This window comes from Nyctereutes procyonoides, unplaced genomic scaffold (assembly GCF_905146905.1).
Source record: "Nyctereutes procyonoides isolate TBG_1078 unplaced genomic scaffold, NYPRO_anot_genome, whole genome shotgun sequence".
Classification (NCBI taxonomy): Eukaryota; Metazoa; Chordata; class Mammalia; order Carnivora; family Canidae; genus Nyctereutes; species Nyctereutes procyonoides.
The window spans coordinates 8,397,459-8,519,354 of record NW_026575025.1 but is presented as its reverse complement, the minus strand read 5'-3'; the positions used below and the strand labels follow the sequence as shown (position 1 = coordinate 8,519,354).

The 121,896-nt window shown below is 48.2% G+C and overlaps 3 protein-coding genes across 7 annotated transcripts; 1 reads left to right on the top strand and 2 right to left on the bottom strand.

Moving 5' to 3' along the window:
- Positions 1 to 241: 241 nt before the first annotated feature.
- TESMIN (testis expressed metallothionein like protein) lies at positions 242 to 43,419 on the bottom strand. Its single transcript, XM_055313552.1, has 10 exons — positions 43,346 to 43,419; positions 40,891 to 41,469; positions 37,586 to 37,744; positions 35,362 to 35,482; positions 33,045 to 33,121; positions 29,543 to 29,634; positions 10,746 to 10,848; positions 3,971 to 4,108; positions 2,032 to 2,207; positions 242 to 434 (listed from the first exon to the last, which is right to left on the bottom strand). The coding sequence occupies exons 2-10, from the start codon at positions 41,389 to 41,391 to the stop codon at positions 242 to 244; spliced, it is 1,560 nt and encodes a 519-aa protein (XP_055169527.1). The 5' UTR covers positions 41,392 to 41,469; positions 43,346 to 43,419.
- LOC129502120 (histone H2B type 2-K1-like) lies at positions 16,911 to 17,279 on the top strand. The gene has a single exon (XM_055313563.1). The coding sequence runs from the start codon at positions 16,911 to 16,913 to the stop codon at positions 17,277 to 17,279; it is 369 nt and encodes a 122-aa protein (XP_055169538.1).
- A 1,189-nt stretch (positions 43,420 to 44,608) lies between the features above and the next one.
- Positions 44,609 to 101,556, bottom strand: CPT1A (carnitine palmitoyltransferase 1A). Of its 5 annotated transcripts, none has more exons than XM_055310092.1 (21): positions 101,429 to 101,543; positions 98,598 to 98,713; positions 97,909 to 98,003; positions 86,598 to 86,751; positions 83,559 to 83,698; positions 77,288 to 77,459; positions 75,652 to 75,753; positions 72,795 to 72,932; positions 72,313 to 72,390; positions 71,532 to 71,639; positions 70,435 to 70,522; positions 67,262 to 67,457; positions 64,387 to 64,575; positions 63,598 to 63,703; positions 59,736 to 59,852; positions 57,244 to 57,408; positions 50,899 to 51,033; positions 49,866 to 50,018; positions 48,548 to 48,661; positions 48,180 to 48,272; positions 44,609 to 46,853 (listed from the first exon to the last, which is right to left on the bottom strand). In XM_055310092.1, exons 4-21 carry the CDS (start codon positions 86,736 to 86,738, stop codon positions 46,767 to 46,769), a joined length of 2,322 nt encoding a protein of 773 aa, XP_055166067.1. In that variant the 5' UTR covers positions 86,739 to 86,751; positions 97,909 to 98,003; positions 98,598 to 98,713; positions 101,429 to 101,543; the 3' UTR covers positions 44,609 to 46,766. The 5 variants fall into 5 exon arrangements, with proteins under 5 accessions (XP_055166067.1, XP_055166077.1, XP_055166086.1 ...); XM_055310102.1 differs by having other exon boundaries at positions 97,918 to 98,003; XM_055310111.1 differs by lacking the exon at positions 97,909 to 98,003.
- Positions 101,557 to 121,896: the final 20,340 nt, after the last annotated feature.

Below are 121,896 nucleotides of genomic sequence, written 5' to 3'. Positions count from 1 at the left end.
TTAGTTGTGTCTGTGCTTCCTCAAAAGCCGGGGTGAGGGGGCGTTGATCACCAAGACCCTCACCCATTCTGAGTAAATCCCCTTGGCACCCGGATGCAGAGGGAAAGCCTGACCTCAGTGACACAGCCATTGATGCAAACCCGGCCTCGTGTTCCTCAAACCACCTCTCAACTATAGATTTCTTTCCCTTAGAATATTGAAGCAAAATCTATGTGCATTCAGATTTTACCATGCTGTAACGCTACTCAATTTTCAACCCTTTGGATTTAAACTCAATCCGGAGAATCTGTGATAAGCACCTCCCGAATTCCTCCAAGATCATCTGCTCCGCCAAGCACTCGGAGCAGTGCTCCTTCTCGGCCTCTTCACCCTGAGCCAGCAGGCAGGCGCACGTGGCCTCCACCACCTCCCAGGAGATGCACGAGGAAGACTGCCTGGCAGAAACAGAGCAATTACAGGCCACTGTCCTCAGCTCCACATTTTAAATGTCTTATATGTTCAAGGGGACGTCCTTGTCATGGTATTTTAAAGAACGTCACCCCTAAAATCGAATGGTATCTTCCTAAAGTTGGAAACTGTGACAATATGAAGGACTGCTTTCAGAAGAGAACACAGAGCACAGGCAACCGGTCTACCTCTTGACATTCCTTCTCACAGCAGATTCTGAATATCCTCAAAGTTAGATCCACTACAACATTCAGAGGCACCGGGGCTACTGCATCACGCTGGTGGGCTGTGCAGCGGTGGAAGCAGGAATCTCAGATTGAGATAAGCCTTACAGGTGAGCCATGCAGCCTGGTCCAAACTCTGAGCAGAATATGTACGCTCAGGAAAGCCAGTGCCCTGGTGTCAGCCCCATCCTCCCCAGGGGCATCTGGCACTCCAGGATGCCAAAGGGTTCTGGGGACTTGCCCTGTTGGAGGGACACTGTCAGCCTGGCCTCCCCTCCCAACGCCCCTTAGAACCCTTAACCAGGTTCCCAAAGATGGCAAGACCATATCATACAAGACTGTCCATGCGCCCCTGCTGGGCTCGAGGGGCAACCTGGCTTAGCTAGACACTTGCCCAAGCAGTGCTCAGACTGCAGAAGTTCTGGAAAACTTCCTATAGTCTTAAAAAGTGTTGGATTATGGAAATAGACACAGGAGTTGGAATTGGTTGAAATCTCTCTAGACAGACAACACACAACGACTTTTGCTGAAGCTCAAGGAATAGGGCTGCCCTTGGGTCAAGAGTCACAGTATTTTGAGGCCAGACTCCAGCATGTGGACGCTCCATCACATTCAGCCTGACACACAGCGTCCCGGTGCCAGGAGATAACATGTTCGCTTGCCCCTTCACAGAAGATGAAGCCACATCTGGTAAATGTTTACTGATAAAGACCTCTGCAGGTCACAGTGATGGTACTTCTGATGTCTCTGACCAAATAAGCATAAACTTGGCTTTGCAGAATTATATGAATTAATGATATCTGGTGCTTTTTCATTATTTCATTCATGGTATTGATTTGAAAGGCACTTTTTTAAATGGATAAATCTAGTCTAGTATATAGTTAAATTATCACTCAACCTTTGAGATCTGCTAGGATTATAGTATGGCCTCAGAATAGTTAAATGGGACACTATCCACCTACTGTGAGATCCATGAACCCTCCAGTAAGGGACGCAGTAGGCACGCTGTCACTTCATATGGTAAGGAGTACTTCAGGTCTGTGTGTCTGTCTTGAGATTGTGGCCTCACTGCCCAAGGGCAGTGGCCTATCAGCAGTCCCTGCAAGGCCCTTCTGCTTGTGCACAAAATGGGTAACAGCCCAGGAAGACCAATGGACAGAGCAGTCTCAGCAGTGGGCCCCATGAGGAAACACAGGGTGGGACCTAAGGCTGGTCAAGCAGGGGAGCTGCTGCTTCCGCCCCATCCCTCATGCCCACCCCATGGACACACACACTTTCTTTTCGGTGTAGAGATTAACTGTCCTCAAATTAACCTGTTTCCCCTCTTTGGAGTACCTACCTATCTTTTCACAGTACCTACCTATCTTTTCTGAATTTTGGTAGTCCTGAGAATTTAGTTGGTGACAAATGATGGTTGCCTTCAAACCCTCCAATTTCCATATAGTTGGGCATGTTCATTAGTGTTTTCTGTTCTGGGCTTTCTTCATAATTTTTGCAACCAATGCATTTGCAAATAGAAGAACACATAATTTTGGCCTGGTAACATAAAATACTTCAATAAAATCAGACTGCACTATAATTCATCAAAAAACAACACATTCTATGTGGACCTTAGGTGACCCTGTGTGTGTGTGTGTGTGTGTGTGTGTGTGTGTGTGTGTGTGTGTGTTTAATCTGCAATTTTCACACCAAACACAGGGAGGGGATTTGGAAGGCTGGCATGTGAGTGTGAGCATGAGTCCCGAGCAGAGAGGGGGTCACTCTCCCTTCTCTGCAGGGGATGCCAGCAGAGTGCTGCCCCCTGACTGTGTCATGGGTCATAAGATTCTAGCTCTCTCAGCTCACCTCACTTCACTGCATGTCATAGACAATGTGGTTTTCACACATGGGAGGTCTGTGGCAACCTGTGTCCAGCAAGCCTGTTGACACAATTTTTCCAACAGTATTTGCTCACTTTGTGTCTCAGTCACATTTTGGTAATTCTCTCAACATTTCAAACCTTTCATTATTCTTATGTTTGCTATGATCTGTGTCCAGTGATGGTAACTAAGAGCTCAGGGAATAATTAGGGCTTTTTAATGAAGGTACGTGCCTTGTTTTTTAGACCTAAATGCTACTGTACACCTAATAGACTGCAGTGTCCTGTAAGCAAGACTTTTATCTTCACTGGGAAGCCAAAAACTTCATCTGACTGGCTTGAATGCGGTATTTGCTCTGTTGCTTTCTGGTCTGGAATTGAGCCTGCAGCATCTCCTAGGTGGGCCCATGTCATGCTGGCTCTGCTCTTGTGGGGAATGTGTAGGTGGGTAGAGGCTGAAACCCACTGAAGGCAGGCCTTGAGTGGGTGTGAGGGGAGGCCTTGCTGCTTACTTGTGGGTGGAATTCGTTTCTTGCCACAGGGAGCATGCCTGGCAAGCCAGGGCCCAACCCCTTGCTTACACAGGCCACCGGGCAGTCTGAAAGCTGGCCCTGCCAACTGCTGTGGCTCCCTCTTTCTTTCAGCTGCTAGGGCTGTCCCTCAGATCTCGTCAGCTCAGAGATGCACATCGAAGGGTATCTATGATGTTCTACTCTGCACCTCTGGCTGTTTTGAGCAAGAGGCTTTTCAGGATCTCCAGTCCCCTCTGGAGACTACAGGACAGCTGCACCTCATGTGGGCTGCTGCCTGGCAGAGGCTCAGCCTCCAGAAAGTGAGCCTGCTCACTGTCTCAGGCAGCAGGGAGGGTACTGTGAAGAGCAGGCAGGGATGCTGTCAGTGCATTTGAAAACTGCTTCGCTGGGGAGGTGCCTCACTGTTTGAATTCTGTATCTCAGCAAGACTTTGCATTCTCACAATCCCAGCTGGGATTGACCTCAAGCAAACCAAAGGAGAGCTTTTTAAGGAAAGGTTTCCCGGCTGCTTTGCAGCTGAGGTCTGAGGGCTCTTCCCTCCTCTCCCTCACTTTCCTTCAACACCAAGAAAGAAGAGGGAAGATGAAGAGAGAGAGAGCAAGCCTCTCCACCCCAGTGGGTCTGTGAGGAGCAGGCACACGCTCTGGTCCACGGGTGGCTCTGCATCACGACGTGTGCTGTCCGCCAGCCAAGGCCCGCTGTCCGCTGTGGTCTCTGAGCGCCAGCCCAGAGACAAAGCTCTGCGAGCAAGAGGCAAGGCCCACCTCTGGGAGCTCCCGAAGTGCTGTGGCAGAGTGGGCAGGGCCATGCAGTGGGCCCGAAGCAGGTGCCAGCCTCCCGGAGGAACCGTGGGTACATCTGCTGTGTCACTGAGCCCAGGGCCCTGGGGGGTGGGGTGGGGGGCTCACCTCGTAGCACTCGCAGTAATTTTTGAGACAGCCCGAGCGCCTGCAGTTACAGCCTTTGTTATGCCGAGGCTTCACATCTCCCAACTTCCCTTTCCCAATTTTTGGCTGGAAAGCTTCTGGATTTCGATCAAGACATGCCTAAGGCAGAAAACACAAAACTCCATCAAGATGTACCTTTTATTTAAAAACAACATTCAGTGAAAGTTGAACAACATTCAGTGAAAGTTCATTTGTCTGCTGTGTTAATCCAGTTGCTGCTTTAGAAGAGCCACACAGCACAGTGGACTATCAGTCAGTCGTCAAAAAGGATGAAATCTCACCATTTGTAACCACGTGGATGGAGCTGGAGGGTATTATGCTGAGTGAAGTAAGTCCATCAGAGAAAGACAATTATCATACGGTTTCACTCATATGTGGAATTTAAGAAACAAAACAGAGGAGCACAGGGGAAGGGAGGTTAAAATAAAATAAGATGCGGGATCCCTGGGTGGTGCAGCAGTTTGGCGCCTGCCTTTGGCCCAGGGCGCGATCCTGGAGACCGGGGATCGAATCCCACATCGGGCTCCCGGTGCATGGAGCCTGCTTCTCCCTCTGCCTATGTCTCTGCCTCTCTCTCTTTCTCTGTGACTATCATAAATAAATAAAAAAAATTAAAAAAAATCTTAAAAAAAATAAAATAAGATGAATTCAGAGAGGGAGACAAACCATGAGAGATTCTCAATCATAGGGAAAAAAAACTGAGGGTTGCTGGAGGGGGAGTGTGGGGGGACAGGGTAACTGGAGGATGGGCATGAAGGAGGGCATGTGATGGGATGAACACTGGGTGTAACATGCAAGTGATGAATCACTGAACTCTATCTCTGAAACTAATAATACATTACATGTTAATTAATTGAATTTAAATAAAATAAAATAAAATAAAATAACAAAGAAAGAGCCACATGAGGCAGTGTGTCCTTCCATAGTTAAAGTGCATCCCCGGGATGCTGGGGTGGCTCAGTGGTTGAGCATCTGCCTTCAGCTCAGGTCGTGATCCCGGGGTCCTGGGATGGAGTCCTGTAATGGGCTCCTTGCAGGGAGCCTGCTTCTCCCTCTGCCTGTGTCTCTGCCTCTTTGTGTGTCTCTCGTGATTAAATACATAAAGTCTTAAAAAAAAAAAAAAGAAAGTGTGTCCCCTTCTTGTTTCATTTAATTCTTTTACACTGTAAAAGGCATTGTTTTTTCCGGAGTTTCAAAGTCAGACATGCTTATTGTAAAATAACTGGATATTAAAGACTCGAAGAAAATGACTGTGTCGGGATCCCTGGGTGGTGCAGCGGTTTGGCGCCTGCCTTTGGCCCAGGGTGCGATCCTGGAGACCCGGGATCGAATCCCACGTTGGGCTCCCGGTGCATGGAGCCTGCTTCTCCCTCTGCCTGTGTCTCTGCCTCTCTCTCTCTCTGTGTGACTATCATAAATAAATAAAAATTAAAAAAAAAAAGAAAAGAAAATGACTGTGTCCGTGTGGCTCTATTTCCTTTCCAGCATTTCTTGTGTACTTTTTTCCTGAGACAACTAGGGCCATGGTGCTCACATTTATTAAACACTGATTGTGTTCCAGGCACCTTTCTATGAGATTTATGTGCACTTTTTCCCTTAATCCTCACCGCAGCCTTGGGGAACAAATACTATTGTTTCTGTCTCACAGATGAAGAAATCAAGGGCAAGATGTTAAGTAATAAATGGCCAGTGATGGACTCGAATCCCTTTCCCTATGCTTAACCCAGCCCAGACACTCGGCCACCAGGCCACGCCTTGCTCACACAACATGCTCAGCTTTTTATCCTGGCTGGTTTAACTCTTTTTATGTATCTTTCTATGATCCATCTAGACAGACAAATGTGTGCATGTTTTTTTTTTGTGTGTGTGTGCATGTTTTTATTAACGAAGTGATTTGATGCAATTTGAGGAACACAGTAGCACCCCCGCCCTTTGCTCTCCTTGTACAGATTAATGGCTAGGGTCTGCGCCGTCTGACACAAGGCCTTCCCATCACCACAGAAGGTCCTTTGGACAGCACTGGCCTCAAGTGAGGCTGCTATTGTATGTTTTTATTTCTAATGAAGGTGAGGGGCAGGGAATGCACCCATCCGTGGGGTGGAGCATGATGAACAGAGCACCAGTGTGCCCTGTGTAACCTCTGCCCAGCTCAGACTGGAGGGTAGTCCAGCCCCCAGGAACTCCCAGGACTGGTCCCCATTGACACCCCAGTGGGAGCCACCGTGCTGACCTCCACTGCTTTCACTGTGTGTGGGCCCCTGTGGCGTACCCTGTTGTGCCCGGCTTCCTTCAGCAGCACAGCGCCCACGGGATTTATCCACGTGCAGTGCATGGTGGGACTGCCTTCTTCACTAGTGTGTAGTAGTCCACCATACGATACAACATTCTACCACTGATGGACACTGGGTCGTTTCCAGGGTGGGGTTACTGTGTGTGTCTGTGGTCGACGCATGCACTCATTTTTATTGTCTCTGTTTTCAGGAATGAAACTGCTGGATCATAGCATGTACCAAGGTTCAGCTTTAGAGGCTATTGTCAAACAACCTCCCCAAGTGCTTGTACCAACTTATGTTCCTACCAGCAATGCTTGAAAATGCCAACACTTTTTAAATAAAACTTATATACATTCAATGATAGACAATCCTTTAACCCTGAAGAAAATGCTACACTACTAAAGTTTAGAGGCATCAAAATTTTCTTCTGTCCCCTGGATCTGGCTATATCAAAATGGGTAAGATATTTTCAAGTGATTTATCTGTAATTCAAGAGGAGAATTAAATTATTGTAGAAACAAAACAGACCAACCACGAGACAGCACGACAGTCTCAAGTCTACATGGGATAGTCCTTCATTGCCCTTTGCAAACCAGGGGCACTAAAATATGCCCCCAGAGCAGGCTGGCGGCCCCATGCCTACCCATCCTCCCTTCTTTAATGATCTTTTATGCCTACAAGAAGGGATGAAAACTGCAGGTTCCTGTATGTAGCTGTTAGCAAGCCCAGGGCTGCCAGAGTTGCTGCTGGCCCCTTGAGGAAAGTCCAAATTCTCCCCTTTCCTGAGAACTATGGAGAATAAAAATTAGGGGGGAGGGGCAAGATGGCGGAAGAGCAGGGTCCCCAAATCACCTGTCCCCACCAAATTACCTAGATAACCTTCAAACCATCCTGAAAATTTACGAATTCGGCCTGAGATGTAAAGAGAGACCAGCTGGAATGCTACAGTGAGAAAAGTCCGCGCTTCTATCAAGGTAGGAAGACGGGGGAAAAAGAAATAAAGAAACAAAAGGCCTCCGAGGGGGAGGGGCCCCGCGAGGAGCCGGGCTGAGGCCGGGGCGAGTGTCCCCAGGACAGGAGAGCCCCGTCCCGGAGGAGCAGGAGCTGCACCAACCTTCCCGGGCGGGCGGAAAGGGGCTCGCAGGGAGTTGGAGCAGGACCCAGGAGAGCGGGGATGCCCTCAGGCTCCCTGGGACACTAACAGACACCTGCGAGCGCAGGAGAGTGCTCCGAGCTCCCTAAGGGCTGCAGCACGCACCGGAGCAGCTCGGAGGGGCTCGGGAGCGGCTCCAGGGAGGGAGCTGCGGGGCGGGAGCGCAAATCCAACAACACAGGCCCCGGAGCACAGGGCGCCGGGACACAGCCCAGGATCCGGCCTCCCCCCGGGACAGGCAGAGGCCGGGAGGGCCCAGGACAGCAAGGACGCTCCTGCCCCGAGCTGAGCAGATCAGCGGCCCCGCCCCGGAGCCTCCAGGCCCTGCGGACGGAGAGCCGAGAGCCCCGAGCCCCGTAGTTCCTGCGGAGGCTGAATCCAGGCTTCCAGAGTTGCCATAGCAACTGCAACTGTTCCTCCTGAGACCTCACGGGGTAAACAACCCCCGCTGAGCCCTGCAGCAGGCAGGGGCAGAGCAGCTCCCCCAAGTGCTAACACCTGAGAATCAGCGCAACAGGCCCCTCCCCCAGAAGACCAGCTAGAGGGACCAGTGATACTCCCCCGTGTTCCAATACAACTTGTTTTTGGCCACTCTGCACTGAGCAAAATGACTAGAAGGAAAACCTCACTTCAAAAGAAAGAATCAGAAACAGCCCTCTCTCCCACAGAGTTACAAAATCTGGATTACACTTCAATGTCAGAAAGCCAATTCAGAAGCACTATTCTACAGCTACTGGTGGCTCTAGAAAAAAGCATTAAGGCCTCACGAGACTTCATGACTGCAGAATTTAGATCCAATCAGGCAGAAATTAAAAATCAATTGAATGAGATGCAATCCAAACTAGAAGTCCTAACGACGAGGGTTAACGAGGTGGAAGAACGAGTGAGTGACATAGAAGACAAGTTAATGGCAAAGAGGGAAACTGAGGAAAAAAGAGATAAACAATTAAAGAACCATGAAGACAGATTAAGGCAAATAAATGACACTCTAAGGAAGAAAAACCTACGTTTAATTGGGGTTCCCGAGGGCGCCGAAAGGGACAGAGGGCCAGAATATGTATTTGAACAAATCCTAGCTGAAAACTTTCCCAATCTGGGAAGGGAAACAGGCATTCGGATCCAGGAAATAGAGAGATCCCCCCCGAAAATCAATAAAAACCGTTCAACACCTCGACATCTAATAGTGAAGCTTGCAAATTCCAAAGATAAAGAGAAGATCCTTAAAGCAGCAAGAGACAAGAAGTCCCTGACTTTCATGGGGAGGAATATTAGGGTAACAGCAGACCTCTCCACAGAGACCTGGCAGGCCAGAAAGGGCTGGCAGGATATATTCAGGGTCCTAAATGAGAAGAACATGCAACCAAGAATACTTTATCCAGCAAGGCTCTCATTCAAAATGGAAGGAGAGATAAAGAGCTTCCAAGACAGGCAGGAACTGAAAGAATATGTGACCTCCAAACCAGCTCTGCAAGAAATTTTAAGGGGGACTCTTAAAACTCCCCTTTAAGAAGAAGTTCAAGTAACTCTGAACGTGAATGGGCTTAATGACCCCATCAAAAGGCGCAGAGTTTCAGACTGGATAAAAAAACAGGACCCATCTATTTGCTGTCTACAAGAGACTCATTTTAGACAGAAGGACACCTACAACCTGAAAATAAAAGGTTGGAGAACCATTTACCATTCAAATGGTTCTCAAAATATACCCTAAAAACTACAGAACACTTCTGAAAGAAATTGAGGAAGACACAAAGAGTTGGAAAAATATTCCATGCTCATGGATTGGCAGAATTAATATTGTGAAAATGTCAATGTTACCCAGGGCAATTTACACGTATAATGCAATCCCTATCAAAATACCATGGACTTTCTTCAGAGACTTAGAACAAATTATTTTAAGATTTGTGTGGAATCAGAAAAGACCCCAAACAGCCAGGGGAATTTTAAAAAAAGAAAACCATATCTGGGGGCATCACAATGCCAGATTTCAGGTTGTACTACAAAGCTGTGTTCATCAAGACAGTGTGGTACTGGCACAAAAACAGACACATAGATCAATGGAACAGAACAGAGAACCCAGAAGTGGACCCTGAACTTTATGCTCAACTAATATACGATAAAGGAGGAAAGACGATCCACTAGAAGAAAGACAGTCTCTTCAATAAATGGTGCTGGGAAAATTGGACATCCACATGCAGAAGAATGAAACTGGACCACTCTCTTGCACCATACACAAAGATAAACTCAAAATAGATGAAAGATCTAAATGTGAGACAAGATTCCATCAAAATCCCAGAGAAGAACTCAGGCAACACCCTTTTTTAACTTGGCCACAGTAACCGGAGAAGGACAAACAGTGTATGTTCCCATTCATTTGGGGAATATGAATAATAGCAAAAGGGAATATAAGGGAAGGGAGAAGAAATGTGTGAGAAATATCAGAAAGGGAGACAGAACATAGAGACTCCTAACTCTGGGAAATGAACTGGGGGTGGTGGAGGGGGAGGAGGGTGGGGGGTGGGGGTGAATGGGTGACGGGCACTGAGGGGTACACTTGACGGGATGAGCACTGGGTGTTTTTCTGTATGTTGGTAAATTGAACACCAATAAAAATTAATTTATAAAAAAAAAAAAAGGAATGGATGCTAAAAAAAAAAAAAAAAAAAAGAATAAAAATTAGACATGAATTGTGGCTGAGAACCTCTACCCAGTTCTCTGAACAGCAGACTTTCTACACCTCTCAGGGTACACTCTTCAAGCTCAGGCTTATGTACTACATGACAGGACCCAAATCTCTAAACCCCAACACAAGACAAAGTGGACATTTGTACATTCTGAAATCAGAACCTTCCAACAGTGCTGTGCCACTGAAGTCATCCCACATGGTAGAGAATAAAGATCTTTCTCTGGCTGCTAACTCCTTACAGCTCTTGTCCACGGCCATCTTCAGGAAGAATCCTACTCAGTGTATACTCATCAACACTTTGGGTTTTCCCAATATTGAAATCAGTTGGGAGTCTCTAGAGAGGATAGTTTTATGAATATCTCAAGCACTTTTTAAAAAAAAATTATTTTTAGAGAAAGAGAAGGAGTGTGTGAGCAGGGGAAAGGGAAGAGGGAGAGAGAGAACCTCAAGCAGACTCTGTGCTGAGCACAGAGCCCAGTGTAGTGCTTGGTTCAAAACTCTGGGATTATGACCTGAGCCAAAATCAAAAGAGTCAGACGCTCAACCTAATGAGCCACCCAGGCACCCCATATCTTAAGCACTTTAAAACACTTTTAGAATGCATGTATTTAGTGGAAAAATTGTTACCTTAATGGCCTTAAACCGTTGGATTTCGTGATGTAGATTGTTACAACAATTATTACAGTTGCAGTTGTTGCAAAAGTCCCCACTGGCAAAGCAATCACAGTACCTGTGAAGCAACAACACAGTGTGTCAAAGGTGTGGATGGCATGAGCAAATGACAATAGCACCCACATAGGAAAAGAGCCTGCCACCATGCTGTAGTTCAGTACAACTTTTATTTAGATGATTCTGACTCCTTTTTTATGAAAGCTACAACACCTGGGATGATGCTTTCCAGTGACAGAGGAGAAAGAGAAACCAGTTAAAACCACTGGTTTCATAATATAGGAGTTTGCAGAGCAAAACAATTTCCTGGATCCTGTCCCTTGTTGTCCATTGCTTCCTGTTCCTAGGTGCCCACTGAATCTTTCCCAGGAGCACTACCAGTGCTGGAGCACTGGCAGGCAGACATCATCAACCACCACCACTCCCAGTCCACCCACACAACTGAAGCTGAGTTCTCTTCCTGGCCAGACATTGAGTATGAGTGAAAACTAATGGGGCCTGGAGGCTGAATGTGGCTTGGGCTTGATCTTACTTCCACTCCCTGTTGACATATGGGGGAAGAGACGGATGGTGGAAGAAACACACGTACGAAGTGACTGCTATCATATTCTCTTATAATAAAAGTGCTGTTGGGGAACTCAGATTCTGCAGAACAGCTTTTTTAGGAGAATTTGTCCCCAAACGTGTCCACTGTGCCCTGGGATTCTGGAGGTCATAAAGGTATTACTCGGTGACAGAAACGGTGTTCCTTGAAAAACCATCAGCTGTCTACAGCTGTGCTCTTGTAAGACTCCTGCTCTCATGCTGCAGAACAGAGGCACTTATAGGCCTGTGGCTCAAATGGTTCAGTGTGGGCAGGGATATGACATGTTTCTCAACTCATGTAAAAATTCAGTGTTAAGGCAAGGACTCCCAATATCTTACCTATAACCTGAACCCCAGGGAGGTTTCGGGAGTTCATCAGCCACTCCACAGCTTCCGTTCGTGACTGGAGAAGACCCACATTGCTCCCTCCTGAGAGCATGAGTCATTGAAAAGAGCTTCAAATCCAGGTTTCTCATGTCAGCTCTGCCACCAGGTCCCCATGTTAACTGATATAGGTTATTTTTCATTCAGCATCTTGAGATATAAAATGGAAGTCGTGGCATCCAACCTACCAGTCTCAAAGGGCCACCCAGGGGAGCTCAGGACATCCCATGGACATGCTTCCTTTACAGTGCTGTGTGATGCCAGGAGGGCCAATGTCTGGCAACGTGGTAGACCAGATGTCTCTAGAAACCTTACTGTATGTAAAAGTCCCCACAGAATTCCTAAACATTATTCTTTTAACATTTGTTTCAATTTTTTAAAATAATATTTTAAAATGCATGTCAAGCCAAGAGAAAGTAAAAGAGATTATCAGAGGTAAAATAAAGAAAAAACTATGCACCTAGAGGGAAGAGTTCTGTAGCTGCCAAGTTTTGTCCTGGGGCATCTGCAGGTCCCTGGTGACTCAGAGCCTGCTCATGCAGGAGACAGGACACCGAGTCAGGACTATGAGAGGTGGGAGTTGCACCAGAGAGCCCCCTGCCACCTGCACCATGTAAAGCATGGATCCTTGAAAGGCAACCTCTCCACAAATCTACTTCATGGAAGGAGTGGAGATACATCCCTCTCTGAAGCACAGGGGTAATATGAGTGTGTCTCCTAAGGCTTCCTGACCCCTGGGATGGACAGAAGAAGGAAGAGATGACAGAAATTTGGAGGCTGGAAAGCAGAGGGGAGAGAGTTATAAATGACAGACTGAAGAATCCTGAACCCTGGCCCATCAGGAGAGAGGGAAGAAGCAGAAGCAGCTCTGAAGACTCGGATGCAGTGGTTGCAGTCTGCTCTGGAGTGGAGTGCAGGAGGGTAGGATGAGAAGAGAACGGGTTGAAGTTCTCTTTAGAACCCCCAGGCTCCTCCCCTTTCCAGCACCCTTCTCTCCACTACTGTAGCAAGATACTGAAATTACTTTCTGGGGTAAAACAGTTGAGGACGGACGGGTGGGTATCACAATGAACCAAAGGAGGAAAGGTGAATATTGAGACCTGAGGTTTTCTTCTCCTTGACCCCTAGAATCCTAGCGTCACAGTGGAAAAGCCTTCTCTCAGGATGCCAACCAGACCAAGACAGAATACAGAGAGAAAGAGCCCCACAGTGAGTCCCCCAAAAGATGGCTTAGTCATACCACCAAGAGTCCCCAGGAAACTTATGCCTCATTCTTAACTGTGAGTGGAGTGACAGCCAGAGATCTGCAGATATTTCAGGAAACCTGACATGAAAGACAAGAAGCCCAAAAAAAACAGACTGTTTAGGGAAAGGAAACTCGGGGTGTGTGTGTGTGTGTGTGTGTGTGTGTGTGTGTGTGTGTGTGTGAGCACTAGCAGCCTTAGACAGATTAAGAGGCAAGAAAATTATACTTAAAAAAACAGAGTATAAAAATGATGTTCGGGGCGGGGGGGAAGTAATCACAGAGAGCATTATCTTAACAGAAGATATGAAAAGTAGGACCCCTGCCCTCCACCCCCCAAAAAGGGAAGTAAAAACAACAGGAGAAAGAAAAATGTAGAATCTGTTTCCTAAGCCCAAGATTTATGTAATTAGAGATCTGGCATGTGTTTGCAGACTAAAAAGACTGCCAAGTGTCCAGCACAAGAGGTGAGATAGTCGCAAGGCAAGACTTCACTATCCAGTTTCAAAGCACAGAGAACAAAGAGAGGATCCTACAGGCTCCAGAAAGAATAAAGCAGGTTTCACACAAGGGGCAAGAACAAAGATACTATCAAAATTTCAATAGCAGTACTGAAAACTAGAAGAAAATGCAACAAAACCTTCAAAATTCTGCAGAAAAATTCAACATTTGAAATCGAACTGAAATTGGAAATCTAAATAACTATCCAATCCAAAATAATTGTCTAGGTGTGAGGACATACTCGGGCAGGTTTAGACATGGGGGTTCTGGAAAGATAATCTCTGTGCACCCTCTCTCAGGATGTTCTTGGAGGATGTGCTGCATCAAATGATGCAGTGAGTCAAATGAGGGAGATGATTGGGATCCAGGAATCAGGGAATCAAACCTGAGAAGGAAGCAAAGGAAGCCCTTGGTGTGGTGGCAGAGGGAGAGTCCATGGTCAGAGCTGTCCATCGGGCCTGGAAGCCATACCATCCAGAGTGGGGCAGGCAAATGGCTCTGAGAAAGGCTTCCTCTGACAACACAGCCTAGTATGTAGCAGATCTGAGCATGGTGGGAAGACACCTATACACCCAGAGGGCAGTTCAGAGTTAAATTAATGCCATGTACACAGAAAGCTAAGTACCAACTATTAACTCAAAGGAAAAGATGGAGAAATTCAGGAAAGGAAATTAATCAAGGTCTAGCAGTGAGTAGTGTTTCCCTAGTTGTGAAATATAAACACTACTGATCTAACCACATATTTCTTTTTTTTTAATTTTTTAAAATTTTTATTTATTTATGATAGTCACACAGTGAGAGAGAGAGAGAGGCAGAGACATAGGCAGAGGGAGAAGCAGGTTCCATGCACCGGGATCCTGACGTGGGATTCGATCCCGGGTCTCCAGGATCGCGCCCTGGGCCAAAGGCAAGCGCCAAACCGCTGCGCCACCCAGGGATCCCTAACCACATATTTCTAATGTCTGGATGTGGGAAATATGTGTGTGTGTGTGTGTGTGTGTGTGTGTGTTGAGGGGGAAGGAAACAGAGCCAAACCCACATCTTCCATGATGCTAAAATAAGAGATTATGCCCAAATAGAAAAGCCAAGAAGTTAGCAAAGCAGGCATATTATTTACATATGTGGAAATATTAAAAGATTCTGTTTAAAGTGTTGACAATTCCTGGAGATCAAAAAATAATGGACAATTGTCAGGGAGCTACCATTCTTTGTCACAAGTCTTATATAATAACTTGGCTTTTAAAACTGTGTGTGTAGAGTGCTTGGCTGGCTCAGTTTATGGAGTGTGCAACTCTTGATCTTGATTGTGAGTTCGAGCCCCATGTTGGACATAGAGGTTACTTAAAAACAAAATCTTTAAAAAAGATAAAAATAGGGGCACCTGGGTGGCTCAGCAATTGAGCATTTGCCTTTGGCTGAGGTTGATCCTGGGGTCCTGAGATTGAGTCCTGCATCAGGCTCCATGCAGGAAGCCTGCTTCTCCATCTGCCTATGTCTCTGCCTCTCTCTGTGTGTCTTATGAATAAATAAATAAAATCTTTTAAATATAAATATATATATAATTTAAAAACCTCTATGTGTATATAATATGGATAAAAATAATAACTAAATTAAAAGCAAGAAAGGATAAACTGAAAGATAAAGAAATTAGATTGAGGCACATCATAAAAGACAAAGGGATTAAAAACACAGAAAAGAGGTTAAGAGGAATGGTGCATAGTTAGAAGGACTAGCAAATGGCAGATCAGCATTATAGGACAGAAGAGAACTAAGGTAAGAGGCTGTGGAATGAGGATGCCTGTGAATGTTCCAGAACTGTTGAAAGTTGTGGATCCTCTGACTTCAAGAACTTAATGAGCCCCCAAAAAGATAAATACAGAGAAAAAAGAAAAGATAGAAGGGAAATGTTAAAAGCCTCAGAAAGAAAAGACAGATTTTCTAGACTGGCAGCTTACTTATTGTTAGAAATAATGGGAAATAGTAAAAACAGTATCTTCAAAGCTCTGAAAGGAAAACCAACAATCCAGAATTTTATACCCAAACTACCCTTATTCACTGAGGTCCAGGCCAGGCACAATTCTTCTCTTGTTCTACATACTTTGCTGATTGGTTTGATTTATTAACTCTTGTCCTTCACTTTTTTCAACTTTATGTTGAAGATTTTTAAATCTCTATCATCAAACCTACTCTCTTACCCTAAAATACTCATTTTCTTCTTCCACTAACATCATGAAAGGATTACCTACATCTGCTGCTTATCCATCCTCGTCACCCATTCACCTTTTACTCTACCTCACTCCAACTTTCTTCTCTGCCCCACTGGCTCTCAAAAGCAATCAACAACCTCCTTACTGGGGATGAAAGGACCTCTTCACTGCATGTCTGTCTCAGCAGCTGTGACACTCTTATGTTCCAGAAACACATTTTTAACTTCCTGTCAGACATTTTTACCTCCAACTCAGTGTGTCTGGCCTTTAACTTGCAATCTTCTCCCACCCCTCTCTGTTCAAGCTATGCTCCCTCTCTACATCCATGGGGCCATCCACGGCTAACATTATCCCGAGTCCCTTCTGATAGTTACCTTTCCCCACACCTAAGGAGTTTTCAAGTCTACTGATTCTGGCTCATAAATGTCTTTTTAAAAATTTTATGTTTATACAAGTAAATCACATTTGTTGAAGACAAGTTTTTGGATATCAATAAGCAAAAAGAAAAAAATTATAATCACTCAGAATTCCACATATGATCATTTGGTGAACATATTTCAGACTTTCTAAAAATACGCATACTGAAATAAACATATGTTGTCCAATTACATATTATACACAAACAAAAACAAGATCATATTCTATACACTGTTTCAGTGTGTTTTTGTTAGTTATCAATATCAGTAATCAGTTTAACTACTTGTTTTTATTACTCATCAATATTATGAGTATTTCCCACATACATTGATTTAAACACCATTTCAGTGACTACACAGTGTCCCCTTCTACAGCAGCATCATAATTCAGTTAATAACTCTCTTCATACTGAACATTTAGGTTATTTTATATATTTTGGAAGGTAAACAATACTACACCAATGGCACTGGCTTCCTTTCCATTCCAGAACCCTGCTCCTTCCTTCTCTTGCCACAGGGCCTTTTCATGTGCTATTTCTTCTGTCTAGAACACTCTTAGTCATCCACTCTCAATCCACTTCCATCTGATTAACTCTCCTCATCTAAATACCCCTCCTTAGGGAAGCCTTTGCTGGCTTTCATACTTGATCAACTCTCCCCTACACACACCCACTACTACTCCTTTGGCACATTTTCCACATTTCCGCAATGACCTTTATGTATAGGATTATTTTATTCATGTCCATCTCCCCCTTAGACCGTGTGTGTCAAGGGGACAGGCAGGAGGATGGGCACCGAGCATGGGCAGCAGCCACAGTCTGGAGCCTGCAGGGGCCATGGTTCTGGTGATAAAAAGTCCAAAAAGCATAGCCGGCGCAAGGAAACATACTCAATGTATATCTACAAGGTGCTAAAGCAGGTGCACCCTGACATCGGCATCTTTTCCAAGGCCATGAGCATCATGAACTCATTTGTGAACGATGTGTTTGAACGGCTGGTTGGCAAAGATGCCCGGCTGGCCCAGTACTCGGGCCAGACCACACTGACATCCTGGGAGGTCCAGACGGCGGTGCGTTGCCTACTGCCTGGGGAGCTGGCCAAGCATGCCATATCTGAGGGCACCAAGGCCATCACCAAGTACACCAGCTCCAAGTGACTCAGGGCCTTCTATCAATAAAGAGTGAGCTTCTCCCCAAACAAACAACACAAACTATCTTGTTCACCTCAGCCTTCCTCATTCCTGAAATCACAGACATTCAAAAATATTGTGGAATAAATGAGTAAATGTATATGTCTGTTTTTTTCTTAATTGCTACCATCCCTGCCTCAGTTCAGGTCTTTCTCACCTCTTGTACAGTCTTGTGATATAGCCTCTTAACTAATTTCACTTTCAACCTCCTCTACTTTGTCATCAGTGCTAATTTCCTAAAACATGTATCAGGCAAAAAGAAGCAAAAAAACAAAACAACAAAAACAACCTGTAATCAGAAAAACACAAAATAAGATGTTATTGTGCATATTGTGCATTCCTGGTGAGAATGTGAAATGGCATAGCCACTGTGGAAAACAGTATGGGAGTTCCTTAAAAAATTAAAACACAGACTTACTATATGATCCAGCAATTCCACTTCCGGGTATATCTACTCAAAATAATTGAAAGTAGGGACTCAAAACAGATGCTTGTACACTAATGTTCACAGCAGCATTATTCACAGTAGCCAAAAAGGTAGAAACAACCCATATGTCCATTACCAGATGAAGAGCCATACAAAATGTGGTCTATACACACAATGGCATAGGAGTTGGCCTTAAAAAGGAATGAAATTTTGATACGTGTTACAGCAGGGATGAACCATGGATGCTGGGTGAAAGATGCCAGACACAAAAGATTTTACTCATATCAGGTCCCTAGAGTAGGCAAATTCAGAAACAGAAAGTAGAACAGAGGTTTCCAGGGACTGGGGAGAGGGGACAACAATTATTTACTGGGTACAGAGTTTCTATTTGGAATGATAAAAAAGTTCTGGAAGTGGATGTTGGTGGATGGTTGCACAGCATGGTGGATGTAATTAGTGCCACTGAATTGTACATTTAAAAATGGTTACAATCATAAATTTTTTGTTATGTATATTTTACCACAAAAAACCCTCCATGACAAAACAAGATATACAAAGTATGTATGGAATGCTGCCATCTGACTGGGGCAAAAAAAACTTTATTTAAGTTTTAAATATTTTAAAATATTTTAAAACTTCAAAAAAATAAGGTGGTACAAATATGTCCACACATATCAATAATGACAAAAAGAGTACAAATGGATTAAAGAAGCCTATAAAAAGATGTGAATTATTAGATTTGCTTTTTTATAATCCAGCTGTAGTTGGATTGCAGAGGTCACACCTAAAAAAAAAACCACCTCACAGAATGTGTGTGCAGAGAGGAATGAGTGGGAGTGTGCTTGGTAACACCAACCAGAGAATACAAGGGTGACAACATGAGTGTCCACAAGGAAAGTACTTAAGGCAAAAAGCAACAGGATACAGAGTATATTTAACAGTTGATGGAAGCATTCAACAAAAAGATACAACAACCATAGATTTATATGCCCTTTACTACAGACTCAATACATATCAACCAAATGGGATTATAGGGAAAAACAGAAAAATCCCAACCAGTGAGAGGTCTTAACATATTTTTATCAAAAACAGATAAATTACACAACATTTAATAAACATTTAAGCAACAAAATTAACAAACCAGACCTAATGGATAGTAAATACATCCAACAAGTACAGAATATACATGTTTAAGTTAATATATTTTAAAAATCAATCAAACATTAAGTCATAGAGGAAGTCTTTGTTCATTTCAGAGCATTGATACCATATAGACCACATTATCTGACCACACAGTAATCAAAGCAAAAAAATTAACAATTAAAATGTAGTTTAAACATATATCAACATACATATACACATACACATCTGGATACTACAAAATGTGCACCTGAATAACTCATGGGTGAAGAGAATGTTACAATGAAAATTTAAAAATATTCCAATTGAGTAACAACAAAAGCACCTCATACCAACTCTTGTGTGTGCATTAAAGCAGTGCAGGGGGCTAATCTTAAGGTTTAAAGGCATTTCCTAAAAAAAAAAAAAAAATTTAAAAAGAGAAAATAAGCATTTAGCACAAAAAGCTAGCAAGACAAGAGAGTAAAATAATACAGGTGTGCAGGGGAAATAGTAAAGAGCAGAATTTAATGTACCTCTGAAATAGGAAACAGAAATATAAGCAAGAAAATCCAGAAAACCAAAAGCCAATGCCCTGAAAAGGCTGACAAAATAGGCCAACTTCCCATAGGAAAGATCAAGAAAAAGAAGAGGGACATGCAACAATAGTGGAAACTTAGAAAATGTACAAGGCAGTAACTACAGGTACAGAGACAACTTTTAAAACAATACAAGAATATATAAATAAGAATATACAAGTAGATTTTAAAATTTAGAGAATTCAACAATTTTCAAGAAAAATGTAAAACATCAACATCAACTCCAGAATAAATAAAAACTTAGAAAAAGCAATAGCAATGAGAGAAAGTGACCAGGTAGCCTGTCCCCTTCTCCCACTGCAGCCCACAAAGATATCCAGCCCCAAAGGTTTTACAGGCAGAGGGGTGATCACACTTCAAGGACAAGCAAGTGCCACCTAACCTGGACTTTCTCAGAGGCTTCACAGAAGAGCCTGGGGTAGGGGTAGGGAAGCCTAAACAGTGCATTTTATTAGAAATACAAAACACTGGTTTTGTAAAACTAAATTTTAGACATGTAAGAAAGGGAAATTGTAGATCTACTCCACTCTAGAAAAGATGCAAAGCCCTAGGCAGAATTATTAGAAAACCAGATCGTGCAGTGTTTACAAAAAGGTAAAATAGGTATATCATGGTCAATTTGGGTTCAATCCCTAGAGTACAAGGATTAGCATTAGACAATTTATTGTAATAGATCATATTATAAGATTAAGAGAAGAAAACAGTGATCATTTCCACAAATGCAGGAGAAAGACTTTGATAAAATTCACCACTCATGTATAATAATAATAAAAAAAAAACAGAACACCTATGTTTAGGAACAGAAGAACTAGAAGGAAACCCCCTTAGCTTGATGCAGGTGTGCAGTGGAGGAGCAGCCCTTCCACAGTAGCCACTGTTCACCTATTCTACAGCAGTAGCATTTCAGATGAGCACATGGGTGGTTCCACTCAAGACCACAATTCCTGGCTTCCAAACTCACCTAATCTGAGCACAGGACAAGGTTCTGGCCAGTGGAGCACGAGTGGAAGTGATTTGGGCAATTTCTGTTATGCCTTGAAAGGTGAGAAGGGTGCCTTCACCTTTTTTTCTCTTCCCTAACGGCTGGAATGAAGGTGAAGGTGGGGAAGCCTTCCATTGAGGACGGCAGAACAGCTGACAAGGGAGGCTGATAGACTAAGCTGAAGCTGCCATATGAGCCCCCAAAAGACTGCAGTTTAGAGTCTCTATTATACAGCATGTAACCATGGAGTATCTCCTTAAAACCTATAGCAAATATCTTATTTAGGGCCAGGCAAGGGAATAATAGAAGTATTACTAATAAAATCATGAGCAAAAGTACTGCCCAACATGGTAGAGGCTGTGGTAGAGGCCCTCGCTAATACGATACGACAAGAAAAAAGAAAATAGAATAAAGATAGGGAAATATGTCATGGTCCTTACTTGCAGACAAGACAGTTGTTTAAATACAAAAGTGAAGGAGGTCCAGAGACGAATCATTATAACAAGTGGGATCCATGCACAGAGCAGATTTGAGAACCCAGAACCAGAACCAGAACCACACACAGACATCACACCCTGACAGCCAACATGAAATGTGCTGCATATCACTGGAACTATATTAATGTTTTGCAATAAATGGTGCTAGACAATTAGTTATACAAATGGGGGAATAAATGAAATTAGATCCCTACCTAATCCCATTCATAAATATCAATTCCAGGTGCTTTAAGGCCAGAAGGAAAAAAACAAACTTCATAAATTTAGAACAAACTCTAACAGCACAACTATTTAAACTTGGGATATGGCTGGATTTCTTGAATTCCCTTCAAAATTCCCTGCAAAATCACTTCCCTCTCTGAAAAGGCCCAAACTGCTCTGCTCCAGTTGGTAGCAGCAAGAGAGCTAACAAAGCACCATCCTCTACGGTCTGAGGCTCCCCTGCTCGACAGACCTGGTGGAGATGGGCTTCAGGGCTCCAAATCTCCCATGGCAGAAAGTCTGACTGCCAGCTGGTGGATGAACCAGTGTGGCTGGCGGTCTCCAGGAGTACACCCAGAGTTTGTGCTTTCACCACTGCTGTACATGGTCTATGTGTTCTTTGCTCTAGGGACTTGCACTGGCCCCCTTCCATGGGCCACTCTTCCTGTTGCCTAGGAAACCGCATCCACAGCCACCAAGTGAGCTTTGGTGGTCCCTCTTTTGTCTGTGAAACACATGAAGGAGCATCACTCTGTTATAGGCACTGTCTTTGAGATAGAGATTACTTTAGTGCTGGGAAGTGGGCAACATTTCAATGCTTCTGGGTAATTCTACTCCGCGACTTAACAAGAAAGTGAAAATGCTGCCCAAGAAAATAGTTCGGACACAGGAACAGTATACCATACTCTAGAATTTTAGAGTCTCAATGTGTTTGAAAAGATCCGAGATGACATATATTCTAAACTTATTTTTAATTCATTGGCCATTCTGACAAATTCTTCAAAACACTTTAAAACATTGGCATTGGGCAGCCTGGGTGGCTCAGCGGTTTAGCGCTGCCTTTGGCCCGGGGCATGATCCTGAAGACCCAGGATCTGGTCCCATGCCAGGCTCCCTGCATGGAGCCTGCTTCTCCCTCTGCCTGTGTCTCTGCCTCTCTCTCTCTCTCTCTCTCTCTCTGTGTCTCTCATGAATAAATAACTAAAATCTTAAAAAAAAAAACATTGGCATTAAATATTTAAAACCTTTTTAGATGCATATTTCAGCATTTCCTAAAAATTTAAGGAGCCCCCTCAGAGGCCAAAAAAATCAAAGAAAAACAAAAATTTAGAGAAGGAAGCTAAAGTTGAAGCCTGCAGCCATCTGAGGGTATCTGTGATCCCGAAACCAAAGGCAAATGTGTTTAAGAACATGTAGAATATGCCAGCCATTGCTCTAAGTGTTCTATATGTATCGACCCAAAGCCTAGGGCATACCCCAGCAGGAGATCAGCTCCATGAGCTGGCATCAGGCTGAAGAGTGGAGGGTCTACACCCAGGGAGTGAGTGAGTGTGCTAGGAAAATATGCCCTGCAGAAGAAAAGGCAAGAAAATGCATCCATCTGGGCACTGGCTTGGGAAGAGGGGGCTTATCTGGGTTTGAATTCATACTGTGTGTCCTAAAATAAGATCTTAGGAAAAATTATAAGTTGTCCAAATTGGAAGTGCCACCAAGGCCAAAGAAGAAGCAAACACAAACTTTCCCTGCAGGAATGCACCCTCAAGCCAATCTCAGAATTACTGTATATAAAGTCCCAGTGATTATAATTTACAATTTGTAAATATTTGCAAAATACATGTGGTAACAAGTGAAAAATCAAGAGAACACTAGAATCAGACAAGCAAAGATTAGAATTTGAGCTACTGAATGTGAATTAGGAATATTTGACATTTTGTAACAGAAAAGAAGGAATCTAAAGTATAAGTAAGAAAGAAGAGATTATACAAAATGATTACCCAGATTGGATCTTTTAGCCCAAGGATTCTGATTAATTATAATTATTATGTAATATAATTATATAATAATTATAAATTATAATCAGTGACAAAAGGCCATTTGAAAAACCAGTATTAGAGACTGCCCAATCTATGATTAAAATCTTTTTTTTTATGATTAAAATCTTGATTTGGATTTGATTAGGGTGAAAACACTGTGGATGATATAACTGCTCCTAACAAATCCCACCCAGCATCTCGGCAAAAATTGAATCAAAATGAAGGATACTTAAAAAACTTTGTTTCGATTTGCTGACTAATGTATTTCAGGACTAATTAAAACTGTGTGGAAAAGCATCCATACCCGTAAAGCGGGTTCCTCCTTTCAGAGTGAACTAACTCAGGAGACCTCTTTCCCACAGAGAGCACTCCTCCCCACTCTGTGAAGTTACTGCCCAGAGGTCTGGAATACCACACTTAAGTCACAGCCTACATAAAAAAATCCTGTTACAGAAATGGCTTTCACAATCAATGCTTTTATAAACTACATATGAAGCAGATCAATGTTTAAAATGTATGAAAATATTAAGACATAGGTAGCAGTGGAAAGGTAGAAGTGCACTGCTTACAAACTCTTAAATAATCAGTGAATTTTCAATAAGATAATCACAAAACATTTATCTACCTTTTTATTAAGTTTACATCAATGCCATTTTAATTGTACAGACTAATTTTATCATTTAAAAATAATTCCCAACTTCCACTGACTAATGAAACATCACAGAAAGGCCGAAGTCCATTATGTAAAAGTTTCGAGGAAACCAGGAGAGGATCTAGCAGGGGTGGCTCTAGCTTCTCTGGAAGAGGGAGAGAGGGACATGGGTGCAGAGTGAAACCCTCACAGGGACAAGCAGTAGATAATCCCCCCAGAAAGCCTGAAAACAGAAGCCAATAAAACAGTCGCTTCTAGGGAGGAGTCCAGAGAATGGGAAGAGGTGGAACAAGGTACTATTACTTTCCATTGTCATCTGGCTATCATGACTGATTTTTACCCATGTGCGTGTATCACTGTGATTTTCAAAAAATACAATAATGTGTTTCTTGCTTCATTGATGGCCAATTCATAGCAATCCCTCTGGACCTTTCTCCTACAATACTCCCAGTGAAGCAAGACCAGCACACCCCAAGAGGATGATCTTCTGTCACTGTAAGAACATGACTTGTAAAAAAAAAAAAAAAAAAAAAAAAAAAGAACATGACTTGTGGGGAGAAAAAGAGTAAAGGAAACTGAAAGCTATCTCATTATGTGATGGTGGGGCCGGCCACAGAGCATCCACTCACTCCCAACAAGGAGTCCCGGCCGAAGCTCCCCAGCACCTGCAGCACACGCACAGAAACAGTCATGTTGCCGCCAAGCACGGTCGGCCACCAAGAGACCTGGTGGTTGGCTCTGCACAGGTGGGTGAGTTTACCCACTCCTCAACCTTTCTGAAAACAACCCTTCCAGGGATCATTGGTTTCTCAGTGATTGATGCCAACAAACCGTGATGCACTGATCAGAATGCCACGTGTTCATTTCAGGTGCAAATAACATCCCCTTCCAGGGCTCATCATGCTTGAGGCCCCCAGCTTCTCAGCGTGGAGCTCCCAGGGCAGTGAGATCACGGCCAGGCGGTGTGACGTGCTGAGCGTGGGGTCGGAGGTGCAGGGTCCTGAAGCAGGACGTGAGTGCCGTAAGCCTCTTGCACACAGCACACATCATTTCCCTTGGGAAGGCGGTGCCCACGTCCCTCGGAGACAGTGCCTCCTCTGTCTGACAGCACAGGACACACTCTGAACCTCCTTTTCCTTTGTTCCAATGCTGACCCAGCCCACCTGGGATGGCAGATTCTTTCTTTAATGCATCAGTCACCTATTAATCTGGAAAACTGCTTCTGGGCAGGAAGCCATTTCCTTGGGCTTCCATTGTGGGGTCATCAGTAAGTTAAACCCTTCTTAGAGCCCCACCTGATAATCTCTACATCTTGCTCTAGGCTTCTCAGGTCATTGGGTGTCCCCAGTCCCCAGACAAGACTGCAGCTGGGCAGCTTGGTCCCCAGGCCCGCCCTGATCCTGGCTCTGTCCACTCTACACGCTACCACTTTGTCTTCCACCGCAGCGGACGTCTCCATCTGGGCCAGCCACTCTGGCTCGACAGTGTCACGCGGTCCAGGCTTTTCCCTCCGCACTCCTTCCTCCTCACCCAGAGCTGCATGTTAGTGGTCTCATGGCGCGTCCAGCGTTCAGAGAGGTGCGTGGCTGGCATTCACAGACTAAACCAGGGATAGCTCAAATGTTTTCACATGGTCAACCCTAGATTTCAGCACTGCTTTCGAAAGAAATGGATTTGTCTTTTCAGTGAACCAAGTTTCTCGGACTTCTGGCTTTGTACCCACTTGTATACCCCCCAAGTCACTATCCCATCAGCGGAGCTCCCAGTGACTTCAGCAGGAGCTCTGCAATGGAAAAACCACGTGGAGACAGGTTAGACATCAGGATGAGGATGGATTCCCCCTCCAACATGTCACCTCAAAGCCAGGCAAGCCTTCAGGGCAAAAACCGGGCAAAGCCGAGAGCAGGGCAGGTAGCATGAATACCGTCCACATGTGGCAGGGCAGGAGCAGATGTTGGATCCACCTCCCATGTCAGCCACACTGTGTGCCCATGGCCCACGTCTCTGCTGCACGACCTGCCCTACTGCCCCTGCCTGAGCCTCCTGTGAGCTGGCATCCGTGGGGCAGGATTTTTCTGAGAAAATTCAACATGAAGTGAACCCATCCACCAAACTTGTAAAAACCAGGATGTGGAAATGTCATAGTTAGGGTTCCACAAGGATGTCATGGTCAGCACCTGGCCAAGGGGCAGAGATGTAAACCAAAACCCAAGAAAGTCACACTACGGGAGGTGCAAGGCCGGGTCCTTTACTAAGTTAATGGGCCAAGATAACCCCAAGAGACCTGACCCAGGCTTGTGCAGAAGGCACGGCGTCTGGCGGCTCTGGCTGGCGGTGAGTGCTAGCACATGGCTGTCAGACCTCGGCTGTAGACTGTGCACTGCTCGCCACCGAGGCTTGTCTGGACTCTGTGCCACTTACTGACTTCTAAACAACCTTATTTCTATTTAATAATGAAGGATTTGTGATTACTTACAATTTCAGACACTGGGATTTGGTACAGTTACATGGCTTTTTAGACTTTGTGTCCCATGAACTAAGAGTTACTCTATAAAGATTAAAAAAGAGAATATTCAGATCATTACTATTTAAAAGGAGAATTAGCTAAGCATCTGGTGTTTTTGAACAAATACTGAAAACTTCAACACCAGGGAGTTATGGGTATTATTTACTGGAGCCTGATCATGAAATGGAAGTGGTGTGCATATCCACAATATGATGGATCTAGCCTGGCCAATCCCACCTGTGTGCCCACAGATACCCCAGGGAGCCGGAGGGTGGGATTCAGAACAGGACCCTATTGCTGTCCCCTCCCCAAGAAGCCTTCTGGACTTTCTTCCCTTGATCTGTTTCAACCCCTATTGTGTGGGGCCCTCACACCAAATAGCTCCTTTATTTCAACTGTTTTGTATTTTCTAAAATCTGAACTCTGACAAATAGTATAATCTCAAGAAGAGGTGAATCATCACTCTATGTTGTTCCAGCAGTGTTAGAGCTGTCCACACTCTAGAACTACCCCAACATCAAAGCAGGTTTCGAGGGAGACCTCTCTCCCAAGTGCCCTTGGGGATCAGCCCAGGAGCCATCATGAGGAAGATCAGAGGAGGAGAGACACATTAGTCCTGGATGCTAACTATGAGGGGCTGCTGTGGATTAAAAATTGGGAAAAGCTCCAAGTGCTGCTTTACAATACTGCTCACTGAGGAACTTCGAATATTAGTTATGTGAGAAGTTTAATACACTGAGGTGGAAAGGAGGGTCCTGGCGACAGGGCCCTGCTGCATCATGTGTGGCCATCTCATGCAGCAAAGCACTCTTTGAGATGATGTGAGTAGTCTTATCTCAGGCCAGGGACACAGCTTGCTCTAGGGCTTCCTACAGAAACCACAATGGTATGTGGCACACGCTTCACGTTTGCCACAGTATCTATGTGGAGCATGGAAATACTCTGAGCCGTGGTTGTAGCTAATACAAATGCCCGGAGGACAGTGTGCCAGGCAAGCCCCTTTGCCTGTACTCTGTGCACTCACCTACTCAACTACCTGGAGTCCCAACTGGGGTCCATCCTAAATCCTAGCTCAGCCCCTCATTCCCTGTGCCCTGGCACAGGTTCCTCCTGCATGGGCATGCCGGACTTAGTGGCCTCCACCCCAGCCTCACCATCAAGGCTTCTGTTAGCAACACCCCATCCCCTCCCATACTTGGTACCCAGCTCACGGAGGAGCTGCTCTTACTTTCGGAGATGCTCCCATTTTAAAGATAATGTCCCAGAAACTATATCACTGAATGCTATATTAATCTATTATTCCTTGGGTTTACTTTTCCCCTTTGTACATAGCAGAATGACGGCTTTCTGTCCCCAAGGGTGCCTCGGGGTGGCAGATCTAGCTACACTGCCCCCTGGCCCATGCACCCTGATTCAGACACAGGCTATGCAGAGGAGTGGGCTTGCACACCTACTTCATTGACCTTGCCCTCAGCCCTCAGCCCTGCCCCAAAAATGGGGCCCACAGTGGTCTGGCACTGCTGTCCAGAGCAACAAAAATTCTTTCCTTTAAAAAATGGGTGGCTCAGTGGTTGAGCACCTGTCTTCGGTTCAGGGTGTAATCTTGGGGTCCTGGGATCAAGTCCCACATCAGTTTCCCTGTAGGGAGCCTGCTTCTCCCTCTGCCTGTGTCTTTGCCTCTCTGTGTGTCCCTCATGAATAACTAAAATCTTTTAAAAAAAATGGGATGGGGCGCATGGAGACATTCCAGGAGTGACCTGCCACAACTGTGGGAGGACAGAGTATATATAGTTCAGTGAACAACCTGTATCAGGAAGATAACAATAGGCATTTCCTGAAGGATCATCAAGTGGTCAGGACTGTGATAAGTGCTTCAGGGGAATACCAAAAAATACACGTAAAAAAATTTATAGTACCAGTCCAGGAGTAATCCAGCAAATAATTTGGGACATGGAGACATATAGGATTGAAAAATTGGAGGACAGAAGATAATATATAATCAGCTGTCAAATTACTTGTCAATTTGTCATGATTGTCAATGACATAAAATTCAAAAACAATAGTTTAATATAGATGGAAGAAGCCAAACTACTTTGGAAGGAGATAGAACTTGACAACACCGGTGAGGTCACAGATACTTGCTATCCGCCACAAGGGCATTTTGGCAGCCATGACACAGAGAGACCTCGGATTGCACCGGAACTCCAAGAGCACACACTTGAAATGAAGCATTAGAAGTGCCAAATTCCCTTGAATGCTCCAGACCCGCTAAAGCACAGAGTAATGCCACACTGTTGGCCAGATGCTCCCAGATTCCGAGAAAGATAAAGGGAGTATAGTAGGGATGGTAACATCATAGGTCATGCAGGGTAACCAAAGGTGGGAGGCTGCCAGCAGGAACTACAAGTCACTATGCGGCTTCCGTTTTGCTCAGAAATGTGAAGAGCTATGATGACAGGACCGAGTACCATAACAGCGACCACACACCCTCCCCAATCTCTCATCAAGACAGTGGAGCAAGGAGAATGCTTCACACAGCCTGATCCCGTCCAACGAACTGAAAGCCATCACCTTCCCAGGTACTATGTGACAACCACCAGAAAGACAGGCTGTTCAAACCACAGCAGCAGTGAACCACGAGAGCCCCCAACACACTCCAGCGGCAATGCAGAGGGGAAGGCACTGACAGATCTAGAACTCTGCCAAGGGGTTGGTTTGGCCTTTTACACTGCCCCTAGTCATCCCTCCTCCCACTCACCAACGCCATGAGCCCAGCAGTGGCCTGGAGAGCACCTGAGCCCATGGTGAACACAACATAAACTGCGTGACCTGATTGGGATGTCTGACAACAATGGATTGTGTACCCCAAACCCACAGAGGCAGGAACAGACTGACCTCTGTAACCAACTCAAAGGCTCCATGAGTGGGATGGGCTGTTCCGTCCACTGTTAGCAGATGAATGTTCCAACCAGCTTGGTTAGTTTAATTAGTTACAATTATAGATGTGACCTTAAAATGGCAACAAAAGGCCCCAGCTAAGGGCAGCCCACAACCATGTGGACCGTGTCCTCAGCACCTGCCACTCAGTGTGGCCTGACCCATCAGGGACTAGGCCATCGTCGGTGTTAAGTGCATGCCGCAGCATTACTGATGTTGATGACTGCGAAACAGAAATAAACCATCTCAGTTTAAACTCATATGAGACCAAGACAGAGCTCTAAATGGCAGCAGACCCCTGAATCACCGACACGGGACAGTGGACAAAGTGGAAGCCCTTCCAGCGACAAACCAGACACACAGGGCGACATTGTGAGTGGTGCTGCTTAATGTAAAATATATTGTTTAGAGGTCTTCAAGGCTTACAGGTTGATTTAGAACTTAGAATAAACTCTTATATTAAAGTAAGTGACAATTGATTGCTTTTAATCCTTACCCAGCCAAAGTTATTTTGGGTTGTCCTGGAAGAGTGGATCCTGAAGGGAAAATAGACCCGTTGACTATGGACGGTAAGGCTCCATTTTCAAGCTGTGTAAAGTCAAAGACAAGCATATTTCTAATTAGTACATGTTTTAAAAGTTCCATCCAGCCAAACCCTAGGTATAGACAAAAATAACTGATGTTCTTCTGGAGGTTTACAACCCAATCACTTTACGACGTCAGGCCCCACCACCATGACAATTCCCCTCACACTGGAGTGGGCTCTGGCCCAGGCTCCTCTGCAGCAGTGGGGGAGCCTAGCCCATGGTGTCCCAGACCCTCCCGGCCACCGTGCCGGGGACGAGAGAGCCCTGCCTGTGTGGACTGGGGGCCGCAGGGTAGGGATGCAGGGCCTGGCAGCCACACACAGTCAAGCGGCTGGCCACGGACACTATAGGATAGCTTTTTCATTTTTATGACTACAAATTATGAATCAAATCCCATCACAAACTTCTGTAAACTGAAACTGTTCTTTAATTATGAGTACATTCTTGGTATGGCATAAGAGCTCTTGAGGTGCCTGGGTGACTCAACTGGTTGAGCGTCTGCCTTCAGCTCAAGTCATGATCCCAGGGTCCTGGGATCAAGCCCCACATTGGGCTCCTGGCTCAGTGGGGAGTCTGCTTCTCTCTCTGCCCCTCATCCCACTCGTGCTTGCTCTCCGTCTCAAATAAATAAAATATTTTTTAAAAATCTGAAGGCTTATCAATCATTAGTGTCTCATCTAATAAAAAAAAAACAACAACTTTGTAGTCAGTTTCAACAAGTCCAAAAGCAATGTCACAACCTCTGCCCCCTCTGTGTCCTTTGTTTTCCTGGCTCTCATTTATTTTTCTTTCTATTACTCATAGCGTGGCTCACAGAGGATATTCCCAGGAAAAGGAAAGGGTAGCAAAGTCAGGAATGACCTAATTCTTTTAAGCCTGAAGAAATGTAAAGTATTACATAAATTTAGGTTTCAACATGATTTGTATATGTCACACTTCAATACCCTATCCTGTTCACCTGGATGAACACTTGAAATTCCTCCCCTGAACACTTGAAATTTAAAAGTAAGCTTTATATAAAAAGTACAGTCTTGCAGGGGGGTGTGCACCTGGCCAGTCCAGTCGGAAGAGCATGTGACTCTTGATTTCGGGGTTTTGAGTTCGAGCCCCATGTTAGGTGTAGAGATTACTTAAAACTTAAAAAGTACAGTCCTGGAAAAACAAATATTTCATTCATCCTACTCATTTTTTTCTCTTCTGCCTCTTGTTAAATTGTGTGTTATCACTGCCTGTAGGGCTGGAAAACACTGAGAAGCCACTCTGGGTCCATGCCCTTCAGCACAAAGCCCTGTCCCTCCGGGGAGCCTCGCCCCAGGGGTCCCTCCCTTCCGTGTGGAGCTCTGCTCTCCTCACTCAATTTACAGGAGGGAAGCATTCACAAATTACTGAAACCTCCTCTTTCCCATCACCAGACACCTATCAGGCCTATGTCCCCAGTGACAGTCAAAAGCTGAGCAGTGTTTTAAAGAAGGGATTTCACAGTTCTCAGGATCGAGGCAATCCTTTGGATAAACCAACAATTTCTCCTTTCCCCTTTGCTTATTTAGCCCCAAAATAAAGCAGAGAAAAAGAGTTGTCTTAAGTATGGCATAGGTAGTAAATCTCGAGCAACTTTATCCTGGAACCCATGACCTTCTTCAGCAAAGGTTGGCCACTTAGGAGTAAAGATGTGAACTCCAAGGCAGGGTTCCTCACTCACATCACCTGGGATCTCGCAAAAACGCAGATTCTGGGTCAGCGAGTCTAAGACAGGGCCTGAGATCCTGCATTCTAATAAGTTTCCAGATGATGCCCAGGCTCCTGGTCTGTGCACCACAGTGTGAGTCGTTACATGCTTAAAAAATAGACTTTGGGGGCATCTAGTCAGCTCAGCTGGTGGAATGTGTGACTCTTGATCTCTCGGTTGTGAGTTCAAGCCCCATGTGGGGTGCAGAAATTACTTAAAAATAAAATACTTAAAAATATATATACAGAACTGGAAGTTTGGCAAGAAAGCAGCAAATGCATTCCTAAGGTGGTTGCTTCAAGGGTAAAAAGTCAGAAGCACCCGACATGAGGCCAGGAATAACAGCCAAGAAAAGATGGGGAGGTGGTGGACAGACAGGAGTTGTGGTCCAAAGGGACCTTGTGGTGTGTAAGAGCAAGTCCAAGTGGGTCTCTCTGGTTGGGGCTGACACAGTGAAGAAAGGAAGATGGTGGAGTGGAGGCAGCCAGAAGGCAGGAGGCTTGTGTGCAGCATCTGCAAGACTCTGCGTCAGGTGCTCAGGGGATCACAGCTTAGGATCTCCTGCACTGATCAATACTCTTTGCCCTCCTGGCTAACCTTATCATTTGAGAAATATTTATTTACTCACTTGACTAACATCTGACTGTTTATACCTGCTGCCCCACAACCTTCTTATCTCAAGGCTTTAAATGCCATCTACATCCATCCTTCCTCACCTTCTGTTCCCTTCCTCTTGCTCACTCCATCCCCTCCCCTGGGCCCCCTCATCACTACCTGCTGTTTTCACAGCAGGCTGACCCTGTGTTGTGCTCTTTTGCTTGCCTGGGGTGCTCTTCCATGTGACAGTCACATGGCTCACCCTCTCCTCTCTTTCAGGATTTTGCTCAACTGTCACCTTCTCAATGCAGCCAACTGTGACTGGTCCGTTTAAACCTGTATTCTGCCTTCCTCTCACAGAGCCTCTGTACCCTATGCCCATTCCCTGCTCTCCTAGCATATAATATAGTTTATGGACTAGATTTGCCTATTGTCTGTCTCCCACACTAAAACGCAAGCTGCAGGGGGTAGAGTCACGTGTTTGCTTTTGCTTTTGTTCAGGGGGATCATTCAGCATTATTAGCTCACCGATGTAGTCCAAGTGCTCCGACCAGCACCTGCCCTACTGAGCAAAAGTCACTCCATGTGAATGTCCTGTAAGTGCCAGGTTTGGTTCCAGTTCTCAGTTTACAGAGACAAACTAGACTCATGAGATCTCTACTCCTGTGGATGCAGGCAAACGAACAAACCAAAACACGCAGAAATGCTGGGCAGAGCCTCAAAAAGGTGCTGTGACCATTGAAGAAGGCTCTACACCAAATGGGAGATTTATGCTGGTGGATAGACAGCAGGGCCGCAGAGGTCAAGTTCAGCAGGGAGGCAGAAAGGTGGTCTGGAGGCTGTGGGGAAGGGCGAGGCGGCCCCACACGGCAGGCCCAGAACTTGTCTGCAATCATTCCATTCCCTCCCAACACCCAGCGTCTGACTCCGTGGGGAAGCTACTGAATACTTGGTAAAGGTTTTACCATTGATTTTAAAACAGGATAAATTATGTTTCCTGAGTAATTCCAACTTCAACAATTGAAATTTTAAGAGAAAATAATGCCCAATTGTACTTTTTTTTTTTTTTTATTAAAACAATGACTCACTTGTTGTGTAATGAGATTTAATTTTGCTGGTACTGGCAAAAATCTTCCTACTAAAGTAGTCATTGGTTTAGGGACATCTGTAAGGAAGACAATTAAAATTAATTGATAACATATATTGTTCCTTTTCTGCTTGCACATGGAAGTACAAACATGATCATGTATCAGGGATTTATCATGTGCAAAATAATTTAAACATATCCTGATCCTATTTGTTTTTTTATTCTGTAAAACCTTTTGAGTCATGTATTCTTTTTTTTTTTTTTTTAGTTATTACCACCCTTTTTTCTTGGCCATAAAACTGCTTAACTTAAGCTTCTAGGGATAGCCTACTATACTAAAAACAAAACTGTTGCCAGGTGTCCAGGTTTCCAAACTGTATGACTGTGTCTGGGTGCCTGCAGGCGCATCAGTGAACTCACCCCAGGGTCATGGTCACACTGTCAAGGAAAGCACAGCGACATCTGTTGGACACCATGTGAACTACTTTCAATTTATGTGCATTCTTTTTTTCAAATGGTTACTAACATACTAGGAGGTAAATACTTATTGGGCTATTTGGACCCAAAAATATTTAACTGCTGGAACTGATTGATATTTGGTCTAAGGGTGCAGTGAAAAACATTCCTGAGATATGCAGGGCCTTGCAAACTTCCATGTTCAAGGAGTCCAAGCTGAGGAAGAAATGTATCTTAGTGTTTCAAATCCCTTACCAGCTGAACACACTTCCTGCTCCATGCTTATGCATCCTTTGAGTGATGTTACCTTGAGACTTCAGTAACAGGATGCATTTATTTTATGCTGGTATTTCATATGTACCTAGTGGGGGGGTATGATTCTATGACAAGGAAGGAGATTTAGAGAACATTGTATAAACTCTCTCCTTCTGTGGACCTAAAGGCATGAGGATTTTGTCATGTTCCAGAAGGAAGGGAATTAGGAAAGAAGCCTTCTCTGCCTGTGCAGAGGATCTGATGCCACTCTGACCTACAGGGACTGGAGCCAGAAAATCCATGGTGGGACTGGACCAAGGTCTCCTGGAAGACAAAGCTCCAATCCCGATTCTGCATCACAGGAAAGTAAAGCCTTGAAGGCATGTTATGGTCCTGAATAAAGAGACTATCAGGATGGGGTAGGAGTTACAATATTTCCTATAGCCCTGAACTCCAAAGTTCCACTGAAATGACATCTGTATTTAATATTGATCTAAATTATAGGCAAGTACAGCATGGCGAACATAGTCAATAATACTGTATCAACTTTGTGTGGCAACAGATGGTAAGACTTACTGCGCTGGTTCAGTTCCCAATGTATACAAACGTCAATCCACTGTTGTACACATAAAACTAATATAATGTGGTAGGTTAATTATACTTCAACAAAAAGTAAAACAAAAATAAATCATTGGTAAGGTCAGCAAAATATCTGATAATTAAAATATTCTGATTAACTCAAGATGTAGAATTACATGATTATGTATATAATCCATATAGAGATGTTAGTTTTCAAGAATTAGGGTCTAACTTTTGCAAACACAATCCTAAACTTATGCTATTTATTCTTTCATTTATCATTTATAAGTAATTTGAGGATAATTATGTACTTATAGGTCATGTATTATTATGCCTGTTTAAGGATGTTTCTGAGTGAATGGCAGAGAAAATCAGCATTTGATATACTTATTTCAAAGTCATGGTGATTAAAGCATAATCATCGTTCTCACTGATTATATGAAAATGTTTCCATTTGAATGTATATAGTTTAAACCACACCTGAGGGGCGCCTGGGTGACTCAGTGGTTGAGCAGCTGCCTTTGGCTCAGGTCATGATTCCGGGATCCAGTCCCACATCAGGCTTCCTACATGGAGCCTGCTTCTCCCTTTGCCTATGTCTCTGCCTCTCTCTGTGTCTCTCATGAGTAAATAAATAAAATCTTGACAAAAGAACAAACAAAAAACCACACCTGAACCATTAACCCCCACCCCCCACCCAATCCAGGAAAGGCTGATATTTCAACCCCAGTCCCTTCTAGGCATATCCACTTGTTGGTAAAAGGAATCATTTGTTAGGATCACAAGGCTCTCTGCAGCTAGGGGAAGCACAGGGTAACTATTCAAGAACACAATGTACATAGATTAGTCTATAAAGATTTTTGTTTCTATTCTTAGTTCACTCATAAGGGCTCTGAGGTTTGCCAAATTGCCTTTTTAATAACCTAACTGCCTATTTACTTTTACTCTATAGACAAAGCCAAACATATTCACTTACCAACTTACATATCAAATATGACATTATTTTTTTTAATCAATGTACTCTGTACCTGACTGTAGATAATTATTTTGGTCTTGATACTGAGGAACCAAATGAAGTGCTTTTAGTTCTCTTGTCCCAGAATTGTCTAGACACAGCATTTGTGTACCCCCTTTCAACTGACATATCACCTAAAATGAAAAATAATGATCAGGTTTCATTTTAAAAAGATATCCAGTAATATGAACCTAAATAAACTTAAATCTGAGAAAATAACTTTAATCCAGAATTTAAGTTTTAATGGAAAAAAATAGCAAGATGAAGAACTGTTTTCCATTTCTTACTCTACTCTTACTCCATGTCTCACAGGGCAAAAATCCCCCAGGAAGTGCTTTGTGAGATGTGTTCAGTGTGTGAATACAAGTTCCTGCTCATACCTTCCTCTACAGGTTGCTGCCCAAGGAGATTTAGGGTAAGGATGGGGTGACTATGCACCAAAGCTTCCTTTGCCATCCTTATATTCCACCATCTGTGTGAATGAAGAGTACGTGGATCTGCCCAACCCCAGTCCCATTAGTTAACTATAAGAAAGACTGTTAACTGTAAGAAAGACTTCATCCTCGACACCATCCCTAGAACTGGTCACATACTCAGAATAATCTTTTATTTTACGTTACTCTTTCCTGCTATGTATTATTATTTTACATGTGGTTTTTTTTTAATGTCCATTTATTTTATTTCCTACAAGTACAGTTTAGAAAGGTTAATCCAAGAACTGGAAGATTCTAAGAAGCCATATCAGTTTTCCTGGGCCTGACTGGCTTTCTCAGATCACCTAGTTGGATTCTGAGCATAAATAAATCCTTAGTGAGCCAGGTGAGTCCGTCAGTCAAAGACACAGGTCAAGCAAAGCCCCCCTGGGTGCCATCTCATCCAAGGCAGTGAGGTGTGAATATGAAGGCAAGAGAAGTCATGGTTTCTGCCCACACACAGCTTCTAATTCTGATGGTAAAGCCACAGATACCCAAAGAAGCTGTGGTCTCTGACTTCAGGTTGCCTTAGGGTTTCCCAGACAGGAAAACCCAAATAAGCATAAAGGATCGATGTTAGCAGAATAACACACGTAGAGACTATGTTAACAAAGTGCTGATCACTGGGTAAAACTTTAGATCACCCTGACATTGGATAAGAGGCCAGTATTCGTGTTTGGTTGGCATTTTATTTGTATTTAGAACACAAAGCTATAGCCACACACATACCTACACATGCACACACACACATGCACAAAGCTATAGCCACACACATACACACATGCACACACACACGTGCACAAGAGCAGGCTCTCCTGGGCTCTGCCTGGGCGTCCCCCACCCTACCCCCTGCCCCAAGAGCGAGCGCACGCTACTCAGTACTCTGCTATAACTGGAAAAGTTCTCATCCTGTTCACCTGGTCCAGGTATCCTGGAAAAGCTCTGCTCTCGGAACCCATGCACCTGAGCAGAACCAGACAGAGCGGCAGGTACTGGCATATGCCACAGTTGAGCCAAAGTCTGTGATGAGCTCATTTTCAAATATTTCCTAAAGTACATGCCTTACAGCCTAGGCTACCTTTCTTGGAATAACGAGCTACCAAGGAAAAGGCAATCTCTGGTTCTTTGGACTCTGCCAGAGGACAGATGGGGCCCGATCCTCTAGGCCCCTCCTTCCCAGTCCTCACCATACTCGGACCAGAAGCTCCAGATACACCACTTACAAGCAGGCCAGGTAGAATCTCTGTTTTCTTATCTATGAAACGTAGATTAAAATAATGTCTAGGCTATAGTACTGATGGGAGGATTACATGAAAACACAAACATGCCAAACAATCACATGAACCACATGTGTAATAGACTATCTCAAGCGAGTGTCACTTGGTATAATCAGGAATTTGAGGGCAGATGGGACAGGAAGCAGCCCCATCTGCCAAACCATGCAGTTCTGCAGGCTGCCCCACCCCTGGGCCCACCCCAGTCTGCACTGCCAAGGGGACTTGTTACTCTCCTCGGCAAGTACAGCAATGTCCTAATCTTTGTTTGGTTTGTTAATACCTGAGAAATGAGAATTTCAGAAGTGAACAGAGCATTGGGAAGGCCCCAATTACATTCTGCTTTTGATGGATGCAACCAAAAATGTGGACTCAAGTAAATAGGATGAAAACCAGTGGCCAAAATCAACAATTCCTATCGTCTTAGCAATGATCAGAGTCAAATATTTAAGATAATGTTAGCGAGACACGTTTTCTTGGGCATCATTACCATTGGGTTAGAGTCTTTCTTGTGAGAACAGCCAGAGGTGTCTTCTGCTTCTTGTGATGAGGGGAACTTGCAACAGGATTCAGGGCCAAGAGGGTTCTGAAAAGCTGCTTCCTCCGGATTGTTACTTATAATTGTACCACCTGCTTCCTTTATTTCCACCTAAAAAAAGCAATTGTTATTTTAGAAACCACACTGTGGACCTGGGCTTCACAGCTGCAAACTAGAGAAAATTCTGTGTAGAAGTTATGTTTTTATTTTTTTTAAAGATTTATTTATTTATTTATTTATTTATTTATTTATTTATTTATTTATTTATTTATTTATGAAAGACACAGAGAGGCAGAGACACAGGAGGAGGGAGAAGCAGGCTCCATGCCGGGAGCCCGTGGGACTTGATCCCGAGACTCCAGGACTGCCCTGGGCCAAAGGCAGGTGCCAAACCACTTGAGCCACCCAGGGATCCCCAAAGTTATGTTTTTAAAGTAAAGAGCGGAAAGCCTCGGTGGCTCAGCGGTTTAGTGCTGCCTTCAGTCCAGGGCGTGATCCTGGAGACCCGGGAACGAGTCCCGCGTCGGGTTCCCTGCATGGAGCCTGCTTCTCTCTCTGCCTCTCTCTCTGTGTCTCTCATGAGTAAATAAATAAAATCTAAAAAAAAAAAAAAAAAAAGTAAATAGCATCCTTACCTTTACTTCTTTTCTATTATTCACCCTGGAGGGGGCAGGGGGGAGGAACACAACAAGGGCGGTGATAAGTCATCTGCTCAGACTCTCCAGAAACTAAGGACCCTGAGAACCAAAGCTACCTGTCTACAAAGTGCGAAGGTGTGATTTTTTGATGTGGTGCTCATGCTGTCTCAAACACACTGTGTAAGGAACTAAGAAGATGTCCCAGTTGCCTTGGTGCCTCTCAAGCTACTCAACAGCCCTCCACTCTAGAGGAGCTGGCAGCCTTGTGGGACCTTCCCCCAAGTGGCCTCAAATGTGGATCCTTTCTCACCATTCTTAGAGCATGCTCATTAAGTTGTATTAAATGTTCCAAATGATTGTTTTGGTTTTTTCTCAAGAAGCCTACAATACCGGCAGATGTTTCAGTGATACTGATAATGTATTTACAGCAAAACTTAAATTACATAGTAGCGCTTTCCTGACTGAGTGGCAGGATGATAACTAATAAGAAATGCTGAGGGCAAGGAGAGTTGCCAACTCTGTCTCTAAGCCATCTTCTCCAACAACAGCCAACTCAGTGACGCACAGTGAAATCAGCAGAGGGTGAAATGCCAGTGATAGTACTGAAAATTAATGGAATTTAAAAACGAAAGACTCGGTGGTTAAAAAAAAATTACCATCAGATTTGAGCGTTCCAAAATTGTGAGGATTTCTTCTAAAGTTTGCTAAGAATATGAGGAGGATTGGGAACAGTATCCAACCCACACTTTGCATTGTCCCTGCCTTCCTGAACCTGCCCAGAGTGCCCGTTTGCAGAGTACAGGAGAGCCAGGTCCTGGGGTCCTTCCAAGAAGACAGTGATTGTAGGGTTGCATTCTGCAGACCTCGTATAAAATCCCAGCTCAGGTAACAATGTTTCTAAGGTATAGTTATGGCTGTGAATATGGAGATGTGGAACAGTGAGATTGGCAACCCACACAGGTAATAATTACTGGTAGGTTCCTTAGCACAGCAGACTAGCAGGAAGGTATACATCTTTAAAAAGGGGAAGGTTTAGCTGTATTTCAAGTTATGGTTTTATTTTGATAATTCAAATTTTATAGAAAAGAGAAAATTTTAAATTTTATTCTGCTTTCTGCTTTGAGGAACTTACCAGGCACACGCCATCTGAGTTTATTACATCTAATTTACCTCTCTGTAACTAACAAGTACTTACATAGTAAATTTATCAACTCAGCCGCATGCAACTATGATCCAAACTACTTATACTCAGCAAAGTCCCATTTTTACAGAAGAGATAGAAATAAAGGTCAACGTGGGAATGAATTTCTAGAAAAAGGAAATTAGCAATTCATTCTCAGTATTTACTAAAAAATAATCCCATTCTGTTTAAATGATAAACATGCTCATGCTGTATCTTTTTCATTTTACTACCTAACTAGGAAATAGGCAATAAAATATTTAAAAAGCAAATAAATATCCAAATACCCTCTCCTCTATTTTGTTAACTGCACATTCTGTTAAAATTGGATTACATTAAAAGAGAATTTTATGATTTTGACATAAGCTAGTTCCATTCCTGTTCTGGTGAATTCTCACTGGGTCCACTCTGTACAGGAAGGCAGCCATACTAAGCCCAACAGGCAAGAGGTGCCAAGAACCCAAGTCTGGCCTGGAAGCAAAGTGGAGTGGGGGCCATTTCAAGCCATTTGAAAAAGATTCAAGGAAGACCTCTATCGTGGGTGAAGGCTGGTAGGACTGGGTGAGCTCTAGGGTTCCTCTATGTCAAACTGCGAGGGTGGTTGAAGTCCAGCCTCTTCTCTCCATCTTTACTTTACACTAAAGAGCAGTGATTGCATGAAAGGAGAACCAGAAAGGCAGAAATTTCAGCTCCCGCAGCTCTGGCTGATTCCTGAAGTCAGGCTACAGTCATCCAACACCAACTCCAAAGTGCTCTGTGGAGGTTTAACTTAATACTACAATGATTTTGTGGCTAAGTAATCTAGGTTTTCAAACCAGGCCCCCTTAGAGGGCCAATACACATATCCTTGGGATCGTTTCCTTTAAAAATTGATTTGTTTAGTTTCAGCAAGAACAAAGCAGAAAATCACCAGTGATGACAGCTAAAGACACTAGTTAGGGTAGAATTAGCAGGAATTCACATAGACTCTGATTTATATTACATATGGTTAAGGAACAATCCCTTATTAGCAGAGAGAAGCTCTCATGTCTTGATTTCACGAAAACACAATTGCATTGCATTTTTTCCCCCAGACACTAGTGACTGGGGAACACAAATGAGGCTTCTTTCCTAAACCCAGTGATAGCAACAGGCCCAGGGCCACACACTTCTAGCTGCTTCCCTCTTCTGCTGCATGCTCTCTGCAGTGTTAGGCTACTTTGAACCAGTTGCCCAGGACCTCATCTCCTGCAGGGACAATGGCTTGGCGGGGGTAGCCAACACCAGGCTTACAAAGGGAGGTGCTCAGCTGGAATGAGTGCATCCAACCAGGGATGCTAGTGATGCCTGGAAAGGCTGGAGAGGGGAATCTTGGCCCGAGCCAGCGGTCTCACTTCTCTATCTTGGGGGGGGGGGGGGGGGGACCGAGGTCGTGGGCCTACTTGCCACATGAATCTTACTGGAATCACCCGGACACCAGGGTGGGCAGCTCCTTCCCGGGCCCAGGCGCCCAGCGGCACCACAGCAGGACTCCTATGCGGTGCCAGCAGGGAGGACAGGAAGTGCACGTTGTAGGGCTGTGACAGTGGTGGCAGTGGCTGCAGCGGCTGCGGGGCCACAGGCAGCACGGCGTCCTCCAGTGGGGGGAGCTCGGGGAGACTTGGGTATTCTGCCAGCATCTCTTCTTCGTCGTTGTCCTCCACCACCAGCTCCACTTTGACTTGACTCTCACAGTCCCCGTGAAGCGGGGGGTTGAACACGTGCAGGAGGGGCTCTTTGGGGTCAGCAGAGCTCAGATAGGCATCCTTAAACACGTGGAACTCGTCCTCCTCGTGCTTCACCACTACCGGGGGCTTCAGGGTCAGGTTTTCAGAAACAAACGGATTCTCTGCACTGAAAAGGTCTGTCACCATCTCCTCCTCCGGACTGGACATCCTGCTAAGCAGAGGAGCCTCCTCCATGTCCACTGCCAGGACCTCGGGCCGGGCATCGCCCTACACCCCTAGCCACCAGATTCCTTCCGGCCTGGAACGGAGCACCTGCGAGGATGCGACCAGGTGAGGCGGGCGGTCCCGCCCCACCGCCCGCCCCGGAATCCCCAGGGGGTCTCTCCATCCCAAGGGCCAGGGAGGGTCTCACTGGGGGAGGGGGTAGTGTCCCTCCATCCTGAGGGGTGGACCTGGGAGAGGGGGTCCCTCCATCACGAGGGGCAGACCGGGGAGAGGGTCCCTCCATCCCGAGGGGCAGACAGGGAGAGGGGGTCCCTTCATTCCAAGGGACGGAGCGGGGAGAGGGGGTCCCTCCATCCCGAGGGGCGGACCGGGCAGGGGTCCCTCCATCCCGAGGGGCGGACCTGGGAGAGGGGGTCCCTCATCCCGAGGGACGGACCGGGGAGAGGGGGTCCCTCCATCCCGAGGGGCGGACCGGGGAGAGGGTCCCTCCATCCCGAGGGACGGACTGGGGAGAGGGGGTCCCTCTATTCCAAGGAGCGGACCGGGCGGGGGTCCCTCCATCCCGAGGGGCGGACCGGGCAGGGGTCCCTCCATCCCGAGGGACGGACCTGGGAGAGGGGGTCCCTCCATCCCGAGGGGCGGACCGGGCGGGGGTCCCTCCATCCCGAGGGACGGACTGGGGAGAGGGGGTCCCTCTATCCCAAGGAGTGGACCGGGCAGGGGTCCCTCCATCCCGAGGGACGGACCTGGGAGAGGGGGTCCCTCCATCCCGAGGGGCGGACCGGGAGGGGTCCCTCCATCCCGAGGGACGGACCTGGGAGAGGGGGGTCCCTCCATCCCGAGGGGCGGACCGGGCGGGGGTCCCTCCATCCCGAGGGGCGGACCGGGGAGAGGGTCCCTCCATCCCGAGGGGCGGACCGGGGAGAGGGTCCCTCCATCCCGAGGGACGGAGCGGGGAGAGGGTCCCTCCATCCCGAGGGGCAGACAGGGAGAGGGGGTCCCTTCATTCCAAGGGACGGAGCGGGGAGAGGGGGTCCCTCCATCCCGAGGGGCGGACCGGGCAGGGGTCCCTCCATCCCGAGGGGCGGACCTGGGAGAGGGGGTCCCTCCATCCCGAGGGGCGGACCGGGGAGAGGGTCCCTCCATCCCGAGGGGCTGACCGGGCGGGGGTCCCTCCATCCCGAGGGGCGGACCTGGGAGAGGGGGTCCCTCCATCCCGAGGGGCGGACCGGGGAGAGGGTCCCTCCATCCCGAGGGACGGACTGGGGAGAGGGGGTCCCTCTATCCCAAGGAGCGGACCGGGCGGGGGTCCCTCCATCCCGAGGGGCGGACCGGGCAGGGGTCCCTCCATCCCGAGGGGCGGACCTGGGAGAGGGGGTCCCTCATCCCGAGGGACGGACCGGGGAGAGGGGGTCCCTCATCCCGAGGGACGGACCGGGGAGAGGGGGTCCCTCCATCCCGAGGGACGGACTGGGGAGAGGGGGTCCCTCTATCCCAAGGAGCGGACCGGGCGGGGGTCCCTCCATCCCGAGGGGCGGACCGGGCAGGGGTCCCTCCATCCCGAGGGGCGGACCGGGGAGAGGGGGTCCCTCATCCCGAGGGACGGACCGGGGAGAGGGGGTCCCTCTATCCCAAGGAGCGGACCGGGCGGGGGTCCCTCCATCCCGAGGGGCGGACCGGGCAGGGGTCCCTCCATCCCGAGGGGCGGACCGGGGAGAGGGGGTCCCTCATCCCGAGGGACGGACCGGGGAGAGGGGGTCCCTCCATCCCGAGGGACGGACTGGGGAGAGGGGGTCCCTCTACCCCAAGGAGCGGACCGGGCGGGGGTCCCTCCATCCCGAGGAGCCTACCGGGAACCCACTTTCCCTCCCGGCCTGCAGACCACTAGGCCGGGCCCGGGGCCCAGGGGCAGACCCGACGGCGGCCGAGGGGCGCGGGCTCAGGCCTCCCCCGGGGGACGCACCTGGGCCGCGGGGCTGCTGCGGCGCGGAGCGAGGAAGCGGAGCGGGGCGGGGTGATCCGGCTGGAGCCGGCCCGCACGTGCCCGCGGCCGTTGGCGGTTGAGGGCGGGGCACCGGGGGGCGGGGCCGCGCGGGGGCGGGGCCTCGGGGGCGGGGGCGGGGCTCGCAGGGCCGGGGGCCGGGGGCCGGGCTGTAGGGGAAGGGCCAGGAAGGAGGTTCCTAGGGCCTGGGCTCTAGGTTCCCTTGAGGAAACCTAGGCGCCCAGACCAGCCTCACTTCTTCAGATCAAAATTAGCATATTCATTGCATTGAATAATAACTCTATTGAGATATTGAAATGCTACAGATAGAGCTGAAGATCCCTTAAGCACTGTGCCACTCCCAGTGGTGCTGCCCGCCAAAGGAGACACTTTCGTCAGTTGGGGATCTTTCCAGGCGTTTCCAGGGCCTCACAGGGCCGATGGCCTCACTTATTTTAGGGCTGAAATAATCGCATCATGGTTAAAGTCCGTTGAGTTCAGGGCAGGGCTGAGAACACAGTTTGGGCTTCCCAAACTAAAGGCAGCTGAAATAAACTGAAGAGCCCTCGTTAAAAAACAAAAAACAATCTGACGCTTGAATAGCATGAGCAAGACCATACCATTCACATATTTTTACAGAGCAGTTCCCATGCATGAAGCATGCACAGCTCTCCAGTGTGAGTCACAAGCCAGCCAGACTCGAAGGCCCAGCACCTCCTCAACACTCCTAGATGCTCTTCAGCTCTGCTGGATCAGCCAAAGCCGGCTGTCTTGTTACTCAGACCTCCACTCAAATCCTCCTTTCTCAGCCAGCTACCTCTGTCCACACATGTTCCTCTCATCTGCCTCAGGACACGGAAGATCCTCTGAATGGCTGTCTTGGTTCTCTCCTCCCACTGGATTCGATCTCCACTGTAACCAGAACTGGGGTCCCCATTGTACCGAGCAGAGCTTAGCACACAGCAGGTGCTCAATAAAGACTATTTAGAAAGGTAATGTTGTGCATCCACTTAACAGATATTTGAGTACCTACTACGTGTTGGACACTGTTCCAGGCACAGGGACAGGGAGCAAAAGCATAAACGTAGAGTGGAAACCACAGCCCAACTCCGCAGCTTCCCCTCTAAGCCAGGTCACTCTGCCCAGGCCAGGCCATCTGTGCAAACCTCCTGTAGTCTCTCACCTTTGTCTCCAGCATCAGCACTACCTCCTTATTCACATAACAAAAGAGCCAGAAACAAAAACTGGGATTAATGTTTTATTAATGATAACATTCATACTGCAGTTCTTAGATTTACATCCAAAAGAGCATATTGTATCTACATGCAGTGGACAGCCCAAGATAACAAATTCAAACCACAGCTCTTTAAGACTATGGCTTATTCCAAATTAAATTAAATACATAATACTCTTCCCTCTTCTTTTCAACATGTACAATAAAAACCCACTCTTCCTTCTTTTAGGAAATATAAAATTGCATTGATAACTGCACTGGTTAACAACAATTAATTACATTTGAAATATTTAAACCTGAGAAACAAGCCCAAATATGTTTGAGTGCTACACGTCAACGTTTGAATTCACATGTGAACACTAAGGTCAGTGGTCAATAGCACAGGATTGACGTGGCTCCGACAGGGACTGATCCAGCTTTGACTGGAAGCCACGTCTGCCCTGGGGCAGAGTGGGCTCCACCCCCCACAACCTCCTTAACTGTGAACCACAGATGAATGGGGGCTGGGGGGTGTTGATACCATAGTTGTTGGTTTTCATTTTAGCTTTTTTGTCTGTTTTCATTCCTTCTTGCTTTTAAGAGAAAAAAAAATCTTTGGCCCATTTAGGTGGGATTTTTACCTGACAACATATATGGAAATAAAACACATGTGCTCTGCAGCAAGCGCCCCTCTCTCTTCCAACAGTCCAGCCTGGTCATTGTATCACTGGAGTGCACGACCCCATCAGAACAAAGTGGTCAGAAAAATAAATACACAGTTTTAAAAATGGACAGCTAAGCTTGTCATTACAGCCCAGAGGCAGTGGTGGGTCTTTTCATTCCATGATGCTTTATTTTTACATTAAATACTGAAGACAATTCAGTGCATAATTGCTTTTTGGTCACTCACTTTCAATAAAGGCACACCCATCTAAAGGGCAGACTGTGTTCAACCTAGCACCTGTCACCCACAGCATCTTCATCAGTCACCGAGATGACGTGGCCTACCATGTCCATCTACCTCCATCTCTTCTGGGAAGGAACGTGGTTCTCTCTTGCCAGGTGGGACTGGGAAGCACTCCCAGGGCCTGCTGGCACTGCACTCTCCTGACCATTCTGAGGTTATTTCTATTTCTCAAGCTTTGTTCCTTCGTCAGTGGTAAACGTCATGCCCTCCTTGCTGTCAGAATGGATAAGCAACAGTCCTGAGGCACAGCTTACCCTTCATTCTGCAGCAACTGCTCCAGAGCTCCAGACACCTCACATTTAACCACAGCATCCCTTGCTCCCCATTTCTCACACACATACATGTGTGTATACACACACACACACACACACACACACACACACTTTTCTTTTGTTGCTTAATGATATGAAGAAGGTGGTCTGACCTCAGGAGGGAACTGGTCTTTCTAGGGGGAAGGAAACCATAGGAAACACTTTTTCAGGTCACCCACTCCATAAACTTCGAAGGGAGTAAGACACTCATGATTCTACCTGCAGACCCGACACAGTAAATCTTCCCCACGGTCTCCCTTTCACTTAGGGCCTTGCATTGTTAAGGCACTGGGTTTTGACAACTTGCTCAGTCAGTAAAACTAAACATGTGTGGCATACTACTTGCTTCAAGCACGGAGAGGCAAATGAGGACAGGGTTACCCACAGCAACAAAAACTGTTTCCAAAAGCACAGCGTTTCAGTTAGTGCATTATATACGCATCAGCTACGAAAGGTCCCCATCTCCAAAGCTCAGATGCTTTCCTCTCTGAACAAAACAAGCTCCGGTTAAAGTAAATGCCCGTTTAAGTACCAGGTATTTGGTCACCACCAAGGAAACGTGCCACTTGCATTTCCAATGTGTGAAGTCACAACCCCACTACTCCCTTAATTAGCTCAATCATATTTTCGTCCTCAGGAAGCCCAGGAAGATGCAAAAGCTTTCGGGGTTGGGGGGGAGGGGATTTTATCAAACTTTCTCAAAGTCAGGACTTGCCAGGAAGTAGTGGAGTTTTACTTCACATGGTAGAGACCTACTGTTCTGTACAAAGAAAAACATCAAACCCTTGGAAGGAAAACTTCTGAGTTTTGTAGAGCAATTTTTCATCCTGAACTACGATCAGGATCCACAGCTATTTTTCATTTGGTTTTTATCCGAAGAGCTCGTTTTCCTTCACGGCGGCTCTAATGGAATTACTTTTTGGAGTTGGAGCTGAACCCAAATAAACTGATGATGTCACTCATGGCCTGTTTCAGGTACTTCCCGAAGCGATGCGAGTCCTTTCATTTAAAAACAAAAACAAAAAAAACCACAAAACACATGTTATGACCTGGAAATCTCCACACTTGAGCTTTTCTCTACTTATAACCTGATGCAAAGAACAAACATTCCTTTTTGCCAGTGCTCTGAGCTTTGACCTAACAGCTTCATTGTGAATTTCCAGTTTCCGGAGAAATGCTGCGGGTTCCCAGAGATAATCATTTATATATGTTTGTGTGGGTGTGGTCTTGATGTAAGGCCTCCCCTAAGGTCAATGCATTACATAAAGCACAATAAATAGGGGCGCCTCAGTGGTTGAGTGTCTGCCTTTGGCTCAGGTTGTGATCCTGGGGTCCTGGGATTGAGTCCTGCATGAGGCTCTATCTGGGGAGCCTTCTCCCTCTGCCTGTGTCTCTGCCTCTGTGTTTCTCATGAATAAATAAGTAAAATCTTAAAGAAAAAAAAACACAATAAATGGATTCCAATCCTCTCTGCTAACAGTGAACCTGGCAATGCTTTCAGGTAGTATACAATGTAGAAAGGCAGAAGAGAAACAAGAATTAAGCGTGCCATGCAAGGAAAGAGGTTCCACACCCAGAGAACACCAAAGACCGTCCTTCATCTTATATGGTATGTCTCTCCATGTGCACACTGACCACAGTCCACCCTCCAACATTAGAGTCTGAGAGTTACATGAGCACTCCAACATTGAGATTTAAAACCATTCCTATGGGCAAAAACAAATATTTGCAACCAAATAAGATGATTTCTTTAAAACTAGGTTAGAGAGGGGCGGCCAGGGGGCTCAGTCAGTTAAGCATCTGCCTTTGGCTCAGGTCATGATCTCAGGGTCCTGGGACTGAGTCCCACATCAGGCTCCCTGCTCAGTGGGGAGTCAGCTTCTCCCTCTCCCTTTCCTTCTGTCCCTCGTCTGCCTCGTTGGTATACACGTGCTCCTTCTTTTTCTCAAATAAAGTCTTTTTTTTTTTCAAGATTATTTATTTATTTATTCATGAGAATACACTGAGAGGAGAGAGAGGCAGAGGGAGAAGCAGGCTCCATGCAGGGAGCCCAACGTGGGACTCGATCCCGGGTCTCCAGGATCACGCCCTGAGCTGTAGGCAGCGCTAAACGCTGAGCCATCCGGGCTGCCCTCAAATAAAGTCTTAAAAAAAAAAAAAATAGCAATGAAGTAAAATTAGGTGAAAGAACTTAAAATTTCATTTATTTGAAAATGTCCACACCAAGTAAAAGCATACAGTTGAACTGATATTTTCTGTCAAATTAAGAAGAAAACAGTAAAAAATACTCTGGTCTTTAGAAAAGGGCCTTCATGTTGTACTTACGGTCTCAGGGCTGGAGAACTTAGAAGATATATGGAAATTGATGAGGTTCTCTCCCACAAGGATGTATGATACACCATAACCATCGTCAGCAACCTATAGAACCAGTAAGTTGAAGTTTAACATTGGGGGGGGGGGAGATGATGTGAAAATGGCACCCTCTCACATTTTAAATACAAAATAGCATTAACACCTGCATTAATAATCTGCAGAATTCCCTGGGGTGGGGGGTGAGGGGGCAAAGCACTCAACAAAGTAACACGAGGGGCGCTCATGTTACTCCCGCTCAAAGTCCAGGGAGACATGAAGTGGAGGCAGACGTCCTGTCTCTGGATGTGCAGCTCCATGTACATCAATACTCAGACACTCACCGGCCCAAAGCCCCCTCCGCTGGACACATACTCCGGATTCCTCTCCAAATCAAACAGCTCCACCTGCTGCTGAGGAGTTTGGCTGGTCGATAATCTCCAAGGCTCTGATAAGACCTGTTGAGTAAAACAAGATGATGCTCTAATGACATTTTTCCCAGAGCTGTCTGCTTCTGTCCCTGCGCCGCCCCAGTGGGAGACAGGAAAGGGCTCTCTGGGTCTCTGGGCTCTCAGACACCAGAGGCCTGTGTCCCTGAAAGCATTGCTGGCTCAGGGCAGAGTGTGTGTAGAGGGTACAGGGCAGATGAGGACATGTGGACTGGAAGGCCCAACACCAGCTGAAAAGGGAGCAGGTTCACTAAGATTCAGAGCTCGTTTTCAGGAATTTTGCAAGCTGCTTGTTAAGCAGAAAATAAAGAATTAAATTTTATTTATTTTTTTAATTTTGTATATTTATTTATTTTTTAAAGATATTTATTTATTCATAGAGAGAGAGAGAGAGAGAGAGAGAGAGAGAGAGAGAGAGGCAGAGACACAGGCAGAGGGAGAAGCAGGCTCCATGCAGGGAGCCCAACGTGGGACTCGATCCAGGGTCTCCAGGATCACATCCTGGGCTGCAGGCAGCGCCAAACCGCTGCGCCACTGGGGCTGCCCAATTTTGTATACTTATTTATGAGAGACTGAGAGAGGCAGAGACATAGGTAGAAGGAAAAGCAGGCTCCCTGTGGGGAGCCCCATGCAGAACTCAATCCCAGGATCCCACTGAGCCACCCAGTCGTGCCTAAAAATTAAATTTTATAACTTAAAATGACATTCTCTTAAAAAACAAGAGTGAAAAAACAAACAAACAAGAGTGACAGGAATGCCTGGGTGGCTCAGTAGCTGAGCATCTGCCTTCGGCTCAGGGTGTGATCCCAGCATCCAGGATCGAGTCCCGAGTCCCACATGGGGCTCCTTGCAGGGAGCTTGCTTCTCTCTCTGCCTATGTCTCTGCCTCTGTGTGTGTCTCTCATGAATAAATAAATAAAACCTTAAAGAAAAAAGAAATAGCAATAAATACTCAAGAGCTCATCACTTTCTAATTAGTTGAGCACATCTTACTATGATCCATACACGAGGTTATCTGTGTCTAGGAGGTCAGGAGGGTAAACCCGACACAAAGCATTCCCGGGGGCTGAAGGGACACAGCTCAGATCTGACACCATGATGACAGTTTAGCCCAAAAACTTGTTTGTGGGGCTGTTTCCCACTTGTGAGGCTGCCCTTAGTATTCAGTTAGCCAATAAAGCCAGGTGAGCTGCCACTCACAGAGGGGACTTACTTCCTTCAGGAAGGGGGAATCGACGGCCAGGTATTTGGAAACCACATAAAGACAGAAGAGGTGGCGGTCGATCCCAGAGCCAGTCATGGCAAGGCGGTACAGATGTTGATGCTTCTCGGATGCAATCTGGAACAACTTGAGTCTCTGCTCCATCTAAGCAGCCAAGGGTGGGAGATTGACGTCACCGTGCGGGATGCACTACCAGGCCTTTCCCTCCAGTGGTCAGACAGCACCATAAAAGCAGGCATCAGGGGGTCTCTGGGAGAGACGTGCAGAGCAGAAGTGCCAGAGGAGAAGCCCCACTGACCAGCTGCCCCCTCCCCAGACTCATGCTGCCGATGGGGTGGCCCAGAGGCTGGGGGCGGCGGGGGGGCACGGTGGAGACGCACTTTTGGTGCCATGTGCAGCCTGCCCAGCACACCTCATTCACACCTACTGATATCTTCCAAAGAATCAAAAGCCTTAGTCCTTGGGAACAAAGTTTCCTCAGAGCAGAGCACCCTGCCCGGCGTCTCCCCCGCCACCTGCAACGTGCACCCGGCCTGCTGGGTGCAGATCTGGCCTCTGCCACGTCCTAGCTGTGTGGCCAGCAGTTTACGGAACTCAGAGTCATCTCTGCTCCTTAGAATGAATGGATAGTATACCCCCCAGGCTCCTGCCAGGATGCTCAAAGGCAGTGTGGAGGAAACTCAAGCCCCGAGCCTGTGCAGGGGGCCTGAATGTGGGCCGTGGGCTCCATTAGCCCCACGCAGAAGGTTCCAGGGCATGGTTCCAGGTTCCCCACCCACCCATCAGCTCCTAAGACTGTCCCACTGCACCAAGTCCCATGCCTCTCCATGCTGGGTGAGAGTCTAGTTTAGACTCGTAAGGAATCCAAGCAGATTTGGAGACATCAGGAAACTGTACAAATGTTAACCTCTCTGTGCACATCCTGACCACATTCAGTTCCCTTGAAAGGAGGCAGGGAGAGAAGCCGAATCCAGCACCCCTGGAGAAGGTGCACACACCACCTCCCAGCCTGGGGCCACATTACCGTCTGGGTGGGGTCCACCATGGCGAGCACAAAGTTGCAGGACTCAGTGGTACAGGAACGCACAGTCTCCGTCCTCCCTTCACGGAAGAGCCGGGTCATGGAGGCCTCGTACGTGAGGCAAAATTTGCCCATGTCCTGGGAGAGGAAAAGTATTTTAATACAAAGCAGCGCACGCCAAGGGCCTCAAACGCACAAGAAGGGATGGGTTACGGTCAGCTTTAGCTTTTACTCATCAGTCTTCACACAGGGTTGTGCAGCAGGCAGATGGAGACTCATTAGCTTTGAAAAGGCCTGGGGGTGGGGGTCAGTTTCTGGGTAGCCCAGATTCTATTTCCAGATGCAACTGATGCCATGGCACAAGTTCCTGAGCATCACACACCTACCCGAGTGCAGACACATTTATGGAGGGAACACATGACAAGGTGATGCGCATGCAACAGTCTGAAATTGTTAAAAGACATGAGGTGTTGGCAGGAAATATTCCAACGTGTTTGGATGACAATGAGGATGACCCAGTAGAGAAGGGACAGGTCGGGAGTAATGTCCCCCAGCAGGAGGGCAGGTGGCCAAGCTGCCGCACCAGAGAGGAGGGGAAATGAAGTGAGGGGAGTGTGGCCATGGGGGGAGTGGTCAGGAGGTCTCTTTGCAATGTTTTCTCCTTTTCTCAGTGAACCCAGAAGGTGGCTAGTCTGCTGAGGGTGAGGAAGCAGGGAGGTGCTAGGAGTCGGAGAAGAGAGCTATGGAACAGCATGGAGGGGCTAAGAGTGGGCTACCCGGGGGTCCACCAGAGTGAGCGCTCAATAATTTGAAATAATTCAATAATTCAATAATTTGAAATAATAATAATTTGAAGTGAAGGAGCCAGTGCTCTGGGGTCTGAGTCCAGCCACGCCAGCCTCCTGGGTGCAAGGCCACGCAGGGGAGAGCTGGCCTGAACCAGGGGTGGTCCTAATGTGCCTGGGGCCATGGGATAGTCAGGGAGGAGGGCAACAGACCGAGTCGTCATGCCCAGTGAGAGGGAAAGGGGAGGGCGAGACGGGCAGAGGCGCTGTGGGGTCCAGAACAGTGGTATCAGGGACCAGGACAGGATGACAGAGGAGGCAGCATCTGAAGCGGAGACCCTGCTGGTGACAGGATGACAGTACATCAAGGGCTACAGGTAGAAGCGACAGGGGGTGCGGGGTGGGGGTGGGGGGCCCGAGGAGCACACGGCGTCCCACCACATGCGCCGTGGGAGGGAGTCAGGTTGCCCACGGCTCGAAGACACACAGGTTCCCAGCCCGGATAGGAAAGTGGTCAATGGCAGTTTGTGAACCCCGATTATTCCTGACCGGACAACACCTCTCGGCATTCGGGCCCCGGTGGCCCCGTGGTGACAGAGAACACCCTGCCACCAGCTGGTGCTGGTAAGCAAAGCTGGTGCCAGAGTCAAGGTTGAATCTCCTGGTGTGCGGGCCATGCCTGTGAGTGGCCTTCGGGGCTCTGTCCCTCCCCCAGTCCTGCCTGTAACGTGATGAGGCGAGCAGGCCACGGGGTGAGGAACACAGGCCAGGAGGTCTGTGACGAGCCGCCGCTGACTGCCATCCACCTGTGCTGCCCCACACGAAAGGCTTCCACGCTGCCCCCAACGCCCGACACAAGGAGCCACCAACTCACCACACTTCTTCCATACACCAGTCATTACTTTTCCCTTGGATGGGGTCCAAGAGAGGCTCTAACTCCTCATTCTATTCTATGTAGAGTAAGAATAAGAATAGAACAGGTAAGCAGGGGTCCAGGTTATTTGTCAAAGGCACCTTTCAGAGAACCTCCTACCAGCTCTCAGAGGGGCACATGATGAAGCATTGGGGAGAGGGGGAGGGAGAGGAGAGCGGGAGATAGAAGAAAAAATACAAATCCAGTATTTTAGTCAATTTAATAAAGTCAGCTTGGGAGACACAATCAATCCAATGATTTACGTGAGGTCCACTTGCCAACATCAGGCTTTTAATTGTGTGAGTGGGCAGCACAGTCATGTACGACACCCACAATCTTTTTAAATGATCATCTAAAAACCTCTTGGCAAATGCACTGACATTTGTCAGGCTGCTCAGGCCCTCAGAGAGCCAAGCCACTTCTCCTGCCACAACCAGCCACCATCGGGAGAGCAGCCGCTTGCCACCCACAGAACACCACCGGTTCCTAACAAGCGGGATGAAAAGACACGGTCTGTGAAGGTATACTGACATGCAGGGTGTGAGGACACAAACCTGTCACACCCTGGGATCGGCTGCCCCGGGGCTCAGTGTTCAGGCTGGTGGCACTTGGGGGTTTTTCACGTCTAGTTTCTAAATGAAAAATAAACATGACCCAAATGCAGGAAACAAACAGGCATATTTGACTAAAACTATGACCACAGCCAAGAACCTTCAATCAGTTGTCATTTACTGATGCCTATTCTTCTGTGGCTGGCACGTTCCTGGCACTGGGGATAAATCATGTCTCTGTCCTCGTGGGGCAAATGTTCTAACAGGAGAAATGTGGATATTCGATATTATAGTGACAGGTGCACCGAACAGAAACAATGCAGGATGACGGAAGAGCAATAGAGTGCAGGCTATTTTAATAGGAGATGGGAGCGCTTGAGTAAAGACCTAACCAACCATACATCAATCTAGGAAACAGCAACTATCCGTGGAGAGCAAGTGCAAATGTCCTGAGGTAGGAATGGGCTTGACGTATCTGAGCACAGCAAAAAAGCTAAAGCTGAGTCCATGAGACAAATATTAGAGAAGGCTGGAAGGGCAGAGGGATCAGGCCAGTGGTCACTAACCTTGGGAATGTGTTAACTCAGAAGGGAAAAATAGGTATGTTTTAATTCCTGCTAACCTCAAACTGAAATATTGCATTAAGTAGCACAGGCAAAAACCACAGTAATTATGAACACTGTGGTGACTTTGAAGAGAAAATCATAGCTATTTGCACAACAAATTATAGTTGTTGCAGATACCCCAAAATATCATACATGCTTACAACTACCTCAAAATTACAGTCGTTATTAGATCCACTATCCCAAATTTAGTGCCTAATTACATTCACTGCACCACAAATTTACATTTAATATTTTGACGTGCATTTTTATCAACCAATTAACTCTGTGACCATACGTATTTCCTTTAATGCTTTGTAAACGTTATTGTGAAATGGGATCCCAAAGGCTTTCCCAAACTGCCTACAAGGTCCAGGGGCACAGAGAAGGGTCAGAAGTCTGGGAGAGATCCCCCAGAACATGCAGGACATCTGGATTTATGCAGAGCCACGGGGAGGTCCTGCAGCTCTGAGCTGAGCAGAGAGGGTATGAACAACATCTCCACAAAGAGAGCCATGTCCCCAACGCAGCTGGTGCTCAACCGAGCACGTATGAAACTTCTGAATGGAAAGATCTGCCCCACAGTTTTAATGGGTCATCTTAATCCACGGACCATTCTAAATAGGTTGAGGGATACATAAAGAACTGAATGGGGGGGCAGGTGATTATTTCTAGCCAGAGGACAAAGGACCAATGGAAGTATCAAAAATAAGTAAGTGATCTTCTACTCTGACAGAGGAATTTGGTTTCTTAAAAAATAATTGTAATACAAGCTTGTGCAAAAAATGTCAATATAGAACAATGTAAGACAATACAAATCAACCTTCACAGCACCTTGCTGGATTTTCCATCTAAATTGGATTTTCCATCTAAATCTCTTCTAGATTTTGCATTTAATAAAGCAAGAGCTGGGACACATGTTCTATAACAGGCAGGTAGCAAGTATCACAGTTCTGTGGGTCGGGTGGTTCTGTGCAGCACAAAACACCTGTGGACAGTACACCCAAAACGAGCATGACTGAGTGCTAACAAAATGTTCTCTGTGAACAATGAAATTACATTTGATATTCACACATCACAAAATATTATTCTTTTGAGGGTTTTTTTCCAGTTATTAAAAACACAACACCATTCAACTTAAGGGCCACACGAAAACAGGTGAAGGGCTGGATGTGGCCCATGGGACACAGTCTGCAGATCACCGTAGTAAATAAAACTCACTTGGTGTTTTATGGTCAAGGATTTTTACTACACCACAGACACATTTAATGGTCACGCAATAGTCCGTTGTACAAAAATACCATAATTTAACATGTTTCATGCAGACTGATTTAGCCTGATTCAAATTCTTACCGAGGGTGATATTTCAGCACATCTTTGTGAACCTGTCCTTAAAGAATACAATTCTCAAGGAAGAATTTGCCAGGGAAATGGTTACACTTTCAGGACACATACTTCCAGCTAGATGAGCCCAACTGCCACACGCGCACTTCCCTAAATTCCCCTGTACAAACACGGAAGGGTCAGAAGACCTTTGCAAATCATGTAGGCAAAAAATCCAGCGTTACTTACGTTGCGCTTATCGGATTCCTCAAAAGTTTAATTTTCCATGTACGTTCACTGATAATTTGTATTGTTCTGCTCCCCTGAACCAACTTCTGCTCTGACTCTGTTTTCCTACCAGGCTGTTTCCCAAAAGGAACCATCTAAACCAATTTTCCCAGTCCTATCCACTAATGGACTCATCCCCTCACACCGATGTCAAACCCCACCTTTACCACAGAGAACAGCGTGGCGCACATTACAGCCCAGTGCCACATTGTGCTCATTACTAAAGCACAATAATTTGTTGCTGATTCTTTGTAGGATTCTGTACCAGGCTCCTTACTGAATACTCTTCTTAATTATAGAAGCTTTTCTGGAGGTTCTATCTCCTGAGAAGACATACCGATGCTCCTCCTGCCCAATGATCCCAGCTGCACTCACTGTACTTCCAGAAAGGCCTTCAAGAACAGTGAGAACAGCGGAGCTGCTGGAGGTAGCCTCATCACAGCCCCATTGTTTTAATGGGGTCATCTCACATTTTTCACCTCTCAAGCCACACTCTGGCTACTAATACATGATGGTATTTATCAGGTGAAGGAAACAGCCCCTATTACTTAGAGCTGTTATCAGGAATGCCTGCCAGGGTTTTAATGTCTTTGTAGTATCTGTCAAAATGACTGTTTTCTTCTCTGATCTAATAATATAATTTAATCTGTGACTGGATTTACTAACACCAAACCATCTCCTTGCTGCTGGGACCATAAGCTGCTACTGCTGCTTACACTTTTAATATACTGCTAGATTCTATTTGCTAAGAGTTTACTTAGTTTTTTTGTGTTTATATTCATGAGCAACACTGATCCTATGGTTCTTTTTCACGTCCATCAAATTAAGACATGGGTTCCAGAAGCAGCCTGCCTAGATGCAAGCTCAGCGGTGCCACCGTGAGCTGTAGACTTCAGGCAATGGAGCTCCCCATCTCCTGAGTAAAGCGGAGATGAAAAAGGCCCTCCAAGCCGCTGTTAACCAGCTCCTGTGAGGCACTCAGCACTATACCCGGGGAGCTCTCAGCTGTTCCTTGTAATGCTCAGCATGAAGCTGGTCCTGGGAATCAACCAGGCAGCTCCCAGCTTTCTGAAGCCTCCAGAACCCTACGCTCGTCAAAACAATGCAGTAGCTTCCGAGCAGGTACACATTAGTGAGTGGCTCTCCAACTTCTGCCTTTCATCGTGGGTACTGCCCTCCTGCCTTCTTACCTTGCCTCGGGTCACCTTTACTAACCTCTGTCGCTGCAGAAAATAATCATTGCAAGATTTTCAAATGTATTACCACGGGCCCTGGGGCTCTCTTATGAAAATCTTCCCTGTATCTGAGACACCACCTCCTTTTATCACCCTAACCCTGTGTATTTAGGTGAAATGTTTGCTCATCAATTTTAAACATCCAATTATTAATTCTAAAATCCAATTCCTCAACCCAGTTCCTCTTTCAGTCTCTCACTCCATCGGAAAAAGAGCTCCTATAATGGCTGTGCCTCTATCCGACTGCTCTGGGAGCATGCATGTCAGTGCCTACGTTACTTGGGAAAAGAAATCTTCGTGATTCAATCATCTTTGTCAAAGACTATATGGTAGAGTCAGTTCTAAGTACAATTTTGGCCCATCTGTTCTAGTTTATTTTAACATCACCTCTTTTGCTATCCTGTATCAGTTCCTTTCTAGACTTGACCCATGCCCCCAAGAGGTGTTCTGCGCACCACGCGTCCCATCCCTCCTGTGGCAGAAGGCCTGGGTGATGGCATGTGAGCAAGAACCAGCGGGTGGTGCTTCCGTGCTGGTGGCTTCCCTCTGGGACAAGTGTCCAGCCACCACCACCACCCCCCTGAAGGCCAGGCAGCTCTGGAAATGTGCTCAGGACCCTGAAGCACTTGTGACAAAACCCCAGGCTCGTACCTTGTAGTGTGCCAGCTGGAGAGCAAGCTGGACAAAGGCATCCGGGCTTGTCCGGCACTTCTTGATCAGCCCTTTGCCAAAGGTGTGGAAAGGGAAAGAATGGAAATCCACATCGTTCGCCAGCAGGGTTGCACTGCTCAGGGCAGTCTCTATCACCTCTTGACACTTGAGAAAAAAGGAGAGAGAGGTTTTACTTATTGGTGGGGAGGGCAGGGTTCCTGACTTTATTTATTTTTTATTTTTTTTTAAAGATTTTTTATTTATTTATTCATAGAAATGCAGAGAGAGAGAGGCAGAGTCACAGACAGAGGGAGAAGCAGGCTCCATGCAGAGAGCCCGACATGGGACTCGATCCAGGGTCTCCAGGATCATGCCCCGGGCTGCAGGCAGCGCTAAACCGCTGCGCCACTGGGGCTTCCCGGTTCCTGACTTTAGTGCAGCTGACAGGGGCCGTTGCTGGAAAATGCACACATCCCAGTTCCTTCCCATTTCTTTCAGGAAGTGTTCTCCACGGTCCCCTGCTCGCTGCAGAGTGCTGGGGTGACCCGAGCAGAAGGAATGCTGGGAGGAGCTGGGGGTTCCTCAGTCCAAGTGGGACCCCTGAGCGCATCTCACACAGTCCGAGTTCAGTTTTTGAAATCCACTGTGGTGACCATGAGGATATATTTCCATTTCATCTCATTTCATTTCAGATTTATTCATGAGAGACCCAGAGAGAGGGGGAGAGAGAGAGAGAGAGAAAGGGAGAAGCAGGCTCCACGCAGGGAGCCCGACGTGGGACTTGATCCCGGGTCTCCAGAATCACACCCTGGACCAAAGGCAGGCGCTAAAACACTTGAGCCACCCAGGGATCCCCAAGGAACCCATTTTAAAAAACAAATGGATACACAAAAAAAGGATGGGACGCCTGGGTGGCTCAGGGGTTGAGCGTCTGCCTTTGGCCCAGGGCGTGATCCTGGAGTCCCGGGATCGAGTCCCACATCGGGCTCCCTGCGTGGAGCCTGCTTCTCCCTCTGCCTATGTCTCTGCCTCTTTCTCTGTGTGTCTCATGAGTGAATGAATGAATGAAATAGGAAGGAAGGAAGGAAGGAAGGAAGGAAGGAAGGAAGGAAGGAAACGAACTATGGCATAAGCATGCAATGGACATGAGCCACCAAGCCATGAAAGAACCTGGAGGAATCCTAAATGCATGTGGCTGTGAAGGAAGCTGGTCTGAAGAGGCCACATTCGATAGGATTCCAAGAAGGTGACATTCTGGACGAGGCAGGACTGGGGAGACTGTGATGAGACTGCTGGTTGCCAGGTGCTTGGGGGGCAGGAGGCACAGGCAGTGCCTGGATCTCTGGGCTGCACTGGTGGACACAGCCCATCATACATCTGTCCAAATGCCAAGAATGCATGACCCTGAGTGTGCCCCACATCAACAACCAGCTCTGGGTGAGGACGACCTGTCCGTGAAGGCTCAGGGGTTGTGACAGACGCACCCTGGTGGGGACATGGGTGGTGGGGGAGGCTGCACGTGTGTGCACTGGGAGGGGGCAGGCAGCTGTGAGGGAGCTCTCTGGACTTTCTGCTCCATTGTGTTGGCAAACTGAAACTATTGAAAAAGTTAAATCTATAGGAAAACTTGAAATAGGGACACCTGGGTGGCTCAGTGGTTGAGTGTCCACCTTTGGCTCACTCAGGGCATGATCCTGGGGTCCTGGGATTGAGTTCTGCATCAGTTTCCCTGCAGGGAGCCTGCTTCTCCCTCTGCCCATGTCTCTGCCTCACTCTGTCTCTCATGAATAAATAAATAAAATCTTTACAAGAATTTAAAAAATAAAAGAAAATAATTCTTTTTAAAAAATTGAAATAGTGAATGACTGGGTCAGGTCCAAGCATCCTAAGCCTACCCTCTTTGGCAGAGGCTACACGGTCACCGAGGAGCCCACACCAGCCTCTGGAGATGCAGGACAAAAGGAGCAGCTGAGGTGTAGCACCACATGTGGCATATTCTACTTCAACAATAGTCTCTTGGGCTCCAGGAATGCCTGCTTGGATCTGATGAGCTGGACTGTGGTATTTCCAACCCTCACATTCCTTCCTCAAAATGCTTCCATCTGAGTGGCCTGCATATGAAAATCATTAAGCGCAACAAAAATGATAAGTTGTGCTTTCAGAGTATTTCAACTCTGAAGGAAGTGACTTTGTTTTTTGCTCTTTCACTATGATTGATATCTAGCCAAGTCTGAGCTAGAAATCTCTGTTGACAATCTTCACCAAAACTGGAAGCAGAAGTATTATTTACTGGGGCTCCTGAGGCAGCAACAGTTGAAACAGCTCCAGGGCCCCAGGAAGAACCCACACAGGGACAAAGTTCAGCCTCTGTGGCCTTCAGCTGAGCTGATGCATACTCAGGAAGCAGACATGAACCAGCTGGCTGGCTGTGACCCTTTAAGCTTGTCTCCCACCCCAGGTAAGTTAACAGGTGTTTGAGAACCCAGACTCACTTCCTCTGGGATGTCCCACTGCAGCCGGGTGGGGTATGGAATGTTCGGGTTGGGGTCGCCCTTGCAGTGGCCGTCCTCTGCATAGCTCAGCTGAAAGCAGTCAGTGGCTAGGACGTACTGTCAAATGAAGAGATACACATGTCAAGTCAGAAGATTATCGTGGTCAACAGTGTTACATGAAACATTTACAAATGTTTGACCTCCAAAGTACACAGAACCTTATTCTTCATCAAGATACCATGACGACTTAGCAGTAGCTACTGGAGGTATGTTGGGAGCATGCTTCTGTGCACCTGACATCCTCCATACAGCCCCCTACCATGAAAGTTTTTTTTTTTTTGAAAGTTCTTTTTTTTTTTTTAAGATTTTATTTATTTGTTCATGAGAGACACAGAAAGAAGAAGAAGCAGAGAGAGAAGCAAAGGGAGAAGCAGGCTCCCCTGCAGGGAGCCGGATGCAGGACTGGATCCTGAGACTCCAGGACCACGCCCTGGGCTAAAGGCAGAAGTTTAACCTCTGAACCACCTATGGGTCCTGTACCGTGAAAAGTTCTTATTTCCATTTCAGAGGAGAGAGCAACAGCCCTGGCTTGGGAGGCTCCCCAGCATATGGGCTAATGAGAACAGCCAGGACTCCAGCACGTGTCATACATGAAGCCTGCTTCCAGGTCCCAGCTGTGCTAGAGGTGCCCTCCGGGTGCCACCCCACTGCCTTTACAGCTAGCCCAGAAGGCAGTCCCCAGTGTTCCCACTGTGTAAATGAGGAGACAGCCTCCCAAGGGGGAAGACATGTGCCCATGTCATGCCCCAGTTCATGCTCCCGGTGAGCCAGGACCCAGGTGCAGCTGTGATGTTCTCTTGCCGCTGGTGAGGAAACTCAAATCAACATCTTCAGCTGTATTTACTGAGCAGCTACTGTGGCCACCAGCAACCCTCTGAGCATCAGTGAGAGAACAGTGTACAAAACAGACCAGAATTTCTGCCTTTCCTCAAGAAGTTAAATAAATACAGACATTGACCTACCCATTCTGCTCCTGGGTACACACGCATAAGAGACGAAAATATACATTCACTACAACACGAATGTTTCATTGGAGCGGTATTTATAGTAGTCAGAATGTGGAAACCACCCACGAAAATGGCCAGAACAGGCAAAGGCACAGAAACAGAAAGTAGATTTGTGGTTGCCAGGGGTGGGGGCAGGCATGGGCAGGAGTTCCTTCTGGGAGAATGAAAACATCCTAAAGTTAGATGCTGGTGATTGTAAATACACAAAACTCAGCAAATTGTACACTTTAAGACAGTAAATTTTATGGTATGTCAATTATATCTTCATAATTATAAAAAAGGGTTTTTTTTAAAAAGGAATCCCTACACTCAGGGAGCTTATATCTTAACGGGGGCGCCCCCCCCCCAAAGAAGTCAAAAGACAAAACCACAACCAAAGTCCAGCTGGTGGCACTGCCCGGTGGTGAGGCGTCAGGGGCTCCAGCGTGAGGGCGCGGGGGGGTAGCCACATGCAGGTATGGTTGGCACCCACACAGATCTGAGCAGGCAAAGGAGCCAGGCCTATTTGTATCTGAGCCGCTCTGCATCAAAGCCCCCAGAGAACCCAACACAGTGAAGCTTCAGAGAAACGTCGGCAGCAAACAGGATCCAACCCTAGCCAGATATGTTCTTAACTGGCTTGCCATGGTCAGATTGGCTCTTGTTCTAATTTGGCCTGGGCCTCTGACAAGAGGGCAGGTCAGTTCCCATCCCCAAGGGAAGCTTCTGGGGCTCCCGGCTCGTCCCTGGGACCACAGGTCATGCTGTCAGCTGACAGTAACAGTTAAACCCCAGCACTTCTAAGTGATGGTCCTGGGCTAACACACAATCCCTCTACCCTTATCTCCTCCGGAGAACTTAAAACCTAAGCATGGCCTTGTCAACATCCCGATTACTCCACCTGGTCAGTTACCCTGTGTCGTCCACACCACCTGTGGCTCAGGTTCTGTCTCATTCACAAACATGCACTTAGTACTCAGGACCTTAGCACAGGTGCCGGCAGACCTGGACTACTCTGCTGGGTGGACAGACCTCCAAGGGCAAAGGAGGCTGGATCTTCGCTGGGTTTTAAGCTGAAAGGACTGTTAAGCCTTTGTTGGCATCAATAGACTGGCAGCGGTCAAGAGCTTCTTGAGACTTGACTGCCTTTATTATACGTTCATGTCTTGGGACCAATAGTACTACTATCTTCGAGACTGTTTTGGAACACTTCATTTTCCCTTCATTTATGCTTTTTTCCCTACATAGAAAAGTCTCACTTGGCTAAAGGAACAGCAGGTTAGGTTTTGCTGAGACCCCAACCAGGGGTAAGATAGTCAAGAGAAGCCTCGGAAGGAGTATCAGGCTGTCCTAATCCAGGACTGGGAGGAGGCAGGAGAGGGGGAGGGGACTGCCTGGAGGGAGTGAAGCCTGGCAGGGCTGGTGGCCAGGGGAAGAGTGTTCTGGGCAAAGGAGGGGGCACATGCCAAGGCCCTGCCAAGAGATAGCAGGACACCCTCCAGGATTTGTATGACTCTAGGGAAAAAAATACATATGATACATTAAAAATAAACAGTGAGGGGCTCCTGGGTGGCTCAGTTGGTTGAGCATCTGACTCTTGGTTTCAGCTCAGGTCATGATCTCAGGGTCCTGTGATCAAACCCTGTGTTAGGTTCTTTTTTTTTTTTTTTTTTTTTTTTTAATTTTTTTTTCCTGTGTTAGGTTCTGTGCTCAACTGGGAGTCTAGTTGAGTCTCTCTCCCTCACCCCTCCCCACGCTCGTGCACATGTGCACACACACGCTCTCTCTTAAATAAACCAATATTTAAAAAAATAAATATGGAGATTCAAAGCCTTCACAGAAGTTAAAAGAGAAGGAGGTCATGCATTAAGATGTCTTCACAAGTTCACTATGATTTCGTCATCTCAGGTACATGACCGAGCTCCATGCCCTGTGAGGGCCAAGGAGGTCCTCACTCTGCGGTTGCAAAGGTGCAGCTCCCAGAGATAACAGCAACATTAGGGTCACATTATTCCACTCCACTCGCTAGAGCAGCAGGAAGACCACAAAGTACACTCTGAGTGTTCAGTGTGAATTTCAAAGGGCCTTGTAGCTTTAACCAAGTTACCCTTGAGTTTCATCAAACCAAGAAAATACAGAATTTCTGGATCAGGTCCACTGTTGACAATCTCAGAGTTTAGAAGCTTCTTCAAACAAGAACCAGAGGAGTTAAGAAAGCAAAACCTTCCTTTGATTGTTCGTGCCAACATGAAGACTGTTACCACAGTTCAGGGGGAAATGAGTTTTTTAAAATTTAAAGAATTTTCAGGGCTGATCCAACGTTGCATTTTAACAAGCTGGGTAGGGGGATGGGATGACAAGGGTTTGGGTTTGGTGGTTTTTAAATTAAGTTGGTAATTTTAAGAATTAAATGATGTGGTAAAAAGCACGTTGCATTTTTATCAACCAGGATTTTAATATGCTTGATTCTAGCTGGCCTAACACTCAGCCCATGAGACAAATCTTGAAAACATAGCAAAGAAGGTTTTGCTGAATTCTTCCCTGAAATCCCTGCCTGAAAGCCGACTCTCATTTCATTATTTTTGGTTCCACCTGGAGATGGCATTAAATGTGTTTCTACTGAAGGAACTTAAGTTTCAGGAGATGAGGACACAGGTACCTAGGTTTTGTTCAGCCAATTAACATCACACGAAGCACCAACGTGTGTTAAGAAGTGTTCTAGATTCAGGGGGCAGGTATCACACAATGAAATGCAGTCCGGGGTTTGGATTTGCAACGGCAGGCCCCACATTCATGTCAAAGCTGCAAACACTCACCTCCCACAGGTGCCCAACAATGGGCGCATCAGCCCAGGAGTGCTCTGTGTTCATGCCCATCTTCCCATTTTTGAAGACAATGAACGTGAAAGACTTATCGAACCACCTGCATGGAACACAAATGTTCATGGAACTTAACCGTTTTTAAAAAAGCAAGTTGAACAAAAACTAGGCACTGATTTTATTCTGCATGGGTCATCTGCCCCCCACCCGCCACCCCTACCACCCCACCCCCGCCCCACCCCAAACAGCTGGCTGGCGGTCAAAAATCTCTGCAAAGTGATAACAAAAGCACACACAGAACTCTGGTCACTTCTCTGTCATCAGACACAAAGATAAGCAGTTATGCACCAGAGGCCAGCAGAACAGAACATGTTACTCTAACATGAAGGGAACCGATAAGGCATCTGCAGAGAGATGGGACAGCATGTTCTGTCCGGGAGCCGCACACCCCGTCCTGGGCCGACCACCCCTACGTGCAAGGCAGGCAGGACGGCCCTGCACAGACGAGGTAAAGGAGGCTCCAGGATAGTCATGAGCTCAGTGAGCAAGCCAGAGCCGACATCCAGGTCAGCACTGTCTACCACCTTCTCCTGCCTGGTCAAGGCACCACAGCCACTCTTCTCACTAGCACCTCCCATCAGAGGTGGTCGTGCACGGAGGGGAAAATCTCAAGTCTGCTGCTTGAGCTATGTGTGTGTGCACATGCGCACATGCACAGAAAAGAGAACCAAAGTGTTTTTATGCGAGCCTTATTCCTCCACCTGAGGCTGGTGTGAGCGATATTACCTGTCAAAACACCTGCCATGAAGGAGAGACTTGGCATAGCTATCCATCGATGCATCTGGGTCTTCCTTCCTATACCCTTGTTCTGTTTCGTCTAGTGTCACGAAAAATGCTGCTTTTTCCACAGCGTCTAGGGACTGCTTGTTTTTCCCACGTCCAAAATAGGCTTGGCGACACTTGGCCCAGGGTACTCTGAAACAAGAGTTAAAGGGAGTTAAACCTGTAGCAACGTGGTGACATCTACTTATATGTGATGTTCAAAATGACAGGGTGTTTCACTGTTTTGTAGAAATTTAGGGGAAACTACATATTTATGACTGACTGCCAGATTTCCAGAGCAGAGCACAGGCATGGCGTGCACTTCTGTTTGCTAAACACTGATTGAGAAAAAAAAACAAAAAACAAAACAAAACAAAAAAACACTGAGGGCGGCCGGGGTGGCTCAGTGGTTTAGCGCCGCCTTCTGCCCAGGGCATGATACTGGAGTCCCAGGATCAAGTCCCATGTCGGGCTCCCTGCATGGAGCCTGCTTCTCCCTCTGCCTGTGTCTCTGCCTCTCACTCTCTCTCTCTGTCTCTCATGAATAAATAAATAAAATCTTTAAAAAAACAAAAAATAAATGCTGATTGAGCAACAAGAATGCACGCCGTGAGCTCAGCCACCTGGGGGCAGCAACCCCAAGAAGTTCTCCTCGGGCCCAAACCAGGGGCCATCCTGAAGAAGTTCTGGCAAGCGCATGTGAGCACTCAAGTCCTGCCTGGCTCTGCTCCAGCCCTTATCCATGTGCTAGCTCACTGATCAAAACTAGTTTCTATCGTTCAGAGGGGTAAACAGGCACAGAGATGCAGTCACAGCTAGTTTGTGGCAGAGAGAGCTTCAAACACAAGCTGCCCCAGTCCATGCTACTAATAACCACAGGACACCTTGGGACAAGGGGGCACCCCGGGAGTCCACCTAGAGTAACTCTTTCCATCCTCCCTCACGTGGGATCCAAGGAGCTGATGTGACACCCACTTCCTGAGAGTCACCCCAGCTGTGGCTGCTTTGACTGCTCCTGGGCCCCTCACCTAGGCCCTCCTAGGGTCCTTCACCCCACCCACCCTTCCAAATCAGAGTCATCTGGCCTGTCTCCCGCCCTCTTCTCTCCAAGGCAGCCTGTGATGCCAACACACCTGTGAATACAAGGATACACACACACACCTGGCCCAGACCACTCTACTCCATGTCTGCCAGGGGCAACCATGACAACAGGATGGCTACTATGCACCTAGTGCTGTGTGAAGGGGCAGGAAGGTAACATGCCAGCGTATACACTTGGCATCTATGTGAAGGGCTCCAGGGGGAGAGGGAGCAAGACACCTATGTATACACTCGGCATCTATGTGAAATGCTCCAGGGAGGTAACATGCCAACATATACACTCAGTGTCTATGTGAAGGACTCTGGGGGACAAAATGCCCATGTATACACTTGGTGTCTATGTGAAGGGCTCGGGGAGGGGGCGGGCAGAGGATTGGCATGTACATACACTCAGCATCTATGTGAAGAGCTGGGGGGAGGGTAAGATACCCATGTATACACTCGGCCTCTATGAGAAGGACTGTAGACAGTGAGATTGGGGTGGGCAGGGTGCCCACGAGCCCCGCAGGGTGGGTGGTCACAGGCAAACCCACTCCTCGCAGCACGTTGTAACCACTGGCCAGCGAGCCCACTGATGCCCATGAGCATGTGGGAAGGGAGCTCTGTCTCCAGGACACGCCACCCTCTGCTCTTCCATCCAGCCCGCAGAGCCCCAGTTATGGCCCAATACCCCTCCTGGGCTTCTGGCACTGAGCCTCCCCTCCAGCTCACATGGCCTGTTCCAGCCCTCACTGCCTGGGGAGCCCCGGGACTGGGATCATCCCATACACCTGCTCGGGTCCCTGGGGTGGCCCCTTTGACAGCTGAATCCAGCCCAAGTGTAGTCAGACACACGAGGACCCTCTCTGCTCTGCGTTCTGGTGTCCTGACCCACTGTCGCTCCCAGCATGGGGCGTGCAGTCCACTCCCCCGGACACCTGTCACTCCTGCTGGCCCGCTGCCACCCTCTGCGTGCAGGGGAGAACTCTTCTCTGAGAAGGGCTCCTCATGCTGCCCCAACAGCTGCCACATCACCGTAACTCGGATGTTCAACTGCAGACAGTACTGCAGACAGCCCACCAGGGACAGTGGGCAACATCTGGACAGTTCTGTGACAACGGGGTAGCTGCTCCTGGCCACCAGGGATGTGCTCAACATCCTACTGAGCACAGGACAAGGCCCCCACCCAAAGATTTACGCAGCCCAGTGGGCACAGAGCCAAAGCTGGGAGGCCAGCCCCATCTTTACAAGCTAATTCCTCAGGTAAACAAAAGCCTCTGAATGATCTTCACACATGGCAGAAAGCTGATTCCTGACTCAGAGGCCTTGGTTTAAACTTGTTTTTTTGGGGGGCATCTGGGTGGCTCCGTCAGTGAAGCATCTGTCTTCAGCTCAGGTCATGATCTCAGGGCCCTGGGATCGAGCCACATCAGGCTCCCTGCTCAGTGGAGAAGCCTGCTTCTCCCTCTCTCCCTCTGCTTGTTCTCTCTCTCAAATAAAATCTTAAATAAATACACTTGTTCTGTGTCCTGAATTAAATATGCCTGTAGCCCCGTGACAGAGCCTAACTCCCGTCCGCCATGTGCCCTGGTCCCCGTGCAGACACAAGCCCACCTGCCACACACACACACACACACACAGCCAGAGGGGACCCGCCGGCGGGGCCCCAGCCCTGCCCCACGGCCACAGTGAGTCACCGACATATGCCTGACCCCAGCCAAGCCCCTGGTGGGACTTATGTCCCAGAGCCACAATGCACCTTTCTCCCGCAGTGAGGGCTGCCAGCTTGGCCTCCCCGGGCTGAGGCTCCGACGGGTCGTCCAGAATCCTCTGCATCTGCTGCTCAATTTCCCGGGGCTTCAAGAGCCGGCCGTCGTGGTAGAGCCAGACCTTGAAGTACCGCCCTTTGTGGAACACGACGATGTGCTTGCTGTCTCTGATGTGCTGGATGGTGTCTGAGCAGGATGGGGGGTGAGACACAACATTCAGAGGCAGGATGTGAGGGAACGCTGAGAAAGACCCCTCGACTTCTCAGCGGCCCCACCCTGTCACCCCACATCCCTCCACTCAGCTCATCCGTCCACGTCTCAAGAGCCTGCAGAAGGTTCAGTACAGAACCAGAGCAGAAAGCTCTGGAGTCAGGCTTGACCTCGTCTCAGCTCCACTCAGTCACTCACTGGATGTATTCAGCTGTGGCCAACAACTTAAGCCTGTTCAAGGGTTTCTCCCAGAAAACCAGGACAAACATGCACTTAAAGCCTTCACTTTAGAGTCAGAAATAAGACGATGCACACTAGGGCCACTTCTGTTCAACACTACACCAGGGCCTGCCAGCAAAATAAACTAAGAAAAAAGAATCGAGATACAAGGATGGGAACACGGGCCTCTCAGAGCCATGATTAACCACGGAAAATCCAACCAACCTCCCTCAAACAGCTGTTTAAATTACTGAGAACATAGCTGGGTAGAAGCTCAGTGTCTGAGATCATCTGTGCTCCTCTAACCTGAGTTCTGGGCTGAGCTGAGCCCCTCCCACTCACAGGCCGGAGGCAGACTCTCAGAGGCCACTGCATTGGAGGTAGGGCCTTTAAAGAGGTAATTATGTCAAAACATGGTGATTAAGATGGATCTTAATCTCATATGACTAGAGTACTTAGAGGAAAAGATTAGGACACAGGGGTGCCAGGGTGGCTCAGTTGGTTAAGTGTCTCCCTTAGGCTCAGGTCACGATCCCGGGGTCCTGGGCTTGAGCACGTCAGGCTCCCTGCTCAGGGGGGAGTCTGTTTCTCCCTATCGCCCCCCCCCCCCCGGACTCTCTTTCTCTCTCTCTCAAATAAAATCTTAAAAAAAAAAAAAAAATTAGGACACAGACACATGGAGGGACAACCCCGTGAGGACTCAGGGAGAGCATGGTCATCCACACACAAGCAGAGAGGCCTCAGGAGGACCCACCTGCCTGCACCTGGACCTTGGGCTTCCAGCCTCCAGGACAGGGATGGACAGTGAATGTTTAAGCCACACAGTCTGTGCTGTTTTGTTACAATGGCCCTAAAAGCTAATATATTCAGTAGCCTACAAATCAAAAATATACTGAAGACAACAAAAACAAAGAAGTTAGGAAGAACTCTGACCCTGGCAGAGAAAAGCAGAGCGGAAGCCGCCCCCCCCATCTGAGGCGGATGTGTCCAAGACCCCCATGGTGCCTGAAGCCGTGGAATGTACCAAACCCCAAACACGCTATTGTTTTCTCTAATCAACATAACTTTAATCAAGTTTAATTTATAAACTAGGTATGTTAAAAAATTAACAAAAATAGGGGATCCCTGGGTGGCTCAGCGGTTTAGCGCCTACCTTTGACCCAGGGCATGATTCTGGAGTCCTGGGATCAAGTCCCACATCAGGCTCCCTGCATGGAGCCTGCTTCTCCCTCTGCCTGGGTCTCTGCCTCTCACTCTCTCTCTCTCTTAAATAAGTAATTAAAATTTCTTTTAAAAATTAACAAAAATAAAACAAAATAATGATGTGTGCTAATAAAGGTTATGTGGATCTGCTCTCTCTCAAAACACCTTGTCCTGTTCTGTCTTCTTGTGACGATGTTAGGAGTGATGTAGGTGTGACATGGAGTTAGGCTGCTATGGGGGATCATTAGCCTCTACACCACAGCTGGCCACGGGTAACTGAGACCACGGAATGTGAAATCATGGGTAAGAGGAAAAACTGTAGGACATTTTATTAAAACCACTTTTAAAAGCGCTATGACTGGGGTGCCTGGGTGGCTCAGTTGGTTGAGCATCTCTCAGTTTTGGCTCCAGTTATGAGATCAAGCCCCACATGGGGGCTCTGTGCTCAGTGGGGAATCTCCTTGAGATTCTTGCTCACCCCCTTTGCTCCTCCCCCCTACAATCTCTAAAATAAATAAATAGTTTTTTTTAATTATCAAAAAAAAATTAAGAATGCAATTACTGTCCCCAACTGTCCCAAAAGTGCTTTTTGCCAATTCATCTGCTTTTCACAAAAATCTGGCCACCGATCACTGGACTCCAGAGTATGAGAAAGATAATAAAGGTTGACTTCTTAGCAAGAAATACCCCCACTGTAAAAGCACTGAGTGCACTACTAGAGTGAGTTTCCAGAAAGCCCCTGAGCCCTGGGTCTGAGGCAAGCTGAATCCACTTACACAAGCCCACCCGGAGGCCAGCTTTTGTGTCTGAGAACCCGCATGCCTTCATCCACGGGACAAGTTACTGCCTGGGGCTCACAGTCTGGAGGTACCCGGCTGTCACGACAGCCCCCAAAAGCTGGATGAGCTTGGGACTCTGTATACACTTAGCTTCAAAGGCAGCAACGGGTCATCATAATGGCCCACCACGAGGTCTCAGACAGGGCCTGGTTTGTTAGCTGAGAGTGGCCAGTATCTCCTACCTACACACCCTGAGCCCTGGCTGGCCTGGGACAGTCCCAGATGGCACATCTCTCCTTCTCATTCTCCAGAGCATCATGGCTTGTATAATTACGTGGCCACCCGGCATTCTGCGAGGGTCGAGGGTGGGATCAGCTGTCCCAGGTCAGGCTGCCCCAAGTGAGCTGCTGGACTCCAAGTCCAGTCTCCCGAGCACAAACCAACATGTGTGTGAGCCAGAGCACAACTCCTCCGAGGGAGCCAGATGAAGACAAGGAAGACTCCTAACCAGACGTGGGAAGAACACCCTAGAAGACAGCCTTCGACCAGAGGGAAATTGTGAAGTCTGAAGAAAAGCCGCATGCCCGGCCTAAGAAAGGCCAAGGAAGTTCAACAGACCAGTGTTCCTGAGCCTAAAATAAAATCTCAGATGCTCAGAAGCGGTCAGCACAAATCTGTGTGCTGAGTTTTGCCACCTTCCATACACGGCGAGGAAGGAGCAAGAAAGTGCTTTGCGAAGGAGCCTCACTCACCCGTCTCCTCTCCTGGGATCCGCGAGGTATTAAACATTCGCTCCCACTGAGCAGAGCACAGAGGAACTGTGGATCCCAAAAGAAGAATCTGCAACAAAAATATGTTTCAAACAAACAAAAAATTCCTCAGGGGGTGGGGAAAGGGAGGAAGGAGCAGATTACACACTGGATTTGTTTTCCTTGCACATATCATTTGACTTCATCGCTTCCACGCTGGGAAGAGCAGCTCTTCCCCAGGATGCTGACCCTCACCACCAAGATCACTGGACCTGCCAGGGCTCAGTTTCCTGCACCCTTCCTTCCCAAGGGGCACGCTCTCATCAATCGTTTACAAACCGACACTTAAACCACAGATTGTTTAGAAACTGACACTTAACCCGGGGATATTTAAGAAAGAAATGTCTTGTTTCCCTGGAATAATTCACCAGCTAAATTGTTTTCCTCCAAAAGCAAACAAGAGCTTTTCTTCTGGGGCAGATCTCGGGGCTGCAGTTCAACAGACGGATATCCATTCGGGGTATGCGAGGAGAGTTAAATCTTGGAATAATTACACAGAGTGAAAGAAACTAGACAGACAGAGATAGAGAGAGAGAGAGAGAGAGAGAGAGAGAGAAAGTACCTACTGCAAGATCTCATTTGTATCAAACTTTGGAAAGCTCAAGTGATCCGGAGTGACAGAAGGCAGATTGAGGCATAGCTGGCGGGCGATGGCAGGGTGCAGCAAGACCATGGGGCACAACGAACTTTTGGGGTGATGGATGTGCTCACTACACCTGGACTGTGGGGATGGTTTCAGAGCTACGTTATTTAAAGTGATGGGACTCATCCAGCTGTATGACAACAAAGTCACCAAAGCTGTTTAAAAAGAATGTTTTTTCTTTTTTAAGATTTATTTATGAGAGAGAGAGAGAGACACAGAGAGAGAGAGAGAGAGAGAGAGAAAGGGGCAGAAACATAGGCAGAGGGAGAAGCAGGCTCTAAGCCCAATTTGGGACTCGATCCCAGCACCCTGGGATCATGACCTGAGCCCAAGGCAGACACTCAGCCACCCAGGCGCCCTAAAAAGAAATGTTTTAGGAAGCAGTTTGTGGGCATACCGGCTTGATCTCTTCCCGGTCCAGCCTCCGTCTGTAGAGCAGAATGGCATGGATGGCGTTGCCCGCTCTCGCTGCCTGAATTGAAGTGGGTAAGACGTACAACAAGTCCTGAAAAGGTAAACATGTGTTAGCGGAGGGAACGTTCGCAGGCAAAGCTGAGCTAACATACACAGGAGAGCGTTTCCACGCTGCTAAAGTATCTCCATAGGCGTTCAATCACACCTGCTCTGATAAAGAAGAAATTGAAAGTACATTTCCTATACTTTGCCAATTTTGAGTTCTACAAGAAAATAGATGGAAATGAAGAACAGAAAGAAAGTGACATAATGAGATGGCCAGGTACTAAAGCTGGTAAATGCCAGTTACCAGAACCCAGACTGTGGGGCTGCTAACAAAACAATGGGACGTGACCTCCTGGGCTATCACTGCCTTGGAGAAAAAGAAAAACCAGGCATCCCAGAGCAGAGAAGGAGGAAGCTACACCCTGGGCCGCCAGGTGTTGAGCTCTGGGGGTGGCGGGGACATAGGCCACACGCCGCTGTGACAACAGGGGAAGGCCCTGCCGTGAGGGGCAGCTGATGGGCTTGAAAGTATTCCTGCGGCTCTAATTTCTCCATGGTGGCTCAGGGCAAACACAGAAGGAAGTCCACATAGCTTTCGGGCCCAGCAAGCAGGTCCTGGGCCCTGGAAGGAAGTCCGGCCAGCGTAGGCAGGGGCAGGAGCTTCCTGGGTGGCCCCCAGGCCCATGGGGATGCCCGCCTTGCCCGCTTAGGGGACTCACCATGGCATAGTAGTTGCTGTTCACCATCAGTGGCCCTCGTCCCCGCAGGTAGATGTACTCTTCCCACCAGTCGCTCACCTGTGGGTGCAAATAGGACAGACCCCCAGCAAGCTTAGCAGGAACCACACAGGACGGTGGGGTGCCAGGGGTGCCATCACTGCTCGGTGGCGCTCCCATCACAGTGCCTGTAGGAGCCTGAGTGCAAGTGTGAGTTCAACACACCCATGTAGCCAGGTCACCTGATTAAAACAGCGCACACCTGACCAAGCTTGCCTGCCGTTCCTGCCCCTACATTGCCCACCCAATGACTGCAGCCACTCCAGCCTCATCATCTGGTGTCATCTGATCACATTTAATACCTCCTCTTCCACATCCCACCTTGTTTCACTTGCCATGCACGGGGAAGCCCTGCTGGTTTGTGGCATGGATGAGTATTTGCACACGAAAATATCACCACCAAGAAATAAGGTGTATACACTTACATAGTTTGTGGCCCACCAGGACTTTAACTTCAGATACCACTGCAACTTCGGTCCGAGGCTGACAGCAAAATCTTGAGCAAGGACCGTCATCCGTTTAAAGTCTGATTCCTTCATCAGAGGCTTCACCGATTCCAGATACTACAGGGTTAATGAAAAGCACACATGCCGAGTTAAAACACACAGCACACAGGTCCCTTATCTGTGCCTTAGAAAACATATAAACCTGCTTAAGAATTTAAAAATCTTCCCCAGCTTGGGACACCTAGGTGGCTCAGTGGTTGAGCGTCTGCCTTTGGCTCCGGGCGTGATCCCGGGGTCCTGGGATTAAGTCCCACATCAGGCTCCCTACGAAGAGCCTGCTTCTCCCTCTGCCTGTCTCCATTCGCTCTGTGTGTCTCTCATGAATAAGTAGATAAATTTTAAAATATTTTATTTATTCATTTGAGACAGAGAGATAGAGTGAGAGCACAAGCAGGAAGAGCAGTAGGCAGAGGGAGAAGCAGACCCTCTGCTGAGCAGGGAGCCCAACATGGGGCTCCATCCCATGAACGTACAACTCTTGATCTTGGGGTCGTGAGTTCAAGCCCCATGTTGGGCAAGAAGATTACTTAAAAATAAAATCTTAAAAAACAAAACAAAAACCTCCCCCATGTGGTGGGTTTTGTGGGTCCTCACATGAGTTAGTCATGTGGCTTTATGTCAGCGACAATGACACAATCACACTTTTTCGTCATTTACTGCCCTTTAAATTCTCCAGACCCGCATGATCACTAGAGCAAATTCCAGAGTGACAAGATCACGGTTTGGCCGACAAGGACATCTCCATAGTTGCCATCAATTGGCCCTCAATCAAAACCTCGATTCCCACTGGATCATGGCTCAGGACAGTGCCAGGAAAGTGCAGGAAGTGAGCCCAAGACACCAGGGTGGGAAGGAGGAGCCAGCACAACGGATGGGATGTGGAAGGCCAAGCATCAGGTCAAGGCCAGGCCTCCAGGACAGGGTTCTGGGGCCCCCAGGATGTTGACTGGCACCACTCTGAAGTGAGTGTGCTCACGTATCAGGTGAGACGTGCAGGGTTTGGAGACCGTCATCTAAAGTTGCTGCAATGCACACGAGCAAACTTATAGAAAGTAAGGCCCTCAGTATATGGGGAAACGTGTCAATCCACCAAGTGGCAGTGCCCCCTGAGCCAGAGCTGCCGGCAGCTTGCCCACTCTCCCACGGGACTGGGCTCCTGTCACCACGTCGCAGGTGAGGACACATGAGAGCAGAGAGGAGAGGAAACCTGAAAAGCCAACAGGCCTTGTTGCAAAAGCCAAAACATGTCCTGCTTAGTCTTTAAAACGGGGCCAAAGGCAGAAGCCAGCCCTGGTTGGCTGCAGCGGCAACCAGCCCAGCAGCTCCTCCAGGTGACACAGAGGTCCCGTCAGACCCCAAGGTCCCACTTCCAGGCCTCAACCCACCCCAGTGCCAGCAGGTCCTTGAACAAAACCGTTCACAACAGCTGCAGGCTGGAAACCAGACAAACATCCACCAACAGATGAATGTAGGAACGCAGTGTGGTCCAATCGTCCAGTCGGATGTGATTCGGTCATTAAAGGGATGATATGCTGAGAGACACTCCGGCATAGACAAATCCTCAAAACAATCTAAGAGCCAGATGCAGAGGCACATACTGTAGGATTCCATTTATAGGAAACGTTCAGGACAGGCAAACCCACAGAGACAGCACAGGTTGGTGGGTGCCAGGGGTTGGGGAGCAGGGGAGACATGAAACGGGGTGTCAGGCTAATGCATGTGGGGTTTCACTAATGGAAAGTTCTGGAACTAGCCCATGGTGGAGGCTGCACTATGAAAATGTACTCAATGCCACACAACTGCCGCCTTAAAGTGGCTAACATGGCCACTTTTATATTACATACTACGTACCACAATTTAAAACAACTAGTTATGTAACATACCAAAGACGACTGAATTGGACACTTTGAAGGAACCACATGATATGTGAATTATATCACACAAAGCTGTTTATTTATCTTTTTAAAGATTTTATTTATTTATTCATGAGAGACAGAGAGAGAGAGAGAGGCAGAGACACAGGCAGAGGGAGAAGCAGGCTCCATGCAGGGAGCCTGACGTGGGACTCCATCACGGTTTCCAGGATCACACCCTGGGCTGAAGGCGGCGCTAAACCACTGAGTCAGGGCAGCCCCGGTGGTGATCCTGGAGACCCTGGATCGAGTCCCACGTCAGGCTCCCTGCATGGAGCCTGCTTCTCCCTCTGCCTGTGTCTCTGCCTCTCTCTCTCTCTCTCTCTCTCTCTCTCTCTGTCTCTATGAATGAATCAATGAATGAATGAATAAATAAATAAATAAATAAACTTTTAAAAATAAAAAAAATAAATAAATCACTGAATCACCCGGGCTGTCCCAACAAAGATGTTTAAAAAATTTTTTCCAAAGCTGTTTCTCTATCAAATGTGCTGCCTTTTAAAAAAAGGTACTTCATGGGGTGCCTTTGGCTCAGGGAGTGATCCTGGGGTCCTGGGATCGAGTCCTGCATCGGACTCCCTGCAGGGAGCCTGATTCTCCTTCTCCCTAGGTCTCTGCCTCTCTCTGTGTGTCTCTTGTGAGTAAATAAATAAAATCTTAAAAAAACAAATTAAAATAAAAACATCAAAAAACAAAACACCTCCTATGTGCTGATATGTCAGAAAGGAAGATTTCCTCCAATAGCTAGACAAGTACGGCGCTCAGTATAGCCAGCCAACTGCTATGGGTCATAAATCTTAATCCCAGGAGGACTGACACATGGAGAAGTGGGAGTGTCCTAGTGAGCTCGAAGCTGTACCTACCCTGTTCACGGTGTCCTGAACAGCCGGGACTGGCAGGCGTGGCAGCGACGTCTGGAAGCTGTATAACATAGGTTTTCGGCCGGAAAAGATCTTGACCATACCCTTTAAAAAAAAAAGGAATGTTTTAAAACATGAGACCACATTAAAGATGCAAGCCAGCTCTCAATTTGCTGACTACTGATTTTTTTGTGGTCTTCCACCCCGACACTCTCAGGCCTTAGCAAACAAACAGGGAACCCCAAACAGAAACCGGGTTGATGAAAGCCCAGGTCTGACGGATGCTTCGAGATGCCCTGGCCAGGATGTGCACCCAGGTGTTGCCGGCTGACTGTATGTCTGCACGTGGCCCAAGATCCACCCAGCTACCTCCGCAAGGCCGCTCTTGGTCTGGGGACTGACTCAAAGTGCTGGTAAGGGTGAGCAGAGGCAAAGCTGAGAAGCTCAGACCTCGAGCCGTTCCCAGTGGAGCAGCAAGGAGGCTGCCTCAAGCCCAGCAGACAGCACACATTTGCCCACTCTCGGCCCTGGCTTTCCTCTGGAAGGATCTAACACCTGCTCATCTCACACTGGGATCTGAGGTCTCAGACCTCAAAGGCATTTCTTGGGCTCGCAGCGGGCAGCTGGGACTCCACCAGACACACGCCAGGAGGGCCACCCCGGGGATCGCCGTTTAGCTCACTCCGTCAAGGGTGGGCGCCAGCTCTGACTCTGCCAATCAGTGAAACTACACCCAGGCCAGCATAGGAAGTCGGTCAGGGGAGAGTGCACCCCAGGGGTGAGAGTGGGCCAGGTGTGGGGGTGCCTCTCCCAAGCAGCCCCAGGGAGGAAGGGAAACCAGGACAAGCATCCATGCGCACGGCAAACCAGGGCTGCTCCGGCTGCGGCCCAGGGGAGCCAGCAGGACACCCTGAAGCGCGGGGACACCCTGAAGCGCGGGGACACCCTGAAGTGCGGGGTGGATCAGGGAGACCAGGTCAGACCGGTCGGCAGGGTAATCCACCTAACGTCTGCCTTCGACTTAGTCAGAAAAGCTACAAAGAGGTGGATGGGCGTCCCTTCTCTTTGATGGATAATCCGGATGGCAAGACGTTAATATACCACGTTCAGAAGTGACAAACATCATTAAAGAAAAATATACTCTTTGGCCCACACTTATGAGTCAAGATGAATCAACGGCTCTGGAGCAATGAGGTCAACTCCCAGGTCAACCAACTGGAGAAGGGGAAAGGTCCCATGAGGATCTCCCTTTCAAAGTAAAAGCCACCCACCTGAGACACTGTGCTGAGTGACGACTGAATACTATGGTGAAGGGGGGGTGGCGGGGGTGGCAGGTGCCTGCGGCACCGGGCCCCTGATCGCGCTGCCCCTGTGCACCTACACCTTTGCTAAGTGGGCAGATTTTGCTTACATGCTCTTAACCACAAAGGAAAAGCGGGGTGGGACATGAGGAAGCGTTGGGGGTAGGGGGAGGGCTAGGTTTGCGGTACTGATGGACCAGGTGCATACTTACCTCCAGACACAACGAGCCATGCACACTCCTAAACTGCTCTGAGGCCTTTTGTACAGCAAGCGTACCCCCAAAAAAGCAGTTATAAAAAATGCACACAGCCCCAAGAGTGAAGGGAGGGTCATTTACCATCCAGATCTTGGTGGCGCGGCTCATCTTGCCATGCTGGGCGAACATCCAGCCGTGGTACGAGAGCAGCACTTTGAGGGAGTAGCGCATGGTGATGATGAGGGCCACCCACAGGCCCGTGCCGAAGAGGATGCCGCTGACCACGTTCTTTGTCTGGCTGGACATGTAGCCACTAGGGACACGACATAAGCCCAGAACACATTAGGGTGGATGCCACACGCTGCCAGCCAGAGCGGCCTTCCCTCCTGAACACAAATGAGACCACATTCTAAGAACACCACGTTTGCTAAGCATCAGCCTAACTCTCGAAAGACTCAGACACCGCTCTCCTATCCTCAGGATAAACCAGGCCTCCTGTGTTCTCAGGGAAAAATGCACATCTTTTTCCAGGGTCCAGGGATGGTGACGGGTGACATGTGAGGTGGTGGCCTGCCCATGATGAAACCCATGCCCCAGGTCCACCTGCACCTGCTCAGGTGGGTGCTCACAGCAACTCTGGGCCATTCCCTTCCTGCCCCTCCTCCTCAAACCTACCTTTGGGTTTCACCATTAGTCATGGGACACTCAGATCATTTGGGGAAACCATTACAGCCATTTATATCAAAAAAGCTTCTTTTTGATCTAGGCAGGCATACTTATGTATAAATAAAGAAACTGATGGCATAAAATGATCTTTTTTTAAAAGATTTTATTTACTTATTTAGACAGAGAGTGCATGTGAGCAGGGGGAGGGGCAGAAGGAGGGAGAGAGAGAATCTCAAGCAAACTCCTTGCTGAATGCTGAACCCGAAGCAGGGCTTTATCCCCGGACCCTGAGATCACGATCTGAGCCAAAATCAAGAATCGGACACCCAATTGACTGAGCCACCAGGCGCCCCACAAAATGATCATTTAAATAATGAACTTAGGGGATGCCTGGGTGGCTCAGCGGTTGAACGTCTACCTTCGGCTAAGGTAGCGATCTTGGAATCCTGGGATCGAGTCCCACATCGGGGTCCCAGCATGGAGCCTGCTTCTCCTCCCTCTGCCTGTGTCTCTGCCTCTCTCTTTCTGTGTCTCTCATGAATAAATAAATAAAATCTTTAAAAATAAATAAATAACTTAGGGGCACCTAGGTGGTTCAGTTGATTAAGCATCTGCCTTCGGCTCAGGTCATCATCCCGGGGTCCTGGGATCGAGTCCTTTATGGGGCTCCCTGCTCAGCGGGAAGCCTATTTCACCCTCTGCCTATGTCTCTGCCCCTCCCCCTGCTTGTGTATGTGCTCTCTCTCTCTCTGTCAAATAAATAAATAAAATATTTAAAAAATAATAATAATAATAAACTTAGAGAAAATGTTTTCATTGGCTAAGGAAGGGGATAGACTGTATGGTAAAGATGGGACTGTCAAAAATCTTCGTGGTTTTTAGTTTTAGTTGCTCTGGAAACCACAACCTAGTATAAAATAAAAAGGATTTAAATAACAAATGTTGGTAAGGACCCAGAGAATAGGGAACCCTCAGCCACTGAGGGTGCAGCCACTGTGGAGAACTGTATGGAGCTTCCTCAAAAAAACTAAAAATAGAACTACCCTATGATCCAGCAATTCTACTTCTGAGTATTTATCGGAAGGACATGAAATCACCCTCTCGAAAACATATCTGCACCCTCATGTCCAATTTAGCATCATCCAAAAGAGCCAACACATGAAAACCACCCAAATGTCAATTGATGGGAGAGTGGATGAAGGTGTGCTAAATAAATATGATCGAATGTTATTTGACCATAAAAAAGAAGGAAATCCTGCTGTTTGTGACAACCATGGAGCTTGAGGGCTTTATGCCAAGAGAAATAAGTCAGAGAAAAACAAACACTGCAGGATCTCACTTATACGTGGAATCTAAAACAAAACTCTAAACTCACAGACACAGAGAATGGGCTGGTGGCTGCCTGAGGCAGGGGATAGGCAAAGTGGAGGGGGGAACCATGGTCAAAAGGTACATATTACCAGGAGCGCCTGGCTGGCTCCATTGGTAGGGTGTGTGACTCCTGATCCCAGGGTTATGAGTTCGAGCCCCACATGGGTGTGGAGATTCTTAAAAATAAAATCTTAATAAAGAGGGTATAAACTTCCAGCATTAAGACAAAAAAGTCTTAGGGATCATAGGTAACAGTGCCATATTGTATATTTAAAAATCGCTAGGAAGGTAGATCTTAAAAGGTCTCATCACAAGAAAAAAAATCTGTATTCGTGTGGAGAGGAGTGTTACTTAACTAGATGTGTGGTTATCAGTTTAAGCTACCAAATCGTAATGTTACACACGTAAAACTAACATAACATTATATATCAATCATATCTCATTTTTTTAAAATTATTTCAGGGGCACCTGAGTGGCTCAATGGTTAAGGGTCTGCCTTTGGCTCAGGTCATGATCCTGGGGTCATGCAATCGAGATCTGCATCAGGCTCCATACGTAAAGCCTGCTTGTCCCTCTGTCTATGTCTCCACCTCTCTGTCTCATGAATATATAAAATTTTATTTTATTTTTTTTTTAATTTTTTAATTTTTATTTATTTATGATAGTCACATAGAATGAGAGAGAGAGAGGCAGAGACACAGGCAGAGGGAGAAGCAGGCTCCATGCACCGGGAGCCCGACGTGGGATTCGATCCCGGGTCTCCAGGATCGCACCCTGGGCCAAAGGCAGGCGCCAAACCGCTGTGCCACCCAGGGATCCCCTAAAATTTTATTTTATTTTTTTAATAAAATTAAAAAAAATATTTCAGTGTGATTCAAATCATTAAAACCAGTATACATAACCTACAGGTATCTCCAATATTTAAAAACCATCAAGTTAACATCTTATGATACGTAAGTAACATTAAAACAAATTGCCTTCAAGGTAAAATAGTTTTGCTTCAAAACTCATGTTTTCCTTATAATCTGTCAAATCTTGTGTTCAAACTCAGCTGTGGCTTCTACTTTCCACCTACACATTCTTTGCTGACAGTATAATCTACAAACAAGCTTGGAGCTAGGAGTTAAGAACCTATCTTTCAGATAATCTACATTTTAGATTCCAAAGGACTATGTCACTGAAGGGAAAGACACCCATTGACCTATTGACCAACAAAAACCGAACAGTATTTTAACATTAGCAAATAAATACACGTTCACAATTTTTTATATGATATACACACATAGGCGCTTCAATGACAAGCATTCACCAAAAAAGCTTTCTTTTAAAGAACAGGTTCTTTCTGAGATTGCAGGAGTCAGTCAAAAGCAGAGCACACCCTGCTGGGCCAGGTACATCTGGGCTTGTGAAAGCAGCCACCTGGGGTGCCAGGGTGGCTCAGTTGGTGAAGCATCTGAATTCGACTTGGGTCATGATCCCGGGATCCTGGATTGAGCCCTGCATCATTGGGCTCCCTGCTCTGCGGGGATCCTGCTTCTCTCTACCACTTGTGTGCTGTCTCACTTTCTCAGTTGCCATCTCTCAAAGAAAGCAAGCAAGCAGCCACCTAGGTTCCAGAATGACCCATGCCTGGAAAACACTGACCCTTAACCTGGTCCTTCTAAGTTTGGGCCAGGGATGGCCCAGTTCACTGCAATCGGTTTACAGACACAAAGAAACAAATCGTATAAGGATCCAGATTATTATAGGGCTTTAAATAGTCAACACTTTTAAATATAATCCAGTGTTAAGAGCCCACAGTGGAGAGTAAATTAAAAATCTGTGTTAAGGGATCCCTGGGTGGCGCAGCGGTTTGGCGCCTGCCTTTGGCCCAGGGCGCGATCCTGGAGACCCGGGATCGAGTCCCACATCAGGCTCCCGGTGCATGGAGCCTGCTTCTCCCTCTGCCTGTGTCTCTGCCTCTCTCTCTCTCTCTCTGTGACTATCATAAATAAATAAATAAAAATCAAAAAAGTAAATAAATAAAATAAAAATCTGTGTTAAGGGACACCTGGGTGGCTCAGCGGTTGAGCATCTGCATTCGGCTCTGGACGTGGTCTCGGAGTTCTGGGATAGAGTCCTGCATCAGGCTTCTTGCATAGAGCCTCTTCTCCTCCCTCTGCCTGTGTCTCTTTCTCTTATGAATAAATAAATAAAATCTTAAAAAAAAAAATCTGTATTAAGCCCACAACAGTGTAAAGAGGATGCAAAAAAAGCACGACCTAGCATGCAGAGGCCAGCTGTCTACAAGGGTCTTGAGGACAGCAGGAACACGGTTTGGCCAGAGCATGGGGAGTGTCAGGGTCGCTGTCTCAGCCTCCCCAGCCCCCCAGGCAGAGCAAGGAATCAGCAGGCGTCCAGCCCAGGCACACTTCCCCTGAAATGATGGAATTTTTATTCTAGGCCTTGCAGATGCTTATAAAGGCAGGAGCCAGCGTTCTTGAGGCAGCTCGGAGGCCATGAGCAACTCGGCTGGACTCTGGGCTTTGAACAAGAAGCAGGGTTCAGGGGGAAGGAGCACCCACTCAAGGCAGAAGTTCACACCTTTACATAAAACCACTGAATTCCAGGACGCCTGGGTGGCTCAGTGGTTGAACGTCTGCCTTCGGCTCAGGGCATGATCCCAGGACCCGGGATGGAGTCCAGAATCTGGCTCCCCATGGGGAGCTCGCTTCTCCCTCTGCCTGTGTGTCTGCCTCTCTTGTGTGTCTCTCATGAATGAATAAATAAATCTTAAAACACACACACACACACACACACACACACACACACACACTGAATTCCTTCTTTAAAGTCATCGGAGTCTGACTCAGTCATGAGCTGAGAGTTTTCATCTAAAGTCCTACCCTGCCAGTTTATTCCTTTCTGCAGGAACGACAGTAAATCCAAACAACCAGCAAAGTGCTGGTTTATCAAAACGCCTGGAGTCTGTTTTGCTCAGGCCAGCACCTGACACCCCAGGTACACCCCAGGAAACGTGAGGACACCCCTGGGCTGCCATCTGGTCCATCAGGGGACCCTACCCTCCACACGCAACCACTGCCCCAAACAAAGCCTGGCTATGTGACAGGGACTTGGGAGACCATCATTTCTCTAGGAAGAGACCTAGAAAGTTTGTCAGTGCAAACGAAAAACAGAGACACAGAATGGAAGGTCTGGCAAGGAACAGCTATGGCGACATAGAGGTACTGGGATACTTTCTAGCCAGAAAATAAAAATAAATATTCTAGACAAAGGGCCAGATGCAAACAGGGTGACAGAGATGCCTATGTTCTATCATCTAGTCACTCAAATGCCAACCAGGCAGTGGTGCCCGTTGTATGTGTGGCAGGAAGGTTCTCTGAATGGAGGTTCAGGGCATGTTGCAGGAAGCTTAGATTTTGGAGATGTGCCAAGCTTCCAGTCCCTTGCTTCCTCTCTGAGACTCCGTACCTGTGTACCCTTCTTCACTTTACCACAGAGACCCCAGTGAGAAGTCACCACAGCGTAGAGTCTGAACCTTAGGGGGTCCTACACGCAAGTCAGGGCCCATCCCTGGGACTGCAGCAGAGGAAGGACGCCAGGGGGTGTTCCATAAGTGCTCTCGCACTACATATACCTTCCCAGAAACCTAATAACCCAGAGGCTCCTCTAGGCCAAACATCATGGTGGAAAGAGAGCCTATTTTCAAGCTCCTAGAAAAACCTGAAACTCTCAGGAGTGCTAGGGTTCCCTCTGGGGTTTGATGCCACTCTGACAGAGAGCTAAGGGGCTGAGGTCTCCCCCAGAGCAGCTACTTGTTAGGATCATGGACTCCAGTGCAAAGAACTGACCGTATCCAGAACCAGTTCCTGAAGTAGAGATTTCTTTTAAGGAAACTGCAGCCTCAGCCCGGGTGGCTCAGAGGTTTAGCGCCGCCTTCAGCCCACGACCTGATCCTGGAGACCCGGGATCGAGTCCCACGTCGGGCTCCCTGCATGGAGCCTGCTTCTCTCTCTGCCTGTGTCTCTGTCTCTCTCTCTCCCTCTGTGTGTGTCTCTCATGAATAAATATATAAAATCTTAAAAAAAAAAAAAAAGGTACTGCAGCCAGGCTATGTGCACTGACCACACTACCTCAGGCCCTGACACAATGTCCCAGCACAACCCAGGCCCAAGGCTGTCTCCAGAAAAAGAGCTGCAAGAAACCATAAACTCTCTGCGGACCTTAACACAGAAGAAAACCTACAGGAGAAGAGCAAAGCTTCAAAAGATTCAATCAGAACAGGAATGGTCATTATATTTGAAGAGACATAAAAATATTAGCAACAGAAATCGCTAGCTTCCTAGACAATCTAAGATATGAAAAGAGTACTCACGTAGTGTCAAGGGTCCGATTGATTTTTGCAATTATTCCCAGCGAGGGGTCGATCTTGGCATACATGGTTGACATCACACCCACCACCACGATGAGCCAACTGGAGGGGCTCGCCGGGTAAACGCCAGTGATGATGCCATTCTAGAAACAGAACATGTATCGTTGAGTCCTGGGCAGAGTGGTAAGGAGGCATTTGTAGCACATGGCGGCATGTTGTCCCTGGAGGAAATCTTCCCCAGAGCCTCCAGCTCCTTCTCTTCTTTTACATCTGAGCCAAATCCCTCCCCGAAGCAGATTCCTCTGAGAGTGACCCCAGAACATCAGAATCACCCGAGGCACTAGTTTATTAACACTGATTCCCGAGCTCTACCTAGACTGACTCATAACTGAACCAACCATGAAGTCCTCTCTCCCAACCTGCTACACCTTGGGGATGCCCCAAGACCAGCTCCAAAACCACCCCTCCTGTTGCTCTTGAATCATGAGGCTCTTGAATCATGTTGACCCCCAAATATTTTCAGGAGACCTCACTCCAGGCTGAGAATTTGCTATGATATGATCCTTCAGCCAAACCTTCCTACTTCCCCACCCTGAAAACCACAAAAAAAGTAGAAAAAGAAAGCACATTATGAAATAAAATTCTGGAACCCAGGTAAGCATTGTGCCTCCTTATTCTTTTTTTTTTTTTTAAGATTTATTTATTTATTCAGAGAGAGCGAAGAGAGAGGCAGAGACACAGGCAGAGGGAGAAGCAGGCTCCATGCAGAAAGCCCGATGTGGGACTGGATCACACCCCAGGCTGCAGGCGGCGCTAAACCACTGTGCCACCGGGGCTGCCCTCCTTATTTTCTTTATTTTGGTGTTTGTTTCGAAACTACTAAACTAAATTAAAAAAAAAAATTCTTGCTAAAGCCTTCTTAATAAGAGATTGATTTGACCAAGAAAATGGACTTAAAAACTCTCAAAGCTCTTCTGAATTATTTTAGAAGCTACTTGCATCCCTCCATGTTATTCCCATAGATTTCCTATTGTCTAGAGGTCTAAGAGAAAGATTTTTTTTTAAGGTTTTATATATTTATTCAGGAGAGTTACAGAAGGAGAGGCAGGGAGACATAGGCAGAGAGAGAGAAGCAGACTCCCTGAGAGGGAACCCGATGTGGGACTCAACCCGGGATCACAACCTGAGCCGAAGGCAGACATTCAACCACTGAGCCACCCAGGTGCCCCGAGAAAGAGATTTTAAACAAAGTGGGGGTTTCTCCTGGTGTTCTCTGAAGTAAACGTTCTTTTAAGGTGAAGACACAGGGATCCCTGGGTGGCGCAGCGGTTTGGCGCCTGCCTTTGGCCCAGGGCGCGATCCTGGAGACCCGGGATCAAATCCCACATCAGGCTCCCGGTGCGTGGAGCCTGCTTCTCCCTCTGCCTGTGTCTCTGCCTCTCTCTCTCTCTGTGACTATCATAAATAAATAAAAAAATAAAATAAAATAAGGTGAAGACACATACATGTATTACGTTACATTAAAACCAAGGCAAGAAGGGTCCAGATAAGAGGTCTCCCACTCACCCCAGCCTCCCCCTGCAGCCCCTCCAGCTCCAAGCCACATGGTCCTCTGTAACCATGCAGTCAGGTGCAGCCATGCACTATTGATCCTCTCTCTTCCTATCCACTGGTCTTGCCAGCAGTACTACAAGGTCTTTGAAACCAAAGAACACTTCCCCTGGGGCGCAAGGACACATGGCCACAGCTCTGCACCCAAGTCTCTCTTTCCCTGGATTTGGCGGTAAAAGGTGTTGCTCTCGGGAAGGTCAGGTGGCAGTGCGCGCTTCCCCCTGTAGGTGGCGCCTGCTCCACCGCGGGAGCTGCCAGGGTCCGTGTGCAGGCGGGGACCCCCACCCCCACCCCCACCCCCACCCAGGGCAGCACCTGCCTAGCCAGGCCGGTTCCCAGGGGGCCTGTCGCCCTTCTGAGTCACTGCTCTCACCTACTCTGGCTCCTTGGCCTTCTCAACAGCGCTAGTCTGAGCTACACCCTCTGAAAAGGAAACTGGAAAATAAATAAACGGTTATGAGTTTTCCTCATTCCCTGCGGCAGGTAACTTGATGAATTGTCATCTCATTTGAATTCTTTCCAAACATGCATCTTATTCCTCCTATGATTTTCAAAATAAATTATGATTAAGTGGAAAACGAGACTTGTGCTTGAATAAAAAAAAGCCCAGGTGGCTCAGTCAGTTGGGCGTCTGCCTTTGGCTTGGGTCACAGTCCTGGGGTCCTGGGATGGAACCCTGGAGTCAGGCCCCCTGCTCAGCAGGGAGTCTGCTTCTCCCTCTGCCCCTCCCCCTGCTCATGCACATGCTCTCTCTCAAATAAATAAAATATCTTTTAAAAAAGTGAATAAATTTCCAGTCTTTCAGGTAAACAGAATTGAGAACATGTGAAGTTAACTCTATTTGAATTTACATGCATATATTTCAACATCTGACTGTCTTATCAGCGAGGCATCTGTTAGATAAACTCACTGCGATTCGTATAGCTGGAAACGATCCTTCTTCTCCAAGGTGTAAAGAGTTCTGAACTCAGAGACGTGGATTACTCTGCTTCCCTGAACAACTGCCTCACCTGCCTACAGGGTGCCAAACCAGCCTGCCTGCCTTACAGAATTTCTTCAAGAATTCAGTGAGCCTGGGACACCTGGGTGACTCAGTGGTTGAATGTCTGTCTTCGGCTCAGGTTGTGATTCCAGGGTCCTGGGATCAAGTCCCGCACTGGACTCCCCACGTGGAACCTGCTTCTCCCTATGCCTATGTCTCTGCCTCTCTGTGTGTCTCTCATGAGTAAATAAATACAATCTTTAAAATAAAGAAATAAATAGAAATAAAAGAACTCAGTGAGCCAGTACATGTGGAAGTGTTTCATAAGTCCCGATGAAGTACCAACCCCGTGCCCGTCAGCACTGACACACCCATCCTGCACCAGCACCTAGACGCATTCTCAGGTGCTAGCGTGAGCACCACATAGATTTAAACAAGGATCCACAAACCTTGAATCTGATGAACTTCTTCTTCCAGGAATGCAGTCCAGACAGATAGATTTGCTTAAGAGCTTCATGGCTCAGCCGCAGGTCGATACCGTCTGGGGTGACAGTGAACTGGAAGGCCACGGCTTGGTGAGCTTCCGCCATCTTCAGCAATCTCCTAGGAGGAAGGGACAGTGTGACACAACCAGCATTTTACCCAGGTATTAGAGAGCCCCTTACCTGGACCTGGGATGTGTTCTGAATTGAGTCTTTCCCAGCCATCTAACAAACTTCATATTCCATTAATAGACCCAATTCCAGGGGCCACTGGCCCCTCTCCGACCTGTCCAGCACTACCCAGCCCACCGTCCCCTCTGCTCAGAGGCCCAGGGTGGCCGGTGGAGTCCAGGAGTGGAAGTCACCCCCACTCCTACCATCAGGCCTCCAGGCCACACCCAACTGACCCAGGAAGTTGGCAGAGTTGGCAGCCCTTTAGCCACCTGCCAATCTCACTGCCACCCACCAACCGCCTGGAGTCTGGCACAGAAGAAACCCAGAGAGTCCACAGATGAGTCCCTGATGGCCCTGAACCCCTTGTGTCCAGGCAGGAGCACTGGACTCTGGGGGGTGCGTGTGGCTGCTGTCTTGAGAGACCAGCTCAGGCACCACTGAAGACTCCATGAAAAGGAGACACAGAGAATCCTCTGAAGTGGGTGTCTATGGGTGTCTCTGCTCAGGCTAGCTGCCCTGCCCCAACCAATAAAAGTGTGTTTCCTTTCAACACGTGTGGCTCCTTCAGAGCCAGGTCTATTCTGGCTTCCTTCCTCCTGGTTCCTGTCTTCTTCCTTGAGGACTCAGGATGCACCTCACGGCTCCCTCCGGCACAGCCAGCCCCTCTGCTACCTCCTGGAGCCCCGGGACCATGCTTCTTCTTCCTAAGCTCTATACCGGATGCCCCACAATAAAAAGGAAGCTAACAGAAGGGGGAAAAGCTACCAAGAACTATAATGAAAACCCAAAATTATATGTTTTCTTATCACAATTTCTCCTGTTTTTACCTTCTGAAGCCTACTGAGTGGGAGGAGGACCTACCAATATAAACAGGTGTCATGCTTTCAAAGATGCCCAGTTACAAAAGCCAAACTAGCTTATTAGTCTTCGGCTAATTGGAACAAATGGTTCCATTACAGGCCCAGAGAGGCATGCGGCCTGCATTTATTTGCTCCTTCAGCAAGCGTTTGTTGACTGCCTCCCACATGCCAGCCACGGGGAGGATGGAGACATTGGCAGTAAAGTCCTCCTCCTGCCCCTCTAGAGCTCCCATAGGGAGGCCAAAAAGTAGAGAGGGTCCAAGAGGTGACCTCCTAGATGACATGGAAGCCCAGAAGGATCAGCTGGAGGGCAAGCCTTTCAGGCCCAAAGGTAAAACAGGACTCTGGGCAGAGGTCAAGGGCAGGTCAAGGACAGGGTGGCTGGTGTCAAGGGCAGGCAGCTATGGTCAGAGAGGATGACCCACAGGCAGCCAGGGGAGGCGGCTGGGTTTTATGCTAAGGGTGAAGGAAGAGCATCCAGGGGCTTTAAGTTACTGTTTCTGTCTCAAGTCCCCTCTGGGGGCACCTGGGTGGCTCAGTTGAGGAAGCATCCAACTCTTGGTTTTGGCTCAGGTTAAGGTATCAGGGTGGCAAGATGAGGCTCTATGTATGGCTCTGCACTCAGTGGGAAGTCTGCTTGAGATTCTCTCTCTCCCTCTCCCTCTGCATCTCCCATTCATGCTCGCTCACATGCTCTCTCAAATGAATAAGTCTTTAACAGACAGAAGACCACTCTGGCTGCAGTATGGATGGGGGCAGGGCAGGGCGTGAGACCAGTAAGAAGTAGAGGCAGTCAGTCTTCCAGGAGACAGTGGCCCAAAGTGGCATGAGTGGGGGTGAGGAGGACAACCCGCTCAGCCAGACAGGCTTCAGAGGCACCCTGGGGCTTCAGGCTTGATCACTGGCTCAGAAGAGCCACTGCCTGACACAGGAGAGTCTCTGCCTGGGGACGACAGGTCGGGGGTGGGAGCAGAGGAGTGGTGTGTGGACTTACCACATGTGATGTGGCTAGGGGCAAAGGGAGAGGCTGGGACAGGCATACCTGGGCACACCTGGGAAGAGTCAGCACACAACCTGCTTTGATGATCATGGAGGCAAAGAGCAAGTCGGCAAAACTCAATCCATTGGGAATCACCCTAGCTTAAAGCAGCCTGCAAAGTGTTCATGGTTATCTACGTGTTATTCAGCAGGCATGGAGCCAAGCTCCCTAGCCTGGCCGATTCTGAAAAAACAGATCCCATGTCTGAAAGCAGCAAGATCTCCAAGCAAAGGGCTCCTGCAGATAATGCAGGATGTTGAAGAGGGCACCTCAACAGCTCTGAATCCCATTCTCAAAAAGCTATCCAGGTGGCTCAAGGATTCTGCTAGCGCCTCAAGGCCGCCTCTTAACCCCTCCCCACAAAGACTGCAGGCTACACATGTGGCAGGAGGCAGGTGTCACAGAGATCATTCTGCAGAGAGTGAAGCATGGCAAACAAACTTACGGACTGGCCATCCTTGGGACGATTTATAAGCTCTTTCCAGGGCTTTATACAAATGTGAGGGATTATTAATGGCAGGAGATGGGACCTAAACATAGCGTCTGCAGTCAATTCTATCTGAAGGTGTGGGTCCAATGTTTGCTCAGGGGTCTGACCTCTGTCAGGGAGGCAGGCGAGACAGTATCTGCAGAACCAAGCGACAAAGGTTTGAAGAACTCCCTGTGCAAATCTAGTAAGTGAAAATCCCACCCTCTGTCCTGGCATCCACAGACTCGTGTTTAAAAACATTTACAATCACAGGGGCACCTGGGTGGTTCCGTCAACGGTTAGGCGTCTGCCTCGCTCTCAGCTCAGGTCTTGATCTCAGGGTCCTGAGTGCAAGCTCCATGCCCAGCTCCATGCTCGGCACGGAGCCTGGGTTTAAAAAAAAAAAGAAGAAGAAGAAGAAGAAGAAGGGGCAGCCCAGGTGGCTCAGCGGTTTAGCGCCATCTTCAGCCCAGGGCATGATCCTGGAGACCCGGGATCAAGTCCCACGTTGGGCTCCCTGCATGGAGCCTGCTTTCCCTCTGCCTGTGTCTCTGCCTCTCTGTGTGTCTCTCATGAATAAATAAATAAAATATTAAAAAAAAGAAAAAGAAAAACAATATATGCTTTCAATGCTACCTCCTATCACTGTCGGGGAAATGCCAATCAACACTGAGGCCAAATGCCACTGTACACCCACCAGGATGGCTAGAATCCAAAGGATGGAGGGTAACAAGGGCTGGCAAGGCGGTGGAGAATCCAGAACCTCCATGTGCTGCCGGTGGGGATGCACAACAGTGCAGCTGCTATGGACACCAGTCTGGTGGTTTCTCAAAACACGGTGTTAGTACACAGCCCCGCACTTCCACGCCCCGGTGTCCATGCCAGAGAACCGAACACGTGTCCACCCAACATCCTGTACTCAGAGGTTCATAACACCATTACTCAAATAACAACAAAAACAAAAACAAAACAGAAACAGCCCAAATGTCCTTCCACTGATGAATGGGTAGAGAAAATGTGGCCTATCCAACCAACAGAATGTTCTTTACTATTAAAAAGGAGTGAAGCTCCTGACACACGCTACCACACTCATGAACCTTGAGGATATCCTACTATAGGAAGGAAGCAGCCAGACTCAAAAAGCCACATACTGTACACCTCCATTTACGTCAAGTGTCCAGAACAGGCAAATCTACAGAGCCAGAAGGGAGAAGTGTTTGCCTGGGGCTGGGGTACACATGAGCACTGAGTGGGGTGGATGGCCGAGGGGAGGGATGGTGCTGGGTGCCCCTGTGTGTGAATGGATTCAACCCACTGAAGTGCATGCTCTGGGTGGGCATAGGGACAGTGTGCGAAGTCATACCGCAATAAAGCGGTTTTTAATTTAATTTAATTTTATTTTATTTTATTTTACTTATTTTATTTACTTTATTATTTTAATGCATTTTATTTTATTTTAGACTTTATTTATTCATGAGACACACAGAGAGAGGCAGAGACACAGGCAGAGGGAGAAGCAGACTTCTCAAGGGGAGCCTGATACAGGACTCGATCCCAGGACCCCGGGATCATGCCCTGAGCCAAAGGCAGACACTCAACCACTGAGCTACCCAGGTGCCCCTAAAACTGCTATTTTTAAAATGCAGCCTCTCGAGCCTCCTGAAACTCAAGTGTCATCTATTCAACCTTTATGTGCCTAAACCTTCTCTCCCAAACAGGTAAGGCAGGTGGGCAGGGCCATCAGTGTCCCACTCAATGAGGACTCCTCCTCCAAACAACTGTCAGCTCATAGCATCAAGGAATTACTGTTAAATATTTTTAGGTGGCGTAGGATAGTGTGGTTATGTTTTAAACGAGCTACTATCTTTTACCGACACATGCTGAAATACTTATCAATGCAATTTCATCTTTCGTCAAGTCTAGGGTCTGCTTCAAGATCCCTGGGGGTGGAGCACACAGAGGAACAGAGGTAGGAGCTGGCCACCGGTGGGAACTGGTGAAGTCGGGCAGTGGCCATTATCGGGGTCTGCTATGCTGGGCTCTTTTCTCCTGTATGTTTGTGGTTCTCTCTTAATAATTTCTTCAAATAGGGTGCCTGGGTGGCTCAGTCCGTGAAGCACCTGCCTTTGGCTCTGGTCATGATCTCAGGGTCCTGGGATCGAGCCCCACATTGGGCTCCCTGCTCAGCAGAGTCTGCTTCTCCCTTTCCCTCTGCCTGCAGCTCCCCTACTTGTGCGCGCGCTCTCTCTCAAATAAAAAAATCATAATTTCTTAAAACGTATCTAACAAAATAAAATACCTGTCCACTGTAGCTCAGCACTACATCTGACCCTCAGGAATGAACTTTCAAAGCTCCCAGGCCCTTTGTGAGCTCATCAGTGTGTCTGCCTTCTGGGGACACCTCACCCCTGAACCCCACGAGCCACGAGCCAGCCTCAACAGAGCCATGGCTGGGCCCCTTAACCAGGCACGGAGACAAAGTCAAATAAGGAGGGGTCTGTTTCCAGGGCTGCAGTCTGCCCACAAGCCTGCATTCCACTGTGTCCACAACATAAGAATATCTACCGACCCACCCAACTACACCTAGAACAACAACAACAAAGACTGTCTGTGGGATCCCAGCACCCCTGACCTACTGCACCCTGGCAGGAACTGCTCGCTCTGCACCGGACACGGGGCACACCCTCACCTTTCACCCAGGTGGGTGTGGGTGAAGCCTGCCCGCCTGCCCTGCCTCCCCGTCTCCCCAGAAGGACAGCCGGAGTAACTGATATAGGCACAGCTACCGTCACTTCCCAAAGGCTGGAGGCCAACCACGCCGGAGGCTGGAAAGAGGCAACCTGCCCAGGGGAAGGAGACAAGCCATGAATTAATTCATGGACAATTATGAATCAGGGGACCTCAAAAGAGCCCCAGTGAACGTCACTGTACTACACGGCAAGGCTGTCTTCTGTTCTAAAAGTTTTAAATCATACGATGCTGCACACACAGGTTAAGTCTGGAATAGTACCGATGAACCTGCTGTGTCCATGTGACACTGCCCAGTCTCTGAGCTCTCCGTTCCCGGGTTGGCCTCCCGGGAGTCCCTGGCCAGGCAAGGCTGTCCTGTCATTCTGTCAGCGCAGCTGGAAACCCCAACACCTTGGAAGAGGAAGGGCCCTGGGCCAGTTGGCAGGCCAGGCCTGCGTGTGGATGCAGGCCACTTACGATCGACAGCCTCTTCTCTATCCCTCCAACCAACCTTCCAGCATAACAGTGAAGGCCACAGCACAGTGGCCCTGGCGAGGGCAGGCCATACCTCCCTCCCTGCCCCTTGGGGGCTGTCACTGGGCTCTGCAGTGTCCCATCTATGACATACAACTAAACTGTTAGTGTCCATGGGCCGGCCTCACTCACTGTCCTCATCCTCCTGGACAAGGTGACCGGGCACGGACACCTTCCCACAATCTCTCTGCTCCTGCCACTTGCCCCTCTCAGGGATTCTCAGGATTCTGAGCTGGGGGCCACTGGTTCCTCTTCCAGCCCCTCTGCACCCCAGGACTCAGCTCCCCGCAGGACCCTGCCTGGGGCTCTAACCTCTCCCTGCACACACAACTCACCATTTCATGCACCTCCACTGACACCAAAGCCGGTCAACCACAAATTCATCCCGTCACCTTCCACACACCCTCCCCGCTTCTCCCTCCCTAACACCACCACTGCCTGCCAGGCCCAGGCACGCACACAGGCTGGAGTGTCCTCATGCTGCACCTCACCCCTGTCCTGGGTGCAAGCACCAGAACCTGATAGTCTGGAAAGATATGCTGCCCCTCACCACCACCGCCACCATACCATCCTCACCTGAGCACCTATCTACCTGGGTGGAAAGAGGGAACAAAGTTTACAGGGCATGACTGCTGGGATCCACCTCCTGCTCAGCAGGATGCACACCTGCACTCCGAGTTCTCACATGGCCAGAGAAAACACCGGTACCGGCGAGAAAAGCAGAAAAGACAGAAAAGCAGAAAAGACGAGGGAGAGGGAGAGGCTGCAAAGAAACCACAAAAGCATAAAACAGAGCTTTACTCCCCTTTGGGTCACTCATTTGTTCCCTCGAATCATCTCCACCGGAAGTCCTCTGACAAGAAATCTGAGCAGGAGGGAACAGAGTGACAGCAGAAGCACCCTCTGGGAACACAGGCTGGCTGCTCCTCCCCCAGAAGCCCTGGTTGTGCTAGGGGGAAGGCCCCTTGGGGACTATTTTTGATGTCAGGCCACCTCTTGCTGTGCACCTGCCAGACCAGTTCAGGGGTAAACCAGGAAGTGGCCACTTGAGGCACTTGAGACGTGAAGAAATTTACCCAAAGTGCTGAAGATAGAAAGAAAGCCCCCTCGGTCTATGTGGCTTGGCATGCTGTGGGGCTGTGGACCTGCTTATTTTTCCTGGCACTGCAGAAACCACCTCTGGCCGCCTCTGGTGGAGAGTGCCCACCTGGGAGCCCCAGCTGACGTGAGCTTGCATGAACCTCCTGGCCTGGAACACACCTGGGCGCTGCACCCCCAGGCTGAGCATGGGAACCATGTGACCGTGCTACTTTAAAAATCCTGAAGCCCACTACTGGAGAGAGAGTCCACAAGGTCTGCACCAGAGAACTTAAGCATCTTACGTTAATCTGCTCTCGGGAAGACACCAAGATCCGAGTTGAGAGCAACGACCTATTTATGGCAATTTTTATAAATTCACATCACTGGTCTATTATGCGGCTGTTCCTACAGCTTCCCAAGCCAGACCCCCACTTGGGCCTTGGCCAGGAGAGCCTGCTAACTCCAACTCACAGCTGGGATGCCTTTGCTCTCTCTCCATTCCCATCTTCTGGCTTCACACTTAGCTTCAAACTCCCCTTCTGCAGGCTGCCTTCAACCCCACATTCCCAGAGAACGGAGTTCCACCAGGTTTCAGGTGGTGATTCTCCCCACACAGGCTGGAAGGTGACTTTCATCTGTAAATCTTTCATTTAGGGGCGTCTGGGTGACTCAGTTGGTTAAGCATCTGCCTTCTGCTCAGGTCACGATATCGGGGTCCTGGGATCGATATCGGGGTCCTGGGATCGAATCCCTGACTCAGGCTATGCTCAGCGGGGAGTCAGCCTCTCCATCTCACATGTGCACGCTCCCTCCCTCTCTCTCTGATAAATAAAAATCTTTTTAAAAACTTTTAAAAATCTTTCATTTAATCTCCCAACAGAAGTGAGGAGTGTCTCCAGGACACAAATCCTTGTTCTACTCTGAATCCATTGAGGACCACAGACAGACAGCTCTCTAACACTTAATGCCAAGTGAATGCTGGGGGCGGGGGCTGACGTAACACGTATTTTAGTTTCAGTAAGACTACTTTAATTTTGATAACTGCCCAATGCCACTCACCACATCTTTGGACAAAAAAATTGTTCTGTAGTTCATTTTTCAAATGTGCCTGCTTTGTCCTCCTCCTCCATCAACTCTTCCTCACCATAATTTGTTCACACAAGGTCAGCGGCCAGCAATCATAACATCAGCCATCCCTAAGCTAGTCCCCTTACCCTTCAGGAGAAGCTGGCTGAGTGCCATCCCCATCCTCCCGGATTCTGGGGCAGGCAGCTGGCTAAGGAAAGGAGGTAAAAGGTCAGCACAATGCAAAGTGCTTAGCCGGCTTCCAAAACAGCCTGGGGAAAATTCAGATATGGAAATCACCTCCGTAATAAACAAACAGTAAAACCTGCCCTGTGATATCCAAAATATGTAATTAGTTGCTGTCAGAGGTCTTTCAACCTAACCTTAAAACCAACAGATAAGGAGAGAGGAAGGTAGGTAGGCAGACAGACAAATGCAGCAGGTTCTTTCCTGTGCTTTTAACAATGAAGACACAAAAATATTCCTTCTACCAAACTGTGGCTACTGGACAACATGACCCGCATCTCACCCGTGTTACCCATCTGATTCCCAGGAGAACCCAGGGAAGGGGCACAGAATTTACCAAGGGGCAGATCAACGTGCAGGTGCCAAGACACCTGCCCAAGGTCACAGCCAGCAGACCCACGTCCAAGTCCAAACACCACGTGCCTACCTCCCAAGTTAAGTGGTAGGTACTCCATTAAAAGTTCCACGTAAGATTCCTAAAGCTACACAAATATAAAATTAGGTCATCCTGTTGTAACCGAAACGATGTGATTGCAGTCAGCAATAAAACTACAGTAACTACAAACACGATTGGTGCCAACGCTAAAATTATTCACAGGCACCAGCCTCTCCACTGAATTGCACAATTCACGCGCGCACAGGAGTGGGCTCAGCCTGCTATTAAAATCCGGCAAAGGGCGGTCCATCTCATCTAGCGGGTCAACAGCTGTGTTGGGAATCCTTTGAGGAAAGGTTACCCACAGGAAGCAACGGCTTAGCAGTCACACGAACACCAGGCAGGGTCTCCAACAGCACAGGCCGTATTCCTCACCAGAGAGGATGCTCGGGCCTCCAACCCTGGAAAAACTCTCCAGGGGAGACACTGTGGGCAGAGCCTGCAGCACGGTCTTTCACGGGGCACCATTCACGTTTATGGGGTAAGGCTGCTGAGTCAAGGCAGATTATAGAGGGAATTCTCAATCATTATAGTTTGCTTTATGGCTCCGGAAAAACCCAACTTCTGCCCACGGAGCTAGCATAAAAATAAAGCAAATTCAAATGTACACCTGATATCGTGCCCACTCTAGTAAATAATGGCCAATCAGAAAAATACAAAGAAATATGATCCACGCAAGAGAAAAGAATTCGGGAAAGGTCACCGAGAGTCATGTTTTTATGAAGAAAATACAAAATGCCTCACCAGGCCCCAATCATCTGTGCTCTGCTCAAATGTTTTCCTCCAGATGCAGATCCATAAGCACCTGCGTCACCAGCCATGCTGATGGCAGCCCCACTGCTGGAAGAAGCATGCCTCCACCCAAAAGAGATCCCTGAACCTCTCCTCAGAGCAAGATATCGTTCCCACAAATGTTCCTGACACCAAGGGCAAGGTGGCTTTCCCTCGCATGCTCGTCACTCTTGCACCCAGAGATGCCACTGACCTTGCCAAGCCCCAGTTCCAGCTCAGGGCCTGGAGAGGATGGTCCTATCCGTAAAACATGCCTGAGGCTATGGTATTATTTGCTAAAACCCATGCCTGCTTCATACCCTTGAAACTATTTTCACATCTGGCCTCTTACTGGATCCTCCCCACTCATGAGACAAATCAACAGGTGTCAGAGGCACCATTTTACAGATGAGGAACTGGAAATCCAGAAACACATATAAGGCTGATTCAGTGTCATATCCAGGGGGGTGGGGTGGGGGCAATGCTAACACCCAACACTGCCTACACAGGGGTCTGGGAAGCAGCCTGGGACAGGGAGACAGACGGGGCACAAGGTTTGGAGAACAGAGATCTGGATTCGAACTCCAGCTCTACCACTTAGCCGTGTGTGTGTGTGTGTGTGTGTGTGTGTGTGTGCGCGCGCGCGCGCGTAGGAGACAGGGAGACAAGGAGACAGAGAGGGAGGCCTTGAACAAATGTCACTGCCTTATCCTAACATCGTTTCCTGGCACATCAAGTATGCAGAATATGCCCCCCTCACATCAAGTAATAGGCCTGACACCACAGTATGTAGGAACACACTGTACCTTCCGAACTATGGTCCCATGCTCCAGGAACGTGGGTTTCCACGTGTATCTGCCCTCTCCTTCTTTCCTAGACCCCTCTCCTGCCTCTCCCCGTTCCCCGCATGCCCTGCCAGCATCGGATACCTCACTCTGGTATTCAGCTTGCAGGAGCACTGCTGATTCATTTCTAGTACACCTTATCGTACCCTAACCTTAACCCCCCATTGTACAACAGAGTGTTTTTGAAAAAATAAAAAGAAATCAAAACTCTTCACGTTAAATCTTTTTAAGGGCGGTAGACGAGTTGACATTTAGGAAAATTAGTGACAGATGCGTTATCTCATAAATGAGGAAGACTTTCATAAAATGTAAAGTCAGAGTTACAACCTAAGAAAACTTCTTAAAGGCAAGGTTATTTTGTGTTTGCTTTTAACCTAAACACGTATTACTTTTTACTGGGGCGGTGGGAGGAGGTGCCAGGGCTTCTAAAGAGAAGGAATTAACCCTTAGAACTTGACTCCTCAGAAACTGGACGAGTCCCATCTGCATGGAGCCGTATTTCTCACCAGGGCATGGAAACAAAGAGGTGACCAGACAAGGGTGCGCTGGGGATCAACAGCCTCCTCGGGACTCAGGAGGAGGCCAGTAGACTGGTGGGAAGAGGAGGTCACTGGTCCCTCCCTTGATGTGGGAAGTATGGAGCTTGCAGGTCTCCCATCCAGAAATCCCTGAGCACAGTCACAAGGCAAAACAAAGGCACCGGGCAGGTGGAAGAACATAACAGCTTCCTCTGTCTGCTGCTTGCTTCCCTGGCACAGACTTTCACAGCCCCTAAGGACCCCACCGCATCAGAAAAGTGCAGCAATCCAGGGGAGAACGGATCTCAAATGTTCTTCACTGGATTAATATCTGAAAGGCCACTTTGGTTCACAGGAATGAGCAGGAAGGCAAGTTTAAGAGCCACGTGGGAAGCAAAGGTAGCAGGTGGCACTCAGGGATGGTCAGAAAGAATCTAGAACACTCAGGTTCCGGGGACAGGTGGGTGGTGAACCCACCGCACTGGTGGTATGGAGTCCTTTCTTTTTTTACCTGAATTACCTGGTGTCCAACAACTAGTTGATAATCTTGTGCAATCTCCCAGCCTTCCACGGTGGCAAATATACTGTACACTGAGAGAGGCAAGCCTAAGGCAGCAGCAAAATTTCAATCATTAACTTCCAAAAACAGACAGGCAGAAAAACAACCCACATGACAGGAAAGTAACGGTGGACATTCTAGAGAACTGAGGCTCAGGATCACCTTACCCCAAAAAGGTCAGTTGGCTTCCACCCAGGGCCTGCTGGGAACCCAAGGTCCACCCATATTTGCGCTGGGTAAAAGGTGAAGTTCACAAAAAGCAGCATAAACGTCAGAAATCAACAAAAAGAACATATTCTTTACTTGTGTTAACAGATCTTTTTTCCTTTCTTTTTTTTTTTTTTTTTTAATCGCCCTGTGCAGCCTAGACTATTTCTACAGGCACCCAAGGCACTGTGAGGGTGGTCCCCGGAGCGGGGGGGACCTGGGCGCGGAGGCCAACTCTGCGCATCGTTGGGTCCCCTGAGCACCGCCTTCATTCTGGAGCCTGCGCTTGTTCTTACTTATCTTTCAAACAGAACAGTGCTGGCAAGAGCTGCTCAGGAGTGGCTCAAGCCATTTGGGGAGAAAAAAAAGAGGCCCCATTAAAGCCAGCAGAGAATCTGTGAAACGCACTCTAAACATGCCAATTTTATTTTAACCTTAACAGCACCAATTCTTCCGGAAGTGAAGTTGAGGCTTCCAGGAGCACCAGCAGCAGCAGCAGCAGCACCAGCAGCAGCAGCACCAGCAGCGGCGGCGGCGGCGGCACTCCGGCCTGCCGGTAAGAACCACGCAGAATGACTAAACCTTTTCCCCAACAAAGGAAAAACTGCACCGGATCAAAGGGCAGCGGCAGCCCCGGGCCGCAGCGGGCGCGCGTTTCCGCCTCCCACCTCCCCACCGCCCTCCGAGCTCCGGTGCGTCCTTAATTGCTCGCCTGGAACGCGTCCTCGAGGGCACCGCGGGCAGCTGCGGCCGCCGCGCCCCGCCCCGCCCCCACCGCGGGCGTCACGTGACGGCTGCGAAAAGTAGGGGAAAGGTTAACCCGAGCCCCGCCCCCGGCCTGGCGCGTCCCCGGCGCTCAGATCCTGTTCCACCCGCCCGGCTCCGAGAGACCTTCCGGAGCGAGCTGGCGCGCATCGCCGGCGCAGCCCGTCCTCCCCCCGCCCCCCGCGACACGCAGCGCCTGTCCGTGGGAAGGCCCGGCCCTGCGTGGCCAACCCCGAGGGCACCGAAGGGCTGCGGGCGCCGGGTGCCGCCCCACGGCGGGCCCGCAGCCCCGCAGCCCCGCGCCCCAGCGCGCCCAAAGCGCGCCCGGAAGGGACTCCCGCCCCAGGAAAAATTAACAGTGTTTCTATGAATGGGCACGAAGGGCCGGGTTGCAACAGCGCGGCCCTGGCCCCGGGACTCCCCGGAGGCCCAGGCTTGACCGCGGGGTTACCGCGCGTCCAGGGTCGGGCCAAGGGCGGCAGCAGCAGAGACGCCAGGTTTACTCCCTTGGCCTCCGGGTTAGGCCACTTGTTTTCGGGACAAACTCGAAAGGTTATTTTGGCCTGTGCAGGAAGCCAGTTTCTGCCACCCTGATAACAAAGTATGTGCGCCCCCAAAGGTGGCCCTTTTCTGTTGGATTCCAACAGATGGGAGTTCAGGGTGCGAGGCCGGGTCTAGCAAGGCTTCACCGGAAGGAAACCGGTCGTTTCTAGGCGAAGAGGAGCCCCCAGGCACACAGAGGCACAACCACCCAAACCCCTCGGTCTGAGGGCTGCGTTCAGTTCCGAGGGACGCGATGGCCCCAGGTGCCTTCCCACCAGACCCTGCTTCTCCTCAAAGACCAGCGCGCTCATCTCTCTGCATTAAGGTCGTCCTCCGTGCACACTCACCGCGAGTCACCTTAAATACTTCGGAGAAAGGGGGGCTGGGAGGGGTGCTGTTCGCTGGCACAAATAAAAAAAAAAAAAAACAGGGAGTCCAGCCATGTTCTAATCCCTTAGTTTGAGGTTCGGGAGGAAATCAACACGCCTGAATATCTGGAATGGCCAGAAACCCGACGCCGGTGCAAGAGGATGGTGTAACAAAATACACGTCTCAAAAGGTTAAATGGATTTTTATTTTATTCGGCTACTTACAAAGTTACCAGTTCCCCCACAACAATCTCCCTTTAAATAATTCAACCCAGGGAGCACCGAGGAACCGAAAGCCTTGTCCTGAGTGGGGAGTGCTTAAGCGTGTTCTGCACTGAACCTGGTTAATTATACGGGATGGTTAACCCTCGGTGTTAAAGTCAGCCCTCACCTTGGTTCCCTCCAGCTTTAACGAAAGCCAACAAAGACGCTGACCCACGGCCTTTCCGAGCAAAACGAAAGGAAAGGAAATGGTCGTAGCCTCGCTGAGGGAGCGGAGGTCAGGGGCTGCACCCGTCGGGGCTCCAGACAGCGCCGGCCGGGGCTTGCGGGCCCAGGGAGCCCGGACCCGGTCACGTGCCGCCCCTCCCCCACCCCCGCGCGGCGGGGGGGCGCGACCTTGGGCGGACGCTCCGCGCCCACCTGCCCCGCACCCAGGGCCTCACCGGGGGGTGGGGGGCGTCCGCCGGCGGAGACCCCGGCCGGGCGCCCCTGTGGCTCCCGGCGGACGCTCGGGACCGCGCCTGGAGCCCCGCGTCAAGGGCGTGTCCCGACGGCTGCAATGCGGGGGCAGCCGGGGAGGGGGGGTGGACGGCGCGCCGTGGAGTCCTGAGGCCCCAGCGTCCCTCTAGCTCCCGCCTGGAACCCCAGGACGGCCCCCCAGACCCAGTCTACCCCGATGGGGGAAGGGATGCGGCGGCATCGAGAACGGGTAGACGGCGCCCAGCCAAGTCCAGAAGGCCGAGCATCCCTCCTGCAGCCTCACCGCCCCTCGGACGGACCCCCACGCCCAAACCATTCCTAAGAGAAGGGTGGGATGAGAGGATGTGGGAGCCGGCGCCCCTCGTCGCCCCAGGCCGGGGGCATCCAGCCCAATCCAGACACCCGAGCATCCCTCCAGCTCCTGCACTGTACCCGCCGGCGGGCCGACCCTCGGGCGCACCCTCACACCCAATCCACTCCTGGGAAAGGAGGGTGAGAGGAGCGAGGAAAGAAGCCAGTGGCCCTGCTAGTCCCGAGCTTGGCGCATCCCGCCAGGTCCGGAGGGCTGAGCATCCCTCTCGCGGCCGCACCAGACCCGCACCGGGGACTCGCGCGCACACCGGCCCCCGGCGGACACCCGCCCCCCCCATCCGATCCGGGGCGGGAGGTGAGGAGTCCCTGCCGCGCTCGCGTTTCGGGCTCCCAGCGAAACCCGCCGTCCGGGTGGGGGGATGCTGGGGTTTCCCCTCCGCGCCGCGGGGGGGGGGGGGGCCCGCCCCCGCCTGGGTCGGGACCCCGACAGTCCCCGCGCGCCCCACCCTGAGCCCGCCGCAGCCCGCAGGCCCGCCCGCGCGCCCTCCGCGGGCGCAGCCTCGGCCCAGCCTTACCGAGTCCGCGAACGGAGGCGGCGGCGGCGGCGGCGGAGGCGGCGGCGCACTGAGCGCTCGGCGAGCGAGAGCCGGGGGCTGGAGGGCCGCGGGCGAGGCCGAGTGCACCCGACGCCGGCCGCCGCCGATTGGCTGGAGCGTGCGGGGCTGCGGTGCGGGCGGGGCTGAGACTCCCCGCGCTGGGCGGGCGGAGGGTGGGGGACCGCGCGGGGGGGGCGGGACCGGGACGGGGCGGGGCCTCCGCGGCTCCCCGGGGAGCGGGTCGGGTGAGGAAACTGAGGCTGCTGGGGGCACGCCACCAACGCCTCTGCCAGCCTGGGGCCCGGGGCCAGATTCCTCAGCCCGGAGATTCTGTGTTCTCATCTGAAAAATGGGCCGACTCCTGTGGGCCAAGCCCGTAAAAGTGCTTAGCAGGGTGCGGGGTTCATGCGAGCCCTCTACAGCCGTTGCCGCCTGTAATCCACAAAGCGCCCCTATAAATAGCTGATCCCGGCCGGGGCTGCAGAAAGGATCACTAACTCGCGCATGACCATATGGCTGAGAAAATGGACCCGACGCTGGAGCCAAGTCTAACTCCAGAGCCGTCGCCCCAAGTCCCCACATCGGACACTGTCCCCGGAGTGACAGCTCCGGCGATCCGGAGGCAGCGTGGCTCGCGACCGTTCTGAGCCTCTTCCGCCTCATCTAACCGGGAGAAAAATACCTCCCTCGGGGGCTTTGGTAAGATTTGGTAAATTAATTATTCAGGCGCCTAAAGCGGTGGAGGTGCCAGGAAAGACCTGGCTGGTAGTGGGGACAGAGTGACCCAGAGACCCTTGCGTGGGCCGCGGGTGGGAACGGCTCCCTGGCGGACCCCCCGAGCCTGGGCCGCCGGCAGCTGCCGCAGGGCGCTCAGGGAAGGGCGCGCAGCGGTTCCCCCCACCCCACCCCGCCCCTTCCCTCCAGCTGGTGGTCCTGCAGGTAACAGGTGCTCCGTAAATGCACCAGTTTTATGAACAGAGACCTGGCTCTCCTAAGGCTCAATGACTTCTTTGGGCAATGAAAAATCCATGCTCGCCTCCATCTTTCTGTCTGTATTATTTGGTGGTTACCACCGAAAGGTTTAGAAGAGAAAATGAAAGTTCTCTCTTGTTCCCGCCCCCGTCACTGCTGCTACTACAGTTAACTGTTGGTGTACGCTCTCCGGGCTGTTTTAAGGGAAGTCACAGGATATGTGCTGTCTGTAACACTCTTGTTTTCACTTGGCTTCCCCCTTGGACGACGGTTCCCTGTGGAGATACAGAGATGACCTCCTCTGTCTCGGTGATTAACCCGCCCCACGGGCACTTAGAGCCCCTTTTCACCGTTGCGGGTATAAATAAAGCTGCACTGGCTGTGAGTGTGCCTCTTTGAGCTCTGATTTCTCTCTGTAGATCCCTAGTAGCGAAGCAACTGAGTCAAAGGGCAGGCACCTGTGACATTTTGGTGACATTGGTGTCACTTGCAGAGCCGCCTCAAAAAAGCTTACTGACATCTATCTATTCCTACCCAGGCATGGGAGTGGAGTCCTGTCTCTAGGAGACCATCAGTGCTGTCTGTCTCTATCCGCTCTCTTCATGTTTCTCAGTCCTAAAGGAGAGCCTGTAGATAATGCTATTTATTTTAGTTTGCATTTCTCTGAAGTTAGAAGTTAGAGATTTCCCGCCACTGCTGTCTCCCATCTTGCCCACCAGGGGTCCCAGGCTGCGACACCCCCCCCCCACTTCTCCCCTCCAGATTTCGCAGCCTGGCAAAGCAGGTGGGCTGGGCCAGGGCACACCAGTAGAGACCTGCATCCTCTATTCCACAATCATGGCAAGTAGGCTTTCCAGGCTTGTCTCAAATGCTCTTCCCTCTCCTTTCCCTGGAACACAACAGCTGGCGGTCAGCAGGTCCCAGCCCAAGGTCACTTTCTTCCTCACTTAAGTCCCATGGTGCTCCCCTCTGGGATCAGCCCTGCGCTGTGTATGTTCCCAGGGCTCTGTGGCCTTGACCTTACACACCTCCCTGCGCACGGTCCCCGTGTCACCTTGCAGGCCGGGTGAGGCAGGGGCAAAGGCAGGACTGCCATCCATGGGGCCACCAGGTCGCTGCAGTCACCTGTGCCCCAGTGACTGGGCTCTTGGGCCACGGTAAGGAAGCCCACGCCCGCCAGCAGTTCCAGCCAGAGCCTAGAGGCCTCATTCTCCTCCTGTGCTCTGCTCCCCGAGACTGCAGCTCCCCAGGGCCGCTTAGCAGCCACTATTAATAAAAAGCCCAGGAACTAGGCCTCTGGGGAGCTCCGGGCCTGTCGAATCCTGTGTTCTCTTTGAGCCAAAAATATCCCAGAGTCAGCCTCAGAAACTCGAGTAATCTTTCTCAAGGTCCGTTTTTGTTTTTGTTCTTTTTTCAATTCTTCCCCAGTTTGAATGGAACATACTATAGCAGTTGCCTATTGTGGCTATACAGAAACCTTTTTTTAAAAAAATGCATGTACTGTCTTTATTATCACTAAGAAACACCCCCCCCTTTTTTTACTCTGAAAATATCTTTTTTTTTTTCAGATTTTCTTTATTTATTCATGAGAGACACAGAGAGAGATAGAGAGACAGAAACAGGCAGAGGGAGAAGCAGGCTCCATGCAGGGAGCCCAATGTGGGACTCGATCCCGGGTCTCCAGGATCACACCCTGGACTGAAGGTGGCACTAAACCGCTGAGCCACCCGGGCTGCCCTGAAAATATCTTTTTATGAAAAAATTCAAGCATATAAAAGTTAATGAAATCAATAAAGTCCCGGATAACCAAGCAAAACAGTTTCAACAATTATCAAGTGAGGGCCAAGCTTGTTTTTGTCTACCCCTGCCACTGCCTCTGGATTTCTTTAAAGCAAATCCAGAAATCCTACTGTTCTGTCTACCTGTTCTTGAGTACAGATTTCTGAAAGACAAAGGTTCTTTTTTTAAAAACATATCCCCCTGTGGGACACCTGGATGGCTCAGTGGTTGGGCGCCGCCCTTCAGTTCAGGTCGTGATCCCAGGATCCAGGATCCAGTCCCACATCGGGCTCCCTGCAGGGAGCCTGCTTCTCCCTCTGCCTGTGTCTCTGCCTCTATGTCTCTCATGAATAAATAAATAAATTAAAAATAATAATAATAAATAAAAACATATCTCCCTAACACACACACACACACACACACACACACACACACAAAACATACCAAGAATACCATTGTCCAACCTAAAATAGCAGAACAATTGTAATACAAAACTTGTAAGGCCTGGGGCAGCCTGGGTGGCTCAGCGTTTTAGCGCCGCCTTCAGCCCAGGGCCTGATCCTGGAGACCTGGGATCAAGTCCCACTTCGGGCTCCCTGCATGGAGCCTGCTTCTCCCTCTGCCTGTGTCTCTGCCTCTCTCTGTCTCTCTGTGTCTCTCATGAATAAATAAATAAAATCTTAAAAAAAAAAAAAACTTCTAGGCCCTCTTGGGCTGCCAAGAGCACGGCTGAGTCCCACTCTCCTGCCAGCCTTATTCGTTGCTGGCAGCTCCCAGCAGGTTCTGATCCCAAAACATGTGGGACTTTCTAGAATTTAGCTCTCACTTCCCATAGGAAACAATTTTGTAATCCCGGAGTTCTGTGCTTCTCTCTCCTCTCCAGTGCTTTGAAACCCTCTGAACTTGAACCTTGAGCTGCTGTCAGTAGTGGGCAAATAACAGCAGTCCCACGTCAGGTGGCAATAGTATTTGCTCGGCCAGCATCGCTGGAGTTTGGTAAGGACAAAATGAGGTAATGCAGGCAGGTGCAAGCAAACTGTTTCAGACACAGCTCGACCATGTGCTAGTGACAGGAACCCCTAGTAACAACCAAAGGTATTCTTATTTGAATAGGCTTGCCCTATGACCCAGTAATCCTGCTCCTGAGTATCACTGAAGAGAAATAAGAGCACATGTCTGTGCAAAGACATCTGGTACAAGAATGTTTGCAGAAGTTTCACTCAAGGGGTGCCTGGATGGCTCAAGCGGCTGGGCATCTGTCTTCAGCTCAGGTCATGATCTCGGGGCCCTGGGATCAAGTCCCACCCTGGGCTCTCTGCTCGGTGGGGCGTCTGCTTCTCCCTCTCCCTCTGTGCTCTCTCTCTCTCTAAGTAAATAAATAAAATCTTAAAAAAAAAAAAAAAGAAGCTTCAATCAAATGGACAAAAATCCAGAAACAACCCATGGGGCCATCAACATAGAATGGATAAATATATTGTGATTTCTCCATATAGTAGAGCAATAAGGAGCAACAAAAAAAGAATAAAAGGACACCTGAATGGTTCAGTGGCTGAGTGTCTGCCTTCAGCTCAGGGCATCTGGGATCCGGGATCAAATCCCACATCGGGCTCCCTACAGGGAACCTGCTTCTCCCTCTGCCTTGTCTCTGCCTCTCTCTGTGTCTCTCATAAATAAATAAAATCTTAAAAAAAAAAAAAAGAATAAAGTGCTAACACACAAGTGGATGGATCCTACAGATCTTATATCATATAAAAGAAAACCAAACAAACACACAAAATATTTATATGTTATATGATTTATTTGTTGTTTAATTTATTTATTTGGTAGAAAGAGAGAGCACAAGTATGGGGACGGGTGGAGGGAGAAGCAGGCTCCACTAAGCAGGGAGTCCGGCATGGGACTCAATCCCAGGACCCTGAGATCATTACCTGAGCTGAGGGCAGACACCCAACTGACTGAGCCACCCAGCTGCCCTTGCTGTATGATTTCTATAACAAATGTGCATAATAATTGCAGTGATGGGTGACTGAGAAACAGAGTAAGGAGGCCACAGTCAGGCTCAGTGGAGTAATATGAAAATGCAGGGCTCTATATCCCTCAGATTATGCACTTACTGTTCTTGCTACCTGCATGGTAGGCCTCAATTTCAAAAATTAAAAATTAAGGGGCACCAGGGTGGCTCTGTCAGTGAAGCGTCTGCCTTGGGCTCAGGTCATGATCTCCGGGGTCCTGGGATCAAGCCCCTCATCAGCCTCCCTCCTCCTACTAGGAGCCTGCTTCTACCTCTCCATCTGCCTGCTGCTCCCCCTGCTTGTGCTCTCTCTTTAAAAAAAAAATAAAAGCTTTTGTTTATAAACAATAAAATGTAGTCAATGAATAACTTATTTCCTGGTTTAGTAATCAGAAATGCAGATATGATTGTCAGCCAGAGCTTGCGATCAGCATGAGGCACATCCACTCTTTCAACAGATGTTTATTCCAAAGTCCAGACTGCCAAGACCCGATGCATTACTTGCCAGCCATGGATAAAAAAGTTGGGCTTCTTGAACTGTAGAGTTTTATTTTAAATAAATCTGGGAACTCTTTATGGAAAAGGTCAGAAGAGTTCAAGGGCCACCATTCAGACTTCAGATCCCGGTCATCTCCGAGGTCTGCGCAAACTAGCCCAGCTTGCCTGGAGAGTGTGCACTGGGGCCTGGACCTGAGCTTGTAGTGGGACCAGAGCATCGTGCTGGTCACAAAGCTGGTGACAGCTCAGTGGGTACTCCTGGAAGTTGACAGCTTTACTGTCCCTAGCTGGAACTGCACCAGCCTGGACACTGGGACTTCAAATATAGGGAAGAGGTGACTGACGCCCCTGCCCCACAGCGCCTGCAAGCAGGTGCCTGGAAATCCAAGTGAGAGCATTAGCAGAAGACTTCTGTGTCAAGAAGGAAATTCCCCCCCCCTTTGGAGGGAGAAGAAGATGGGCAGCTAGCGCCTTGGGTCAGTGGCTTTTATGCTGGGAGGGTCACTAGTGAGAATCTACTGGTAGCTACAACCTTTTCCCCAGAAAAAATGCACGCATGCAAACCGTGGTAAATAATTTCATTCTTGAACCTCCCAAAGCCATTTACAAACTCCTGACTCAGACAGGTTAAGAAAAATAATTTGAAATGTGGCAACAAGGCAAAAGGGTATTTGAATATTATTTCATGGGCTTGTTGTCTAACTGCCCCATCCAAGGATTTGCTTCTTCTCTGGGGAAACGTATCTCGACCAGGCCCCAGACTCTATGAAGATTATATATGTTAACCAGTAGATTTTTGTCCAACAGAAATGCAAAAGATTTCTGTTGGTAGAAAAAAAAGTATTCCGGGGCACCTGGGTGGCTCAGTCGGTGAAGTGTCTGCCTTCAGCTCAGGTCATGATCTTGGGGTCCTGGGATAGAGCTCCGTGTCGGGCTCCCTGCTTCTTGGGAAGCCTGCTTCTCCCTCTCCCTCTGCTGCTCCCCCTGCTTGTGCCTGCCCCGTCAGATAAACAAAATTTTAGAAAAAGAAGGAAACAAAGGAAGAGAGTGAGGGATGGAGGGAGGAAGGAAGAAAGGAAGGAAGGAAGGAAGGAAGGAAGGAAGGAAGGAAAGAAAGAAAAAGAAAGAAAGAAAGAAAGAAAGAAAGAAAGAAAGAAAGAAAGAAAGAAACAGACTTAAAGGTATGATTTCATTGCCCTGTAGGATGTTAAGGAGTTTTCTACCTACTTAGGATAAACTTCAGATTTTTTTCCACCTTCCTGTGTAGGGAAAACGCAGCTCTTCCTGCCCTGTGTCTGTTTGCTCTGTGACTCATTTACTCACTGTCATAGCACTTCACTTCTGATATTTCTGGTCACCAAACACGGGGAGGTTTTTCCCACAGCAATAGGCAATTCTCAGACACCTGCAGGGTGTCTAGGAATTCAACTCCATTCTGACATGGTCTACCCAGATAGCGTCAGATCCCACAGGCTAAGGGCTTGATCCTCACCAAAGGCTCCCCTGTGCCCACCACTTCAGAGAGCAGGTTGTTATGTGTGCTCTGGCCAACCCTCTACAGGGGTTCCAAAGACCCCTCCTGGAGTCCAAGGAATTTGCTGGAGTGGCTCACAGAACTCAGGGACACACTTACCTAGACTTGCTGGTTTATTAGAGGATATGACAAAGATGCTGATGAACAGCCCAATGGAGGCACATAGGGCAAGGTCTGGAGCTTCTGTCTCCATGGCTTTGGCGTGCATCGCTCTCCAAGTGTGGGTATATTCACCAGCCTGTGCTATTGGGGTGTCTTGGAGGCTCCCTCATATAGGCATGAGGGATTGCTAACTCCATTTCCAGCCCCTCTCTCTTCTCTGAAGAATGGGGCTAGGGGGCAGCCAAGAATTTCAAGCTTCTCATACTGACTTGATCTTTTTGCTGACCAGCCCCCAGCCCGGGGCCCCCCCAGAGTCGCCTAGACAGATGGTGCTAGCGCTCTTATTGCTTAGGAGTTTGCAAGGATTTCAGGAGCTCTGCGGGGCGGGGGTGGGAGGGGGTGGGGGGTGGGCAGAGCCCCTATGCATACTTTTTGTTAACTCACAGAGTCGAAATAGTTCCCTAGCCATCATGTTCCAGCTTTCTCCTCTGTCAGAGCTTCTGGACTCAGCCTCTAGAATCCTCCTCCTCCCACCATCCTGTTGGGTCCTTCACTGATAAATTTAAATCTTTGACATTTGCTCACTTTGTATTTGAGAGTCCTGTTTTTGACTTACTGAAAATCCTATCCAACACACATTACTGTGCATGAGAGCCGGATGCCTTTCCGAGAGCTGACACTTGGTACAAAACGTCTCAGAGAATGAAGGATGAGAGAGGAGGGCCTTCAAACATTCCTAGGACTCTGGGGTCTCGTTATAAATGGGCTCACTTCTCAGGCCACCCAGGGTCAAACTTCTTAGAGGCAGAGACATTGAGATAGCAGCTTGGATCTCTTTTTTTGCCCATAGCATCCTCCTGAGTTTCTGCAGCAATGCAACACTAGGGGAGACCTTGCTGGGAAAGAGTTGGGGGCACCCACACCCACGAGCCCCCTGGAGCAGCACAGGGCAGCTGGTAAACCGCGGGACCATTTGTACAAGACCTCCAGCTTGTACTGCACCTTCCTATTCATACATGCTGTTATCCTCATTATGGAGGATATGGAGGATTTCCAATGTATTCCATATTTTCTTTTCCTTTAAAAAAGACCTAGGATGACTGCAAATATCAAGGCCTGAGAAAAGCACTGGCTCTGCCGAGTCCAATGACATGTTCTTTGGTCCTTATCCCAAGCAGGAAACATCTGAAGATTCTAGGTTTAAGCCAGAGCAAGCATATCTGCTTTCCATGCTCCACAAACTATCTGGGCCTCAGGTCACTGCCCTGCCCCAATTTCTGCCCCAGGCCTGTCCCCTCCTGTCCCTAGCAGGCCCTCCTCATTTATAAAAGGAGGGTCGGGCAGCCTGGGTGGCTCAGTGGTTTAACGCAGCCTTTGGCCCAGGGCCTGATCCTGGAATCTAGGGATCAAGTCCCACATCGGGCTCCCTGCATGGACCCTGCTTCTCCCTCTGCCTGTGTCTCTGCGCCTCTCTCTCTCTCTCTCTTTGTGTGTGTGTGTGTGTGTGTGTGTGTCCTGAATAAATAAATAAAATCTTTAAAAAATAAAATAAAAAATAAAAGGAGGGTCAAATAAACCAACGCATCTTGGAAGAGTGGGAGAACTTTTAAGCATCTATTGAGCACCTGCTGTATGCCAGGCAACAAGCTAACCAGGGAGTGACTGCAGAATGTGAGATCCTCGAGGCCCCTTCATCCTGCATCTTGTCCTTCACCTCCAGCACGAGTCCTCCCGAAGCTCATTAGTGACTGTGGTGACCCACAAGCTCCCTGGACCAGCAGAGGCCACTTGGCAAACCACAGTTGCCTCCTTCTCTAAATCCCATCCTGTTGGAAGCCTGTGCTACATTTCACTATTGCCTCATCTTCCCCTCCCGGGAGCCTTCTCCTCCTGTAACCTGTGAGTCACCCTGGTCCCAGGTTTTCCTCCTCCGCTGGGACCTGTTCTCAGATGCCTTCTCTGGCTCACCTCCATCTGCCTTTCAACCTAGATATGGCTCCAAGCCTCTTGCTTTGGCCCTACCTCGGTCACCAGCTTTGCTCCCCTGTGAGCCCCCACCCGGCCACACTACACCCCCATTCTGATCCTCCCAAATCCTCACCAGAGGGGCCCTCCCCAGGTAAAATGATGGGGCTGAGCTACCCACCAGGAAGAGAAGGCAAGCTTCAGGGGCCAGTGGAGCAGGGACACAGAGAAAATAGGAGTGTGTGTGTGTGTGTGTGTGTGTGTGTGCTATATTTCCTATGTCCAAGAAAGCAGCAAATAACCACCAAGGGGAAAATTAGAACTCTGAAGGATTTTCTTATACTCAGTTTAGTATGTATCTTTTAAATTACATATGAGGAAGTCACCCTAATCCTTTTAGCAAGTAGGGCTTTCAAAAGATCTGAATCTAGGGGCTCCTGGGTAGCTCAATTGGTTAAGTGGGCAACTCTTGGTTGTAGCCCAGGTAATGATCTCAGGGTCCTGGGATCAAGTTCCACATCAGGCTCTGTGCTGGGTGTGGAGTCTGCTTAAGATTTTCTCTCTCTGTCCCTCTGGCTCTCACTCCTCCTCTCCTGCTTGTGCATGTGGTCTCTCTCTCTCTCTCTCTATCTCTAAAAAAAAAAACATCTGAATCCAGCCCTGATCTGAACCATATTCATTCATTTCTTCATTCATTCATTCATTCATTCATTCATCAGACAAATATGTACTGAGCACCTCCAATGTGCCAGGATTGTTCTAGATACTGAAACTCTGCAGTAATAGAGCCTTTAAACCAAGCCCTGTCCTCAGGAGCCCTCATTCTGGTGGGAGAAGCAGACAAGCAGCAAATTCACTCTTTTGTGTGAAAAGAAAGGGCAAAGGAGAAAAAACAAGGAGGGGGACCCAGGGTGCATGACCTAGCATGGGGTAGGTAAGGCTAGCTTATATTTTCAGTGGAGCATAAGTTCCTAAAGGTAGAAACCTTTGTAACCCCACCTAACTCATCTTGGGTCTCAGAAATGTTAGCTGAATGATTGATAGGTGAGTAGATGGGTGGATGGATGGATGGACAGGTGAGTAGATGGGTGGATGGGTGGGTAAATGGGTGGATAGATGGGTGGGTAGATGGGTATGAGCTCCCTCATGCCCCTCCCAGTGGGCCCTTCCTTTCCATGTCCTCAACCCATCACAAATTCTTCCTCAAGAATCTTTAAACTTCACTCCTGTCTGTCCTTCTTCGTGGTGTGCCTAAGGTCACCTTCTGAGTCACAACAACTTTGATGCACCCTGTGGCCTCAGGCAGACCTAGATGCATAATTTGTAAGGTCCAAGGCAAAATGAACATGCAGAGACTCTTGTTTGAAAATGATTAAGCATTTGAGGACGGTGACAGCTGAACATTAAACCAACCACAGGGCCACTCTGATTGCTGGCTCTTGTAACAGCATGGGTGGCACACCCATGAAACTGGGCCTGCTTTGAAGGCCTTCCTAAATCTGTACTTAAAGAGCCACCCAGGCTGTGCTAACAAGCCTCAATGAAGGGGCGCCTGGGAGGCTCAGGCAGCTGTCTGCCTTCAGTTCAGATCATGATCCCCGGGTCCTGGGCTGCTCCTGCAATCAAGCCCTGCAGCAGGCTCCTTGCTCAGTGGTGAACCTGTGTCTCCCTCTCCATCTGCCTGTCGCCCCCCCTGCTGGTGCGCTCTCTTGGGCTCTAAATAAATAAATAAATAAATAAATAAATAAATAAATAAATATCTTTAAAAAACAAAAAAACAAGCCTCGATGAATTCTTCCCTCAAGAATTCCTTCCACTTCCAGTCTCTGGGCATCTGTTCCTACTGTTCCCTGCTCAGGGTGCCTTCCCCACTCACCACTTGTCTTTGTGCACAGCCATGAGCTAGACGTTAGGAAGGAAGATGTTGTAAATCAAACCTAGTCCTGACTCCAGAGAAAATGCTTACAAGGCACGTGAGTTCTGGCTTAGCTGCAGCCCTGCCCACTGTGTGGCCCAGAGCTGCTACACCTTCCTCTGTTGCAAAACGGGCAGCAGCCAGGCCAATGCTGCATCCACCTGGGGCTCTGCTCATAACCCTCCCCCATTTAAAAAAATCTATGCTATAGGCCACCTGGGTGGCTCAGATGGTTAAGCATCTGACTCTTGATTTTGGCTCAGGGTGTGATCTAAGGGTGCTGAGATCGAGCCCCACGTCAGGCTCCATGTAGAGTGCGGAGGAGACTGCTTAGGACTCTCTCTCTCTTTCCCTCTGCCCCTCCCTGCCCCCTGCGAGTGCTCCCCCCAAAAAAAAACCTAAGATATGACTCACATGTGCTATAACATTCATCCTTTTAAAGTATACAATTCAGTGGTTTTTAATATATACAAGAGGTTGTGCAACCACCACCATGATGCAATTCCAGAACATTTCCTACAAATCCCCTCCTAAAAGAAACCCCATTCCCAGTAGCAGTGCTCCTCTCATACCTGCTGCCTCCCCGGCAAGCACTACCCTACTTTCTACCTCTACAGCTTTGCCTACTCTGGATGTTTCATATGAATGAAATCCAGCACTATGTGATCTTGGTGTCAGGCTTCTTTTGTGTTTTCATGGTTCATCTATGTCTTTGCAGGTATCAGGACTTCTTTCCCTTTTGTGGCTGGATATTCCACTGTGTGTCAAAGGGACATTTTGGTGGATGCTCAGAGCATCCACACATCAGCTTCCAATGCCTGGAGGTTGCAGGAGCCCAGCTCCCACCCTGAACTTGACCCTGAAATACAGCTCTGTCTTCTTTTCCTTTATGGGAAAATTTCACTTCTCCTTCAAAGTCAGATACCACCTGCTCCAAGATTTCCCTCCCCAGATTTCTCCCAGAGACTGATGAATCCCTTCTTCTGGGTCTTCCAATAGGTCTGGATGCAGGACACTCCACCTTCCCTAAGATCGGAGGCGTCTCCCCACCCGGCTCCGCGACCCTGATCCGGAACTGCCCCCGGGTCCCCTGCCCGGAGTCCGAAGTCCGGGCGGGCCAACCCGCCAAGACTGGTGTGGAATGGGAAAGAGGGAGATTGGCTGGACGCTCATCGGCTGCCAGATGAGCGATTTCCTTGAGATCACTCGCTTTTGATGGCAGGAGAGGGGGAAGTTCGGCGGTGGGGTGGGGACGCGGAAACGACAGGCGCGGAGGGAGACGGGGCGGGAGCAGCGGCCCGGCGGCGGCCGCGGGTACTTTGTGATAAACGCCCAGGTGCGCTGCTCCCCGGGATTTGTGCTTTGGGCGCAGGAAGCTGGGCGGGGGCGGGGCGAGGCGGGGGGGGGGGCGCCCACCGACGCAGCAGCCCGCCTGGGTGCCGGGGGTCCTGGGGGCAGGGGAGGGCGCCCACGCCCCCCACCCATCCCCCCCGGGGCCCACCCACAGCTCCATTTGCGTCCCAGGGTCGCGCTGGGCAGCTCGTTTGCGCTTCGAGTGTGTGGGAGGGGGAGGGGCGGCGACGCGCCTCGGGGAGCGGGACCCGAGCCGCGGGGTCCCCGCCCGGGTGCGGAGCGGCTGGCGGCGCAGAGTCGGGGTGGGCGCCGCGCAGCTCGCTGCTCTGGTCCGTCTTCATCACATTTTCAAATCACACAGTTAAAGTGCGTTCATCGTGGAAGCACAGAAACACTGAACCGTCAAATAAAAATAAGAAGCTTTACAAGGTTGCCTGGAACCTCAGGACCTAACGCTGGGGGGTAGGTATTTCCTTTTTGTGTAGGTCTTTTCTTCCTCCCTCTCTTCCTCCCTCTCTTCCTTCCTCCCTTCCTTCCTTTCTTTTTAAGAATTTATTATTTATTTTAGAGAGAGGGAGTATGGGGTGGGGCGAGTGCAGAGAGAGAGCACCTCGAGCCGGCTGACAGTGAGCCCAGAGGGGAAGCAGGGCTCCTCCCAGGATAGCGATGAACTGAGGGGACGCCCAGAGTCTGATGCTTAACTTGCTTAAGGGAATGAGCCACCCAGGCGCCCCTCCTTTCTGTCCTTTGTGCTGCTTTCTATAGATCTTAAGACCCTCCTTTCCTGCTTTTTACAAAATGAAAGTCGTAGAGTAGGGCATATGAAGTGCTTATCTTCTCTTTTTAATTTTTTTTTAAAGATTATTTATTTATTTATTCATGAAAGACAGAGAGAGAGAGAGGCAGAGGGAGAAGCAGGCTCCATGCAGGGATCCCAATGTGGGACTCGATCCCAGGTCTCCAGGATCACAGCCTGAGCCAAAGGCAGGTGCCAAACCGCTGAGCCACCCAGGGATCCCCTTCTCTTTTTAATTTAACATTATTCATTTTCCCCAACGGATGGATTCTCTTGGGGATAAATGGAAGGTGCCTGGAAGCCCCTTAGTCACCTCCCTTCCCACCTCCATCCAATCCAACTCCCCTCTCTAGAAGTAACCAACATCCTTAGTGAGCTGGATCTTCTTCCAGACTTTTTGCACTTCTTACATCACACCTTATGTATATCTAGAAATACACAGTTTTATTTTAGAGCTCTCTTTTACTGAGACCAAACTAAGTTGTGTAGACGGTTCTGGAACTTGCTTCCTACCCTCCCCCTTCACAGTACATTTTGGAAATCAGTTGGTCTGGACCTACGTCCTTCTTCACTGCTTTATGATATTATACAACTTGAATGCACCTTTATCTATTTCAAGCATTCTCTGTTGTTTCTTGTGTATTTTTTTTTTTAAGATTTTATTTATTGGGATCCCTGGGTGGCACAGCGGTTTGGCTCCTGCCTTTGGCCCAGGGTGCGGTCCTGGAGACCCGGGATCGAATCCCACATTGGGCTCCTGGTGCATGGAGCCTGCTTCTCCCTCTGCCTGTGTCTCTGCCTCTCTCTCTCTTTCTCTCTGTGACTATCATAAATAAATAAAAATTTTAAAAAAGATTTTATTTATTTATTCATGAGAGACACACACACAGAGAGAGGAAGAGACACAAGCAGAGGAAGAAGCAGGCTCCTTGTGGGAACTCCGATGCAGGACTCGGTCCCAGAACCCCAGGATCACGCGCTGAGTCAAAAACAGACAATCAACTGGTGAGCCACTCAGGCGTCCCTGTTGTTTCTCGCTTTTAGTTGGTTTCCAGTCTCACTCTGTTCAACCATTCATCCCAAATGCGTTTCTTAAGCACCTGCTGTGTGCCTCACCTTTCTCAGGCTGGGGACATACAACAGATGAACAAAATAGAACAAAATAATGCCACCCTCTTGGGGCTCACTGTCTAGAAGCACTGCATGTGGGTGAGGAAGGGATATTTTATTTTTTGAGTGGGAAATATGCTCTAATCACTAATATGGTTTGAATATCAAATCAATATTTTTAAAAAGATCTAGGGAAAGTGGTATCTGCCCCATCTGACACACAGGTAACCAGTCTTATGTTTCTTGTATTATCCTTCCAATATTTCCTTATAAAAATACAAGGGGAAAAAAAACAAGCAAAATGAGTTATGTATGCTACTTATCATCAGGGAAATGCGAATCAAAACTACAATGAGATATTGCCTCACACCTGTCCGAATGGCTAAAATCAACAACACAAGAAACAACAGGTGTTGGCAAGGATACAGAGAAAGGGAACTCTTGTACACTGTTGGTGGGAGTGCAAACTGGTACAGCCACTCTGGAAAACAGAATGGAGTTTCCTCAAAAAGTTAAAAATAGAACTATAATTTAGCAATGGCAGTACTGGGTATTCACCCAAAGGGTACAAAAATACAGAATTCAAAGGGGTACATGCACCCCAGTATTTATAACAGCATTGTCTATAATAGCCAAATTATGGCAACAGCCCAAGTGCCCCTTGACTGATGAATGGATAAAGAAGATATGGTGAATATAGACAATGAAGTATTATCAGCCATCAAAAAAGAATGAGATCTTGCCATTTGCAATGATGTGGATAGAACTAGAGGGTGTTATGCTAAGTGAAATCAGTCAGAGAGTGACAAATACTATATGATTTCATTCCTATGTGGAATTTGAGAAACAAAACAAATGAGCAAAGGGGAAAAGAGAGACAAGAGAGGCAAACCAAGAAACAGACTGAACTGTAGAGAACACACTGATTACACTGGTTACAGAGGGGAGGTAGGTGGTGGGGGGGTGGGGAAATAGGTGATGGGGATGAAGGAAGGTACTTCTGATGAGCACCAGGTGATATATGGATGTGGTGTATCACTATACTGTATACATGAAATTAATATTACAATGTATGTTTACTCCCTAGAGTTTAAATTAAAACTTTAAAAAATCATGAACAGCAACCAAAAAATGAGAGTGTATATATATATATATATATATATATATATATATATATATATATATTTCCCTTCTTTCTTGTGTAAAAGGAAACTTGCTATGGTTTACTATAGCCCTCCCCTTTGTTTGCCTTTTAAAAGATGTGTTGGGGGAAGCCCCGGGTGGCTCAGTGGTTTAGTGCTGCCTTCAGCCCAGGGCGTGATCCTGGAGACCTGGGATCGAGTCCCGCATTGGGCTCCCTGCATGGAGCCTGCTTCTCCCTCTGCCTGTGTCTCTGCCTCTGTGTGTGTGTGTGTGTGTGTGTGTGTGTGTGTGTGTCTCATGAATAAATAAATAAAATCTTAAAAAAAAATCTTTTAAAAAGATTTTTAAAAAAAAAGATGTCTTAAAAAAAAAAGATGTCTTGGTGTTATTTTCCTGTAATTGCATACAGAGGGAGTATGGTGGGGGGAGTCATTTAACTTTATATATTGTTTGAAAGTACGCAGTGTTCCATCGTATAGTTTATTTTACCATGATTTATTTGTGTCCTGTGACATTTTGCATTTCCTGTCTTTTGCTTTATAAACTGCAATGAAGTTGCTGCAATGGTTAACTGCACAAAAGTCAGTTCTTCCACCGGCAAGTTTTACTGTAGGTTAACTGTAGGTTTCTCAGAGTTATGAGCTGGAACAAGGCCATGTGTGTGCACACTGTTGGTGTATATCACTCAATTGCTCTATGTATTAGTTACGGTTCTCCAGACACACAGAACCAATAGGATATCATGCATATACCTTAATGCAATATAGAGATTTATTATGAGGAGTTTGCTCAGTTAGGGAGACTGATAAATACTAAAATGTGCAATAGGCAATCTGGAAACCCAGGAGAACCAAGACTATAGTTCTGGACTGTGAAGGCCAGTGGGCTCAAGACCTAGGAAAAGCCAATGTTTCTATTTGAGTCTGAAAACGGAGAAAAAAATCAATGTCTCAGTTCCAAGGCAGCTAGTTCTCTCTTAGACAAGAGTTCCTTCTTATTCAGGGGAAATTCATCCTTTTGGTCTATTCAAGCCTTAACTGATTGGATGAGGCCCACTCACATCAGGGAGGGCAATCTGCTTTACTTAATCCACTGAATCAAATGTTAATCTCCTCTAGAAGCAGACTCATATGCATACCCAGAATCATGTGGGACCAAATATCTGTCCCCCCACCTTGGCCTAGTCAAGTTGACAAATAAAATTAATCCTTACACCCTCCTTGGAGTTGTCTTGGTTTGCCCTCCCCCCTGCTTGGGATGAGTTCTCCAGTCCCAGGAGTGAAAAATGCTGCCTTAGTGCATTTAAATTTGTATTTTTTTTTCATTATGAGTAAGGCTGAGGATCTTTTTGCAAACTCGGAGAATATTTGTATTTCTTCTCAGTATACTGCTCATACATTTTGCCTATTTTTCTACTAGGTTGTTGGCCTTTTCATAGATTGTGCTGAAAAAATAATTTTTTAACCGGTATGTCTTTTTATAATGAGCATTATCAAAATAAAGTTCTATATGATACAACTCGTTCATTTAAAGTATATATTTCAAGGGGTGCCTGGATTGTTCTGTTGGTTAAGCATCTGACTCTTGGTTTTGGCTCTGGTCATGATCTCAGGGTCATTAGATTGAACCCTACATCGGGCACTGCACAGGGTGTGAAGCCTGCTTAAGATTCTCTGTCTCAGATCCCTGGGTGGCGCAGCAATTTAGCACCTGCCTTTGGCCCAGGGCACGATCCTGGAGACCCGGAATTGAATCCCACGTCGGGCTCCTGGTGCATGGAGCCTGCTTCTCCCTCTGCCTATGTCTCTGCCTCTCTCTCTGTGTGTGACTATCATGAATAAATAAATAAAATCTTTAAAAAAAAAAAAAGATTCTCTCTCTCCCTCCTTCCTCCCCAAAACAAAAAGTTCATCCATGTTGTAATATGTCAGTTCTAATTTCCTTTTTTATGACTGAATAATGTCCCATTGTATGGATAGATCATGTTTTGTTTATCCACTCATCTATGAGAAACATTTGGCTTCGTTCCTCTTTTTGGCTAAGCATCATTTTACATTCCCAACAGTGGTGCACAAGGGTTCCCCTTTCTCCACATCCTCACAAACGCTTGTTATTACCGATAGCTTTGATTATAGCCATTGTTAAAAAAAGACACAACAGGCCCCATGGTACCCCCAGATGGCAGTCAGTTGAGTGTCTAACTCTTGGTTTTAGCTCACTCAGATCATGTTCTCAGGGTCATGAGATTGAGCCCTGCTTTGGGCTCCAAGCTCAGTGAGGAGTCTGCTAAAGTTTCTCTCTCCTCCCTCTGCCCTCCTCTCTCTCTCTCTCTCAAATGAATAAATACATTAAAAAACAAAAAACAAAGCTGTGACAGGCCCCCAAATGGAGTCATCTGTGCTGAACCCCACATCAGTAAACCAAGACTTAACTCCTAACTGCAGTTTCAGCCTCTCCCAGAAATGGAAATTTATTTTTTTTTAAAGACTGTATTTATTTATTTACGAGAGACACAGAGAGAGAGAGGCAGAGACACAGGCAGAGGTCTCCCTGCACATGCAGCAGGCTCCATGCAGGGAGCCCAATGTGGGACTTGAACCTGGAAATCCAGGATCATAACCTGAGCCAAAGGCAGGCGGTGAATCGCTGAGCCACACAGGCATCCCTAAAAATGGAATTTTAAACAGTCTAGAATTTCCTAATCAATACTAGGGAGGTCGTCTGCTTGATATGCCCCTGCCTTCCACCAAGGGAAGGTAACCTTGCCTGAAGAATCCACTCTTTGCTAGAAACTTTTTTCTGCCCCTTTCTGGCCGTAAAAGCCTTCAATTTTGTACAACTTCTTGGAGGTCCTTTCTGTTTACTAGGTGGGATGCTGCCCAATTCATGAATCATTAAAACCAATTAGATCTTCAGATTTACTCAGTTGAATTTTGCTTTTTAACACCTTATTAGTGTGGATGAAGGAGTATCTCACTATGGCTTTGATTTGCATATCTCTGATGGCTAATCAGTTTATCTTTCAACTCTGATTTTTTTAATGAAGATTTGTTTCTATAGTTAAATCAATTTACATTGATTTCTGACTATTGACTCATGGAGAAAATTATCCCCACTCTAGGATTTTTTAAAAAATATTTTACTTGTTTATTCATGAGAGACACACAGAGAGAGGAAGAGACATAGGCAGGGGGAGAAACAGGCTCCTCGCAGGGAGCCACCCATGCATCCTCCCACTCTAGTATTATATGAAGAAATTTTCCTATATTCTCTTCCAGCCCTTGTATGCTTTCAGATTTTACATTTAAAACTTGGATCCAGGGGATCCCTGAATATGGCTCAGTGGTTTAGCGCCTGCCTTTGGCCCAGGGCGTGATCCTGGAGTCCTGGAATCGAGTCCCACATTGGGCTCCTGGCATGGAGCCTGCTTCTCCCTCTGCTTGTGTCTCTGCCTCTCTCTCTTTCTCTCTCTGTGTGTCTATCAGGAATAAATAAATAACATCTTAAAAAAAAAATTAAAAAGGGCAGCCCGGGTGGCTCAGTGGTTTAGTGCCACCTTCAGCCCAGGGCGTGATCCTGGAGACCCAGGATCAAGTCCCACATCTGGCGTTCCCTGCATGGAGCCTGCTTCTCCCTCTGCCTGTGTCTCTGCCTCTCTCTCTCTCTGTGTTCTCATGAATAAATAAATAAAATCTTTTAAAAAATTATTAAAAAAAACAAACTTGGATCCATTTGGACCTCATTCTGGTAAATGATGTGAAATACACATCAGCTTCTTTCCTTTTCCAGAAGCATGCTGTGTCCCAGCACCGCTGTGGGGAGGGACTTGCAGCAGCAAGCCCAGTGTGAGGAGAGGACATTTGCACAGGAACCTGAATATATGGAGAAAGGACCCACACTCCAGCCTCTCAGGTGAAGAGCAGCAGACAGAGCGCTCTGAAACGTGGCAGGCTCTAAGAACAGCAAGACCAGAGTGGCTGCAGGTGGTAGGCTGCCAGGTCACAGAGGGCCTTGCAAGCAACTGTTAAGTGGGATTTTTCTTTTGGGTATAATGGCACTGGACTGCTGTGTGTAAGATCATTCCAGCTGTGTCCTTGGTAAGATAACACCAAGAAGGGAAATTTTCTAGGTTAAGACACTTTCACATTTTTCAGCAAACCACCAAATTGTTCTCCCAAAAGTCTGAGCTAAATTATTCCCCTCCTCCTTCATTTTGTTATTTTGATACCATGTGCCATTTAATTGAATATTTTTAAAACATTGTTTGGTTGAATGCTCGGTTCTTTTTTATGGTTCTTTTATTTTTTAATTTTTATGTTTTTAAAAAAGATTTTATTTTATTTATTTATTTGACACAGAGAGGAGAGAGAACAACCAGGGGGAGCGGCAGGCAGAAGGAGAAGTAGGCTCTCTGTGGAATAGGGAGCCTGATGAGGGGTTTGATTCCAGGACCCAGGATTATGACCTGAGCTGAAGGCAGATGCTTCATCGACTGAGCCACCCAGGTGCCCCTTTCAGGGTTCTTTTAAAAAACATCTTAAAAATAAAAATAAATAAATAAATAAATAAACAAACAAACATCTTTGTTGGGGCATAACTGATGTACAATAAGCCACACACACTTAGAGTGTACAATTCAGTAAGTCTTGATATACATGTACCCCTGGGAAACTGTGACCACAGTCGACAGTGAACATATCCGTCACCTCCAAAAGTACCTCTTATTCTTGGTGGTCCCCACCCCAGAGACAGAGCAGGAGCTGGACATGGGTCCCCTTACCCTGACCGCAAAATCTTCGGTTGCCTCCATAAGGAGAAGAAAAAGCTAAGGCTCTATGCTTCTTGTATAGCTTATCTTGCAGGAATTCAGAGGTAAGGAGGATGCAAGCTGAGAGGGAGATGCTCACAACAAAGACTGGCAAAGAGTGGACCAAACTAGTCTGCACCAAGATGGACCCCAGTGGTGACCCTTCCCCAACTTTTCCTCTCATAATACTAAAAATCACATGCTGGGGGTAGAGATTGAACATGCTAGTTAGTCATGCCACCTGAGAGAAGCATCATCTTTGAGTGCACAGGTGCTGATAAGTCCACAGCCCTGCATCCTTCCATAGGACCCTTTCCTCTCCTGGGTTTCTTTAAAACTCCCTCCGTGGGGAGTCAGCCTGAGGATTCTTTCCTTTGTGAGCCTCCCCTGTGCTGGAGCTTAAACCCCAATAAAGCCTTGCCTGAAACCTGTTTAGCCTCTTGTCAATTTCTATTTCTAGGA

Coding starts and splice junctions, on each gene's coding strand:
- TESMIN (XM_055313552.1), bottom strand. CDS start 41,391: ATGGAGGAGGCTCCTCTGCTTAGCAGGATGTCCAGTCCGGAGGAGGAG. Junction 33,122..35,361: donor AAATAATTATCTACAGTCAG/GTACAGAGTACA, acceptor TCTTCCTTACAG/ATGTCCCTAAACCAATGACT. Junction 435..2,031: donor CCAAAATTCAGAAAAGATAG/GTAGGTACTGTG, acceptor TGTTTCTGCCAG/GCAGTCTTCCTCGTGCATCT.
- LOC129502120 (XM_055313563.1), top strand. CDS start 16,911: ATGGGCACCGAGCATGGGCAGCAGCCACAGTCTGGAGCCTGCAGGGGC.
- CPT1A (XM_055310081.1), bottom strand. CDS start 86,738: ATGGCGGAAGCTCACCAAGCCGTGGCCTTCCAGTTCACTGTCACCCCA. Junction 64,576..67,261: donor GCCCTCACTGCGGGAGAAAG/GTGCATTGTGGC, acceptor CTCTTGTTTCAG/AGTACCCTGGGCCAAGTGTC. Junction 48,662..49,865: donor ATTCCCCCTTCCTGAAGGAA/GTAAGTCCCCTC, acceptor TTTACTCAACAG/GTCTTATCAGAGCCTTGGAG.